The sequence below is a fragment of the Acomys minous genome, assembly GCF_964271855.1.
Source record: "Acomys minous genome assembly, chromosome: 14".
Classification (NCBI taxonomy): Eukaryota; Metazoa; Chordata; class Mammalia; order Rodentia; family Muridae; genus Acomys; species Acomys minous.
Genome location: NC_140496.1, coordinates 63,690,553 through 63,834,731, shown reverse-complemented (window position 1 = coordinate 63,834,731; position 144,179 = coordinate 63,690,553). Strand labels below are relative to the sequence as shown.

General features: G+C 37.7%; 2 protein-coding genes across 10 annotated transcripts in view; one reads left to right on the top strand and one right to left on the bottom strand.

Annotated features, from left to right (window-relative positions):
• CD53 (CD53 molecule) overlaps positions 1-34,846 on the top strand; it is a 39,338-nt gene extending 4,492 nt beyond the window's left edge. The window contains exons 2-8 of the mRNA XM_084755623.1: positions 19,097-19,175; positions 20,924-21,112; positions 27,262-27,336; positions 27,842-27,937; positions 31,792-31,872; positions 32,943-33,026; positions 33,863-34,846. Of these exons, the coding sequence (XP_084611749.1) occupies positions 19,113-19,175; positions 20,924-21,112; positions 27,262-27,336; positions 27,842-27,937; positions 31,792-31,872; positions 32,943-33,026; positions 33,863-33,934 (660 nt within the window). The 5' untranslated portion in view covers positions 19,097-19,112 and the 3' untranslated portion in view covers positions 33,935-34,846. The remainder of the gene's footprint in view (positions 1-19,096; positions 19,176-20,923; positions 21,113-27,261; positions 27,337-27,841; positions 27,938-31,791; positions 31,873-32,942; positions 33,027-33,862) is intronic.
• Positions 34,847-77,831: 42,985 nt separating this feature from the next.
• LRIF1 (ligand dependent nuclear receptor interacting factor 1) lies at positions 77,832-131,909 on the bottom strand. 9 transcript variants are annotated; one of them, XM_084755617.1, is made up of 4 exons: positions 131,752-131,885; positions 81,226-82,711; positions 79,762-80,034; positions 77,832-78,977 (listed from the first exon to the last, which is right to left on the bottom strand). In XM_084755617.1, exons 2-4 carry the CDS (start codon positions 82,696-82,698, stop codon positions 78,540-78,542), a joined length of 2,184 nt encoding a protein of 727 aa, XP_084611743.1. In that variant the 5' UTR covers positions 82,699-82,711; positions 131,752-131,885; the 3' UTR covers positions 77,832-78,539. The 9 variants fall into 9 exon arrangements, with proteins under 9 accessions (XP_084611743.1, XP_084611739.1, XP_084611742.1 ...); XM_084755613.1 differs by lacking the exon at positions 131,752-131,885 and adding an exon at positions 91,070-91,720; XM_084755616.1 differs by lacking the exon at positions 131,752-131,885 and adding an exon at positions 91,070-91,720 and having other exon boundaries at positions 81,226-82,703.
• Between the last annotated feature and the right edge of the window lie 12,270 nt (positions 131,910-144,179).

Genomic DNA, 144,179 nt, shown 5'->3' with positions numbered 1-144,179 from the left:
CCTTGATGTAGGGGTGAAGACTATACTTATTTGTGGGCATAAGGATAAATGTTAAGCACGTAATTAGGGATTTTGCTTGTTTAGCAAACTGGCAGGTTTTTTTGTGGTCCTCCATGGTTCACAAATTCACTAGCCTAGGGCTTGGTTTCTGATATTTACCTCTTCTCGAGTAGGTCCTGCATACCACTTGAGACCTGTTAGTTACCCCAAGTTATGCATACTTTTATTGCAGTCTTAGGCTTGTTTGCTATGCTGGTCTTTGTTGTGGTTCCTAGGTGTTACATCTGTGCAGGACTGTTGGTTGGCTCCCTCCTTTGGATGCATCCGTGGCACCTAAAATTAAGTAATTTGCTTTCAAAATGTCTGATCATGGCATTCCTGCATTCCTTACTGCCTTGTTTTTGGTTTTGTTTGGGAAGAACTTGCTAATATCTCATAAATGGTGTATGTAAAAGCAAAGCTCCTTGCTGTAGTTACAGATTGGCATCTAATACTGAATTAGGTAAAGACAGAGCTCTAGGACTGGTAAGGTGTTTTGAAGTTTCTGTCTAACCAGACACCTGTAAACTTGATTTCATTGAAGTTAAGAGTATATGGTGCTTTAATTACAGAGAGAGAGAGAGAGAGAGAGAGAGAGAGAGAGAGAGAGAGAGAGAGAGAGAAGAGAAGAGGAGAGGAGAGGAGAGGAGAGGAGAGGAGAGGAGAGGAGAGGAGAGGAGAGGAGAGAAGAGAAAGGGAGGGAGAGCTCAAACCTACCATAGTTTACTAGCCCAAGTTCCTTGCTTGGAGTAATTAAATGGTGTTCAGTTCTGCCTTCCACACTGGGTCCTGAGATGTGGACCCAGATCATTGTGGTTTTGTTTTGGAGGTTTACTGGAAATTGACATCAGGAGCTTTCTTCATAAAAAAGAACCCTCTGAAAATGCTGTGAGTCATGGGCCGGAAGTGGCAGATTTTAACTGTTAGGGAGGTGTCAGTTCCTCTGAATGTTAGATAGAAGGGTGGGAGGTTCAGAAACTGGCCAGTAATGTTGAGGAAAGGATAGGAAAATTTTGTCTGTGATTATATGAAAACAGGACCATTGTAGATCTTGTAAAAGTAGTGGTCATATTCACCAACTGGACAGATTTTATCATGCACTCTGACATGAGTCTGAGCAAATAAAAAATCAGAAAGGCAGGAAGCAGATATATTTTTGTTTACTGTGAAGCAAAGACTCAGAGGTTATGCTTGCAGGTTTGTGGGGACCTGAGTCTTTGATGCTCTGTGGAAAACAGGTTTATATGAGTCTGAAAATGCTGTGACAGGACTCACGGATGCTGGGGCTTATGTGGCTCTTGGAGGCAGATCATTTGATTATCTTGTTGGTTGATGAAGAACTTTTTCTTATGCTTAAAACATCATTTAACAACAACACCAACACCAAAGCCCTGGACTTTGTAGTATTTTGTTCAGCCCAAATATTAGAATATTTGGAGCTAATTAATGATGTTAAATTACTTGTTTTAACAGTCTTATTAATTTTTAATGTTTTTTGTGCTATGTTTCAGTGAGTCAAATATTAATTAGGTATGCCTATTCTCAAAAGTTTACATCCTAGTGAAGAAAGAGATGCTTATAACAGAGGGATTTGAATCTCTTTCAAAGGAAAGAGATTCACAGAGAGCAGGTATTCTTTACAGGAGTGAGGATTAGGTATAAAAAAAAAATAAGAAATCATCATGGAAGATTTTGTGGGAAAATGATATAAGCTGAGTGAAAGAATGGTTAGTAACTAATAAGAATATGTGTTGAGACGGACAGAAAAGGACATATTTTATTATAGAACCAGATGAGCAAAAGGTGAAGGAAGGAGATTTAAGAACAAGTATTCAAGGCTGATTGCTAAACGTATATAAGTAGGTAGATGTGTTATGAGTTTGGAGTCATGGACAGTAACAAATCAGGATGGGCCTTTTTACATATACATATGTTACTGTTATTTTTATAAAACTATGCTTCTCTTCATTTCTTTCTTAACTTGGCTATCACACAAATAATTGAGACTCTTTAATATTTGTTTTTTTAAGGCTTTGCAGGACAATCTTGAGTAGTTTAAGACTGTTCTTAAGTCTTTATGTTATCCTGACACCACCTTTGCCAAAATCCCCAAGTTACTTGCTTTTTAGTTCTTTCTTTGCTCCAGCTGAATCTTCTTCATCTCTCTGCACCTCTGCCTCTGCCTGAGTCTCCTGATAATCTCTTTCCTCTTCTAACTCCTCTTTCCCTATTTGGCAGGAAGTCCAGACCTACTCTTTCTCCTGCTAAGTGATTGGCTGTAAGCTGCTTTATGGCATAGAAGGGGACAATTGGGAAGCAAAAATTTATAAAACACTGAGACAGGAGATTCTCAGAACAAGGCTTAAAACCAGATATGGGGAATACAGAAATCAGCATTTGAATTACACAATAACCTTATGCCAACATACACACTTGTGTAAATACATTGCCTCAGCCAAGAAATAACATAGGCCACAGTCTTAAAAATTCCTGTTTTTTGTAATCCCTTTCATACATCTGTCACTATACTCAACTTTTTACCTCATGTCATACTTATCTTATATAACTTCTGGTCCAATTTCTATTTCTACTTTTTTCCATTTTCTGAAATGTTAAATACCTGAATCATGTAGTATGTACTTTTATATGTATCTTTTGTTACTTACCATACCTATTCTTTTACATTTTAATAAGTTCTTTGAAAGTTTCATACATGATATTTTTACTATATTCACTACAGCTCCCATTTTTTCCTGGATTCACTCCAATTTCCAATCCATCCAACTTTCCAACTGGTGTTGTCCAAATATTCTTAGACATGTGGCCATTCATTGGAAAGTGGTTGACTTATCAGGGCCTACACTCTTAGAGTAAACTGTCACTTAGAGTAGCTAAAACTTGTCAATAATTCCACTGCTTGGAGTAGGATAGTTTGCCCAGCTCACCTCCCCCTGTTGAGATTTAGTCTGGATTAGGCTTGCATGGGTTTTGGTTTGTAATGCTGTCAAAAACTCTGTGGACTTATTTTCAGTAGATCTTCCGTGTCTAGAAAATGTTTTCATCCACCACCTCAGGCTCTCACTTCTTTATGCCCCTCTCTTCTGAGTTGATCCATGACTCCTGATAGGGAGACAGTTCTTTCTTTAGGGCTGAGAATTCTTCAATTTCTTATTCTTTTTACCTTAGCCAGTTGTGGGTTACTGTATTAATGACTGTATACTGCATACAGAAACTTCTCAGATGCAGTTTGAGAGATGCACTGATGGTAACTCATGAGAATAGTAGTAGATTTCTCCTGATGGTCTCTGAATTGTATAGGCATAGGTTCTTAGCTTGGTTATGGTGCCAGGTATGGGTTTCATCTTGTGGACGTGACTTAAATCCAATGAGAAAGTGGTTGTTTACCCACATGATGCTCATGTCACTATTGCATCATAGACATACCTTCTTGAGGCAATCATTCTTTAGTCCACAAGGTTCATAACTGTGTTTGATTAATGACTGCTTTTCTCTTCTAGGAGCTTGCATAGAACCTTCCAGCTTTATGAAATTTAACCAGTAGAGATGACATTTTAAGATTCATAACTTGATTTCTTTGTGTTATGTGACTCAAGTATGCAGTGTCTTCAGCAATAAGATCTTACTACCAAGTTCTGGGTGCAACTAAGAACAAAAGCAATATACGATATTATTTAAGTGTCTATTTGACCTCAGTGTCCAACAACCCCCAAAGAAGTAAACTCATATAAGGTACTTTGTTTTTCGTTAGCCTCTGGTATTTAGTAGGATGTTGTTGTCCTGTTATAGGATACCCAACTCCCTTCTAATTCTCTCTATATACATATCTACACTAGATGTTTCCATATTTTTGAGAAAATCTTTAGTGTTATTTAATCCTTTCAATAACCCTCTACTATGCATCCTTTATTCAAATTCTGTAGCATATCATAAATAGTGCACTCTACTTTATTGCTGAGAAATATTCCAGTGTCTAGTTAAAGTATATTTCATTTGTACATTAATATGTCAAAGGGCATTTGTTTACCATTTGGGATAACTACAAACCAAGCTGCTCTGAACATTCTTGTATAATTCTTTGTATGAGACTATATTTTAATTTTTCTTAAGAAAATGCCTAGAAGCAGAATGAATTGCTGGATAATAAATCTTTAACATTTTTCATAACCATCAATATGTTTTTCAATAGGAACATATCATTGTACATCCTCATTAATAGTGTATAAGAATTACAGTTTTATATTATCACCAAGACTTGGTGTGCTTACTTTAAAAAATGTATTAACCTTATTATGTGGTATATAGTATAATATTATCATTTTAGTTTTCATTTCGCCATTGACAAGAGAAATAAGTAATTGCTCCCATTTGCCATTCACATATTTTTAGATTGGGTTATTTATTTATTTTTTACTGTTGAGTCTTAAAAATATTTTATATACTATGTGTAAAAACATTTACTTTCTTTTTATAATATAAAGTTTCACTGTACCATCTAGTTCAGTGATTCTCAACATGGGGGTTGTGACCCCTTTGGGGAGTTGAACAACCCTTTACAGGGATTGCCTAAGACCATTGGAAAACATAGATATTTAATGTATGATTCATAACAGTATCAAATTGCAGTTATGAAGTAAAAACAGAAGTAATTTTATTGTTGTGTTACCACAACACAAGGAACTGTATTAAAGGGTCCTAGCATTAAGAAGGTTGAAAACCACTGCTCTAGACTAACGCTGAACTCCTGGAGTGAAGAGATATTTTGCCTCAGCTTCCTACCTCTTGAATAGTAGGAACTATAGGAGTCCTTAACTTGGACAAAATTTTACCTCATATGTGATTTGTAAATGTTCTCTCTCCATATGTCTTTTCTTTCTCCTAACAGTGTCTTCAGAAGAGGTACAACTTATCAATTCTTTGGGCTGTGTTTTCTGTGTTTTATCTGAGAACTGTTTGACATTGGCAAATATCTCTTACATTGTTTTCAGGAGTTTTATATTTCACATCCAGATATAGTATCAATTTACAAATATTTTTCATATAATAAGAAATTTACAGTCAAATAAAAAATACTGATATTCAGTTTTCCAGTGTGGTTTGTTGAAAGAATATTCTTCATTCTCTACTGTATTGACTTTACATATTGGCTTTACATCAGTTTGCCACAAATATATTAATTCTATTTAGTTTCATTATTTTGATTAGCATTAAGACTAGATGACTTTTAATGTTGTAGATTTATATAAACAAGGTAATTAGGTAATATTTGGCCTCTAACATTATTCTTTATAAAATTCATCTTATTATTTTAAGTGCTTTGAATTCCTAAAGGAACTTTAGAATTTATTTATTTTCTACATATAAAATCTGTCTTGAGGCTATGGATTAAAATTGTAAGAAATTTATATATAATATATGTGAAGAACTGACATTTTAACAATATTGTTAAAATAGATCCATGGACATGGTATACCTTTCCATTTCTCATATATTTTTCAAGTACAGAAATGCTTTTTAAAAAGTCTTCATTGTACAAATCTTTCACTGCATTTGTCACCAAGTCCCACCACTGGAAGCATTGCCTGGCAACAAGAGATGGTCAGCTGAGACTTTATATCTCTTATTACTGGGAGTCCTCATTTTAGGATCACCTTCATATATTCCAGAAAGTTTCCACGGTGCTAGGTTTCCATACCACCCCTAAAACCCCACAACTACAGCCTTTGATCTCTTTACTTTCTCCCTCCACCCCATCACCCCTGCAATCTGATTCCCTCATCCTGTCCCCACCACCTAGTCTTGAGGTAAAATCTATTCTGCTTCCCCTTCCCAAGGAGATCCATCCACCACCCCCAACCCTCCTCTTTATCTAACCTCTCTGGGTCTATGAATTGTAGCTTGGTTACTATTTATTTAATGACTAATAACCACTTTATAAGTGAATATACACCATATTTACCTTTCTGGGTCTTAGTTAACTCATTCAGGATCCTTTTTTAGTTTCATCCATCTGCCTGTAAATTTCATGATGCCATTTTTCAACAGTTCATTTTGTAAATGTATCACATTTTCTTTATCCATTCTTCTGTTGAGGGACATGTAGGTTGTTCCCAGTGTCTGGCTATTGTGAGCAAGTACTGTGGTGGACTTGAAATCAGGAATCATGAAACTTCCAGCAGTTTTTATTTGTTCAAATTGTTTTAGTTATACTTGCTTTTTCCCCATATGAAGTTGTGAATTGTCCTTTCAAGGTCTGTAAGAATTGTGTTGGGATATTGATAGGGATTGTGTTGAATCTCTAGATTTCTTTTGGTAAAAGAGCATTTCTTTCCTTTCTTACTCTCTCTTTCTCTTGTATTTTTTTCTGTTCTTTTTTTCCAGCTTATTTATTCACTTTACATCCTGATTGTAACCACCTCCTTCCTCTCCTCCAGGTCCCTCCCTCCCCCCCATCCCCCCCCCCACTTTCCTCCTTCTCCTCCCTTACTCCTCAGAAAGGGGAAGTCCCACGCCCCTGCTACCAACCCACCCCAGCACATCAAGTCCCATCAGGACTGAGACACCCTTTTCCACTAAGGCCAGGCGAGGAAGCCCTGGCAGGCAGAACTGATCTAAAAGCAGACAACAGAGTCCATGTCAGAGTCAGCCCCTGCTCCCTTTGCTAGAGGACTCACATGAAGACCAAGCTACCTATTGGCTACATATGTGTAGGGGGCTTAGATTCAGTCTATGCATGGTCCTTTAGTCTCTGTGAGCCCCTCTGGACCCAGGTTATTTGAGTGCGTTGGTCTTCTTGTGGCGTTCTTGTCTCCTCCTGGTCCTTCTAGTCTCCCCACCCGCCGATTCTTCTACAAAGCTCCTCAGCACTCTGCCTAATGTTTGACAGTGAGTCTCAGCATTTGTTTCACTTCACTTCCGCGTGGAGCTGGGCTCTCCTCTGCAAGAATAGCAGAGTATCCTTCAGTATTAAGGATAGTATCCAAGTCCTGCTATGCTAGGGCAGCTGGGCTCTAGTGGAGACATACTGCTCTGAGTGTTGCTAATTGTGTTTTATTCCTGTCATGTGGGTATCTGGCTTTGAATGATTATAAGTCTAGGTGCTGATTGTTAGATTTGTCTTTGTTGGGTAGGAGTTTTGACTCTTGGTTTCTATTTCCTCTCTGGATTTTATAAGAGTGCAAGCTGCTGTGGTACCCATTTTCTTGGCCTGCTTAGCTGGTGTGTTTATAGGGAATGCCTGCTGGTGTTGGGGGCTGGGATACTGAGATGAGTTGAGGGAAGAAAAGTTGGAGGAAAAGGTCTTTGTATGATATGTTGGGGATGGTTCAGAGAGAAATGTGTGACCACATCAGGAGTCCAGCTATGGAGCTGGGCATGAGACTGGGGGTGTTGGATCTCAGGAGCTGTAGGAGTAGCGTGGGTCTCCCTTCAGCGTACTTGCTGCCCCGGGAGGAGTGAACCTTTGGTTAGTAGGAGATGACTGCTCAGGCTGGGTTCTGGACAAACAAACAAACTGTGGGAGGAAGATAAGATGGGGAAGGAAGATCTGGCTATTGTGCCTACAGGAACAATGAGCACACAACTCTTTGACATATGTCCTAAAACTTGCTATCCTACTCCATAGACACTTGTAATTATTTTTGCAACAGGATCTAACTATATACCATAGATTGATCCAGAACATGTGAACGTGTAACAGTCTTCTTGCCTCTCATCTTGATGTAAAATTTGCAATCAAATGCTAGGATTACAGCATGCGCTATGTTTGTCCCTCATCCTACTTTTTCCCCCTTCTGTATTGACCTTCCTCCTACCTTGTTGGATCCACAAGCTAGAAGAATTAATCTAAAATCTTATTTCTAATTATTCATTGAGAGTTCTGTGGATGTATATAATGTATTTGACCATATCCCCACCCACTTCTCCTTTCAAACCACCCCAAAACATTTCTTTTTTTTATTTTTTAAATTAATTTATTCTTCTTACATCTCAATGGTTATCCCATCCCTTGTATCCTCCCATTCTTCCCTCCCTCCAATTTTCCTCTTATTCCCTTCCCCTATGACTGTTCCTGAGGGGGATTAATGAACACAACTGACATCTACAGGGTATCTACTAGATCACTGACAACTGAGCAGTGGCCACACTTTGAAAAAAATTTTACCTTCCTCTGTCTATTACACAGCACTCATCAAGTGCCACCAGATCCTGGGCCTCAAAAGCTTTTCTAAATTCATGCTAGAATTTTATGGAGGGCATCAATAAAGGTAACCACAGTTGCTGTAAGTTAATGATAGTACACTTCCAATACAAGAATTTTCATTCTCCCTTCCTGGACTCAATGTTATTATTACTTACTACAAACTTATCTTTTACTTTATTTATTTATTATTTATTTATTCATTTATTTATTTATTCATTCACTTTATATCCTGCTCATAGCCCATCAATCCTTTCCCCTCCCTTCTGTCCCCTGCTTCCCCTACACCCTCTTCCCTTATTCCCCAAAAGGGGGAGCCACCTTCAGCATTGCCACCAGCTCATCAAGTCATATCAGGACTGAGTGTGTCCTCTTCCCCTGTGGCCTGGCAAGGCAGTCCTGCCAGCAGGGAGTGATCAAAAGCTGGCAGAGGAGTCCACGTCAGAGAGAGCCCCCCTCCCTTACTATGGGACCCACACGAATCCAGAGCTACACCCTCAGGTACACCTTTGTAGGGGGTCTAGTCCAGTTCATGCAAGGTCCTTGGTTGGTGCTTCAGACTTGTTAGACCTCTCTGGGTCCTGATTAGCTGGCTCTGTTGGTCTTCTTGTGAGGCTCCTGTCACCTCCAGGTCCTTTTCTCCTTTCCCCCACTTTTCCACAAGACTCCCTGTGCATCTCTCAATGTTTGGCTGTGAGTATCAGCATCTCTTTTGAGGTGCTGCTGGGTGCAACCTCTCACAGGACAACTCTACTTGACTCCTGTCTGGAAGCATAGCTGAATATCATTAAGAATGTTGTTTCTCTCACATGAGGTAGGTCTCAGGTTGGCCCGGGCATTGGTTGGACCTTTGGCCAATCTCAGCTACATCTGCTCTGTATTTATTCTAGCATTATCTCATAGGCAAGGTGAACATTGGGTGGAAATTTTCGTGGATGGGTTGGTATTCCCTTCCCTCTACTAGGAGACTTTTCTAGTTAGAGGTTGTCCTCTTCAGTATCTATGACCCCTGCTACTAGGAGTCTCTCATATCCCCCTGGGAGCCAACCATGACTTAGGTCTCCAGCTTGTCACAGACATGCCTCTGCCAACAGTTTATCTTTTCTCTACAGGCCTTTTTTCTCCCACCCCTACGCTCCCCAGGTCTGCTCTTTCCCTTCATATCTCTCTCTGTTTCCTCTCCTACTGTGTTCCCTGTCTCCAGCCACTACCTCTGTCTATTATATTTCTCCTTCTGAGTGTTGTTTAAGCATCATCCCTTGGATCCTCTTTGTTACTTATCTTCTTTGGGTCTGTGCATTGTACTGTGTTTATCCTGTACTATATGGCTAAAACCCATTTATAAGTGAATACATACCATGTGTGTCTTTCAGGGTTTGGGTACCTCATTCAGGATGATCTTTTCAAGTTCCATCCATTTGTCTGCAAATTTCATGATATTGTTGTTTTTAATAGCTGAGTAGTATTCTATTGTGTAAATGCACCACAGTTTCGTTATCCATTCTTCGGTTGATGGACATCTAGATTGTTTACAGCTTCTAGCTATTATGAATAAAACTGCTATAAACATAGTTGAGCAAGTGTCCTTGTTGCACAGCGAAGCAACTTTGGGTACATACCCAGGAGTGGTATAGCTGGGTCTTGAGGTAGAGCTAGTCCTAATTTTCAGAGAAAGTGCCAGATTGGTTTCAAAAGTGGCTGTACAAGTTTACACTCCCACCAGCAATGGAGAAGTGTTCACCTTTCTCCATGTCCTTGCCAGCATGTGCTGTCACTTGAGTTTTTGATCTTAGCCATTCTGATGGGTGTGAGGTAGAATCTCAAAGTCCTTTTGATTTTCATTTCCCTGATGACTAAGGATATTGAGCATTTCTTTAAGTGCTTCTAGGCCACTCAAAATTCATCTCTTGGTAATTCTCTGTTTAGCACTGTATCCCATTTTAATTGGGTTATTTTGTGTTTAATTTCCTGAGTTCTTTATATACTTTGGATATTAGCCCTTTTTCAGATATAGGGTTGGTGAAAATATTTTCCCAGTCTATAGGTTGTCACTTTCTTCTGTTGAGAGTGTCCTTAGCCTTACAGACTCTTTTCAGTTTCATGAGGTCATGTTTATTAATTGTTGTTTTCAGTGCTTGAGCTGTTGGGGTTCTGCCCAGGACGTTGTCTTCTGTACCCATGTGTTCAAAGCTATTCCCCACTTTTTCTTCTATTAGATTTAATATTTCTGGTTTTATGATGAGGTTTTGATCCATCTGTACTTTAATTTTGTGCAGGGTTGTAAATATGAACTTATTTGCATTCTTCTACATGCTGACATCCAGTTAGACCAGCATCATTCGTTGAAAAATGTTTTCTTCTTACCATTGTATGGTTTTCACTTCTTCATAAGAATCAAGTGCCTGTAGATGTACGGGTTACTTTTTGGGTCTTTTATCCAATTCCATTGGTGCACCTGTCTGTTTTTATGCCAATACCATGAAGTTTTTCTTACTATTGCTCTGTATGTAGTACAACTTGCAATCATGGATGATGGTACCTCCAGAAGTCCTTTTATTGTACAAGGTTGTTTTTGCTATCTTGGTTTTTTGCTTTTTAGTACTAAGTGGAGAATTGCTTTTTAAGATGTGTAGATTGCTTTTGGTAAGATGGCCAATTTTACTATGTTAATGCTACTGATCCATGAACATGGAAGCTCTTTCCATCTTCTGATATCTTCTTCACTTTCTTTCTTCAAAGACTTGAAGTTCTTGTCTTATACAGGTCTTTCACTTGCTTGATTAGAGTTACACTAAGATATTTTATATTGTTTGTGGCTATTGTGAAGGAAGTTATTTCTCTAACTCCTTTCTCAGCCCATTTACTATTTGCATAAAGGAGGATACTGATTTTTTAAGTTAATTTTCTATCTAGTCACTTTGCTGAAGGTGTTTGTCAGCTGTAAGATTTCTCTGGTAGAATTTTGGGGTCAGTTATATGTACTATCATTATCATCTGCAAATAGCAATACTTGGACTTCTTCATTTTCAATTTGTATTGCCTTGATCTCTTTTGGTTGTTTTATTGCTCTAAATAGAATTTCAAGTACTACATTGAAGAGATATACAGAAAGTGGGAGGCCTTATCTTGTCTCTTATTTTAGTGGAATTGCTTTGAGTTTCTCTCTATTTAATTTGATGTTGGCTATTGGCTTTCGTATATTGCCTTTATTAAGGTCCAGCATGGATCTTGTATCCCACATCTCTCTAACAGTTTTATCATGAAGGGTGCTGGATTTTTGTCAAAGGCTTTTACGCACCTAATAAAATGATCATGTGGTTTTTTTCATTTGGTTTGTTTATATGATGGATTTCATTGATGGATTTTTGTATGTTGTACTATCCCTTCTTTCCTGGGATAAAGCCTATTTGATCATGGTGGATGATGTATTTGATGTGTTATTGAATTTAGTTTGCAAGGATTTTGTTCAGTATTTTTGCATTATTATACCTGAGGGAATTTGGTCTGAAATTCTCTTTCTTTGGTGAGTCTTTGTGTGATTTATGTGTCAGGGTGACTGTGACCTCATAGAATGAATTTGGCAGTGATCCTTCTGTTTCTATTTTGTGGACTAGTTGGAGGAGTATTGGTATTAGCTCTTCTTTGAAAGTCTGGTAGAATTCCGCACTAAAGCCATGGATTTTTTTAATTGGGAGACTTTTGATGACTGATTCCATTTCTTTGGGTGTTATAGGCCTATTTAAATTGTTTACCTGATCTTGATTTTAACTTTGGCAAATGAAATCTGTCAACACAACCACCATTTTTTTTTATTTTTAGATTTTCCAATTGTTGTGGAATACAGGTTTTTGTTTTTGTTGTTGACATTTAATTTTTTTATTTTTAAGCATCAAAACTTTCTCTAAATTCTTTGGTTAAATTAATTCTTTTTTCCTCTTTTTTCTTTTTTTAAATTAATTTATTCTTGTTACATCTCAATGGTTATCCCATCCCTTGTATCCTCCCATTCTTCCCTCCCTCCCATTTCCCCCTTATTCCCCTCCCTTATGACTGTTCCTGAGGGGGGTTACCTCTCCCTGTATATGCTCATAGGGTATCAAGTCTCTTCTTGGTAACCTGCTGTCCTTCCTCTGAGTGCCACCAGGTCTACCCCTCCAGGGAACATGGGCAAATGTGAGGAATACAGGTTTTTGAAGTAAGACCAAATGATTCTTTGGATTTTTACAGTGACTCTTGTTATGTTGTTATGTTTTCATTTCTGATTTTGTTAATTTGATTACTGCCTTTTAGTTAGCTTGGCTACTAAGATAGATTTGTCTATCTTGTTCATTTTCTCAAAGAATCAGCTCTTGGTTTTATTGAGTCTTTGTATTGTTCTCTGTGTTCCTGATTTATTGGTATCACCCTTGCGTTTCGTTATTTCTTGCCATCTACTCCTCTTGGGAGTGCTTGCTTCTTTTTGTTCTAGAGCTTTCAGGTGAGATACTAAGTTGATAGTATGAGTATTCTCCACTTTCTTTATGAAGGTGCTTAATGTTATGACCTCTCTTTTTAGCATTGCTTTCATTGTGACCCATATGTGACCCATATCCATTCATTTTCAATGAGTTCTACAAGATATTTAATTTCTTTATTTCTTCCTGACACACTGGCCATTGAGTAGGAAGCTTTTCCGTTCCCATGAATGTGTAGGGTTTTTCTTGTTTCTCTTGTCGTTGAACTCCAGCTTTTTTTTCTTAAAATACATCTTTAATCCATGATGGTCTGATAACATACAAGAGATTATTTCAATTTTCTTGTAACTGTTGATGTTTGCTTTGTGATGAAATATGGAGTCAGTTTTGGAGAAGATTCCATGAGGTTCTGAGAAGAATGTATAATCTTTTGTGTTTTGGTGAAGTGTTCTGTAGTTATCTGCTCTGTCCATTTGATTCTTGATATCTGTTAGTTCCTTTATTTCTCTGTTTAGTTTTTGTCTCAATGATCTATCTATTGGTGACAGTGTGGTGTTGAAGTCTCCCACTATTAATGTGTTGGGTTCAATGAGGAATTTAAAATTTAGTAATACTAATGTTTCTTTCTGTAAAATACCAAATCTATTTTTCATCCACATATAATAGAATAACTCTAACCTATAATAGATCGTAAACAAAGCATGTCTACTGTTTGACAACTTAAGTACCAACAATTAAAATAAATTAAAATGGAATTTAAAAATATGTTAACAAAAATCCAACAAATTGTACCTCTTATCACATGTACTGTTGCCTCAAAGGGAAATACCCACAAAGCAGCAGTATGCCAAGAGTTAATGTTGATGACCAGAGAACACTGTGAAGTATGAAGCGCTGTTGAATAAAAAACAAAAACAAAAACAAAAACCCAAACGTATAATTTGTATGCATTAAAAAATTATAGCTAGAGAAATCTGAAAGCACCCCCCCCCATTTTCAACATTAAGCACATTGATTTGTTTTATAATAGATTTGGTGATATTTTTAAAAATAGAGGTTAAATTTTTGACCCCTGTTGTTTATAACCCACCTCAAGATTTACATGTATCATCTCTTTGAACTTCCTGTGCACTGCTGGAGTTAGGCAAAGATCCGGTCAATCATCTTGCAAACTTGGTTAATCTTCAAAAATAGGTTTTAAAAGTGCAGATCCTAAGAACACTGTCTAAATTATGTACATGTGGCTTGTGGATGGAAACAGGGCCTGGTGTGTAGGCTCCTGATACAAAAGCACTTTCTGCAAGAGCAGACATCTCCACCCATATCTCCCACCCAGGAAGCAAAATATCTCCACAAGGGCCCCTCAGGTTGCACAATGAGATTAGGGAGAAGTCAGGGTTCTTTGAGCCCTTCACCCTTTGTCCTATCCAGTGGGGTGGAGCAAGAAAAATGAGCAATGCAAATTTATTTTGAAACAGTTTCTTAATAAAATATTTTGGGTTTCCTAAACCCATGAACTGTTGAATAAATTCAGACATCAAAGGAACTCAAGTTTAAAACACCAAGTGAGGCAGCTGGTGGCTCTCCTCCCTCAACCCAAAGCTGCCTGCGCACTGAGGAAATCACCATGACTGTAAAATAAAAAATGGGGGAGACAAGGGTGTCTACAGCATACTTTCTCTCCCTGCCTCCCTGAAGACTCAGCCAGATTTAAGGTGTCCACACCAGACTCATGAAGACTCCAAATACAAACTAAAAAATTCCCCCAAGCCTTTCGCTCTCTTAAAATTGCTTCCTACCATGCAATTCCCACGAGTAAATATGGTATATAATAATGTTTCTTTTTATGAATGAGGGTACCCTTTCTTTTGGGGGAAAGATGCTCAGACTTGAGATATATTTTTTGGTGGATTTTTCCTTTGATGAGTATGAAGTGTCCTTCCCAATCTCTTTTGATTAATTTTGGTTGAAAATCTATTTTATTAGATAGCAGAATGGCTACTACAGCTTGCTTCTTGGGTCCATTTGCTTGGGAAACTTTTTTCCAGCCATTTACTCAGAGATAATGTCTATCTAATTGCTGAGTGTGTTTCTTGTATGCAGCAGATTGATGGATCCTGTTTTCACATCCATTCTGTTAGCCTCGGTCTTTTTACTTGGGAATGGAGACCTTTGATGTTGACAGATATTACCAATTATTTCTAATTCTTGTTATTTTGATGTGTGTGTGTGTGTGTGTGTGTGTGTGTGTGTGTGTGTGTGAGAGAGAGAGAGAGAGAGAGAGAGAGAGAGAGAGAGAGAGAGAGAGAGAGAGAGAATGTGGTGTATGCTTTCATTTTTTTTGTTTTGATAAAGTATAATTTTCTTTTTTAAGTATAATTTTCTTATATTTGGATTTTATTGAGCTTCTTTATAATATAAGTAAATTATTTTTAATCTAGTTCAGAATTAATAACATATCAATTCTTCAAGTATTTTTCTCTCTTTTCCTTTGGGAACTCCCATTACATAAAAATTATGATATTTAATATTGTCCCATCATTTAGAAATGCTCTATTTATTTAAATCTTTTATATTCTCTCATTTAAAAGGTTTTTTACATGTTAAGGGATGGGATAACCATTGAGATGTAACAAGAATAAATTAATAAAAAAAAGAAAAAAGAGAAAAAAGAACAAATAAAAGGTTTTTTACTATCTTAAACTTTTTTTCTTTTAAAATATATTTTATTAATTTATTCATATTACATCTCAATTGTTTTTTCATCTCATTTATTTATTTTTTCTGCATTCTACCTTTATTTATTTATTTATTTTTTAAATTTAAGTTGGCATTTTAATTTTTTAAAATTAATTTATTCATATTACATCTCAGTTGTTAGCCCATCCCATGTATTATCTTAAACTTTACAAATATTTTCTTATATAATATCTACACTGCCATTAATACATCTCAGTTTATTTTTATTTCATGGATTGAAGTTTTATCTTTAGCATCCCACTTGCATATATATCAGTATTTAACCTAGGATGAACTCAAATTTGTAATCTTCTTTCCTAAGCATCCCTAGCACTGAGATTACCGGTATGTGTCATCATATTCATGTCTTGATGAAAGATTACCTTGGCTTATCTAGATGGGCATTGTCTACATATAATCCTCCCTCCCTCCCTTACACTCTCTCTCTTCTTTCCTTTCCATTTTATTTCCTCCCAATTCTCTCTCCATCTCATTCTTTCTTCCCCTCTCTCTCCATCCTTCCCCTCTGATTCTTTCTCTCCTCAGCTTCCACGTGTGCGTATTGTCCTGTCTAAGGGCATAAATCAGAGAATGATAGAGCTGGCTGCTCGATGTACTCCTCTGGTTCTCTCACATACATATAAGCCTACACCACTTGTACACTTCATGTACAATCACACAGTGGTGTCCTTGCTAAAATAAGGACAGCCTCTTTTTGTAAGTGGTGTAGCTCTGAAGGGAAAGCTGTCCTGGCAGTCAGGAGCCATGGAACACAACAAAGTCACACCACACAACAAACCTCACATAAGGAACTTATTGGGATTGATTTCCAAAGTGGTTGTATAAGTTTGCACTCCCACCAGCAGTGGAGGAGTGTTCCCCTTCCTCCTCGTCCTAAGCAGCATGTGCTGTCACTTGAAGTTTTGATCTTAGAGATTCTTGTAGGTGTAAGATGGACTCTCAGAGCTGTTTCGCATTTCCCTGATGACTAGGGGCATTGAGCATTTCTTTAAGTGTTTCTCGGCCATTCAATATTTCTTTGTTGAGATCTGTACCCTATTTTTAATTGGGTTATTTGGTTTGGTGGTGTTTAGTTTCCTGAGTTCTTTATCTATTTTGTATATTAGCCTTTTGTCAGATGTTTGGTTGGTGAAGATATTCTCCCGGTCTGTAGGCTGTTGTTTTGTTCTGTTGACAGTGTCCTTTGGCTTACTTTGCTTTTCAGTTTCATGAGGTTCCATTTACTAATTGCTGATCTTAGGGCCTGAGTTGTTGGTGTTCTGTTCAGGAAGTTGTCTCCTGTGCCAATGAGTTCAGGCTCTTCCACATGTTTTCTTCTAACAGATTTAGTGTGTCTGGCTTTACGTTGAGGTCTTTAATTCACTTGGACTTTAGTTTTGTTCAGGGTGATAAATATGACTCTTTCTCAGAAAATTTGGACTAATGCTACCACAAGAACCAGCCACACCACTGCTTGGCAGTTCACCACCATACAACAAGGATATTTGCTCAACTATATTCAGAGTAGCTTTATTGGTAATAGCCAGAATCTGGAAACAACTTAGATGTCCCTCAATCAAAGAATGGACAAAGAAACCATGGTACATTTACACAATGAAATACTATTCAGCTATTAAAAAAGGAAATCTTGAAATTTGCAGGCAAATGGATGGAACTAGAAATGATCATCCTGAGTGAGGTAAACCAGACCCAGAAAGACACACATAGCCCAATATAGATGTCCTTTGAGAAACTCCACCCAGTAGGGGACAGGGACAGACACTGGATCTTGCTTTTGGATTCCAGGTAGAGCTCTGAGAGTGGTATGGAAGAATGGGAGAATGGGAGGACCCAGAGGGTTCAAAAGCCCCAGAAGGAGACCATCATGGCTGGCAGATCTGGGCCCAGTGAAGCCTGCACAATCTGCTGCACCAACCAAGAACAATGTATTCAGTAAATTCAGACCTCCTGTTCAGATATAGCCAATGAGAAGCTTATTCTCCACAGTTGTGGGGACAGCAGGGACTGCCTCTGACATGAACTTTGGTGTCCCCAATTTGATCACTTCCCCTTAGTGGGGAGGCCAGGTGGGCACACAGAGGAAGGGGAATCAGGCTATCCAAATGAGACCTGAGAAGCTGTGGCCATGTGGTAGGGGAGAAAGTCCCCTTCTGTCAGAGGTCTAGGGGAGGGGAATAGGGTGGAAGAAGGAGGAGGGTGGGAATGGGAAGATACAAGTGAGAGAATAACAATCAGGATGTAACCTGAATAAATTGCAATAAATTAAAATTAAAAAATTATTCATAGGAAAAATTCAGGAGGGTCACTGCCTCTGCTCAAATGAGAAACAACAGGGAGCCGAGCAGACAGAGGCAGTGTATAGGGAGGCAGAGCTTTTGAGGGTGGAGATTTCCAGGGTGATGTTTGGTGCAATTTCAAGTCTTTAGCTTGGGAGAGCTCAAGGATTGATGGCTTTTCCTGTTCAGGGATTTGGTGAGTTTCTGTGACAAGCTCAGGGATTGGTAGATTTTTTCTGCTCAGGAATTGGTGGGCTTTTTTGTGCGGTAAGGTCTAGCCACTCTCTTGCCTCAGGGCTGGGAATGACATTATAGCCAGTAGAAAATGACAGGGCAGTTAGGGAAGTCTGGAGGCAGGGATTGGTCCGAGCTCCCAGGTGGAGGTAATTTTCCTGCCTTGAGGGTTTACAAAGTTTACAAAGGGAGTACATGGCTGGGAAGGCTTTCCCTTCTGCTTGAATTGGTGTGAATAGCCAACACATTAAAAGACCGTGCTCATATTGTGGTTTCTTTTACGTTCTTCATTATTTATATTTTGGTGTTTCCTTCCTGTTATAAGATCAACATCTACTGGAAGATGTCTAATACTTAGTCATGACCATATGCAGAACAGAAATATAGATGATTGTATATAAAAGGACAAGTGAGGCATAGGTATACCCCCTCCCACTTTCATGTAGAGAGTTTTTACAAACAATTTAACAACAAATGATTTAAAAAGAGGCCATAGATTTGGAAAAGAGTGAGGAAGGGTATATGAGAGGGTGGGGGAGTAAAGGGGAGAGAAAAACATTGTAATTAAAATACAGTCACAAACCAACCAATCAACCAACCAACCACCACCACCACCACCACCAAGAACAACAAATTTAGTACCTAATGAATCTGAAGACAGTTAAAGAACTGGCTGATCAAGTCAATGGCCTCCTGCCCTATGTATTGATCAGGCAATCTTGGTCTCAAAGGCTATTTTCTTGAGTAGTCAGACATTAGTCAGTAATGTTACATAGAACCCAAAGCACTGGCTTAATCTTTGTCGCTGTGACTCATCTTCTTGTTCGAATGGTTGTATTGTTGGGACATGGGGCTTTCTATACCACCAAACATTGCTTACTTAGTTGGCGTAACATTCAGAATTCAAGATAATGGTTTTTCAACCCTGGATTCAATTTTCAAAGTATGAAACAGGGATTTGGGAAAACACATCCAGAGGATAGATACAGTTCAAACACAAGCTCATGGTGATGATCCTTCAACCTTAAACATTTGCAGCTTGGAGTCTGTGGTACTACCTTACAATGCCAAATCTTTTTTTTTTTAATTCATTTCTTATTCCTTTTGTTTTTTAGGGCATACTATCCCAGCATGGGCATGAGCAGCCTGAAACTGCTAAAATATGTTCTGTTTTTCTTTAACTTGCTGTTTTGGGTAAGTAGCTTCTTTGAGCATGTCCGAAATGATACCACTCCACTCTAGGTACGCTGTTACTCTTTCTTCTCAAACAAAGAGTATAGTTTAAAATATGAACTGTGCATGACTGGGTAATATCCAGATCATTTCGCCTACGTGCAAATGAGTAATAATTTCCTCTCTTATTGCCATTCTGTCACACTATAAGCCTATAAACTCAAAAGTTATCAGTAAAGTTAATGGAGGCGACAATTCTCTTTGGGGGCTTTAGGGTAGCATTGCAAAAAGCTAGCATCTGTAAGTCAGAAATGGACTACAATTTGGGTGTTAAATTCAACCCCCTTCTCATCTCCAAGCACATGGAAGAATATTGACCAAAGAACTCATATGGAAGTTCCTTTTCTAATTTTTTAAAGTACTTCTATGCTGACTTCTGCATATCTAGGCTATTTCACATTCTCACCAACATTGTTAAAAGCGTCTTTCTTCTGCCATCTTGGTCATCATTTGTTATTGATAGTTTTCTTTATGACAGTCATTCTGATGAGATGAGATGAGATGAGATGAGATGAGAAGGAATCTCCATGTAGTTTTGATGTAGCTAGAGATGTTGAACACTTTTTTCATATATCTGTTGGCCATTTGTACTTCATTTTTTATAGGTGCTCATTTCCACTGTTCATTTGTTGACTGGATTTTTGTTCTTTTATTCTTTGTTTTTTTGGACTTTCATATGAAATATCCATTTTATATCTCTTTTTATCTTCAAAAGATTCATGATCACCCTATACCAATGACAGTTGCACATATATGCTTTTTATAACACCATTAACAATAGTTAAATTGTTGTTGCACACTAGACAACATCAACAGATGAGTGTATAAAGAAATATGGTATATATACATAAGAGAGTTTTCTTAGCCATAAAGAAGAATGAAATTATGCAAAAAGTAAATGAAACTTGAGGTTATGTTGAGTGAAATAAGTCAGTTCCACATAGAAAACTATTGCATTGTCTCCAACATATGTGGAAACTAAGAAAATAAGACATTTAACTGAAAAGACTGTTAGAAGTGAAAAGAAGAAAAATTCAAAAGAAAAAGTAGATAAGAAAGATTAATAGAAGAGTGAATAGTATCAAAGTGCATTACATGCTTGATGTGTAGAAATATACAATGAAATATTTTGAATAATTAATATGGACTAATAAAAGTATAAAGTCTACAGACATACATATCCATATACTTTTTAATTTAACATAAAAAAGAGATGTCCAAGAAGTTTCACCGGACTGAAAGTAGCAACTGCATTTCATATATAAGATGAACTAGTACTCATGTTTATTGGAATATTCTTATAAGTTCGGGTTGTTTATAGTTTCCTATCAAGACTTTCTTCAAATAGGGTGTCTTAGCTACATGGTCATACTCTCCAAAGAAAAGGTCATGTGTCGACAAGTAAGCAGGCAAGAGATAGAATATCTGAGGTATTAAGTTAGGCTTCTGTACAGTACAGATATTAGGTCCTTCATAAAGATGATCTTTCTTTGATATCTGGAACTGTGTAGTAAAATATTTGCATGTGACTTCATATATAGAAGATGATATTTGCTTTCTATTATGATAATGGGGAAAAAAAGAGGTGACCTCATGAGTCTTGAGTCAACAAAAAGATGTGATTCTGATCTCAAGAAAGTGAGAATATAATTGAGGAGATATTTAAGAACAACATTCACCTTAGAATGCTGTGAAATTCTTCTTTTCAGATCTGTGGCTGTTGCATATTGGGCTTTGGGATCTACATCCTGGTCCACAACACCTATGGAGTTCTCTTCCGTAACCTCCCCTTCCTGACACTTGGCAACGTTCTTGTCATCATTGGCTCCATTATCATGATAGTTGCCTTCTTGGGCTGCATGGGCTCAATCAGGGAGAATAAATGCCTGCTTATGTCGGTGAGTCCTTACAGTAGCTGTGGTACTCTGAGTTGAGGTAGATGATGTCTCAAGTTCAAGGTAATAATGTTTCATGGTAAATTAGTTTTTGGGTAATATATACAATTAAGAGCTGAGAAGGATAGGCAGGCAGTGGTGGCACACACCTTTAGTCCTAGGATTCAGGAGTCAGAGGCAGGCAGATCTCTGAGTTCAAGGCCAGCCTAGTATCTACATCAAGTTCCAGGACAACCAGGGCTACAACAAGAAACTCTGTCTTGAAAATGAAAAAAAAAAACCATACAGGTAATAAACACACAAATTTTGGCTTGCTTACTTACTGCTTTTATTCATTCTTTTGCAACTCAGATGGAAGCCTATAAAATAATGCACCCATATTGGGGTTGGGCCTTCCCATACAACCCTTAACAGATACCCCCAAGACCAACATGACCTAGATAATTTCTCAAGTAAAGTTCTTTTTCCAGTTGATTCTAGGTTGTGCCGAGTTTACAATAAAAACTAACCAACATAGCCCATCCCATCAATTTCACACACACACACACACACACACACACACACACACACACACACACCATTTTGAGATATAACTTTCTATCCTTTATTCCATCTGTCTCATGTTAATATCAGATTATAAAATATAGTCCAATTCCAGCCTTACAAAATTTCCAACACTTCAAAGTTCAAAGTCTTTTAACTGTGAGTTCTTGTAAACTAAAATGATGTTACATATGCAAACATTGTTATTCTGAGAGAGAAGAAACAGAAATGGAGAGGGGTAAAAAACAACTATGCCAAAACAAAAAAAAAGCACACAAACAAAATTCACCAGCATGTTGTACTTAGAAATATATCAACAACTCTTTTCTTTTAAAAATATTTTATTAATTTATTTATATTATATCTCAATTGTTATCCCATCCCTTGTATCCTTCCATTCCTCCCTCCCTCCCATTCCTACTCCCATTACCCCTACACCCCTCCCCTATGACTGTGACTCAGGGGGACCTCCTCTCCCTGTATATGCTCATAGGGTATCAAGTCTCTTCTTGGTAGCCTGCTATCATTCCTCTGAGTGCCACCAGGCCTCCCCATCCAGGGGATGTGGTCAAATATGGAGCACCAGAGTTCATGTGAAAGTCAGTCCCCACTCTTCATTCAAATGTGGAGAATGTCCTGTCCATTGGCTAGATCTTGATAGAGGTTTGAAGGTTACTGCACATATTGTCCTTGGCTGCCATAGTTTGAGCAGGACTCCTGGGCCGATCCGCCTATCATAATGTACTTCTTGTACATTTCTAGGACCCTCTGGATCCTTCTAATTCCCCATTCTCCCATGCTTCTCTCACCTAAAGTCCCAATAGAATGTCCTTCCCTCTGTCCCACTTTCCTGGTAAGTGAAGTCTTTCATGAGACATGCCCCTTGGGCTAGTGTCCAGATATAAGTGAGTATATACCATTTAACTCTTTCCGTGTCTGAATTACACCACCAAACCAAATAACCCAATTAAGAGATGGGGCTCAGAACTAAACAGACAATTTCAACAGAGGAATATTGAATAGCTGAGGAACACTTAAAGAAATGCTCAAAGTCATTAGTCATCAAAATGACTCTGAGATTCCATCTTACACCCATCAGAATGGCTAAGATCAAAAATTCAAGTGACACCACATGCTGGTGAGGATGTGGAGAAAGGGGAACACTCCTTCATTGCTTTGGGAATGCAAACCAGTACAGCCACTTTGAAAATCTATCTGGCACTTTCTCAGAAAACTGGGAATAGGGCTTCCTCAAGACCCAGCTATTCTACTCCTTGGAAGATACCCAGAAAATGCTCCACCACACAACAGGGACATATGCTCAACCATGTTCATAGCAGCCTTATTCATAGTAGTCAGAACATGGAAGCAGCCTAAGTGTCCTTCAGTAGAAGAATGGATAAAGAAATTATGGTACATTTACACTATGGAATACTACTCAGCTATTAAAAACAAGGAATTCACGAAATTTGTGGACAAATGGATTGAACAACTATTTTCTTAAAGGCTATAAATTTGAAAAAGGCCAAGGACAGGTACATGGAAGAGTTTAGAGTAAAAACTGAAAGGAAGTAAATGATGTAATTATATTACAATCTGAAAAACCCAACAGAAAAAAAACCTAGCAGTGTATATACCAATGTAGTTCCAATGTCTAGAAGCTGAGCCTTGCATTGTGGACTCCAAACAACTTGGATAGCTCCATCCTTCCAGTTATGTTGCCTGTAGCAATACAGATTTTTTCCACTCTACAGTTGTATCTCTACTTAGTAAATATTGACATTTCCAGTGTTTGGGTTCTCCACTACAATTGAGGTATCACCTCCATTAATTTCCCTTAGGGTCTCTCTGCAGAAGATCTGAGCCTACCACAAAGTTTCAATACTCAATTTCTCCCCATGACTGCTTTATGCCTTCAAAACTAGTACCACAGGGATAACTATTACATCTCCAAATTCTTCTGCAAGCTCAAGATATGACCTTTCCCACTGCTTCAAAGCTGAACTGGCTTCTGAGGAGAGAATCTCAGTTATCCCAAATGAAACTCAAGGAGTTGTTCACTTCAGTGGTACTGATCTCATTGACAAGCTCTTTCAGCCCCAGCATGAACAACACACATAGAATAGTACATATAGGACAAAGAGCAAAATGTCACATTGAGGAAAAAAGCCCCCATCTCTATTGTATCATCCCAGTGAAGCATAGGAGGGTTTACTTCAATAATGCCAATCTCCAATAAAGCATAGCTTTCTTCTGCTCCAGCATGAGACCGCACATGTGACATTAGCCCAAATGTCACATGAATATCCTCAAGTCCAGTAAATGACTAAGTCCATGATCTGAACCTGCATGCACTGTTAGTAATCTCTTTTTCAACACTCCACAAGAATAGCCCACTGAGCTCTATCCACATCACTCAATGGGATTTTCCAGATCAGTTTTCCAACATCTTCCTTAATCCCCCCAAAGTCACAATTTTTGACTGCAGCTTCATTATCTAGAACTCAAAATGATAATAGTAACCATCTTAAGAGTTGTTTTTTTTATGGTATAAGCAAGTAAAGGACACTGAATAACCTGAGATCTTGGAGTGCACAATAAATATTAACTTCTTTAGACTACAACTCTGTTGTTAGTAATAGCACTATGCTTATGATTACAATCATTATTCTACATCAGTGCTTCCTAATTTCATTTTGAGGATAAAAAAGCAATGTATTTTATTTAAATAAAACATAATAAGGTAAAAACAAATCAAATTAGAACAAAACAAACAGAAGGAAAAGAGTCCAAGAGAAGGCATAAGAAACAGAGAGAGATGAGGACCCACGTGTTTATGCACTTAGGAAACCCTTAAAAATACAAAACTGGAATCCATAATATATACTCAAATAACTCTTTAGGGTAAAAATATAAAACCAAAATGTAATAAACAGCCCTGAATGACACTATGAGACAAGGAGTCTTCAAAGATGCCACTGAATTAATTTTCTGTTGGGCATCTACTGCTGGACATGTGGCCTAGCCACCCTTAGGAATAGTTTATTTCCCCTGAGACTCCCTTGTAGAAAATTAAATTTCTTTTTGGAAATTGTTAAAGAACTAACTAAAAGTTAGAGAACTAAGTAGAGAAACTGAAACTACATATAAAATATATTTAACACAGAACTCCCAATTTTTACAATCTCTACCACTGTGAAATGAGGATACTTATTAATTTTATGTATTTATGTACATTCATGATATAATACATCATTCAAGGGAAGTGAAAAGGAAATCATTGCTTTTATATGCTTCTCTCACCACTATTGCTTAATTAATTATCTTTATAACACAGAGACATAATATATATTTACATACACACACATATATATTGTATCTATCTATCTATCTATCTATCTATCTATCTATCATCTATCTATCTCACATTTTAGGAAACTGAGGTTCAGAGAGATTAAATAAATTGTTATAGGGAGAGCTAGTGATCAAGTCAGAACACAAATTCTACCTGAAAAATATAGAAACACTCGGTTATTAGTCTCTTTAAATACTTTTTCCAAGAACAAGTCTATAAAGTTAAGAGATTTTCAATTTACAACTTTGTCATAGGTTTTTGATGGTGGATGAGTGGTAAAATATATATTTTGTATTGCAAGTGTAAAATCCAGCATAAAGCTCCACAGTTTCAAAATGTCTATTTTAACTATGTAGAAGTTTGTTGAGATGTATAGATTTTGAGTCTGCTTAATTTTTCTGTGTGGTGTTTTTATTTTAAATACTTTAAAATAATAAAGTTAATTAAAATATTTTTCTCATAAACACAACACAACAAAACAAACAAACAAAAAGCAACATCACCAGGTTCATCACAGCAACAGCCCTACTTCTTGGTTCCAATTTCTGATTGTGTTTCCCTTCTGTTGCTGTAATAAAATGCCCTGAATAAGAGAGGCTTAGAAGAGAAAGATATTTATTTGATCTTATTAATACAACTATAGTCCATTGTTGCATGGAAGTTAAAGCAGGAACTTAAAGCAGTCAATAGCAGATAGAGAACTAATGCATGAATACCTGATTACTTCCTGTGTTCTCAGGTGACTTTCTTTACTCAACACAGTTAAGGGTCCAGCCCATGAAATGGTGTTACCAACAATCAGGATTAGTCCTCTCACTATTATTAACAATTAAAATAGTCCTCTGCAGACATGCCCACAGACCAACCTAATCCAGATAACTCCTCAATATACTGAGGAATTGGTGGTTGAGTCTAGATTGCTAAGTTGATAATTAAAGCTAATTATCACAGCTTCTTATCAGCTCAATTTCATAAACCAATATTAGTTTGTTGCTCACTGAGATCCCAAGGCTATGCAGAAGACATTAGTTGTCTATGGAATCCATTTTACACTATCAATAATGGCACTTGTCATTGTCATGTCCTTTCACAGCATGTGTTTTTCCTTCATGCTTGATTGAAAGCATGTTCTCACCTTTCTACGACATTCTCATGTAAGAACACACCTCAGGATCTGACAGAGTCATTAAGCGATGGAAGATATCAGTAGATTCTTCTGAACACAGTGACCCTCCCTAATGATATAGAAGTATTTCTTCACTCATGCACAAAGTAGCCTACATAGTAGGAGTGACCCAGTTTGGGTAAGAACCTTGGTTGAAGTTCTTGAACAGTAGAAATGGAAGGGATTTGCAGTAGTTCTGTCAAATAATGAGCCTGAGGAATCCCGTCAGGCTTAGATTTTGCCTGCTGTCATAGGCGTAAAGGAGATGCACATTTTCCTAGTGTATTAAGGGCAGAGGTTGGTGTAACAATGCCTCCATTCTTATGTGTTCCTATCTTGGTTATCTCTCCAGTCATATTATCAATCTTCTCTTGTAGATCAACATGTAATCTAGAGCCAAGATCATCATCAACAACAACAACAACAACAACAGTTATTAGACAGATAGCAAAGGATAGGAGATATCAGTGACAGGATAAATGACTTAAGCAGTCAAAATTGGTATTTACATTGTTTTAAGAGGTGAAGAACAAATGAAATTGTGAAAGTCTTGTGTGTATAAATGTTATGCAGTGATTAAAATTCTAAATTTGGAGAAAAAAAAAAGACCTAGAACTATGATTAGGGTCTCTCTTTCCTTCTGTTTTCACAAGCTTCATTCATCATCCACCCTCTATCTTGAGCTGGACTTGATCTGATGTATAGGACAAGCACCCAAACTTATGCATTACTTTTGTTTTTTCTCAACTGTTTCACTAGGATGGTGCTCAATGATGCCAGAACAAAATTAGAGCATAGTGAATATTCCCATGAGAATCCAGCTGTAGTAAAAGAACACATATCCCTCATAAAGCAAGAGAGGATGTAGGAAGCCATGAGGAGGCAGGAGAAGTTCCTGTGCATTTGTGTGTGTGTGTGTGTGTGTGTGTGTGTGTGCATGTGTGTGTGTGTGTGTGTGTGTGTGTGTGTGTATGTGTGTGTGTGTGTGTGTGCATACACACACTTGAGTAGACCTGTTTGCTCCCAAGGCAAAGAGAGGTAGATCAGAAATGGAATCAATGTTCTGATCATTTCTCTGCTTTGTCACAGTTCTTTGTTCTGCTGATGATTATTCTCCTTGCTGAGGTGATCATAGCCATCCTTCTCTTTGTGTATGAACACAAGGTAAGTTATAAAGAACATGGGATACTCTCGTATTGGTAATATGGGGAACACACAGTGGAGAAGAAGTTTGTAAAACAAAATTAGCACTAAGTTATGCAAATGAAGTAGGCGGATGAGAGATTAATTGCAGTTGAGATTTAAAAATGTTATGAAGACTGTATTTGAATGATGCCTTGTAAGGTACCTACATAGAAAATGAAGTGATTTTGTCTTCCTCCTGCCTACTTTTCTCCATATAGCTGGCAGTCTTTTCAGTAAGATATGACCTTGGCTTTGTGAAATTATAGTTCTGGAATGATAAAAGTCTATTGTGCATATCTTCCTTTGATACCATAAAGCCTTCATCTTGTCTCCCTATATAGCCTCCTGTACTGTACTTCCCTAGTTCTGACTTCTTGAGTGGGGGGCAGGGACCAGGGGGATCTATTTGGTCCACTAGACCTCTTAGTTCTTGAATTCGTTTTGTTTTTTCTATGTCTCCTCTGGTGGAACATGATTTACCCAGCTGAACCAGTATGTGGCTGAGGGCCTGAATGACAGCATTCAACACTATCACTCAGACAACAGCACCAAGATGGCATGGGACTTCATCCAGTCACAAGTAAGTACATACAAAATCTTGCTCAGATGAGGCAGACTGAACTCCCAGACTAAGTCTCCAGAAACCAATGTCTCTTTCCTAAAGGTTTCAGACTCAAATATCTTTAGTTCTAGAGTCCAAAGTAATACCTTTGCTCTCATAGGTATGGGAGTTCAGGAGTAGATCTAATTGGTACATTTCCTGTATTATATTTTATTCTTTACCAATTCACATAACTTCATTACTTTAGGTCTAACAGGATGAAAAGAAGACCCAAATAAGTCATGTTGGATTATTTTACAGAGTTTCCAAAATTTTATTGAAATAGTATAAAATAAGCCTTTTTATAAATTCCCAAGTCACCATAATTATTATATTTTTATCTAGCCCTATAATGTCACATTCTCTGCACTTTTTTCTTATCCAGGAACATATATCAGCTCTGCATCCTTGCCTTATAAAGGTATGCGACAAACAGGGACTAGAGAACCTTGTAAAGGCATGACCAAGGTCTCAAAAACTATCATGATCACCCATGACAGATTAATAAGGAAGAATAAGAGGAAATAAAAGGAAATTATAACATATAAACAATGGGAGGACTTGTTTGTTTCATACAAAGTCACAACTTCTCTAGATTTCAAATTCCTTTTTTTTTTGTTTAAACCCAGATTAGATCTCCTTCTCCACTCAACAGTGGAGAATGTCCATCGGCTAGTCCGGGTAGGGGTTCAAGGTTTTTACTGCCTATTTTTTCCTTGGCTGTCGCCACAGTTTGCAGAGGACCCCAGGGCCCAGACTCGCCTATAGTTTTCCAGGACCCACTGGATCCTTCCATTTCCTCTTTCTCCCAGGCTTCTCCCACCTAAAGTTTCAATAGGATGTCCTCCCCTCTTACCCACTATTCTGGTAGGTACAGTTTTTCATGGGGACGTACACCTTGGACTAGTGTCTCGATATAAGTGAGTATATACCATTTAGCTCTTTTTGCTTCTGTGTGAACTCACTCATTATGACAATTTCTAGTTCAATCCATTTGTCCACAAATTTTGGAAATTCCTTGTTTTTAATAGCTGAGTAGTATTCCATAGTGTAAATGTACCACAGTTTCTTTATCCATTCTTCTATTGAGGGACACGTAGGTTGTTTCCAAGTTCTGGCTATTATTCTAACTTTCACACAAACTCTGGTGCCCCATATTTGAACATGTCCCTTGGACGGAGATGCCTGGTGGCACTCAGAGGAAAGATAATAGGTCACCAAGGAGAGACTTGATACCATATGAGCATATTCAGGGGGAGGAGGTCCCCCTCAGACACAGACTTAGGGGAGGGGAGGGGAGTAGTAGGGGGGAAGTGGGAGGAAGGGAGGAATGGGAGGATACATGGGATGGGCTAACAACTGAGATGTAATATGTATAAATTAATAAAAATGTATTAAAAAAAAAACAAAAAAAAACCCAGATTAGAAGTCCCTTTTGATGTTCACACACACACACTAAAGTGAAAAACAAAACAAAGGCAAATAAATCTCTTGATACGTGTCATCAGCTTCATACTGATTTTTTTCACTGTCACTTAATTTAATCCCCTAAACATTTTGATGGAATACTCTAAAGAAAATAAAATACTGGCCATTATATCATATCACCCACTAAATACCACTAAAGGGTCTGGCTCAGTGGTTAAGAGCAGTTACTGCTTTGGCAGAGGATCTGGGTTTTGTTATAGCACATACATGGTTGCCCACAACTTCCTGGAACTCCCATTCCAAAGGATCTGAAGCCCTTTTATGGCTTCTACATGTTCCCACATAAATGTAGTGAACACAGAGTCACACACACACACACACGCACGCACGCACACACGCACGCACGCACGCATGTGCACACGAAATCCTCAAATAGCACTAACAGTCTATATTCCAAATATTCTAATTTTCTCAAAAATTTCAACTTATTTGGATAAACCAAGATGTACAAAAGATGTCTCAAAATTTCCTTTACTCTATAACTGTATCTCACTTTCTTTATGGTATGTGTATGCCAACAAGAATTGGGTTATTTGTCTTATAAATTCCGCCACTTTCCGTATCTGTCTGGTTGATTCCCACAGGCATTTTGATGTCAAGAAATCCGTTTCCCACTACTGTGAATATAAATTCTTGATGAAGCACCACTTGCTCTGTCTCTCTCTTTTATCTTAAAGTAATATTTTATTCAGAATTCCATACAATGTATTCTGATCATTTTCACCCCTCTACTCCTTCCGTATCTGCCTCCAATTTCCTACTCACTAGAAGTTGATTAGATATTATGTTCATTTAGCAAAATAATACAAGTAAATTCTCCCCAGGGGTCTGTAACTCACCTAGTCATGGATTAACGGCCCCCAAAATGATGCCAGGTGCCCAATCTTATATAAGATGCCTTAAATCCAAGCAGAAAGTTATTGGTTATCAAATGGCATTTGTATCCTGATAGGCCCAGTAATAATATATTGCTAGGATGATCCTTATTATAGTTCTTAGAGTTCACAGCTCTGTATGATTTATGATTACATTTCTCCTCTGGTAGCTTGCACAGTTACTTCCAGGACTATGAAATCTAGCCAGTAGGGATCAGGCTTCCAAATCAAATTCAGCTTGATTTATCTATGTTTCATGACTCGAATATTTGGTGGCTGCAGAAATAGGGTCTTATGACCACATACTGCGGAGTAACTAAGAGCATTACTAACAGCTTGTAATATTTATGGATCTATAGGAACTCAGTGCCCAACAACTCCAAGAAAAGCTTATTTGTTAGTCTGTGGGAGTATGGTAGGGGTATTATTGTCCAGTTATAGGGTAACTCTATTTAAATACACACACACATACACAGATGTGCACACACACACACACACACACACAGACGCACACACACATGAAGATTTTTATAGCAGTGTGTTTCAACATGGCCCTTTCAAAAGCTCTTTAGTGTCAGTTACACCTCCCATTATTACATCCTTTATCTCTCCCTCCTATCTTCAATCCCACTTAAATAGCCCCATTCCATGTTTCTCCTTTTTATGGCAGAATTCTATCTCCTCTTTCTTGAGAGCAGCCCATTCTCATTTACTAGGTTCCTAGCCTCTACCTATGCTCCTACTTAAAGAAATACTCTAAACATTCAAGGCTAACATCCACATATAAGAGAAAATATGCGATGTTTATTTTTATGAGTCTAGGTTACCTTACTCAGGATGATTGCTTTCACCTCCACCCGTTTACCTGAAAGTTTCTTGATTTAATTTTTCCTAAGAATTGAATAATATTCCATTGTATAAATATATACTACATTTTCAATATTCATTTATCAGTCAATGGACATTTAGGCTGCTTCTATTTTCTGGCTACTGTGAATAGAGTAACAATAAAAATGGACAGGCAACTATCTTTTTAGTAGGATATACAGTCCTTTGGGTATTTGTCCAAGGGTGTTATAGCTGGATCATAAGTTTCTCCTGTATTTAAGACAATAATAGCTGGTACTTCCTGTTTTTTCATCTAAGCAGGCATCTAATTATTCTGTTTTCAATAATCTCAAGAATCAATATACCTAGGCTTAGTTCATGTGATAAGGTTTTTGGGCAGAAAGTACTTGACAGGTAAAATATATAAAGCAAACTGTCCTCTGTGGAGGTCTTCTGTAAATACAATGGTGTAAGTCTTGTGAACATTTAGTGCCAAAGAGGCTGTAGCAGTGGACCAATTCTGAATTTTCTTTTCTGGAGTTAGATTTGAAAGATAAGAATACAGTTTTGTATAATGTCTAGGTTTTGTTTTGTTTTTCTGTTGATTTTCTAATCATTATGTTTGGGGGACTTGGCTTTTAGCTGCAGTGCTGTGGTGTAAATGGCTCAAGTGATTGGACCAATGGTCGACCATCTTCCTGCCCACAGGGTGCAGATGTTCAGGTAATTTTGTTGGCAGTTTTCATGTTACTGGCTTCTTTTTTCAAAGTTTTAATTACATTGGGAACAATGCCAGAAAGGACCTAAACCTTCTACCAAGAAACAGGGAACTTTCAACAACAACAACAACAACAACAACAACAACAACAACAACAACCAGGAAACAGCCCCCAATACCTATAGAAGCTTCCAAAATCTAGGAACAGGCTAATCCAGTTAAGAAACACTAAGAAGACTCCTTTGTCACACTATTAACTGTGTGTGTGTGTGTGTGTGTGTGTGTGTGTGTGTGTGTGTGTGTGTGTAGTTTGTGTAAAAACAGCCCAGAGATGTATCTGCATTTAAAGTGTAATTTACATGATTAGGGTAGACTAGCTTGTTAGCTACTGGCTTGTTTTCTCTTTCTCCTTGAAGATGGCAGAGCCATTTGCTTTGTGAAATGAGTTAAACATAAACAGATGAATGGGAGTTTTGGAAAAGTACTTTTTGGAAACCACCTTTCCTCTTAATTTTTGGTCTCTCTTCATCTAAAAGAAAAAAAAATCCATCTTCCTGTAAACCAAGTAAATTAAACTAAGATTTCATCTTGAGCCCATGTTATCTTTTCCTGAGTTTGAGATGTTTAGGTCCACATGAAAAAAGAGAATCCATAGCAACCACCAGTTGTTGACTGGTGGAATTTTATAGGGTTATGATATTGGTTATTGAAGCAGATACTGATATGTACTTTGATCCAAAGATTGCAACATATATAATCCCATATATTATTCTTAGATCAGCACTGAGTGTTGCAGAGCATAACACTGAACATACGGTCATGTGTTTACGACTTACTTCTTGGGTGCCAGTTTAACTCATGAGCTAAGACTTCTGTGTTACATGCAAATATACTAAAATGTCTCTGATTTAATGTTCTTTTCTTTATGCTTTTTCTTTTATACATGCAAGGGAAATAACAATATTTGATGTAAGTCATTTTATTAAATAAATACAAATGACCATCCCAGATAACCTTCTTGATAAATTTGACATATTGAATGGTGCCATTAATGCCTGTTATTCTCCCCCTGCAGGGTTGCCATAATAAAGCAAAATTATGGTTTCATGGCAATTTCTTGTATATTGGAATCATTACCATCTGTGTATGTGTCATACAGGTAAGAGTTTGATCCCACTATCCCTATGAGGATTAAATGAGGTAAATCATGCAGCCTTAGAATGGTACTATCGAAGTAGAATGAGGCAATAAATGTCATATTATTCATGAGTTCCTTTAGCCAAGGAATAAAGGATCGTATTTTTAATTCAACTTAAAGCACTCTGAAAAATTGTTATAGGAATATATATCAAGTCAATATATCCCTTAGAAATATAAAATGAGCCGCAGTTAGATTAAGAGTGCCAAGCAGAATTCCCATTTAGTCACTAACTCAGGTGGTCTGTAAATGATATGATAACAGAGCTCACTTGAAAAATTGACCTTTTATGTTAAGAAGGAAATGATGGAAAAATTATTTCCCCTTTGTACTTACACCTGATTTGACTACTGAAAGGTAAATTTTGTGTTATTTCTGTCATATTCATAACACTATTTTTTTACCCAAACAGTGAGCATATTATACATTGCTTAAGACTTAGTCAAGAAATAAAAGGAACAAGAAAGTGAAGGAAACACAAGACGGGCAGAGTTGACTTCTCTTTCTTATGCTGATCAATAAGGTCTACTTGACTATATAACTAAGCGTCTGTGACTTCTTAATGAGATAAGAACTTTTCCAAGAGCTTCTACTTTTCTATCGTTTTATAATTGTTCCCGTTTTCTCTCTAATGCTATTCTTAAACTTAAAGAGAGACATTCCTTAGAGGAGAGTGATGCTTAGAGAGTGGCCATAATGGGATACAAATCTTGCTTTTCTGTGTTACCAGTCTCCATTACCGTGGGAGAAATGTTTTCTCTTACTAAGACCTCATATTTTCTCAATTCTCTCCTCAGGTGCTGGGGATGTCCTTCGCACTGACACTGAACTGCCAGATTAACAAAACCAGTCAGGCCCTAGGGCTGTGACTTGCAACTGCCATCTGCTTAAGAGACTTATTTCTCTCTGGAAAGCCAAATAGTCCATACGCATGAGGCCCCAAACAATTATCAATCTAAATGGGATTTTGGTTTCCTCTTATCGCTTCCTTGACTGACTCTCTGTTTTATGCACATCCAGGGAAGAAAGTATTTGTCATGGACTTCCCATTTCAAGCAGAAGACAACCATTCACCAATTAATAGCATATGGTGCTATTATAAATATGGTGAAACATACCTGGGTGGTTGGCTTTGCTTTCTTTTTTTCTTTTTCTTTTCTTTTTTTCTCGTTCTTTTCTTTTTTTTGACATGAGAGACCAAGAGAATCTGTAGTCCCAGTGGCTTGGGATCCAAGGATAGCTGCCGATATGGATACAGCTCAGAGTACTGGTCTAACGTATGTGAGTCCCCTGAGTTTAGACCCCAGTACTAAAAAAGATAGGTCCAAGTTTAAATGTTAGATTGTTAACTATTGTCAAATCAATCTCTAGTCTCTAGTCATACTACTTTCACTGTACAGAGCCACAAAGGGGACAAGCTGAAGAAAATTCTGGAGTCAATTGGATAATTGACAAACTCTATTTCCTTTTGAACCTAGACTTTGGTAATAGGAATAATACAGTGATCTTTTATCAAGGGGAAATAATTCAATTTTAAGTTAAAATGTCTTATTGATTTTCCACCCCCCCCATCTATCCATCCAGAAGACTAACTATTTTTATCCTATCCAGCCAATTGTATAGGTTTTGAATTACATAGCCATAGAACTCAGAAGTACTAATATCTCCAGTGTGTTAGTTAATAATCATATTCATGTTAATGTTGCTATTTCTCTATAAAATAAAGTTCTTTTAATGTACTATTTTAACCTGTTAATAAACAATACAGTTTATGATCACTAGTCATCAAATATTTGACTCATTCTGGTATTTCTGCTAGCAAGCCAATGTATCAGTTAGCTATTTCTGTGTAACAAATTAGTTAAAAATGTAGTGGCTAAAAACCTGCATACACCTGGTATATTTATTGATTGATTTAAAGACAGGATTTTTCTATGCAGCCCAGGCTGTCTTGGAACTTGTTATATAGACCAAACTAATGATCATCCTGCATCTACCTTCTGAATAATAGAATTACATGTGTGTGCCACTATGCTTGCTTAGGACAAACATTTATTATCTGATGGTCTTAGGTAATCAAGAATGTGGAAGCAGCTTAAAAATTGTTATAGATTTTTGTTTCTTGTATAATGGTGATTAAGCAGTCAGCCATGTATCCAATCATCTCAAGTCTCAGTGAGATATTCTCATATAGTTATAATAAACCTCATATCATGGCCCTACATATGTTTACATGGATAGTTTCTTGAATAATGAGACAGCTAAGACATATATGAGATGTAGCATCTAAAATAGAAGCCACACAATTTGTATAACTTGACCCAGAAGTGATGACATCAGCTATTCTTAGAACTGGTTCAAAAATTCAATTCCTAGTCAAGAGAAGATTATACAAGGGTATGACTACTAGGAAGTTTGTAACACTGCTGGATATATGCTAGGCTGAAAGACATCTCCTCATGTTTGTTGTGTCAAGAAAAGATGAAATACTTGCTTATATGACAACTATATTCTATATAGTAGAAAATTAGGATATATATTATAGTATAATATAATGCCTAGTATACAAAACTATGTACAAAAAATGTTGTTTTAATTAAAAATATTAGATTATTCTAGCTTACCAATAAAGACTCAGGAGCCAGATGCTGTAGTGAAAAGCCTCATAGCTCAGAGAGGCAGAGAAAGAAAACAGCTCAATTTTCTACTCAGCTCACAGTCCCAATGGAGAAGGCCCAAAGGCTCACTAGCTCAGCTGAGAGCTCAGGAGGAAAATGCAAAAAACAAACAAACAAACAAACAACCAAACAAACAAAACCCTCAAGGCCCAAAGGCTTGCTAGCTCAAGGCCCCAAAGCCAAAGGCCAGGAAGTTGAGGAGCTCAAGAGCTAGAAAGCTAAGAGCCAAAGATCTAAAAGCTAAAGAGCTAAAGCTTAAATCCCAAGAGTAATGCTCAAGAGCTGAAAGTGCCGAAGATCCCCTCTACTTCCACACGCTGTCTAAATGCCCATCCACTCAAAGTCTACTCTTAATCTCTATCAGCTGTTTTCTTGCTCTGTCTCTTGACCTATGGTTAACTTTATTAAATCCTGTGTACAGATAGCTTTTGGGTTAAAGGTGTATGTAAGGCAGGCTGAACCACATCTTTTACAATAAACAGGAAGTCCTTGGATAAAAGGTGTGTTAGGGCTCAACCACAAGAAACAGGGATTTACAGTTCAATGTCAGGGATCACAGTGAGATCCAAGATAGGCTTTTACAGTTCATAAGCTCATGAATCACACTGAGATAAAATATCCTGCAACACAAATATAGAATAGAAAAGAATTGGTTTCTGTTTTATAAATTTCCTGTAGGGTCTTCCGCCTCACTTTAAGGGAAATTGGTTATTTTCATGGGGTTCTATAGGAAAAACACCTGTTGCATTTTCTGACGCATATAAAGAAAAGACATGTATGCCTCTTCTTTGTTCAAAGTAAGGCCTGGTGGTTACATCACCTGCTAAGTTTTTATACCCAGTGCCTGAGCTGTGTTCTTAGCTCTACTTTGTTCTTCACTCCAAATAACCTGTCATGAAGCTCTAAGGATTTAACTACCAACTTTGTCTATCTCATTTTATTTCTTGCCACATTCTTTCAATAGTCTATTCTCTGCAGTCTTAGTAGCCAGAAATGGCTCCATCTGAATTATTTCCTACATAGAAGCCCAAGTTGTATGTCTAAAGCATAAATCTAATCATATATTTTTAATAAATGAAACTCTTCACTGACTTCTGTTTTGAAAATAAAATTCAGACACATTTCATCTATCACGTCCTACAGAAAATGTCCCATTCTTAAATCAGGCCTCAACTCCTGACATTTTTACTCTTGCATTCTGTGAATTTGTTACACTGATGGTTATTCAGTATTAACTTTATTACATCTTTTCTACACCTGTTACATTTTCTAAGAGTTCCCTTTGTTTGAATAACTCCTAACCTTTCCTTCCGGTAAAGTTTTCTCTAATTTCTCAAGGTTTGCAGTGACTAAGTCTTTCCCAATATGAGCCACCACCCTAATCTCTTTTATTTGAGTGACATCTAAGCTTTGTTTTTGGTGACAACAACTGAATCCAGGCCCTTCTCATGCTAACTCAGTGTTCTGTAGCTGGGCTACTTTCCTAGCATTAGGAACTGAATGTTTGAATCACTTTTAACAAAGCAGAATACAGCAGAATACAGACATGTTTCCATTTAAATTTTGACACAATATCTCTTCAATGCACTTATGTAATATGCTCATTAAAAGTCCACATTTATTATTATTTTTAATATTTTTATTTATACATACATTTATATTATTACACATATATAAAATAAACTACATAGAACCACAAAACAATCATGAATTATATTAATGTTATACAGTTATTTGAGAATTATAAATAGGAAATGAATAGATCCTTCCAAGAATTACAAGAAAATACAAACAAATGAATAGAAGCCATTGAGGAGAAACAGGAAACCACAATCAAACAGACAAAAGAAATAAGTAAAGCTGCTCAAGACATGAAAATGGTCTTAGAATCTATTATGAAAACACAAATCAAGAAAACCCTGGGAATGGAAAACTTAGAAGAGAGATCAGGAATCAGGTAAGTATCGCCAACAGAATTCAACAAATGGAGGGGAGAGCCTCAGGGACTGAAGATACAAGAGAAGATATTGATACATCTCTCAGAGAAAACATTAAAACAAAAATTTGTGACACAAAACATCTGAGAAATGAAGGATACGATGAAAAGGCATAACCTCAGGATTATAGCAATAGATGAAAATGAAGGTACCAGGTCTCAAGGAGCAGAAAATATTTTCAAGACAATCATAGAAATAAAACTAAAGAAAGAGATGCCTTTGAACATACAGGAGGAATTCTATCTGTCTGTCTGTCTGTCTATCTATCTATATCTATCTATCTATCTATCTATCTATCTATCTATCTATCATCTATCTATCTTCTTTTTGTTCTTTTTGAGACATGGTTTCTCTGTGTAGCTTTGACTGTACTGGACTCCCTTTGTAGACCAGGCTGGTCTCGAACTCACAGAGATCTACCTGCCTCTGCCTCTCTCCCTGAGTGCTGGGATTAATGATGTGTGCCACCACATCCAGCTTTGGAAGCTTCTCTTATTTGAATTGGATATTTACCAATTTTGATGCAATTTATAGTCTTTAGTCACCTATGAAAATGCAGGCAAAACCTCTTCTCCAATGTAGCACATTCCCCAATTTCTACTCTAATGTTAAAACATTTAAAAGTGTACAGAATGATCCAATTCAGTAGTTCTTTCCAACACACAGTGTCTTTCAGATAATCTTATTCCCATTTCTGTTTATCAAGGTACGATTAGATATTTATGAATGCACACTTAGTAGACATTTAGGCACTCTCATTCCATGCACAGCTCCGTGCCCGTGAGCTGGGCTTCACTCCAGCAAGCCAGGCTTCTTACTCATTATCATTTTCCTGTATACTTTGATCCTCAGTTGTATTAGGTATCATAGGCTCACAATAAAGTATTTTCTGTTCTCTCACATCCTCTGTCTCTTATCTTTCCAGCCTTTGTATTATCATAACTAATTTTTCTTGTATAGTGATTTTTCAACCTTTTTGGAGAGAAAAAAATATAAATATTGCAATTGATAGTAGAGCGGTGTTCCCTCCATTGGTCATAATTGTCATGAGCAGTGCAATGGCTTTTTCAAGTAGTGTTTCTACCCTCATCCTATCCCTGTTCTCAAAGGATATGAAATGGAGTTTCCCATTTTTAATGCAGGAAAAAAATCTGTCTATATAATTAAAACTGTCCTTTTTTGGCATGGCTTACTGTGATTCACTGTCTCAGAGACTCCTGCATCGTTCTTGGCTCTGGGCTCGAGGCTCCTCCCACTGCTCTGGGGCCTCAAGAGTCTCTCTGAACTGAATTTTCCTCTGGAGATGATTCCAGGTGAATTTCTCCTTTGTGGCTTTCTTTCAGATGTCTCCTGTCCTCTGGGATGCTTCTTTCAGGTGTCCTCAGCTTCTGCAACATCTGTGGACTTTCTTCTTCTTCTTCAGTCACCTTGGGTTTTCTTACCATGTTGAGCACCATATGTAAAAGGAGCTTTAATTCTCCTGGTTCAACTGTTGTCTTAGAGGCTTACTGCCTCTGTCTCCTGCATTAAAGGCATGTTTGTATTCCAGCCAGATGACACAGACCTAAAAGGTCTTTGGGTGTGATCTCATGCCAGGGCAGCCATGATCTGAATTAAAATTACTCTACACCTATCTTGGTAGGTGTAGACATTATGACATTTTCTTAAGACATATTCCTACTATGTAGTCCATACTGTCATTTAACACAGTGTGTAGTCCAGGCTGGCCTTGAATATAGTATGTAGTAAAAATTGGCACTACCTCTGTATGTAGTCTATGTTGGCTTTGAACTTACTATGCAGTTCTGTATGGTTCTCCTACTTTAGCCTCCCAAGTGCTGGAATTACAGGCATGTACCACCAGTACTGACACATTATCATTATTTTTGTTTTGTTTTTTGAGAAAGGGTTTTTCTGTGTAGTCTGGACTGTCCTGGACTTGCTTTGTAGACCAGGCTGGCCTCAGAGATCTACCTGCCTCTGCCTCCCCTGAGTGCTGGGTTTACAGGTGTACTCCAGTGGGCCCAGGTACAATTTCACATTTTAATTATTTATTTCTGCCTTTATTGTCATCATCTTGATCAAATTTTGGAAAGGAGATAAAAGTACAAATTAACTATAAATAAAAATCAGACCAGGTTCAATGCATTACCTGGAATTGTCAGGAGAAAAAAAAATAGTCCTTATAAAAGAGAGAAAGCAGTTTTTATTTTGTTGCCACATTAAGATTTAGACTGAGAAAGAAGAGAAAAGTGAAGGTAAGGGAGAGAGGTTAATGAGAGAAGGTTAGGAAGTAACCTGTTCAACCAAATTTATTCCAGGCTTTCAGGCTCTTTCAAGGAGCGTTAAGATGGAACATACTTTTGCTCAATCATGAGGCAAATACAAATTTGACATCAACATTGAATATAGAAAAACCTACAAGCCAAAGCCAATTTCACTCATAAGCATAGACACAAAAATTCTTAGGAAAGAAAGTGGCAAAAATGTAGTAGCAAGTAAGTAAAATGACCAGGATGAATTTACCTTAGGAATGCATATCAGTATTAAAATCAATTAAAATGTTCACAATTAAAGTGACCAGGCACCACCATGATGCACTACTATAATCTCGGCATTCAGAATGCAGTGATATAGTGAGCTCCAGGGTAGCCTGGGTTACATAGCAAGAGTCTGTCTTAAACACACACACACACACACACACACACACACACACACACAGAAAAAATGAATTAAAGAGAAAACTAATGTTGTAATGAATCATAAGGAAAATAAGTAAAACCCAATGTGCATTGCTTTTTAAAAAGATATAAAATCAGAAACAGAAAATTTTCTACTGTTCTTAATTTTAATTATCTTATTTATTTTTAAACATTAATTTCTTTTTCCATGTATTTCAATTGTCTGGACATTTTCTAATTTCTTCTCTCTACTTTACTTCATTTTAACAAATTAATTGTTATAATTCTTACCCTATGCCAAGATAACCTCTGAGTCTATTTCTATTTCTTTTTTAAAAAGATTTATTTATTTATTATGTGTATAGCATTCTACCTGCATGTACATCTGCACACCAGAAGAGGACACCAGATCTCATTACAGATGGTTGTGAGCCACCATTTGGTTTTTGGAAATTGAACTCAGGACCTTTGGAAGAGCAGCCAGTGCTCTTAACCTCTGAGCCATTTCTCTATCCCAAGTCTATTTCTTCTTTTATTTTCAACTTTTTCCTTTGAATAAACTAAGGGTGATTTAAGCCTGTGTCTTGACATCTATACAGCTTTTTGCTTGGCTGCCAAACATTATATATAAAAAATTGAGAAGTCTCCATATGATGTTATTTTTCTTTATGGGACAACTCATGTTGTCCATTAGTAGACATTTAGAATAGGGATGGTATCTTACTCTAGTCTTGAGATCAGAACAGGTTCTTTTAGTGAAGCTCTGACTATGTCTATTTTATCTCCACTGCCTATATCAGAACACTGAAAATTTCACCTGATTAGAGTTGTGCATTCTTGGAGCCTGCTCCCTAACTGGCAGGAACTGAAATTCTTTTCTTTTAGTATTATGTGTAACTGGTAAAATTTACTCTGTCTGCTCAAGGTTCTTTTTTTCCCCTTATATTTTAACAAATATGTTAAAGTGGAAGCTTAATGAATATAGTTGCAGCACTCCAAATGCTTATTCTTGCTGAGAAGCTGTCCCCCAAGTTTATATTTGTCTCCCCAAACCATACTGTTCCAATGCTCTGTTTTCTCTGCATTTTGATAGTGGACCTTCTGCGGAGTGTTCAACTGCTAGTGTGCACCAATGATGGGCAAATATTCAGAGTACGACCTGGATGTGAAATATTAGACAACCTCTCAACAGTACCAAATTTCTGGAATTTTTATATTCTATGATGATAACTGTTGTATCTGAAATTGAACCCACCTACTTAGAACAGCTAGTTGGCAGAACCTTAATCTGATTCAAGCTTTTGTATCATGATTTAAAAGTAGAAGCCATGAAATAACCTTTAAAATATGACAATATTTGATACAGCCTATATAAGAGTCAAACCAAATTATGACTTACTGATGACTGTCTGTGAGATTAACAGTAAGATCATAAAGCTCAGCAGTAAAGTATCTGCCTGGGATGTACAGGGCCCTGGATACAATATCAGTAGTGCAAAAAGAAAATAAGCCATAACTTATTCTAAAAGTTACTATTAAGTTCAAATGAGCAAAAACTGGAAGACAAAGATAAGGCATAAAGAAGGGAGCAGAATCAGATAAATATTTTTATTTACCAAATAGCATGAGTATAACAATGAGAAATCCAAAATAACTACAAGTAAAATATAAGAAGTAATAAAGTTTAGCAATATTCTTTGACATAAAACCAACACAGTAAAACAAGACAAACAAACTATATTTCTATTTGCCATAGAGAGAAAATAAAAAGAGAATTATTTTAATGGAATCATAAATAAAAAGAACACGAAATTAAAATCTGACAAAGAAATGAGGCAATCACAGGGAAATAATAAGATTTTATCAAAATGCTAAATAAGAGAGACCTATCTTGAACGTATATAATCATAGGCCCTTTAATAATTGGCAAATGCAATATTTTACCTATTTTTAATTAATTAACTAATTAAGTTTACATCATAATCACAGCTTCCCCTCTCTCCTCTCCTTCCAGTCCCTCTCTCACACCTCCATTCCTTGCCAGCCACGCCTTCTCCTTTTCTCCTCAGTAAAAGGGCGAGGCCTCCCAAGGACACCAACTCCCTTTGGCATATCAAGATTGCAGTAGGACTAGGAACATCAACTACTGTGGCTAAACAAAGCAGCCCAATTAGGGGAAAGGTACTCAAAGGCAGGCAACAGAGTCAGAGACAGCACCTGTTCCAAATGTTTAGAGGGCCCACATGAAGAACAAGCTGCACATCTATCACATGCGCAGAGGTCCTAGTTCTGCCCCACGCATGCTCTCTATTTGGTTGCTCAGTCTCTGTGGGCCTAAGTTATTTGATTCTGTAGGTCTTCTTGTGATGCCCTTGACCTCTCTGGCTCCTTCAATACTTTATCTCCCTCTTCCACAGGATACCCTAAGCTCTGCCTAATGTTTAGCGGTGAGTCTCTATCTGTTTCCTAGGTTGCTAGGTGAGGCCTATCAGATGACAGTTATGCTAGATGCCTGCCTGCAAGTACAGCAGTATATCATGAACCGTGTCAGGGGTGAGCTCTCTCATGGCATGTGTCTCAGTCTTGGCCAGTCATTGGTCGATCATTCCCTCAATTTCTGCTCCATCTTTACCCCTGAGCATCTTGTAGGTAGGGTAAATTGTGGGTCAAAGGGGTTGTGGCTGGGTTGGTGTCCCAATCCCTCCATTGGATGGTTAAAGGAGATGGTTATTTCTGGTACCATATCTTCCCATTGATAGGTTACTTATAGTCACCTTCATAGATTCCTGTGAGTTTCCAATGTCCTAGATTTCAAGCTAGTCCCAGAGATGCAACCAACTCCATTGACTCCAGTTCTCACAGTATCCTCTCCCTCCATCCTTCCTGAACTTGATCCCTCTTGCTCCCCTCCACACTTCCTCTCCCACCCACTTCCCTTCATCCACCCACCCCGATGTCTATTCTATTTTCCCTTTTAAGTTAGATTTAAGTGTCCTCCCTTTTGCCCTCCTTGTTACTCATCTTCTTTGGGTCTGTGGATTATAGCATGGTTATTCTATATTTTACAGCTAATATCCACTGATAAGTGAGAACATACTATGTTTGTCTAAGTTAGATGGCTTGGGGGATGATCTTTTCTACTTCTAGTAACCCTGAGTTTACTGCTGTTGGCTGTTTGGTGTGATTTCAAATGAGCTGGCAGGCAGAGGCTTGGTGGTGGTGGTGACTCAGTATTTTACATGCATCTATTCTTCACAACTTAAGTTATAGGTTAAATTCAACCCCGATTAAAAACATCAACAGAAATCATTTTGGTGGAATCTAAACATGTGAATTCGAAAATATGTGAAAATGTATTGAGATGTCTTTTAAGAAAAATTGCAATTTGTTTAGAAATACCAATCCCAATTTTAAATTTACAATTGCAATATTTGAAGTAAATATGACAGGTTGTATTGTTTGGGAAGTTAAAACCTTGTTGGCATTGTTTAGCAAATTGAGAATGAGGCCAGGGTTGAAAGATGCAAAGACATCTGTATATAACAGCTCCATTCAAACAATAAAACCAAAGACTTAACAAAATTCTAGTCTGACTTCTCAGTCTATCCGTCCCTAAAGGACCGCCTTCCTGTAAAATGCCTTCCCAAGGAAGCTCAACACTGACTTGAGACCAAGTCTTCATGATACATTAATACTCCCCTGAACTGTGTCTTACAGCACTAACTTTAGAAAGCTTGCAATTATAAATTCTTTCTGTGTTCTTTGAGATGTTTATCTGCCACCCAGAATTATCTTCTTAGATATGAGAGCCATTTCTTTAAAACGAAGGCAACAACTGCTGCTTCTTAGTTCCAGTGGAAGGGGAATTACTTAAATTTGGTGGGCAACTTACTCTAACTTGCATCACAGTCTTGTACCTGAAAGATTTTCAAAGCTTGTTTTTTTATTCTGCATTTGGGTTTAAATGAGCTAGTCTAGAAGGCCTGATCATATGGCCCAATTCACTTGCTTATCTTTCAGTCCATTTGCTTCAGTGCAGTGTTTCTCAACTTGTGGACACCCTGTGACGGTTGGACAACCCTTTCACAGGGGTCTCATAGCAGATATCATGCATGTCATATATTTACATTATGATCCATAAAAGTAGAAAAATTACAGTTATGAAGTACTAGCAGAAATAATTTTACAGTCGTGGGTCACTACAACATAAGAAACTGTATGAAAGGACTGCAGCATTAAGAAGGTTGAGAAAGACTGCCTCAGTGTGTCTCAAGCTTTAAAAGTCACCCAGCTTTCGTTTAAACAGAGCTGAGCTCAGGGCAGAGTGTTATTTTCACTATCACAGTAATTAGTGAACAAAATATATAGTTACTGATTTATCCAGTCCAACGGTATGTATCTTGTTATTGAAAATTTAATGATGTTTGATTAGTATTAATGGTAGTCTTTTCTTTTTTAGTAGTTTTTTTACTAAATACATTTATTTATTCACATTATATCACAATCATAGCACCCTCCTCTCCTGCTGGTTCCACCGTCCCTCCCTCTTTCCTCCTCCCCCTCCCCTATTCCTCAGGAATGGGGAGACCCACCCACTCCTGTTCATCAAGTTGCATCAGGACTGAGCATGTCCTCTTTCCTGTGGCCTGTTGAGGCAGCCCTGCTAGTGAGGAGTGACCAAAAAGCAGGCAATTGAGTCTATGTCAGAGGCACCCTCTACTCCCTTTACTAGGGGACCCACATGAAGCCTAAGCTGTCCATCTGCTACATCTGTTTGGGGGATGTAGGTCAAGTCTATTCACGGTCCTTGGTTGGTGCTTCAGTCTCCTTCAACCCCACTGGGCCTTGGTTAGTTGGCTCTGTTGGTCTTCTTGCAGAGCTCCTGTTACATCTAGGTCCTTCTATCTATCCATCACCCCATGTCCTCACAAGACTCTCTAGGCTTCACCCAATGTTTGCCTGTGAGTTTCTGTATCTGTCTGGATCTGCTGCTTGGTGTAGCCTCTCAGGGGACAGCCATGCTAGGCTCCTGTCTGTGAGCATAGCAGCTTATCGTTAACAGTATCAGGGGTTGGGTCTCACATCTCAGGTCGGGCCAAGCGTTGGTTGGACATTCCCTCAATCTCCTCTCTCAATCTCTTTAGCCCTGTGCATCCTGTAGGCAGAATATATTTTGGGTCAGTTTTTGTGGGTGAGTTGGTGTTCTTCTCCCTCTACCAGGAGTATTGTCTAGTTAGAGGGCATCCTCTTCAGTCTCCATGGCCCTCCCTACTGGAAATCTAAGCTAGAGTCAGTCCCATGTCCTCCCAGAGACTTGCCCTGATCTATGTACCCAGCTTATCACCGAGATGCCTCTGCCCATGGTTTTTCTTCTCTCTTCAGACCCTCTGCCCTCCTGTCCCTGCCCTCTCCATGTCTGAGCTCCATCCTCCATACTACGATTCACAGATCCAAAGAATATATGTTACAAGGAGGACCCAGGGGAGGATGATTAAGCCTCACTCAGAAGGGGAAACAGAATAGGCAGTCGAGGTGGTTGAAATGAGAGCGGTGGCCTTTTCAATAGATGTGACAAGAATGTTCTACTCAGGTTAACAATTCTGAGAAAACTGATCACCTAAATTTGATTGTTTCATATATTAATGATGAATAATTCAATTATAAGAGGAGTAGCTCATCAATCCTTACTTTTTGTATAAAGGAGAGGGGCCTTATGGATCTGGTCAGTTTCAAGGATTTCCTGAATCTTAAGTTTTTTTACTTCCTATGTATTTAGGGAGTTTTCCACTCAATACTGAGTGTTTCACCCACCTTTCCAACGTTCAGTGTCTTAACAAGCTTCTCTGGAGGATGGACCATTTCATCCTCCCTTGAGTATATTTTGTTTCTTAACAAGCTTAGCACCAAGGTATGATCATCTACCTCGAAAGAAATTGCTACATAGTAGACACCTTTATCAACATCTCTGCCCATGCCAAGAATCAGAGACCACCACTGAAGAGGATGTACCAGGAATGAAATGGCTGGAGGATTAGGAAGAATGCTGCAAAATTATATCTTCTGTATATGACTTGCTATTACACTCATTAATTCATAGTAGCTCTGATTATCTGCATAGGATCAAGCCATTTAAAATTCCAAGCACTCACAAGATTCTACCTCCTGCTGAGGAGCTACTGACAGCTGATGGCTGCTGCAGGAGGCAGATTTCTTTGAGTATGCACCCATAGACATGCACGTATAGGTGGTACTTACTTGACTTATTAAGAGAAAAAAAATAAGATGATAAAATGTTTTGAAAAATTCAACATATCTCTTCAGGTGGAATTTTGAGGGTCACTTATGTAGACTATCATACCATCTGCAAATAGGGATAATTTGACTTCCTCCTTTCCCATTTGAATACCCTTGATTTCCTTTTGTTGTCTTATTGCTCTGGCTAGAACTTCGAGTACTATATTGAAGAGATATGGAGAGAGTGGGCAGCCTTGCCTTGTTCCTGATTTTAAAGGAATTTCCTTGAGTATCTCACCATTTACTTTGATTTTGGATATTGGTTTCCTATATATAGCCTTTATTATGTTGAGGAAAGTGCCTTGTATTCCCGATCTCTCTAAAACTTTAAACATGAATGGGTGTTGGATTTTATCAAATGCTTTCTCTGCGTCTAAAGAGATGATCATACACTATGGAATACTATTCAGCTATTAAAAACAAGGAATTCCCGAAATTTGTGGATAAATGGATTGAGCTAGAAATGTTCATAATGAGTGAGTTAACCCAGAAGCAGAAAGACTCAAATGGTATATACTCACTTATATCTGCATATTAGCCCAAGGGGCATGTCCCACGAAAGCCTTCACTTACCAGGAAACTGAGACAGAGGGGAGGACATTCTAGTGGGACTCTAGATGAGAGAAGCATGGGAGAATGGCAAAGTAGAAGGATCCAGAGGGTCCTAGAAGCCTACAAGTAGAACATTATGATAGGCAGATTTGGGCCCAGGGGTCCCGCTCAAACTAAGGCACCAGCCAAGGACAATACAGGCGGTAAACCTTAAACCCCTACCCAGATCTAGACAATGGACAGAACACTCTCCACAGTAGAGTGGAGAGTGGGATATTACTTTCTCACATACTCTGGTGCCTCAACTTTGACCATGTCCCCTGGAGGGGGAGACCTGGTGGCATTCAGAGGAAGGACAGCAGGTTACCAAGAAGAGACTTGATACCCTATGAACATATACAGGGGGAGGTAATCCCCCTCAGGAACAGTCATAGGGGAGGGGAATAAGGGGAAAATGGGAGAGAGGGAAGAATGGGAGGATACAAGGGATGGGATAACCATTGAGATGTAACAAGAATAAATTAATAAAGTAAAAAAAAATCTCTTCAGAACAAAGAAATTGAGAGATTATACCCCAGTAGGATAAATAGCATATGCAATAGAATTATAGCCACAATTAAAATGAATGTTAAAAATGAGAGATTTTCCTTTAAAAACAGGAATGAAATAGTGCTCTCCACTATCACCAGTCTAACCCAACATTCTTCTTGGATTATTAGTCATAACAATAAAGCAAAAAAAGCAGAATGATTTCCTTCTTTCTCACAGGTTTTTATTCATAATTGACAGAATCCTACACTTAAAAGATGAAGACATAAATATTTCACCAGTAAGTTGTTGGATATGACAAATAGTATTAGTTAGGTAACAGGATACAAAATCAATACACAAATGTCAATGCCTTTTCTATACACCAACAACACATTTGAGTAGAGGAAACAGAATAATTCCATTTACAATATCCACAGCTCCCACTTCTCTCACTAGGGACTCCACATGATGACCAAGCTGCCCATCAGCTACATCTGTGTGTAGGGGCCCAGGTCCAGTTCATGAACAGTCCCTGCCTAGAGCCCCTATCTCCACAGAACTCCTGTGTCCTGGTTAGTTGGGTGTGTCGGTTCTCCTGTAGAACTACTGTCCCCTCTGAGTCCTCCATCATTCCCTTCCACTGTTAAATAAGACTCCCCCTACTCTACCCAATGTTTGGCTGTGGGTCTCTGCATGTGTTTCCAACAGCTTTTGAGTGGGGCCATTCAGAGGGCAGCCATGCTAGGCTCCTATCTGCAACCACAATAGAGTATTGACATTAGTGCCAGGGGTTGGCTGTCTCCCGTGGGTGGGTCTCAGGTTGAGCCAGGCACTGGCTGTACATTTCCTCAATCTCTCCTCCATCCCAGTCTCTTCACATCTTGTAGGCAGGGCAAGTCCTGGGTGTAAGTTTCCATGGGTGGGGTTGGTGTTCCCTTCCTTCTACTAGGAGTGTTGTCTAGTTAGTGGGTGTCCTCTTCAGTTTCCATGGCCCCTGTGGCTAGAAGTCTCAAGCTAGAGTCACAGTCATATCTTCCCTGGAGCCTATCCTGCCATAGGCCTTCTGCTTGTGACAGAGAAGCCCCTGCCCAAAGTTTCTTTTCTCTCCGAAAGTCCTCTGTCCTTCCTCCTACACTCATTTCTGATATCGACTCTCATTTATCTCCATACTCCCTCTATTTAGACACTTCTGCTATCCATCCTATTTCCACTTCTGAGTGAGGTTTAAGCATCCTCCCTTGGATCCTCCTTGTTACTTATTCTCTTTGGGTCTGTGGGTTGTAATATGGTTATCCTGTATTATATGGCTAAAATCTACTTATGAGTACATACCATGTGTGTCTTTCTGAGTCTGGGTTACCTCACTCAAGATAATCTTTTCTAGTTCCACTCATTTGCCTGCAAATTTCATGATTTCCTTGTTTTTAAGAGCTGAGTAGTATTCTGTTGTGTAAATGTACCACAGTTTCTTTATCCATTCTGGGATGTTTCCAGTTTCTGGATATTATGAATAGTGGCTATGAGCATAGTTGAGCAAATGGCCTTACTGTATGAGGAGAAATCTCTTGGGCATATGCCCAGGAGTGGTGTAGCTGGGTCTTTAGATCCATATCTATTATCCTGCACAAAACTCAAATCCAAGTGGACCAAAAACCTCAATGTAAAGCCACACACTAAGTCTATTGGACAAGAAAGTGGGGGAAGAGCCTTGAACTCATTGTTTAGGAGACAATTTCCTTAACAGAACACCAACAGCTCAGGCTCTGAGATCAACCACTAATAAATGGGATCTCAGAAAACTGAAAACCTTCTGTAAAGCAAAAGACACTGTCAATGGAACAAAACATCAGCCTACAGATTGAGAAAAGAACTTAACCAACTCTACATCTGTCAAAGGGCTAATATACAAAATATATAAAGAATTAAAGAAATTAAGCACTATCAAACTAAACAATCCAATTGAAAAACAGGCACAGAGCTAAAAAAGAGAATTCTTAACAGAAGAATACCAAATGGTCAAGAAACACTGAAAGAAATGCTCAATATCCTTAGTCATCTGGGAAATGCAAATCAGAATGACTCTGAGATTCCATATTACACCCATCAGAATGGCTAAGATCAAACACACAAGTGACAGCACATGCTGGTGAGGATGTGGAGAAAGGGAACACTCCTCACGGCTGTTGAGAATGCAAACTTGCACTACCACTCTGGGATCAGTCTGGTGCTTTCTCGGGAAATTGGACAGCTCTATCTCAAGGCTCAGAAAATATTTTTAACAAAATCACAGATTGAAATTTTCCTAACCTAAACAAGGGACATGCCAACAAAGGTCCAAGCAGTATACAGAACACCAAATGGACTGGACTAGAAAAGTTCTATCACCACATAATATTAATACACTAAAACATAAAGAACAAAGAAAAGATATTAACACATGTAAAGGAAAAACACCAAGTAATATATAAAGTCAGATTATTAGAATTACATCTGACTTTTCAATGATGACTCTGAGCCTCAGAAGGGCTTGAAAAAATGTCCTTCAGAATGAGACCACAGATGTTAGCCCAGATTGCTATGCCCAGCAAAGCTTTCAATAATCCTAAATGGAGAAAAAGACATTCCATGATACAGTGAATTTTTACATTATCTATCTACAAATCCAGCCATACAGAAAGAGCTAGAAAGAAAAATTCTCACCCAAGAAGGTTAACTATATTGATAAAAACATAGTAAATAAATAATCTTATATCAGTAAAACAAAAAAAAGAGATGGACACACATACATTCACACACACAGATACACAGAGACACAGACACAGACAGACAAACACACACACACACACACACACACACACAAACACACCCACACAGGTGTGCGCACATACACTATACTCACTATCACCGCAACCACCAAAAAATAATAGCAATTTACAATCATTGTTTATTGATATTTCTCAATATCATTGGCTTCAATTCCCCCACTAAAAATACAAAGATTAACATAATGGATCTGAAAACAGGACCCATCTTTTTGCCACCTGTAAGAAACATACCTCAACTTAAAGGATAAGCATTACCTCTGGGAAAAGGGTTGGGAGAAGATAAACCAAGTAAACGGACCTAAGAAGTAAGCTTGTGTAGCCATTTTAATATCTAACAAAATAGACTTCAAACCAAAATTAATCAAGAGATGGAGAAGGACACTACATATTCATCAAAGTAAAAATCCATCAAGATGACATTTCAACTCTTGACATCTTTGTTCCAAACACAAGGGCACCCACTTTGTAAAAGAAGGACGACCACAGCTTAAATGGCACATTGACCCTTTATGCACAGACACTGGGAGACTTCAATACCCAACTCTCACCAAGGACAGATCATCCAGACAAAGAGTAAACAGAGAAATGTTGGAGCTATAAACCAAATGAACTTCATAGATATTTTCAGAACATTCCACCTGCACATAAAAGAATGTACATTCTTCTCAGCCTCCTCTCAGAATGAGTTTAACAGATAGATATGATTTTATAGATAGATAAGGTAAAACAGTTATATAAATGTCACAGACATGAGGATAAATCATAGAGGCTTTGCTTGACAAAGTTTCAAAGATCTCCAACTGTCTTACATGATCTTAGACATCTAGAATAGCTGTTGAGAATTTGCTTGACAAAGTTCCAAAGATCTCCAGCTGATCACCAATGCCCCTAAATATTATCTATGGCTCAAGTGTAATTTTGTTTAAAATATGATATTTCTCCTAAAACTGTTTTTTTTTCTCTTTATTTCTCAGCCACAAGGAAAATCATACAGGGAAAACTTTTTCACATAGAGAGTGTTGAAAAAGGGCATCTGGCCAAAGGCTTGAGACAATGACAGAGTTTTTTGCTCTGACTGTGAGCACCCAGGCAGAGACTGCATGAAAGAAAGTTAAAACCTGGACATCACAGTATCTGGCTAGAAACTGTTACCTTTAGAAAAGTTTCTTCAGAATCTTCTTTGAGAGCAATAGAAGATGGAGTTGGAACATCATGCTTTACAGATACGTTATAATAGAGGACTCTTTGGTAGTAAGTCTAGGCTTGCATAGCACACCTGTTGGTCTGGGACTGAAAATAGGTCATTTTTTTTCTTTAGAGAATATTTAGCTCAAGCTATGTTGCTATGAGATTCTTGCAAACACATAGGCTTTAGCCTGGGGAAATTTATGATTAAACTTTTCCACATATTGTTTAAAAGACAACCATCAGGTCCTGCTGACTATTGCTTGAAAATTGATTTTGTTGTATGTTTTGTTGTAGGTTACAGAACTTTTTGGATTTCCTTGTTACTGTGTTGATTTTTGATTGCCCTATTGATTGTAAAAGATGAAAAAATTCATGATGTAATCTGTAATGAAAAATACTGAACTTCATTTCAATAAAATATTGGGGTTGTCCTCAGGAGAGAAGGAAAACAAGTAACAGACATGAGAGAGTAAGCTAGAGTGAGACGGGGAACAGCAAGAGAGATAGAAAGATGGAGAACAGCAAGTAAAAAGAGATAGAAAGATGGGTGACAATGAGCAAGGAGTCAGACAGCAAACAAGACAGAGACAGAGACAGAGACAGAGAGACAGAAAATGAAGTTTTCCTGGGCTTTACGACCTTCACCTTGTACTGTATATGCCTGAGTCTCCAAGTGTTTCTTTTCCTCTGTTCCTCAACCTCTCCTCAACAACTGGTTCCCCTACCTAGTTGTTCAAGCAAAGGTTGGTTTCCCTTAACCAGCCGTTCACTGCCTGCTCAATTCTCCCTACTTTGGATCCATCTCTCTTCTCTCTTCTTCTCAATTCCCAGAGCTGGACTGAAGGTGTGGCAGATAAGGTCTTCAGAAACCTTAAAGACATACAGAATATGGCATTTAGAGATTTCTTTTTGTTTTTTTCAAGACAGGATTTCTCTGTGTGGCCTTGGCTGTCCTAGACTCACTTTGTAGACCAGGCTGGCCTCAAACTCACATCAATCTGTCTGCCTCTTCTTCCTGAGTGCTGGGATTAAAGGCCTGTGCTATGCCCCTGCCTCCTGAGTGCTGGGATTAAAGGCCTGTGCCATCACACCCAGCTCTAAAGATATATATATTATTTTAAGGTTTCTTTGACAATAAGACAGGTTAATTCCTGGCAACATCCAGCGTACCTCAAAGATGATGAACATTGAAGAACCTCTTTGTGGAGATGGCTTTGAATGTGACAAACAAGCCACTGGACAAAATGTCCTTCTTTTCTGCCACAGACATAATTCTGACTGAAATAAGCAAGTTTTGGTGCAGTCAGAGTTGACGGCCAAACTCTGCCAAGATAGGGTAAGCAATTTCTCATTAGTTCACGTTTCACAAATATGACTGTCAGATACACTGGGCCAGAGGGCTGAAGATGATGCTCCAATGTGATACCCAGAGTTTTGGGTAACTGTTCAGGAAGCATACTGTCATTTTTCATTTTGCAACCTGCTAACCTGCACTTCCTGTTTACTCAGGTAATTAATTTTATTCCTTCTCAAGTCTCTGATGGGGTTGAAGGCCAGATGGTTGAGTTTTATAATTAAGCTTCGTTGTTTAGGAGTTAAGAGCATATTTTTAGGTCTAGATAGATGTTTTTAGGTTGATATATATGAGTGTTGATAATTGATTTAGGTTCAAAACTTTAGACTCACCAAGATAATATTTTCTTCAAGGTTGCCAAATACCTCTTGATTAGACATTATATATGTTAGTCTTCCCTCTTTGTTTTTCATAATTGTCATTACTGTATTTTTTAAAAAATGACCTTTTTATTTAGACAGAAAAGGGAAATTGTTGGTTGGTCTGCTGTATTTTGATGATAATTACTGCTTGCTGCCACTTTGCCCAGAACTGCTATATAGCCTTGCCTAAGGAACTTTCTGTTTGAGCAATAAAGGCCCATCACACCAGAGCAGGGCAATTAGAATAGGTGTGGCTAAGGTTCCTGGGCTTTGGGAGACAGAGAGAATCTTGGGAAAGAGGGGAGACAGGAGGAGAAGAGAGAAAGAAGAAGGATGTGCCTTGGGTTAAGTGGAGAAGTACCTAGCCCGAGTGGATGGAGATTTGGCCTACATGATGATAATTAACAAGAATTTGGGATTATGGATGGGAGGTAGCTTGACAGAAATTATTAGCAGCAGATGGCATGGGACTGGGGCAGGTATTGGATACCTGCTACAATATGGGTTGTAATTTAGGGGATTAATATCTGCCTGCCCCAGATTAACTAAGGCTATTTTAAAGTATAATAGGTGTCTGTGTTTTTATTGATTACTAGAAGTTTAGAGAATGCCACTGTAATAATAATTATAGGCCCGGTAATAAACATTATTAGACCATATTGCAAAATAACTGCAACAAATTTCCAAAACCAACCATATCCTAGGACACAAAGTAAATCTCAATAGATACAAAAATTGAAATAACTCCCTGCATCTTGCTAGGCCATTACAGATTAAAGATGGACATCAAAAACAACATTAAAAAAAAATACAGAGCTTACCAACTCATGGAAACAGAACACTATTCTAAGTGGGTCAAGGCAGAAATAAAGAAAAAAATACTTTCTAGAATTCAATGAAAATGAATATACAATATACCCAAACTTATGGGACACAATGGAAGTGGTGCTAAAAGGAAAGTTCATAGCACTAAGCACCTATATAAAAATAATGGAGAGAACTCATACTACCAGCCTAACAGCACGTCTGAAATCTCTAGAATAAAAAGAAATAAATACACTCAGGCACCAAATGTATGTGACAATAAATTATCAAACTGAGAGCTGAAATCAAATGAAATATAAACAGAGAGAATAATGTGAAGAAACGATGAAATAAAGAGTTGGTTCTGTGAGATAATCCAAAAGATAGACAAATCCTTATCCAAAATAACTAAAGGACACAGATAAAATATCCAAATTAATAAAATCATAAATAAAAGGAGGGATAATAACAACAGACATAATAGCAATCCAGAAAATCATAAGGACATATGTTAACAAAACTGACTCCACAAAATTGGAAAAATATAAGAATGGATAATTTTCTCAGTAGATACCATTTACCAAAGTTAAATTGAGATCAGATAAAAAAATTTAAATAGGACTGGATCTAAGGTGGCAGCAAGAAACATGCAGGGTATCTGATCTACAGGATGGAGACTAGGGACCAGCCTGGGAGTTAAAGACTGCAAGGTCTGAAGAGCCCTAGGTGAGAGGGGTTCACAAAGCGCAGAGAACAGGTGGGTCCGACCTTGGGCCACCCAATGTGCCCTGGGAGAACGGGTGCCCAGTCCCCAGAGTCTGGACCCATACCTGCCTGTGAGCTGCTGCCATGGCACTGTATCAGGGACTCAGTATCTGAGACTGAACTGTGGGTGGTGGAACCCCAGTCTGGAGATGCAGGCCTGGGAAAATGCAGGAAAACGGGTGGTTCTGATGTTAGACCAACCCATGAGCCCCGAGAAAGCCCTAGGGGCTGGTGACCACAAGGGCACAAAATCCAAAGCCCAGTTCTCCCTTTCTGACCAATCTAAGGGCCACACAATAACAGCGTTAGAGACAGCTGGCCCAGGGGGACCAGAGAGTGAGGATCTGAGCCTGCCAGCCCACAGAGGAAAAGCCAGAGCCCACACAGGGGACAAGGCAGCTGTGGACATGCCTTCAAGCTACAGCTCCAATGCCGCACACTGGGGTCGACTGATCTAAGGTGCCAAGGTCTAAAGTGATCCAGTGGAAGCCTCCATCCCAGCAGACTGTTTATGCACACTTAGGCAGGTGCCTAGCTAGCCACCACAGCTCAGCAGGGTCTGAACTGGCCAGAGGGGATTGGGCAGAAACCTAGCCACCTGCCCCAACCCAGGGAGCCATTGCCACGAACTCTGGTGGAGTCTGACCAGCTTCCACCCAACAGGACTGAACTGGCCTGAAGGGATCTGAAGGGCAGAAGCCCAGACAACTCCCACAGTCCAGAGGGCGGTATCTGCTCTCTCAAGTGGGACTGAACCTAAGCCCCACAGCCTGGATGGATCAGGAAGAATCCTAGCCAATCTTCACAAGCCAACAGGGGTTCTGGCACTCTCGGGTAGAGAGAGCCTGGGGCCCCAAAGCCCCAGTGCCTGAGGGCAGGGTTTTCAAAGCCCAGCAAAAGGCAGGAGAACTGGCTTTTATCTATACTACCACCAACTGATGCTTGGGCTGCAGAGCACCAACACCAGCCTCTTCTGAGCCAATGGGGAGCCCAGGGTGTGAAGTAAAGTTCCCTGGAGCTGAAACCAGGTCACCTGGTACTAAGAGGAAAATTCATAGCACGAAATGCCTTCATAAAGAAGCTGGAAACATTTCATATAGGCAACTTAACAACACATCTGGAAGCCCTAGGAAAAAAGAAGCAGAAACACGCAAGAGGAGTAAATGTCTGGAAATAATCAAACTCAGGGTTGAAATCAATAAATTAGAAAAAAAAAGAATTCAAGAATAAACACAACCAAGAACTGGTTCTTTGAGAAAATCAACAAGATAGACAAATCATTAGCCAAAATAACTAAAAATCAACAAAATCAGAAATGAAAAGGAAGACATAACAACAGACACTGAAGAAATACAAAGAATCATAAGGTCCAACTTCAAAGGCTTGAATGCCACAAAATTTGAAAATCTAAGGGAAATGGACAGCTTTCTTGACAGCGAAAGTTGAATCAAGATTAGAAAAGCAAATTAAAGAATCCTATTTCTCCTACAGAAATAGAAGCTGTCATTAAAAGTCTACCCCCCCCCCCAAAAAAAAATCCCAGGGCCAGATGGTTTCCATGCAAAATTGTATCAGACCTTCAGAGAAGAGCTAATACCAATACTCTTCAAGCTACTCTACAAAATAGAAATAGATGGAACATTACCAAACTCATTCTATGAGGTCATAGTCACCTTGATACTTAAACACCACAAAGACTCAACAAAGAAAGAGAATTTCAGACAAATTTTTCTTATGAACATTGATGCAAACATACTCAATAAAATATTCACAAACTGAATACAAGAACACATCAAAGACACCATTCACCATGACCAAATATGCTTCATTCCAGGCATGCAGTGATGGTTCAATGTACAAAAATCCATCAATGTAATCCAAAATATAAACAAAACTGAAAGAAAAAAAACTACGTGATCATCTCCTTAGATGCAGAAAAAGCATTTGACAAAATCCAACACCCATTCATGTTTAAAGTTTTTGAGAGATTAGACATACAAGGCACATTCCTAAACATAATAAAGACTATATATAGCAAGCCAATAGCTGACATCAAATTAAATGGAGAGAAACTCAAGGAAATTCCTCTAAAATCAGGGACCAGACAAGGCTGTCCACTTTCTCCATATCTCTTCAATATAGTTCTTGAAGTTTTAGCCAGAGCAATAAGACAACAAAAGGAGATCAAAGCAATCCAAATGGGAAAGGAAGACATCAAATTATCCCTATTCACAGATGATATGATGGTGTACATAAGTGGTCCCCAAAATTCCACCAGAGAAGTTCTACAGCTGATAAACACCTTCACCAAAGTGGCTGGATATAAAATTAACTCAAAAAAGTCAGTAGCCTTTCTGCATACAAATGACAGTCATGCTGAAAAAGAAAGTAGGGGAACTACACCCTTCACAATGGCCACAAGCAAGATAAAGTATCTAGGAATAACTCTAACCAAGCAAGTGAAAGACTTGTTTGAAAAATAAAACCTTCAAATCCCCAAAGAAGGGACTGAAGATGACATGAGAAGATGGAAAGATCTCCCTTGTTCATGGATTGGGAGAATTAACATAGTAGAAATGGCCATCTTACCAAAAGCAACTTACAGATTCAATGCAATTCCTATCAAAATACCTACACATTTTTAAAGACATTGAAAGGCCAATTCTCAACTTCATATGGAAAAACAAAAAACCAAGAATAGCTAAAAAAATTCCTGTACAATAAAAGATCTCCCAGCAGAATCTCCATACCTGATCTCAAGCTGTACTATAGAGCAACAGTAATTAAAACAACATGGTAATGGCATAGAAATAGGTTGGTTGTCCAATGGAATCGAATTGAAGACTCAGAAAAAAATCCACCCACTAGGGACACTTGAGTTTTGACTAAGAAGCCAAATCTATTCAATGGTAAAAGGATAGGACCGTCAACAAATGGTTCTGATCCAACTGGATGTCCTACATGTAGAAAAAGGCAAGTAGATCCATATTTATTTCCATGGACAGAACTAAAGTCCAAGTGGATTAAAGACCTCAACATAAAGCCAGAGACATTAAATCTGTTAGAAGAAAAAGTGAGGAAGAGCCTGGAACACATTGGCACAGGAAACTTTCTGAACAGAACACCAACAGTCCAGGCTCTAAGTTCAACAATTAATAAATGGGGCCACATGAGGATGAGAAGTTTCTATAAGGCAGAAGACATTGTCAGCAGAAGAAAGTGACAGCCTACAGACTGGAAAAAGATCTTCACCAACTCTACATTTGAAAAAGGGCTAATATACAAAATATATAAAGAGCTCAAGAAATCAAACACCACCAAACCAAATAACACAATTAAGAAATGGGGCTCAGAACTAAATAAAGAATTCTCAACAGAGGACTATTAAATGGCTGAGAAACACCTAAAGAAATGCTCAGCGTCTTTAGTCATCAGAGAAATGCAAATCAATATGACTCTGAGATTCCATCTTACATGCCTCAGAACGGCTAAGATAAAAAAACTCAAGTGACAGCATATGCTGGTGAGGATGTGGAGAAAGGGGAACATTCCTTCATTGCAAGTGAGAGTGCAAACTTGTATGATGACTTTGGAAATCAATCTGGTGCTTTCTCAGAAAACTGGGAATAGGGCTACCTCAAGACCCAGCTATTGTACTCCTTGGAATATACCCAAAAGATGCTCCACTACACAACAAGGACATATGCTCAACCATGTTCATAGCAGCCTCTTCATAATAGCAAGAACCTGAAAATAACCTAGCTGTCTCTCAGTCAGAGAATAGATAAAGAAACTGGCCCATTTACACTATGGAATACTACTCAGCTATTAAAAACAAGGAAATCCTGAAATTTGCAGGCAAATGGATGGAACTAGAAATGATCATCCTGAGTGAGTTAACCTGGACCCAGAAAGATACACATGGCATATACTCACTTATAATTGGACACTATACCAACAGAGATGTCCGCTGAAAGTCTTCACTTAGCTAGAGATTGGGATCGATTCTGGGACTTCCTATTGGGACTCTAGGTGTGAGAGGTAAGGAAGAATGAGGAAATAGAATGACTCAGAGGGTCCAAGAAACCTACAAGAAGAAACCATTACGGCTAGCAGATCTGGACCCAGGTGAGTCACCTCAAACTACACACCAAACAAGGACAATGCATGCAGTAAACCTAGAACCCCTATCCAGATCTAGCCAATGGAAACCACATTCTCCACAATTGTGTAGAGAACAAGGACTGACTCAGACATGAACTTTGGTGCTCCCTATTTGACCACTTCCCCTTGGTGGGGAAATCCACTGACACTCAGAGGAAGAGTACGCAGGCTACCAGGAAAAGACACGATAGGCTGTGATCTTATAGTGGGGGATGGGTTCTCCTTCTGTCACAGACTTAGGGGAGGGGAATAGGATGAAGAGAGAGGGAGAAGGAATGGAAAGATACAAGTGAAGGGATAACAATTGAGATATAATCTGAATAAATTATTAAAATAAAAACTAAAAAATTTAAATAGACATATAACTTCTAGTGAAATAGAAGCAGCCATTAGAATTCTCCCAAGCACAGGGCCAAATAGTGTTAGTGCAGAATTCCACCAGACTTTTAAAGAGGAATTAAAGCCAATATGCCTTACAATACTCCACAAAATAGAAACAGAAGAAACACTGCCCAGAAATTTTATGAGGCCACAGTTACCTTGTTAAGTGAACCACATAAAAACTCAACAAAGAAAGAGAATTATAGACTGTTTCCCCATTATAATATAGAGGAAAAATCAGTAAGATATTTGAAACCAAATCTAAAAACACATCAAAAAGTTCATCCACTGTAATCAAGTAGGCCTCATTCCAGAAATGCAGGGATGGGTCAATATACGAAATTCAGTAAATGTAACCCATCATATAAACTGAAAGAAAAAAAGTCCCATGTGATTATCTCATTAAATTCAGGAAAGGCCTTTCAAAAAGTCAACACTTCTTCATGATAAAGGACTGTGGAGATTAAGTGTATAAGGGACATATCTCAACATAATAAAGGCAATTTACAGGAAGCTGACAACAACATTAACTTTAATGGACAGAAACTCAAAGCGATCCCATTAATATCAGCGATGAGATAAAGTTGCCCACTCACTCCATATCTATTCAATATAGTACTTGACATTTTATTTAGCGCAATAAAACAAGTGAAGGAGATCAGGTGTATAGAAATTAGAAAGGAAGATGTCAAAGTATCCTTGGTTGCAGGTAAAGTGGTAGTATACGTAAATGACCCTGATAATTCTACCAAGGAACTCTTACAGCTAATAAACAGTTTCAGCAAAGTAGCTGGATACAAGTTTAACTTTAAAGAAATCAATAGCTCTCCTATATACAGACAACAAATGGGCTGAGACAGAAATCAGGGAAACACTACCCTTTACAATAGCCACAAAAAATATAAAATATGTTAGGGTAACACTATCTAAGGAAATGAAAGACGTAGGATTAAAAACTTCAAGTTTTTGAAGAAGATATGAGAAGATAGAAAGAGATCCCATGCTCATAGAGCAGTAGGGTTAACCTAGTAAAAATGGCCATCTTACCAAAAGCAATCTACAGATTCAGTGTATCACTATCAAAATTCCAAGGCAGTTGTTTTAGAGACAGGGAAATTACAATTCTCTACTTTATAAGGAAAAACAAGATTCCAGAAAGTTAAAACAATACTAAACAACGAAGAAATAGCTGCAGGTCTCACCGTGCCTGATTTCAACTTGTACTACAGAGCTATAGTAATAAAAACTGCACAGTATTGGTATAGCAACAAACAGAATGATCAATGGATTTTAGTGGAAGACCCAGACATAAATCCACACACCTATGGGCACCTGATTTTTGATAAAGAAACCAGAAAGACAGACTGAAAGAAAAAAAAGGAAGCATCTTCAACAAATGCTGCTGGTCAATCTGAATTTCTGCATGAAGAAGAATGCAAATAGATTCATATTCATCACCCTGAATAAAAATGAAGTCAAAGTGGATAAAAGACTTCAACATAAAAGTTAATCTGGTGGAAGAAAAATGGTGAACAGTTTTGAATGGATTGGCACGTGAGACAACTTTCTAAGCAGAACATTGATATCACAAGCACTAAAATTAACAATTAATAAATAGAATCTCATGAAACTGAAAAGCTACTTTTAGGAAAACGACACTGTTCATGAAAGAGGTAGTCTATGTAATGGGAATATATATATAACCAATTCCATATCTGATAGAGGTCCTAATATCCAAAATGTGGAAATAACTCACAAAACTATATATCAACAAACAAAATAATTCAATTAAAAAAGAAAGTACAGATCTAAACAGAGAATTCTCAATAGAGGACTCTCAAATAGCTAACACAAAATGAAGAACCAAAGCTGCAGGGTCTCCATCACACAGGAAAAAAACAGGATATCCAAGAGGAGTCCTGGTGACGATCCAATATTGGTAGTGTAATAGAAGCCAGAGGCCTCAAACCAGACCATTAACTGATTGCAATGAACATTTACAAGCAAAGCTCTTTGGGCAGAAGTGTATACAGTATGACACACTGTGACACACCACAGCTTCCATGGAGAATTTCTTTTTAATTAAAATTTTCTTTATTTTCTTTGCGGGGAGGTTGCAAGGGTGGAGGGTGAATGAGGGATAGGGAGACGGGTGGGATTGGGATGCATGATGTGAAACTCACAAATAATCAACAGGAAGTTAAAAAAAAAAGAGTACAGCTCTAAACAGAATCACAAAGGCCAATAACAGTTAAATGTTCAACATCCTTAACTATTAGGGAAGTGCAAATCAAAACCACTTTGAGATTCCAGCTTAGACCTGTCAGAATGGCTAAGATCAATAACAGAAGAAGCAGCTCATGATAGCAAGGTACTGGAGCAAGTGAACAGTTCTCACACTTACACTGAAAGGGAAAATTTTTAATTAGCATTAAAGCAACCAGAACAGCAGAGCTCTCTAACTCATAAGTGCAGGTCAACAGGTATGCTAGCCCAAGGTCCCAGATGATAAGTCACAAAGAATGCGGAGATAGGAGACAAAAGGCCTACTGAGTGTTCCAGGGACCGGCTGGCCATAAAAGATAGGGAGAATACACAAGGACAAATTCCTGAGAGAAACAGGTACTGGACATGGTCGAGTGAGTAATGAGCCAAGACCCCCTCATCCGATCTTTTGGTGTCTGCTTAATCCTCCCCCCCCTTGAGGCCCGCACACAATGTTCCAGGTTTGAGTTTAACCAGATATGTCGTTAGCTCAGATAAACATCTACCCTCGGGTTCCAAAAAAAACAGGAACCAAGGACTGTACCCATGTGATTAAGTCTGAGCTTACCCCAGATCTGCCTACGCAATTTGCTGATGTTCAAATGTTTGAAACAACCAATTGTGTGTGGCCTCGCCAAAACTTCCCACTCCCCAGACCCTTGCCCATATAAACCCCTAACCCCTGGGCTTCTGGGTCGACCCCTCTGTCTCCTGCGTGAGATACGTGTCGACCTGGAGCTCTGCCAATAAACTGCCTCATGTGTTTACAGCAAGACGGTCGTTTGTGTGTCTTTGGGTGCGCGCCATCCTGAGGCTTGAGTGAGGGTCTCCCATCGGGGGTCTTTCAACACAGCCACTAAGAAAATGAACATGGTGGGTCTTCAGAAAATTGTGAACTAATATACCTCAAGATTTAACTATACCACTCTTTGGTATATACCTAAAGGATGCTTCATATTACCAGAAGGGCACTGCTCAGTTATATTCATTGCAGCTTTATTCATAATAGCCTGAAACTGGAAACATCTTAATTGTTCCTAAACTGTAGAATGGATTTTTTTTAAAAAGATGGTACACCTACACAATAGACTATTAATAAACAGTTAAAAATGACATCATGAAATTTGCAGGCAAATGGATGCAGCTAGAAAAAAGAATCCCAAGAGAGATAACCTGGACTCGGAAAAATAAATAAGTGTATATTAGTTGTTAAGTAATGTCCGGACCTGCCGGACAATCAACTGGGACCCTCGGACCCCTAGGAAGAGAATGGGGGACAAGAGACGTGAAGAACGGACAGCAAGTCAAGGAGTCTAATAAAGCTGAAAAATTTTTTTTCACAGGCAATTATATAGCATTGAAGCAGGAGGCTGAGTGGGGTGATCTGGGTGGGCGGTTTTCGCAAGATATCAGGAAGTCAGGAAATTTGGCAGGGTGAGGGCCCCTGTGGTTCTGAGGCTGGGTGGAATTGTTAGGCAACGGAACCGCAAGATGTTATCTATAGACTTTGTTTCGCTCGCTCGTCCTCTGAAGGCCGCTGTAATTCCGGGAATACCGAGAACAGCTGGATAGTAAGGCAAGGCAGCCTTCTGGAATGTACCCTCAGGCAAGGAGAAAGAAGTCACAAGGCAGCCTGCCCCAGGTCCACTCAATGTATTATGCCAAGGTCCGAGATGCTTGAAGGCTATGGTCTTGGCTCCCCACAAAGTAAATGATAATCAAATTAAAATCACAGACTGAGAAGCGTTGGGAATGGAAGTAGGAGAGACTATGTGACTGTGATGGGAAGGGATGGAAGAAGAGAGCATAGGAAAAAAAGAGGTGGAAGTGGAGGGCTTTTGGCGGGCACCTACAGAAACTTAGTGCAGTGGAAACTTTCTGAAATATCCGAGGTTGTCCCTGTGAGGAGTCCTAGTAATGAAGGATACAGAGTCTGAACTTACCATTTTTAATAGCCATGCAAGACTTTCAGCAGTATGACTGGGTTGGTTGAGTTGTTGGCCACGGAGGCCCTGAGGAGCTCACTAAAAGACCCAGGCTAATTCTAGGACAGAAAGTTGCCTTCTGCAAATTGACAGCAGGATCCCATCACCAAGGACAACTTGTGATTAGCCTATTGAACATAGGGAGGTCGAGCAGATGTGGGCTTGGGTCCTTTACCCTTACATTCTAGTCTCTTTAGTGTAAGAAGGTACTCTGCAGGTTACAGAAAGAGCCTGAATGTCATAGACATGAGGATAATCCACAGAAGCTTTGCTTGACAAAGTTCCAGAGACCTCCAACAGTCCAGCATGATCTCTAGACATCCAGAGCAGCTGTTAAGGCTTTGCTTGACAAAGTTCCAAAGATCTCCAGCTGATCACCACTGCCCCTGAATATTATCTATGCTACAGGTGTAATGTTTAGAAATCTGCTATTTCTCCTGAAACTGTTTTTTTTCCCTTTATTTCTTATCCCTAAGGAAAATCATACAGGGAATTTTTTTTTCCCACAGAGAATGTTGAAAGAGGGCATCTGGCCAAAGGCTTGAGACAATGATAGAGCTTTTTGCTCTGACTGTGAGCACCCAGGCAGAAACTGCATGTAAGAAAGTTAAGACCTTGACATAATAGTCCCTGGCTAGGTTCTGTTACCTGTAGAAACATTTCCTTATAATCTTATTTGAGAGCAATAGAAGGGGGGCTTAGAACATCATTATAGATATTTTAAAATAGAGGATATCTTGGCAGTTAGCCTAGGATTGGATAGCATACCAGTTGGTTTGGGACTGGAAGTAGGTCAAGCTTTTTCTTTAGAGAATACCTAGCTAAAGCTATGTTGCTATGGCCATCTTGTAAACACATTGGCTTTAGCCCAGGGAAATTTATGATCAAACTGTCCCATGTAGTATTTAAAAACTCATGATCAGATCATGCTGACCCTTGCTTGAAAGTTGATTGATTTTTGTTTGTATATTTTGTTGTAGGTTACAGAACTTTTTGTATTTCCTTGTTACTTTGTTGATTTTTGATTGCCCTAGTAATTGTAAAGATGAAAAAATAATCATGATGTAATCTGTAATAAAAAAATTAAACTTGATTTCGACAAAATGCTGGGGTTGGCCTAAGGAAAGAAGGAAAAGAAGTAACAGACATGAGAGAGTAAGCTAGACTGAGATGGGGAACAGCAAGAGAGATGGAAAGATGGACAACAGCAAGGACAAAGAGAAATAGAAAGATGGGTAACAGCAAGCAAGCAAGCTACCTAGCTAGTAAGGCAGCAAGCAAGTAAGAGAGCATGGAGCAAAAAGTCAGACAGACAGCAAAACAGAGAGACAGACAGAAAGCCAGAAGAAAAGTTCTCCTGGGTGTTAAGACCTTCAGCTTGTACCACATATGTCTGAGTCTCCTCTCTGAGTATTTTTCAACCTTTCCTCAACAACTGGTTCCTCTAGCTGGTTGTTCAATCAAAGGTTGGTTTCCATAAACCATCTGTTCACAGTCTGCTCAATCCTCCCTACTGTGTGATCCACCTCTCTTCTCTCCTCTTTGCCATTCCTGGAGCTGATCTTGGGGAGCAGCACTTGGACACCAACCCAGCCACAAAATGGTCCACCTACAATCTGTCCTGCCTAGAAGATGTGCTGGGGTAATGGTGGTGCAGAACATGTGGGGAGTGGCCAAAACAATGTTTGGTTTAATTTGAGGGCCACCCTATGTGAGGGAGTCATGCTCTCCACTGCCTGAATGGCCAGGAACTAGGGACTTGATAGTCCAGAGACTTAGGGTAGACCCAAACAGGAATGGCAAAACAAAGCAAAATGAACTAAACAAACAAAAATTCAAATGTTATTATACGACACTCATAGATTGGCACTTTGTCCAACCATCATCAGAGAGACCTCCTCTGACAGCATATGGGATTGGGTGCAGAGACCCACAGCTAGAAAGTACGTGGAGAGAGTCAGTCTCAGTTGGTGATTTCCATTGGGTCTCTCTTCTCATAGATCAGGGAACCCATCAAAAGAGGGGAAGAAAAGAATTTAGGAGTCAGAGGCGACATCAGAACATGGCCCACTGAATGATGAAGGGCTTACATAGACTGAAACAGCAAGCACAGGGCCCACATTGGACTGCACCAAGCCCTCTTTATGGCTTTAGCTTGGTGTTCTTTTGAGACTCCTAACAGTGGGAGCAGGTGTATCTCTGACTCTTTTGCTTTCTCTTGAGACTTATTTTTGTCCTATTGAGTTGCCTTGTGTAGCATTGGTTTATTTGATGGCTTTTGCTTTGTCATATTGTAGCTTGTTTTGTCCTATCTGGATGTTGTCTCTTTAGAGACTTGTTCTTTCATCAAGAGGAAGTAGGAAGAGAAAAGATGAGGTGGGAGAGGGAGGCTAGGAAGGGTGGAGGGAGAGGAAACTGTGGTTGGTATATACTATATGAAAGAATAATTTATTTTCAGTAAAAAATTTCAAAAAATAAAAAAATAAAATTAAAAAATCAAACTTAAAATCAGTGGCAAACACATCTCTAGTAAGCACACAAATCATGGATATTAAACAACCCATTACTGAATGATGAGTGGATCAAAGAAATAAAGAAATGAAAAATTAATGCAATTAAATAGAAACAAACCCAATACAATATACCTAGAACATAATGAAAGAATTAGGGACATCTTATAGCCCTTAGTGTCTATGTTAAAAAACGAAAAGAACAAAAGAAAACCAGAAGCTGGGTGCAGTTGTGCATTCCTATAAACCCAACACTCAGGGAGGCAGAGGCAGGTAAATCTCTGTGAGCTCAAGGCCAGCCTGCTCTACAAAGAGAGTCCAGGACAGCCGAAGTTAAACAGAGAAACCCTGTCTCATAAAACAAAACAAAAAACCCACAAAACAAAAACAAAACAAAACAAAAGAAAGAAAAGATGAGAAAGAGCACAAAGAAATGACCTAATGATAAAACTCAAGATTTTCCAAGAACAAGAACAAACCAAAACCAAATCCAATGGGCAGAAATAAATAATAAGAATCTGAGCAGAAATCAATGAAATAGGAACAAAGAAAACAATACAAGTGTTCAACACATCTAAAAGCTGTTTCATGGAAAAGATGAACAAGATTAGACCCTTGGACTAACTAATCACAATGAAAGAAAAATATGGTCTAAATGAACAAAATCAGGAATGAACAAGGAAAAAATAGAACAGACATGAACAAATTCCTAATCTTATTAGGGAATACTTAAAGGACCCATTCTCCATTAAATTGAAAAATCCAAGCTAAATAAATGGATTTCTTGATTCAGTCAAATTACCAATGTTAAACCAAGAAGAGATAAACAACATATAAACAAGATATAAAACATAAGGAGAATGAAACACTAATAAAAAGGCCTCCAACTTAAAAGCCCAGGCCCACATGAATACACAGCAGATTTTTAACAGACTTTTTAATCATAATTAATTAATTTATTCACTTTATGTCTCAATTGCAGCCGCTTCCCTCATCTCCTCCTGGTCCTATCCTCCAACCCTCTTCCACACCCCCTACCCCCCAAACCCTGTACCATCCTGCTCCAGGACCAAGCACATCCTCTTCCACTGAGGACAGACAAGGCAGCCCAGCTAGGGGAAAGTGATTCAAAAGCAGGCAACAGATCTATGTCAGGGACAGCCCCCACTTTGATTGCTAGGAATCACTCATAAAGACCAAGCTGCCCATTAGCTACAAATGTGTAGGGGACCTAGGTCCAGTCCATGCATCTATTTGGTTGGTAGTTCAGTCTCTGTGAGCACCCATGGACCTAGGTGGAATTCTTATGCCATCTGGGTCCCTTATCATTCCCCCAACTCTCCCACAAGACTCCCTGATCTCTGCCTAAATTTTGGCCTTGGGTCTCAGTATGTTTTGATCTGTTGCTGGGTGTAGACTCTCAGAGTACAGTTATGCTAGGTTCCTGTCTGGAAGCATAGCAGAATATCATTAATAGTATCATAGCATTAATAGAGCATCATTAGGAGTTGGCTCTCTCCTATGGGGTGGGTCTCAGGTTGGACCAGTCACTGGTTGGCCATTCCTTCAATCTCTAAAAAGAAAGCATCTTCAACAATTGGTGCGGGCCTAACTGGATGTCTCTATGTAGAAGAAGGGAAATACACCGATATTCATCATCCTTCACAAAACTTAAGTCCAAGTGGATCACAGACCTTAAAATAAAACTGGATGCTCTAAATCTAAAAGGTAAAATTGGAGAACAGCCTTGAACTCATTGGTATAGGACTGACAACTTTGTAAACAGAACACCAACAGTTCAGGCTCTGAGATCAACAATTAATAAATGGGACTTCATGAAACTGAAAAAAAATTTTCTGTAAGGCAAAGGACACTGTCAATAGAACAAAACAGAACCCTACAGATTGGAAAAAAAGACCACTAACCCTGTATCTGACAGAGGGCTAATATCCAAAGTATATAAAGAACTCAAGAAATTAAACACAACACCAAATAATCCAATTAAAAATGGGTACAGAGTTTAAAAGAGAATTATCAACAGAGGAATCTCAAATGGCTGAGAAGCACTTAAAACTTAATATCCTTAGTCATGAGGGAAATGCAAATCAAAGTGACTTTGAGATTCCATTTTACACCCATAAAAATGGTTAAAATCAAGAACTCAAGTGACAGCACATGTTGGTGAGGATGTTTGCTGGTGGGAGTGCAAACTTGTACAGCCACTTTGGAAATCAATCTGGTGGTTTTTCAGAAAACTGGCAATAGTTTTTCCTCAAGACCCAGCTATACCACTCTGGGCATATACCCAAAAGATGTTCCACTATTCCACATGAATGGTTGCTCAACTATGTTTATGGCAGCTTTATGTGTAATAGACAGAACCTGGAAACAACCTAGATGTTCCTCAACTGAAGAATGGATTGAAAAAATATGGTTCATTTCCACATTTCCACAATGGAATACTACTCATGAAATCATGAAATTTGCCAGCAAATGGACAGAACAAGAAAACATCATCTCAAATGAGGTAACCTAGACCCAGAAAGACACATATGGTACGTACTTACTTATAAATGGATATTAGCCATATAGTGAGGGTAACCATACTACAATCCACATACCCATAGAAAGAAACTAAGTAACAAGAAGGCCTCAAGTGGGGGTTGCTTGAATCTGACTCAGAGGGGAAATATAGAAGTCATCAAAGGCAGATAAAAAAGGAACTGGGTGGGAGAGGTGGTGGGGAGGGGATCTTGTGTGGGGGGAGTGGGGGTGGGTGGTGAACGGCCTAGGACAAAGAATATACAATCATCACTAATTAAGATTTTACAAAACAAAACAAAGAACAAAAACAAAACCAACAGAAAAGAAACAACACTGTGCTAATATGCAAACCAGGCAAAGATAGAACAACAGACAAAATTCTGGATGAATTCTCCTGAATGAACATAGATGGATAATTTTTGAATAAAACACTTGCACACCAAGCACAGGTACACACTGAGAAGATCTCCTACCATGATCAAGTTGACACTATCCCAAAGATGCAGGGATAAAAATGGTTCAGTACATGTAGTCTAATAAATGAAAGAATATATATCAATGGATTCAAAGAAAAAATTCACAATTATCTCATTAGATGCAGAAAAAGCCTTTGACAATATCCAATGTGGTTCATGATAAAAGTTCTTCTGAAGGTAGGACTTGGAGTATAACAGCATAATAAATGCAACAGATGACAAACCCATGTTTAACATTATCCTAAAGGGAAAAAGAAATCTCAAAGCAATCACAGTAAAACCAGGAACAAGAAAGGAATGTACACTGTTCCTACTCCCTTTTCAATAGAAAGGCAAATCTTCCTGAGGGGAGGTGATCTGCTGAGCTGCTTGCTGAACAAACAGGACATACAGGATAAATAGTTGAAGGTAGTTTTGACAATGAAACCAGCTTCAGCATGAGGATTTTTCTTTTACAAGTTTATTTATTCACTTGACATTCAGAATGCAGACCTCTCTCTCCTCTCCTCCTGGTCCCACCCTGCCAATTTCTTTCCCGATACCCCATCCCCTTCTCAGAAAAGGGGGGGGGCATCCCCAGCACATCAAGTAATATCAGGATTGAGCACATCCTCTTCCATTAAGACCAGGCAGCCCTGCTAGGGTGACGTGATCTAAAAGCAGGCAACAAGGTATGTCAGAAACAGCACCCTCTCCACTTCTCAAGGGACCCACATGAAGAACAAGCTTCCCATTGGTTACATATGTGTAGGTTATATCATGCATGATCAGACCACGCATGCTCTTTAGTTGGTGCTTCAGTCTCTGTAAGCCCCTGTGGGGCTAGGTTAGTTGTTGCTGTTGGTCTTCTTGTGGAATTCTCATCCTTTCCGGGTCCTATATTTTCCCTAACACTTCCAAGTGCCTCATGCTTGGCATGTGTTTCTATCTGCTGCTGCTGAAGCCTCTCACAGGGAGAGTTGTGCTAGGCTCCTGTCTGCAAGCATAGCAGAGTATCTTTAATAGTGTCAAGGGGTTGGCTCTATACCCTAGGGTGGTTTTCAGGATGGACCATGCATTGATGGGAGATTCTCTCAATCTCTGCTCCCTCTTTACCACTACACTTCTTGCAGGCAGGGTAAATTTTGGGCCAAAGGTTTTGTGGGTGGGTTGTTGCTCCTCTCCTTCCACTACTGGTCCCACCTGGCTAGATGGTTGCAATTCCAGCCTCCATGTCCTTCCCTGATAAGTCTCAGCTACAGTCATCCCCATATTCATATATTACCCTGTTGCAGGTCTTCAGCTTGTCTCAGAGATGATCTACACTTCAGTTTCCCTTCTCTTTCCCACCCTAACCCCAACTCTTCTGCTTTCCTCATATTTGATCTCTACCCTTGTTTCCTTCCCAACATACTCCCCCTACACATTTCCTTCCCTTTGTCCACTTGTGCTGTTTATTTTGTTTCTCCTTCTGGGTGAGATTCAAGCAGCCTCCTTTGGGCTTTCCTTGTTACTTAGTTGCTTTTGGTCTGCAATATGGTTGTCCTATACTATATGGCTACTATCCACTTATAAATGACTACCTACCATGTGTGTCTTTCTGGGTCTTTTATTGTACAGAATTCTTTTTGCTAACCTCAGTCTCTTAATTTTCCATATGAAGTTGATAGTTGCCTTTCCAAGGTCTGCCCGAATTGTGCTGGAATTCTGAGGGGAATTGCATTGAATCTGTAGATGGCTTTTGGTAAAAATGTCCATTTTTATGTTAATCCTACAGATGCACAAGCATGGGAAATCTTTCCATCTTCTAAAATCTTCTATTTCGTCAAAGACTTGAAGGTCTTTCACTTGATTGGTTAGTTACACCAAGATATTTTACATTATTTGTGGGTATTGTTAAGGGTGTTTCCCCCCTAATTTCTTTCTGATTGTCACTTGAATAAAGGAAAGCTACTGATTTTTTTTAAAATTTGTATCCAGACACTTTGATGAAGGTGTTTGTCGAATGTTGGATTTCTCTGGTAGAATTTTGAGGGTCACTTACATACTATCATATCATCTGCAAATACGCATACTTTTACTTCTTCCTTTCCAATTTGTATCCCCCTGATCTCCTTTATTGCTCTAGCTAGAATTTCAAGTACTGAATAGACATGGAGAGAGTAGGCAGCCTTTTCTTGAATCCTCATTTTAGTTGGATTGCTTTAAGTTTCTCTCCATTTAACTTGATGTTGGCTATTGGCTTGATGGATACTGCCCTTATTGTATTTAGGTATGGGCCTTGTATCCCTTTCTCCAAGACTTTAAACATGAAGGGGTGTTGATCCCTTGAGTTTTTTTTTTTGTTTGTTTAGATGATAGATTCAGTTGGTGGATATTTATATGCTGAATCATCCCTGCATCCCTGGGATGAAGCCTACTTGATCATGGGAGAAGATGTTTTTTGTTTCTGGAATCAGTTTGCAAGCACTTTGTGTATTTTTGCATCAGTGTTCGTAACAGAGATTGGTCTTACATTCTCTTTTGTTGGATCTTTGTGTGGTTTAGGTATCAGGGTATGTCCTCATAGAATGAATTTGGCAATGTTCCTTCAGTTTCAGCTTTTGTGGAATAGTTTTGGGAATATTGGTATTAGCTCCTTTTTGAGAGTCTGGTAGCATTCTGCACCAAAAGCATCTAGCCTTGAGGGTTTTTATTTTTAGGGTTTTAATGACTATTTTTATTTCCTTACGTATTATAGGTTTATTTAAATTGTTTACCTGATCTTTATTTAATGTTGGCAAGTATATATGAAGAAAATTATTAATTTCATTTATTTTTGTGCTGCACAGGTTTTTGAAGATCTAATAATTCTTTGGATTTCCTCAGTGTCTGTTGCTATGTCCCCCCCCCCTTTTCATTTGTGATTTTGTTAATTTGAACACTCTCACTCTGCCTTTTAGTTGTGATAAGGGTTCACATATCCTGTTTCCTCAGAGAGCCAGTTGTTTTGTTGATTATTTGCATTGTCTTCTTTGTTTCTACTTCATTGATTCCAGCCCTGAGTTTATTTCCTGTCATCTACTCTTGAGTGCATTTGCTTCTTTTTGTTCTAGAGCTTTCAGGTGTGCTTTTAAATTGCTGGCATGAACACTCTCCACTTTTAAGAAGGCACTTAGTGCTATGAACTTCCCTCTAGCACTGCCTTTATTGTGTTCCATAAGTTTCAGTATGTGGTTAACTTGGGAGAAGTTTTCGTGAGATGCTGAGAATACATACATACATATGTTTGGGTGGAATGTTGTGTAGGTATGTTAGGTCCAATTGACTCATAATGTAGGTTAGTTTCATTATTTCACTGTTTAATTTCTGTCTCTGATTTGTGTATTGGTGAGAGAGGGGTGTTGAAGTCGTCTAATAAGGTGTGGGGTTCAATGTCTGATTTAAGCTTCAGTAATGTTTCTTTTATAAATGTGGTTGCCATTACATTTGGTGCATATATGTTCAGAATTGAGATGTCATTTTGGTGTATTTTTTTCTTGCTGAGTATGAAATGTCCTTCCCCATCTCTTTTGAAACTTTTGGTTCAAAGTCCACTTTATTACATACTAGAATAGCTACTACAGCTTGCTTCTTATGTCTGGGAGCTTGGAAAAGCTTTTCCCCCCCAGTCATTTACTCTGAAGCGATGTTTATCTTTGCTGCTGAAGTGTTTCTTGTATGCAGCAGAATGATGGATCCTATTTTCGTAACCATTCTGTTAGCCTGTCTTTTGTGAAATCAGATCATTAATGTTGAGAGATATTAATGACCAAAGGTTGTTAATTCCTGTAATTCTGATGTTGCTGGTGTATTTTTGTGTGTTTCCATTCTATTTTTGTTTATGTGGAGTTATTTATTTGCTGTGTTTTCCTGTATGCAGTTACCCTTGTTGGGATAGTTTTCCTTCTAGTATTTTATGTAGAGCTGGATTTGTGGGTAAGTTTTTAAATTTCATTTTTTTTCTTGGAATATCTTGCTTTTTCCATCTACGGTGATTGAGAGTTTTGCTGGGTATCATAGCTTGGGCTGACATATGTGGTTTTTAAGACATCTGCCCAGACCTTTCTGTATTTTAGAGTCTCTGATTAGAAGTCAGGTAAAATTCTGATATGTTTGCCTTTTTCCCTTGCAGTTTTAAATATTCATTGTTCTGTAGACTTAGTATTTTGTTATGTGGTGGGAGATTTTCTTTTCTGGTCCAGTCTAATTGGTGCTCTGTATGCTTCTTGTATGTTTAGAGGCACCTCTTTTGGTGGAGGAACTTTTCTTCTATGATTTTGTTTAAAATATTTCCTGGGCCTTGGAGCTGGGACTCAACTAGCTCTATTCCTGATTCATAGGTTAGATCACTTCCTAGTATCCTATATTTCCTGGATGGTTTCTTTCAGGAAAATTTTCAGCTTTAACATCTTTGAATGATGTATCAATTTCTTGTATCTTCTATGCCTGAGATTCTCTATTGCTTGGATTTTGTTAGTGATGCTTGTGTCTGTTATTCCTTTTCTCTTCCATAGGCTTTCCATCTCTAGAATTCCTTCAGATTGTGATTGATTGTTTCGACTTTCATTTTCAGGATTTAGACAGTTTTATTTCCTTCATCTGTTTGTGTTTCACTGTATTTCTTTAAGGGATTTATCCATTTCTTCTTTAAATGCCTCTGGCATCTTCACCAGACCAAAATGAGGTCTTTTTTTCTGTTTTGCTTCTTCTTGTTCCTCAGCTATGTTAAGATATCCTGGGCTTGCTATAGTATAATACATGGGTTCTGGTGTTGCCCTATTGTCCATGCTTGTTTGTGTTCTTGTGCTGGTCTTTAGCCATCTAAAATTGGCTGGTGCTCCCTGGAGTGCACTTGATTCCAAGATTGCATGTAGGTGTGAGGTCCAGTAGATGGAAGGTACAGGTGGCCAAGCATAGCTCATCACTGCTGTGTTTTCCCAGCAGCCTGTTACAACAGTGGCTTTGCGCGTAGAGCTCTCACCTGTCTTCCTCAGGTATCTGCTTAGGGCCTCCAAGAATTGGGGTGCTAGATGGTGAAATCTGAGTGCGAGGATTATAATTTAAAATATTAAATTATTTTTTATTTGTACGGGCATATTCTCTGCATATATGTCTGTGCATCACATGCAGGGCTGATGCCCCAGAAGGCCAGAAGATGGTGTTAGATCAACCTGGGACTGAAGTTACAGATGACTTTGAGCTGCCATGTGAGTACTGGGAATTAAACTTTAATCCTCTCTCTAGAAGAGTAGCCAGTGCTATTAAATGTTGAGCAATCTCCCCAGACCCTTATTTATCATAGTTCCATTAATTAAATCAAAGAAAGAACCAATCTAGTTTCCAACAACAAATGAGCATGTAAGAAAAATCCTGGTGCATATATGAATTTTGCATTATTCAGCTTTAAAAAACAATGGAATGACAAAATTTGAAGAAAAATGGACAGACTTTGAATGTATAATATTAACCAAAACTCATACATGGACCATAGCAATATATAATGTATATATAATACATAATGTGTGTGTGTACACACATATCCATATGTATGTATATATGTAAACTAATATACACATGGTTACAATAGTATAACAGAAAAGAATGCTTTTTTTTTTTTTTTTGGTTTTCCGAGACAGGGTTTCTCTGTGTAGCCTTGACTGTCCTGGACTCACTTTGTAGTCCAGGCTGGCCTCGAACTCACAGCGATCCGCCTGCCTCTGCCTCCTGAGATTAAAGGCTAGGATTAAAGGCGTGCACCACCACGCCCGGCTGTGAGAATGCTTTCTAATGAGTTCATAAACAGTCTAATTTTTGTACACCCTCTGCATAATCTTTCAAGATATATCTCATTCTCAAGGGTAGTGTCCACACATAATTCCATGAGGGGGGCTGTTACTGTAAAGTAACAGCCTAAATTTAAAGTTGTGCTTCTCATTAAGCATTCTTGTAAAATAGTTAATGAAAAGTAGTGCATTTTTAAAATAAGAGTTTTAGCTATTCAACCATATAGTATAAGGTTGTTGCTAGAAATACATTTAAAATATTGTAACTTTGATAAAATTCATTAATCTGGGAATACTGACTTATTGTCCCCAAATCTCAAAAACTTAAAGCCAGAAATTTGAAAACACTGAGAAATTTGGTTTCTTTTTCCTGGATCTCGGAATTATAAACTGTATCACTGTTGATGAACAAACATACTTTTTAAATTCCCCTACCTGAGCTACCTGGAAAAAGATATTCTCTAACCTGCAGGTTGTGTAGTGCAATGATGTCATCCTTGATGGGATGGGGTTGGTGATACTGTTTGGAATAATTTCTATTCCTCTAAGTAATCTCCCATATATGTTCATGCTACTAACACCTATAAAGTTTATTGGTGCACCAAGCCCTACTTTAACAGCACTCATACTTTGGTCTGTTATCTGGTGTGAAAGGGTCGAAACAGTGAGTTTAGCATGTTCCATTAGAATCTACTGAAAATCTGAAAATTGTCAGGCATGATGGTAGATGCTATAATGATAGCATTTGGGAGCCAGAGAAAGAAATATCTCAAATTTGAGAACCGAATTACACAATAAAATCCTGTCTCCAAAAATAAACACAAAGCTTGATATTAAAAGCATGACTTAAATAGCCCACACAAGGACCCTTATTCTGGTAAAAACATGCATATATATTGGGGCAGTAAAAGAGCAAAACATGGTAAGGTTAGTAGTGAATTCTCAACGGAAGTGAATTAGTATTTTTGCTATTTGTATTTTATACCATCAATATGCATTGCTTATTTAAGAAAATGTGTTAAAGCATTAAAGGGAAATGATGAGTCATCATATTAAATTTTGCTCGTTTTAAAGACTGACAATTGACTTCAGAATGGAGAAAAATATTACTGGTGGCCTTGACCTGTTTAGATGAGTAGGGAAAACAAAACCTGACTAGAATGAACTGGAAGGCCTCAAATTGCTGAAAGGTACTGTGGTGTCTCTGTATACTCAAGAAAATTTAAACATGTTCACTGATAAACTTGAATACATTCACACTAACATTTTTAGTATCCCATAGTGGAAACAATCCAAATGTGCATATCAGATGAATGGATAAACAAAAACTGGTCCATTTTAATCTGTAAGTTCTACAATCAACCATGTTAAAAATGTTGGAAATGTATGCACTTAACATTATTATTTCCTAAATAAAACAATACAACCTACATTGTTAAGTAATTTATGTAGAAATATTTACAACATAGAAGAGGTTGTGAAGTATGTATATACTTTATATATAAGATTTAGACATAAATTTTGATATTCTTGGTGTATTTGAGAACAAATCTTTGATACTAAAATTCTATACAATGGAATATTGTTGAACAATAAGAAAAGTACTAACACATGCTATAATACTGAAAACCTTGCATAGATTTTGTTAAGTGAAAAACAATTACAAAATATGATTTTTGTATGATTCCATGTACAGGAAATGCTCACAAACAGCACTTTCTACTGGAGAAGGATGTTGCATAAAGAATAGGGTGACAGCTAATGGTTACAGGATTTACATGGGGAGTGTGGTAAGCTTTCTGAAATTGACGCTTTTACCCTTCTGAGTATAACTTAAAAATGTGAATTTTATGGCATATAAATTAGACTTCAATAAAACTATTACCACAAAAAGCATAAGAATATAATTGACATATTTTATTCCCTATTTAAGAGTTCTGCTTATGTTTTTGTCTTGTTGTCCTTAAGAGTTTCTGAATCTTCCAGAAACTTGTTAAAATTTCTAACTTGTTAGTCTTGCTTTAAAATTCTTTTTCCATCTATTCACTCTCAAACTATCCCAAATCAAAGATTAACCAGAAAAAAAAAATACTTTAAAAGAAAAACTATATTCAGTCTTACAAATGACTACAGTCCAGATCTACCATTCAGATAATTTATGTAACACATGCATGCACATATACCGAAAAAGCTGCTGCTGTTAAAGTAGCATATAATTTAAAAATATAGCTTTTAAAAATGTGTATGTATGACTACCTGCGTGTATGCCATATGTCTGTAGTGGATGGAAGTCAGAAGGAGTTGAGTCCTCTGGAACTCTACCTACATGTGTTTCTGAGCTACCTGACATGGAAGCTGGGAAGTGAACTTAGGTCCTCTAGAAAAGCAGCAAGTGCTCTTAACTACTGAGTCATCTCTCCATAAATTACATCTTTAAAAGACATGATTTTCTAGGCCAAAAATAAAATCTATCATGAAGTAACCTAAATTTCAAATTATTTAAAAAGGAAGACATTACTATTGTAGAGATGCAAAAAACACATGCCATTCATGTTGAAAAATATTTGAATAAGTACGTCTTTATAATAAATTTTCTTTATGAAATAAAAAAAATCAACAACAGCAAATAGATTGTATCATTTTTATAGGTAAGAATAACAAGACAGTCCACATAAAAACTCAGTGGTAAAGTTATGCTTACAGTTGACTTAGTATTTTAGTATATAAGAATAAGACCAGAGGAATCTAGTTGACGATATAACATTAACAAAGACCTTGTAAAAATACCGAAACTTGGGGAATTTAATTTCACAAAAAAATACCAAAACTTTCCTTCCAAAACAAGTCAGTCAAAATACTTCCTGTAAATTATTAACAAGTTTTATGACTCAACCTTTTCGGTACTCTTAAGTTTTATATACAAAGACTTACAGAATGCCTTTACAAGTAACATAGCAGTCTTATAACCTTCAGTTGCCTTTTCTGTTTTCAGTTACCCATGATAAACTGTTGTCTAAATATCAATGAGAAACTCCAGAAAGAATATATTCATAACTTTTACATTATATGGCATTCTGACTAGTATGACAAAAACTCCCTAGTGTTATATTGAGGCTATCAGTTACTCTCTTTATTCTTTGTATCCACACTGTACTTTGCCTATTGAATTCATCTCCGTACATGTTTAGTTGTCAAAAAATAGTCATGACTTTACAGTGGATGTATACAGAATTTGGTATCAACTCCAGCTTCAGGCATCCACTGGGGATCTTGACTGTATTCATGGCAGGAAAGAGAGAGCAAATGCAGTAATATGTCTTTAAATCCTAGACATTTTAATTTTTTGGGTGCATCTTCTTACGCATTTCTTCAAGAGCTGCTTCTTTTTCTCTTAGAATCTGCTTAAGTCTTCTTATTTTTTCATCTCTGATGGTTTCTTCTAATTCTGGTGGTGTCATTGGAAAAATACTTTCAGTATAGTTTTTACTAAAATAATTACTTTGTTCAAAAGATGTGCTTGAACTTAATGTTCCTTTTTCCTGCTTCACAGGGGAGCAGTTTTCTGCCTCAGTTCTCTTGTCTTCTCCAGTTGTGTTATGGCTTGTGATGATGTTATGTTGTGATACATCTGATGCTGGTAAAATACTACCAAGGAGTTGGGAACTAGCAACATCAGTTCCATTCATGACCGTGTCACTAACACACTCGATTTTTCTCCTTTTTGTGTAATCCATCTTCTTAATGGCTTTTGCTTTCCTTTTCTTAGAAAAATTCTGTTGCAATGTTGAATAAAGAAAAAAAGTTATTGCTACATGCCAAATATTATCAAAGATGGCAGACAATTAACAATTAAATTTCACTCCACAAATCTTACTGAGGACAACTACAGTCAAAATTGAATCCTAATAAGTGGAACCAACCTGAAGAGTTACAATCATAGTCCCTGGGAACAAGCTAGTTTATTTATTATTTAAGAAAAAAAAAAATCAACTACTAAAGGTCATGTTGATCTATCACTGAAATGAAAACTACCTGGAAAGTATCTTAGATATAGAACTGATTTAAGTTTTTCATTTCATTTGCAAAGCAGACACACGTAGAAACTTTTCCTTAATAAAGTTTATCTGAAAAGGTTGAAGTTCAGAATACCACATTATAATGTTCATCATAATTTCAGTAATGTGCATCACTGACTACTAAATATGCTGTTTAAAATGTGTAAGTGTTAATACTTCAAGGAACATCAGTCTGCTCATATTTTCCCCTATAACTTATCTCCCTGAGGTAATTATTTAAAATAGGATAATTAGTTGAAATGATTTTTAATTACTTTCCTATATTACAAAAGTAAAAAACAAGGTGGCTAAAAATACTTAGAACAACTCAAATTAACAAAAACATAGGGATATATTTTTATTTGTCTGTAAGACTCATCATTGTTTAATATGATCTATTTGCAATTTGGCAAAAATTATCAATCTGAAAAAGAAAATAGATAAATATAACCATGTTATCTGTCATAGCTACAAAAATTACACGCACTTAAAAAACTATTACCTGTTTTCTTTCTTCTTCCTTTAGCACAGACTCTGCATCTTTGTAAGAACTACTCATCACCAAACTGCTAAAGGAATCAAAACCTTTTCCAGAACCAAGATGGTCAGGAATTCGAGTAAGACACACTCTTAAATCTTTAGTGAGACCAAACATTTTTTTAAGTTCAACATCATTCTTCAGATATGATGTCTTAGCGTTGCTTTCTTCAGAGTATTTCTTGTTACTTCTCTCTTGAGTATCCTTTTTAAATATTGATGCCATCTCATACTGGGTCTGAAATCAAGAGAAGAAAACAAACAGTATCGCTAAGTTCTTGGGTTACTATGTCAGAGTAGCAACTAAGCAATTATCTAATCTACAAAAGAAAACTTTATGCCTTAAAAGATTTGTATTACAACTGTTACCATGCATTAAAAAAAAGAATTTAAATGAATACAAACTAAAAATGTTCACACAATTACTCTTTAGTTTGCTGTACAGAAAAGAAAGAAAGGGTCTATTCTCAAGTAAATGAGGTGAGACTAGATATGTCAACTTTAAAACAATGTAGGCTGGTTATGGTACCATGTAAACCAGGCGTTCAGTAGGCAGAGGCAGGAGGATGGTGAATTCAAGGCCAGCCTGAGTTACATACTGACACACTAAAAACCAAAAACCAAAGCAAAACACACAAACATTTGCAGGACAAAGTCTAAAGACTAGTCTAGAAGAGTCTGTTTTCAATCCATCTTGCTTTTATCAGAACCTACCTCCTCGTCTTTAAATTTAATAAGATGTGTACTGAAAGGGATAGTAGACACATAAGCAAGCAAGAAAAAAGTAGCTCTACATGGATTTTGAGAAGAGAATGGTAGCTAATGGGTATGTTATGCCATTAGGAGTCAGAACAGCTGAAAAGAAACTCACCTATCTTAAAAAACAAAAAGCTCCTCCCTCTCAAGTTTAAAACCTGAACACTCAAAGATATGAATAAAAATCATATTTGATTGAAAGGCTCTGAAGACTTCTATTTAACCCTTTTTGTGATACTTTTAAAAAAATGGATCTTCCCCCTTACGACCACCATCAACAACAAAGCACAAAAAAATTAAAGCTCCAATAAAGTTTTCAGTCTTTAAACCCTGTCTCTCATATACATATTTATCTTTTCATATACAAAACAGACTATTAAGTGTATATGCAGTATACACATGTATACATATTCATACAATCTTACTAATCTTTGATGAGTTACTGCTGTCCAACTCTTCTGAACTTTATTGTGTTTGATTTTCTTACAGATTTGGCAAGCTAAATTACAAAAGACATTGCTTAGGCTCTACCAGCTGTACTTTTTAAAATATTTATTCAGATGGAAACTTTAAGTAAGGATGTGTGACAGAGTGGGAGACAGTTATCAACAATTTTGAGAAACAAAATGTTTTCCACATATATAAAAAGAGCACCCTGACATGGGAAAATTACCTGTGAGTCTTGGTCTCTGAAAACACACTGTTGAGAAGTAACAGTTGCTGCATCAACAGAGGAACACATTTTCTCTATGCTCTGGATGAGATTTCCTTTTCTGGGGGCACTGTGTCCTGTCCTAAATCCATGTGGAAAAACTGGGTTTGTAAATCCAGTCTTAGGCTGTTTAAGGCAGTTAGTGGATTGGTTCATAGTATGTGGGTTTGTGATAATAAAAGATGGTCTCTCCACTGTTTCATTCTTCTCTGCTCTTAGATTGGCCATGGAAGCAAGCTGGGAATTTGAAAGTGATTTTGTTTTCAACTGCAAAGATTTACTTTTAACCAAAACACTATGTATAACCTCTCTGGACAGTTCCTTGGTTAGACTTGAACTTACTATTTGTGATGAATCTTTTCTTAGTGGAGTATCAGAAGAAACAGAATTTTCTTGGTCATTTGGTGATGGCAGACCATGTGTTCCCTTTTTAGTCAACAGATAGACTTTCCTTTTAAACATTATCAAAGTATTATCTCCGACAGGCACACTTACAGACTGTGTCCCACTAGAACTGCTGGTACTTAACAGGGGTGTATCTATAGTATTACATCCCGAGTTGTTTCTACCCACCAAAGTTTTAAAAATCTTTGACACCACATTATTTGAAGACTTAACAGGAACAAGAGAAGGAATATGAGGCTGTAGATTCTTTTGAAAATTCCATTTCACTGGAGCACCTTGAGACTGCTGACCACCTTTTAACTGTGTCTCTGTAGGAACATTTGGTAGAATTTGTGAGGCATTTAATATCACTGGTTTGGGGTAAATATTCTGATAGTTTCTGGTCACTTTGTTTTTCACTGAATGTACAGGAGATATACAATTAACTGTTGGTATTTGGGAGGCCCCAACTGTTCCTGAGGTACTTGTGGTTGCAATTCCAAGCATGTTTTGTTGAACTGAAGGATGCAAAGATGATGCAGGTAAGAATTTCACTTGAGCATGGGCTGGATTCTGTAAATGATGCCCAGAAGGCAAAATTGAAGAATTCACCTTCACCGGGAGACTTGGGGTATTGACTATAAAATAAGATGAATCATTTTGTGTTGAGGGAGGAATATCAAATGTTTGCATGGTGAGTCCATCAATTTTCATACCATGACTCTCAACTTTAGAAACTGGTGGCATAAAACTTCCAGTCCCCATAGAATTAACTCTACCTTTTCCTGATGTCTCTACTGTTCCTGTAAGAAAACAGTTTGTAGTATTGGTTGGCTGAAAAACAGGCAACTGAGCTGATGTACTTGTGGAAGAGCTGGAAATCTGAGTTTGAAAAGTAACTTGAACTGGTTTTCCTGTATTCCCTTTCAAAGCATGAGCTATGGCTGGAGGTTGAACTACCGGGATAAGATTTCCAGAAGATTTAGGAACTGGAAGCAACTGCAGAAGATTTTTTCCATCCGTGCCAATTGTAGGAACTACTTGGTACATGCAGCCTGAAACACTTAAAAGAAGATTTTGAGTAAATAAATACAACATACTACAAGGTATATACATTTTATTTTTAAACAAATTAAAATAAATATTTGTAATTACTGTATATACTAAAATTTAGTAACAGTATGTAATTTTGAGTTTGCCATGTAAGTCATCATAGAGTAAACTTTGAAGGGAAGATATAATCAACTTTGATTCGGATCTCACAAGCCGGTTATGAAATCTTAACATTTATTCCAAAAGGTTTCTAAATTTTTATTCAAACATGCTTTTAGAAAAGGCTCTTCACACTGTTATCATTCTCTTCTCCTTGAATTCTTTCCTATTCTCTTCTTTTACTTTTACGAAGCAGGCCTTTAACTCCAACTCTAATTGTGTTACTTCTATTACTCTCCCTGCTCCCATTTGTTCTATCTTCTTCTGTTGACAATTTCTACTGCCAACATTTTCTCCTGTTTTGGGATCTTTCATGTGGTGATATTTCAATTTGTCATGGTTTTATACTGTAGACTTAACAGACATGCTCATGTAGCAACAAGTTCCTTCTTTGATTATTGTTTTGATGTACGTGAGGTTTCATGTTCCACATCTTTGAGTACAGCAATTGTTTCTAATGACTTATTATCAAATAATTCATACTTAAGGCCTTGGAAATTTTGCTTGAGAGGTTTTCCATAAAAGTGGAGCATAATGGAGACAAATATATATATATTTTAAATCAGTCCACTGCAATCTCCATTATACTGAGCTATTTTTAATACAAATGGTCAGTTTTATAACAGCCAAAATACATTAATCTCTGCATAATCTATTGTTTGTATGTTACTTTGTACAAATTTTTCAAATTATACCTAAAACCACCTTTCAGATCCTAGAAAGTATACTGCTCTCAAAGAATGCAGGGAAATCACGTCCCTCTACCTGGGTGCTTCTCTCCTATACAACACTACTTGGAACTTAAGTCTGAACATAAATTATACTCCCTAAAAGAAACATTCTTCAATCAATTTAACTACCCTTGTCCATCCTTTATAATAAAAGTATGCCAGTTAATTTCCTTCATGCCACATACTTATTATACATCTATATTTATATGTCTACAGAATTGTCTTTCATGCTAAAGTCTAAAAACATAACTGAGGAGTCTATGTTCCATTGACTCAATGTATTCTCTGGCAACTATAAGAAGAAATGAAAACAAACAATTTTAAAAGTGTAAATTTGTTGTACAACCTTCAGGTGTGATTTTAAAATAAAGTATGAAATTTTTAAAATCCACACAAAAATTCTATGTATCCTCACTACAACCCAAGTAACACGTTATCTTCAGAAATTTTGAAACAGACATCTATGTATGAAAATGTATACTAACTTTCAGTAAAGTTAAAGAGAAGTATAAACACAAAGCCTCAATTCTTGCTTTCTGCACTACCTATGCACAAAGTACACTGTAAACTCAACATCAACTTATTCAGCATTAAATGAGAATGTACTCAGTGTGAAGCAAGCATGGCGCCTCACGCATGCAATCTTAGCACTTGGAGAATGGAAGAAACTGGAGGTGAACCTGAACACAAAACAATACTAAGTCTCAAAACCAACCGAATATTGAGTTTTATGGTTCAAACACTAGGCTTTGTTAAGGGAAAAGGGTCAACAAATTATAGCCTGTAGGTTAAACCTAGCCTGTTCTGTTTTTATGTCAACTCACAGCTATATATAGTTTTCACACTTTAAATGAATAGAAAACACTTCAAAAATAAAGATTTATTATTACACAGTGGCTGCTCACTGCAGCAACAGAACAACAGTTCTCAAATTCTAACTATTTGCTATTAGAGCCCATAAACATGTTTGCTAAATCCCCCACTATACCTAGGTGCAAGAACACAGACAGGTGTTCCAAGACTTTCAACCATCTTTGACAACTCATCCTAGCTAAAAAAAAAAAAAAAAAAAAAAAAATTCTTTTTATTCTGAAGTTTCCCCCACATAGTTTAAGTAGTGATTCCATTTCACCAATAAAATATTTCTGTAGCTTTCTTGGGATAAAAGATATATATGCCACCTCTTCCCCAATGTTTTACTCAGACAATGTTTACCCATGTGCACTCCTGAAACTCAACATAGCCAGAATGTCTTCCCTTCCATACTTTCATAATTGGCATTTCATCTTAGGTGCCTATGTTAAGAGTATATAATTTGTGCTTTCTCACCTTACTATTTTTAACCCATTGAAAGTACCCTGTTGCTATTACCTACATTTCTCGTATCTGTTAAAATTCTTTCTAAACTGCTTGTTACCTTTCTGCTTCAAGGAAACATTATCTCTTCCTTAGACAAGAGTAGCTTTACAACTGATCTTTTCTTCTACTTTACGCATACATTTTCTTTGTCTTTCAGTTCAATGGGCACACTAGTCTTAATTATACCTAAGACAGTTCAGTGGTTTCAAACAATAGAAAGAAAATAATCATTTTTAATACTGTGGAAGCCAAAGTAAGAGTTTGAACAACATTATAATAAAAGTTTCTGAGAGTAGGATGAAGACTAAACATCCATACTGGAAAAAATTACTAAGTATCATTAATAACTTTAGTAGGAGTAATTTAGTGGGAAATGGCTGAAGTGTGAAAACAAAGACAGTAAGTATAAACAATGCCTATGCCCTTTCATTGTGAAGAAGAAAATCTTGGAAAATAAGTAGAGGAAAAATGGAGTCAGAGGGATTTTTTTCCCCCTCTTAAACTGAGATGAAGCATAGCATATGTAAATCAGGGCTTTAATTTTCTTTCTTTTTTTTGTGATTTTGAAGAAAACTTGTTTATTTTTAAGGTTGGAGTCACAAAGAATTATATATACATATAGGATTATGAGGTAGATACAAGCCCAACGAGAGGAAGTTGGTCTGTAGTGTTAATAAACAACAACGAAGAAGCAATGTTCTAGGAAGCTGCCTTCAAGATTTTTTGTGGTTTAAATTCTTTCCTATAATACTACTAAAACTTCATTCTCAAAGATTACCAAGTATGTCTTCACACTTAAGTCCGTCATTCTTTCACCCCATTCTCTACATGCTCTTTTGCAAACAACTCTTACTACACCATCTCTATGAAGCTCTTCTTTTTCATGGTTTCTAATGTGTACAATGTATTTCTCTTGACTTACTTAATAGCTCATTAACTTTTCTGCATTTTAAGTATTCATCCTTGATTATTCTTCCAAATATAGTTAGTTATTGTCTAGTTCATTTTAATCCTGCTTTCTCCTTTAAGATATTTTCCTCTTGGAGACTGAATACATTTTCATGGCTTCAACTATTTCCCTCAATTATCTCCTTTGCAATAAACACCATTATAGTTACATCTTTTTACTCCTATCCCCATTAATAAACCTCACTCCCCTTTCTATTGTATCTTACCAAACATTTTAATTTAAATACCATTATTTAAAATTCAACAAGAATCTCTATTAAAAATAGTACTGTATTCTACTTTGCAACCATGTAATAGTATTGGTTTCTAGCTCACATAATCCAAATAGCTTTGACATTTCATCTTTCTTGTTATTTCTAAATTCATCTATAGCACTATGAATACATGCTTATAAAAAGGTCAACAGCTAAGAAATATATCCTGAGTAAATGAAATACCAGACTATAAAGGGATGGATGGATGGATATATGTTTATCTTTTTTATTAGGACTTTTCCATCTTGTTTTCTTTGCCAATATAATATCCAGTATCTAGATTAGTTCCTACCACCTTGTGTCTAATACTTTTAATCTCATCCCAGTATTTTGCTCTGGTATTTAGCTTTTCTGATTGTAATCTCTGATGACTAACATGTATCTATGAAAGACTAATGCTGATTTCATAATGTTGCTTCATACTCATCATTGCCAGTCCAGCCTGCCCCCCAACACAACAAGCCATCTATAATCAACTTCTCTACATAAAATCTTAACAGAAAAACTCTTTTATGCCATGTACATTTTAAAACTAAGCGTCCATCTCCAACAATATAAAATGAAGTTCTAATTCTACCTCTTCTATAACACATCTGCCTGTCATACTCAACTTTTCTCAACTTTGGAATATAAAGCACTATTGATATTACTCCAGCTAATACTAGTATACAATGCCTTTACTATATCTACTTTTAAAGAAAGGAATAAAATATTGTTTTTCATAGTAACACTAAAATTCTTTAAGAAGAAAAACTCAATAATTCTACAATTAGTTTTCAAATACCAAGAATTGTAAACCCTCAAAAATATTACATAAAAAACAATTCAGATCTTTCCAATTGCCAATTCAAAAATAAAAGTTCAATGATTTTGTTTAGTCCTGTTTGATATAAATATATTTTATTTATTAGAAAAATATGCCTAACAAACTAGAAGCTTTAATAGACAACCTATGTTCTTACAGTTGTTTGTGTAAGAGCAAGTATATTTCAAATGACATATAACTGAACAAATTACAAACTTTTAATACTTCATACATTACAGTATATGTTAAAAGGTTTCTCTATTTTTATGTTACAAAAATTATGACATATACTAATTCCCCCCTTCTCTCTCTCTCTCTAACTACCACATAGCCACCAAAAACAGTTAAAAAATGTAGCTTCCTCCAAATCTACAAATCACTAAAGATTCATATAATTTACCATCGACCATAGGTTCTTTGAGAATAGTTTATCTTATTTATATCTCTTGTGTCTAATAAAGCAAGCTAATGTTAGCTGAATTGATTCCTACAAGCTATTAAAAATGATTTGACTTACTGAAAACAAAATTAATAGAATTCTTAAAACTAAATTGAATGTAGATTTCTAAAGATTAAAGTGGAAAATCAGAAAAATTCATATGTACTCTTTTAACCAATATACATACGTTTCAGATTTAATAAGAATATTTAATAGTTTAACCAAACTCACATAAAGCCTCCACTTTTCTTATAGATACTCCATTTTCTTAGAAATCACATTTTGTAGCCTAAATGTCATCGCTAACATTGGAATCAATATTCTTTATCCCATACTCCACTTTGGTCACTTAGATTATTAGCATACTAACTACATTAAGCTATCTGGTACTTGAACTAAGAAACTGCATTGAAAAAACTAAACGTGAAGACTTGAAAGAGAAAGGGGAACACATTAGAAAGATTATAGGCTAATTCTGCATCTTACACTTACTGGATAATTAGTTTTAGAAAAACTACTCAGCCCAGTGGCAGCTATTAGAAGAATAAAGTAGGAGTGGAAGGATCACTTGAGTCTTGATGTTCAAGACAGTCTGATCAATACACTGCCAGCCCATGTCAAAATTAAGTCTTGCTAAAAGTGCCAACAAAATTATATAATTTCTGAGGGTTTTTCCTACTCTAATATGGATATGAATCACTCATGTACTAGAAATGGAACAATGAACACCCTGGTGGCTAATAGTATTTTATAATATTGAAAATAATGTATTTTCAGCTCTTAGGAGAACATTTCCCTTCTTATTCTTTATAAAAATACATAACCTAATGTTACAATATATACAATAATAAATGCTATACATTATTTATGTAATATTGTAATATAATAATCCTAAAAGCCAAGCAAGATAGATCTACATTGTCATTAACATTTTATAGCTGAAAAAGTTTTAAAAATATTTTTCAATAACCTACAGAATTGCATGCTTTCCTTAAGCAGATTTATTCATATTTTATATGATTTGAGAGTAACAAAAAAATTTCTTCATACTAGTATCCAACAATTTAATTGCATAAACAAGAGTAGTGACTGAGTCCAGTTAAATTTCTCTCTGGCTCCACTTGAAAGTTACTTCACAACTGAAGAGTTCAACAAGCAGAGAAACATTTTCTTTCCAAGCAAAGCAAGCCACATACATACTCAGTGCAGTAATTTTAACTGTTCATTTGTGTTTGTCTCATCTAATTCACAAGTATTGACCAGAAAACTGGCATAGCATCTTCCCAAGAAATAGTAATTTCCTAATCAAGTCTGCCCATTTTCCATTCCATTTCTTTACCTCTAACAGTATTCTACACCACATAATCCAATCCTCATGATTTCTCTAAAGTCATCTGAAATATAATCTTCATTCTAAATCACTACTGTTATTAGAAGCAACCTTTAGGAGCTATTATCCGACTTGTGGTACACCACTGGGTAAATATGTATTCAATCCAAATCCAAATAAATTAAATAGATAAGACAAGAAATATCCAGATTTTGCCCTCACTTATAAAATTCAGTTTCTTATTTTTATGCCCAGTTAAATCAGATACAATAAATAATAAACATCCTTTATCATAATACTTAATTTTCTTTAAAAGAACTCAAGGAAGTTAAAGCATCTACAGAAAGACAATCTTATCAATTTTACAAAGGAAAAAAAAAGACAATGCCTTTTTTAAAACCCTTTTAATAAAAGAAGTGGTATTAAGCAAATTATTTACACACCTACATTTCAACATCAGGCATGTTGTTATTTAAAAAAAGTATAACCAAATATGTAATCAGTAATCAAACTGTCAAGCATCCCAGGTAACCCATCTGGTGGTAAATGCCCCAAATATGTTATGATAATATCAGAAAAAATTTAATAGAAGCATGGAAGTATAACAAAGCACCAACACATACGTCAATGAACCGATGTGTGAAAGTAACCAAAATGTAACTCAATTTAAAGTGTTTCTCAGAGTTCAAAATTTGCCAAAATCTTTAGAAACTTTTAAAATTAAGAGAGCCGATGTGCATTTTAAAAAGTTTATATATCACTAAACATTACTTCTGGGACTGAAATGCAATCTTAATCCAAAATATGTCATAAATATATAGGTAAGAATACATAGAACAATTATTAAGAAGCAGTTCTACCTTAGCCTCTCCTTATAGGACCCAAACTCCTCTTTAAATTTCTATAAAAACAAACATATTACTTAAGAGCTGTCTCAAGAATGATATGCAAATGACACATGATAGAAAGGTTCTTTCAGTATCAACAGCTCAGGTGTTTACTATTAATGGCTGGTCTTTCCTCCGTTCTCTTTCTTTTGTACTATGGCAACTTTTCATATCCAGCTACTGAGAAAGCTTACACAGGATGGTCACTTGTTTTTGTCAGACCAGGATTTTAAGGGAAACTTCAATGAAAAACAAAATTACCATTATTTGTCATTGCAATTAAGGTTTGTATGTACTTGTAACTAAAGAAACCTACCTCAGGCTAAAAACAGAACACACAGCTGTATTCTTAAACTTGTAGCAAATATTTAAACAGCCCTTTCTTTCTTTCTTACACGATTTCTCGTTTTTTTTTCCTTTTTTGTTATCAAAGTATTCCTAGGTACCATTATTTTTATCAGAAAGTGAAGCTTTAGTTTCATATATACTAGAAAAGCTGCAATAAACACCAGGTAGTCTGTTTTTCTTCAACCTCCATCCCTTCGTTGAGTTTTGCTTTTAGATTTTGTGCTGTTCATTTATCTTTTACACACTTAATCTTTGCTTCTCAGTAAATATACTGACTATAGGAAGAATATATTAAGACATTTCTCCTAAATGAATGTTTTGCTTTTAATTCATCTGGATTAACACAGAATTTTTATAAAGTTACTGGTGATGTATTTTTTAATCACAGAAGACTTTTGCAGCCCGCAATCTGAACACTAGGCAAGCCCACACTGGATTAAGGGCAACTTCAGCTACAAAGTGAGTTCCAATCCTGACAGAGCCAGATAGTCCTCAAAATAATCAACCAAACTGTTCCTTTGTAGTGACAACCAATGAGATACACCCACTTTAGTCCCATTTCAAATGCGCTGCCTGGAAAAACTGACTTTCCATCTTAAAGTTTTTACTTTTCCCCCCCAATCAGTTGAAATTTTCTTGTTCTAGAACTTGCTTTCTAAGTACATTTAAACCAATGACCATTTCACTTGAAGGTCCAGCGACTCCGGGCTGCACTTGCTAATCCACTTAGGGTGTTTTGGGCCGGTGTTTGAGATTCTTCCCGGATGAACGGAAACACCAGGAGGATCGCCATGTTGGTTTTCCTCCGTGGGCATCTACTCAGACAGCCTATGATATTCGAGAGGGTTGGCGTCCGGCGCGCCAGTAGAGGCTAACTGCGTCACTATGGGGGGCGTGGGGTGCGATTCGGGAGGAATGTGCGCCAGGGGCTCTTGAGCGCCAAAGTGCTGAAGGCGCTGTGCTCGGGCGGGCGGGCGGGCGGGCGGCGAGCCCCGGGGCGCGGCTGAACGTCTGCCAAGGCAGCCACCTGACGTCCTGAGACAGAGGGTGCGGGCGGGCGCGGGAAGGGCTGGGAACCGGTACTTACCAATGCAAGCCTGAGTCTGAATTTTCCCCTGCGGTTCTCAGAAAGGCGCTCTGGAGACTATGAGACATTTTAGAGAGTGGGAGGGGGCAGGGCAGTGAGGACTGAGGGGACAGGGTCCCCAACCAAGGGCGCGAATCACAGAGAGTGTGTGGAGCCGCGGCTACTGAGGGAAGCTAAGAACGGCTTGGGACGGAAAGCACGCAGAAGAGGACCGGCGCTGGCTACAGAAGCCCAAAGACGGAAACCGCACCCTACCGGGTTCCGGCCGCCTCAGAGAACTTCCAGCGGCGTCTAAGCCACATGACCCGCCACGGCCAGTCAGGGTGGGCGTGGGAGGGGGTGTGGCGTCAACAGCACCGCCCTCGACACTGGCTCCTCAGGACCGCGAGACCCTAGCACCAGGGACCCCGCCCACCAAGGCGAGCTGCTACAGCGAAGCAAACCTCTCTCCCTGCCACGTCACGTACGGTTAGCAAGGCGAATGGATCGCCGTGGCCCCGCCCTTATGACGTGGCCCAATCGCCAGCGCAGGTTGATATCTTTTCTTCCGGATCAGAGGAGGAATCAAAAGAGAAAGTTCTCTAGCCTCCTACACGAAATAAAATATTTCCGGTGTCAGTCATCTGCACTTCTGCATGCCCATGGCTTAATGTCTTTCTTGGCTGCCTGCTTCAATGGACATTGGCAGGCATTTGGTAGTTGACATAAATTGTTGAGGACTTTTATATTCCTTTCTGTCTTTTCTTTGGAGATTTTTGTTTCCTCAAGTTTTGCCTCTACATTAATCAATTAACAATTTCCTCCATTCTCATACTCACGCTTCAGTTAAAAGTATATCTTATTGTCGTGTATTCTATTCGTTGAGAATCTGCGCTTTTAATGCCCTGTATAAAATTTTTGCAAGGCTTGTTTAAATGTCCGTAGAGTAGGTCTCAGAAATCCTGCAGTAAAGTGACTATTTAAAAATAGGGGTCATACTGATAATGGGAAGAAGAAATTCTAGTTAACTGAACTAGAAAGTGGTTTCAAAGACATAATTTTATTTGGTATAGGCAATCTTGTTTCCGCCAATGTTCAATTTAGGACACTGACAAGGTAGAGAATTTAAAGGTTCACAAGGTATTGTATTTAAATGGAATTACCTACCACACAAGTAACCCCAGCACTGGGAAAGCAGAAGCAGGAGGATGAGGCTATGCTTAGCTCCTAGCAAGCAAGTAGACGGCCATCAAGTCCGAAATGAAAAGTGTTTCCCTCTCTCTCTTTCTCTCTCTCTCTCTCTCTCTCTCTCTCTCTCTCTCTCTCTCTCTCTCTCTCACACACACACACACACACACACACACACATCAAAAGGATGAAGAAAAGGTTCACTCATTTCCCTAACTGCTAAATATAATAGATTTTTAAGAACTTATGGTCTTGATATGTTACCAGAAAGCATAATACATTGTTCTTCAATAAAATACCTCCTATACTAAAGTTAGCAGGGAAGGGAGGCAGCCTTTAATGCTTTCTGGCCACTATTGTCTATGAAATCAAAGTTACTAGAAAAAAATTCCCTCAGACAGAAGAGGTAGGTAGGTCTCTGACTTTCGGGCCAGCCTGGTCTCCATATTGAGTTCCTGGTTAGTCAGAGCTACACAATGAGACTCTATCAGAGAAAGAGAGAGAGAGAGAGAGAGAGAGAGAGAGAGAGAGAGAGAGAGAGAGAGAGAGAGAGAGAGAGAGAGAGAGAGAGAGAGAGAGAGAGAGAGAAAGAGAGAGAGAGACACACAGAGACAGAATGAGAATGAGGGTGGATGAGGCTGCCTGCCTTTGTTGGCTATCTTTTCAACTGGATTATATTTTCAAGTTAGGCTTTCCATATTTAGCAGCACTAAGCCTACAAGACTAATTGTCACAGGTTTGGGGTATCCAGACTTTGGGAAGGCAGGAAGTTTATTAGGGATAAGTTTCTATAAAAGGAAAGGACGAAAAGTTGGCACTGAGAGAAATCAAACTGAAATGCCAAATCTCAACAAAAGTCTTATCTCTGTCCAAATCTGCAATAGCTTTCACAGTTTTTCCCATGGAGGAAGTGGGCATAAGGCTTTATGCTCCATGATAATCAATTACTACATCTATGCTATGACCAAAAGGAAAATGGAATTTCAGACTGACATGTAAAAAAGAATTCTGTAGTCACAGCAGTTATGGAAAGAGGGTGATAGCTGAGGCATGTCTGCTGGCAACAGTACAAGCAGCCATAATAATAAGACCATGACCATACCTGAAGAAAATTCTGGGCGCTAGATCACAAAATCCTATGTGCTAATTACACAACTCATGCAGCTGTTTATTACAATTAATGCTGTTTGTCTCACATTTAAAATCTATAGTTAGCAACACTATTAATTATTTCCTCACTCTTGATGCTTTGGCAAAATACTTAGTGTGTTTCCGCCTATCTTTTGATCTATTCAATGTGCTATTCATGTCTATTAAATAAATGAGTTCTCATTCACTGTTCCTCTTATCTTCTCAAACTGTTTCTCTCAAGCTGATTACATCCCTGCTCGTGATTTTAATTACTACCTCTAACCTATTATTACCCTACAAAATGTATATGTAATAATACATTCCAGCCACTGTCAAGTGCTTTATAAATAGATACTCATTTACTTCTAGAAGCTAGTAAAATTATTATGCAGAAATGAAGAAACTAGCCATAGACAGGGCAAATAATGCTCCTGAAGCCACATAGTTTGTAACTGGTGGATCTAAGTTCCAAATCCAGGTTGTTCTCTGAAGAATCTATGTACCTTACTCCTACCTCACAGATCTATCTTCAGTTTTTACTTCTTATCAGATTTTTGTGTGGATGGATTTTCAAATGAATTGTTGAGATATACTGAGCATTTTCAAATCACCTTCAAATGATGTATGTTCAACACGAGACTTTTTATTACATTTTCCATTTTTGTGTCATTTCAAGTTAGCAGAAATCACTGAAAAACAGTGAAATAAAACAGAATAACAGTTTATATTTGAAAATAGTACACAGCATTCTGCAGCCAAGAAACAGACCTTAACATCAATAGACATTACTTTAGGGTAAAAGAACAGAAATAGAAAAATTCTGAGCCAATGGACCCAAGAAGCAAGCTGGTGTCTCCATTTTAATACCTCAAAAATATACTTTAAACCAAAACCAATAGAAGAGATGAGAGGATACCCTATACTCATTTTAAAAAATCCACCAAGAGGATATTACAATTCTAAACAATTATGTACCAAACACAAGGACACTTGAGTCCCTAAAAGAAACACAATTACAACTACAATCATATTTTAGCCCTCACACAGTGACAGTGGATGACTTAAATAATGCACTCATACCAACAGACAGGTTATCCAGACAAAAACTTAACCAATACTGAAGCTAAATGAGATCATTAATCAAATGGACATAATAGATATTTAAAGAACATTCCACCTAAGCACAAAAGATCATACTTTATTATCAGCAGTTCAGGGAACTTTCTCCAAAATTGAAACACACACTTGGACACAATGCAAGTCTAAATAGACAGAAAAAATTGAAATAACAACCTGCATTTTATCTGACTACTACAAATTAAAGCTGGATATCAGCAACAACAGAAAATAACAGAAAGTGCAAAAACTCACTGTTACAGAAAAATTAACTGCCGAATAAGAAAAATCAGTTAAGGCAGAAGTTAAGTAAGAAACTAAAAAGAATTAGAATTGAATAAAAATTAAGAACACAACATTTTCAAGGCTGTGGAACACAGTGAAGGCAGTTCTAAAGCTCAAGTTTATAGCACTAAGTGCCTACACAAAACAAAACAAAAAAGACCTGGAGAGATCTTCAATAAGTATACACCTGAAGCCTCTAGAACAAAAAGAATGAATGCACCCAGAAGGAGTAGCTAACAAGAAATAATAAAATTCAGGATGGAAATCAGTAAACTAGAAACAAACAAATACATAAGGAATCAATGGAATAAAAAGTTGATATTTTGAAAAAAGAAACCTCAATGAAATTGATAAACTCTTAGTCAAATTAATTAAAAGACACACAGAGAAGATCCAAATTAATAAAATTAGAGCTAAAAAGGGTGACATCACAACAGACATCAAGAACATCTAGAGAATCATAAGAAACATATTTTAAAATCTGTACTCCATTAAATTTAAATCAAAATCAAATAAGCAATATAAACAGATGGATAACCTCTAGCTATAGCTGATAACCACTTTAAAGTACCAGATAAAAAATTAATACTTTAAAAAATCAGTAGCCATCTTATATACACATGACATTCTCAGTCTGAGAATGATATCAGAAAAGTTATGTTTTTCATAATAGCCTTAAAATCCTTGGTGTGACTCTAATTAAGCATGTAAAAGACTTGTATAATAAAAAACCTAAGACATTTTGAAAAGAATTTGGAGTCATGGCTCAGTAGGATTAATATAGTGAAAATGGTCACTCTTCAAAAAGCAATGTATAGAGTCAATGCAAGATTCCAACACAATTTTTCATATAAATTGAAAGGCACATTTTTAGATTTTATGAAACAATAAATGAACCAGGAAACCTAAATCAAACCTGAACAACAAAAGAACTGCTAGAGGTATCACCATCCCTGATCTAAATTGTACTATAGAGCATGGTGTTGGCATAAAAACAGAAACATTTACCAACATAATTGAATTGAAAACCCAGACACAAGTCCACATCTAGACATCTACTTTTTTAATACATAAAGAAGCTAGAAACGTAAAAAAAAATGGGGGGGGGGGGCTGGAGCATCTTCAACAAATAATACTGGTCAAACTTGATGGCTCCATGCAAAAGAATGCAAATAGATCTACATTCATCACCCTGCACAAATGGATTAAGAACCTTAACATAAGGCCAGATACCCTGAATTTGGTAGAAAAGAGAGGGGAACAGTCTTCTTAACAGAACACTGATAGCACGAACACTAAGAGCAACAATTAACAAATGTAGTCGCATGAAATTGAAAGCTTCTGTACAGTAAAGCATGCCATCATTTTGACTAAGTAGCAGGCTATAGAATGGAAAAAGACATTTGCCAATTACAAATCTAATAGAGGGCTAATATCCAAAATATATAAAGAACTCATAAAACCAGATATGAAGAAAATAGCCGAATTAAAAATGGGATACAAATTTAAAGAATTGTCAAAAGAGGAAACTCAAATAGCCAGCAGCACCTAACGAAATGTTTAGCATTATGAGTCATTAGGGAAGTCCAAATCAACACTACCTTGAGACTTTCATCTTATACCAATAAGAAAGACCAAAATAAAAACAAAGCAAAACAAGACAAACAAACAGATCATGGCTGGCAAAGATGTGGAGTAAAGGAAACCATTCATCCATTGCTGGTGGGAGTGCAAAACTATACAGACAATATAGAAAAAAAGTGTGGCAGTTTCACAGAAACAAGGGATAGATCTACATCAAGATCTAATAATATCACTGTGGGCCACATACCCAAAGAATACTTCATTGTCCTGCAGAGACGCATGACCAACAATATTTATTGATATTCTATTTTCATAATAGCCAGGAATTGGAAACAGCCTAGATGTCCGTGAAAGGATGAATTGGTAAAAAAAAAAATGTTACTTTTACACAATGAAATATTAATCAGCTGTTTGAAAGAAATGAGATAATGAAATTTGCAGGAAAATGAATGGAGCTAGAAAAACATCTTCCTGGGTGATGTAACCCATATAAAAACACAAATATCACCATATTTCTCTTTGCTTATATGTGGCTATTGGCTCTTAAGTCTTTAGCAAGCAAGCTGCACTCTGTAGAATCTCTGAAGTTAGGTATAAAGTAAAGGACTCGGTAAAAGGGATAGAATTCTTTAAGAAGGGAAAATTGAATACGTAGTTTATGAATGGATGAGGAAGGGAGGAACTGGAACAGGATAATCAATGGAGGGGGAGTAGAGATGGGCGTGAAGGAGGAAGTATAGGCAGGACAGGTGAAGCTAAAGGCCATTTAAAGGCATATGATAGCATTAATTCATAAAAGTAGATGATTTTAATACCACAGTTTATCCGAAAGACAGGTCGTCCAGACAAAAATTAATAGAAACATCAAGATTATTTGATATCATATATCAAATAGATTTAACAGATATCTACAGAATAAGCTTCTCAAACAGTAAAGAATACATGTTATTCAGCAGCATATGGAAGATTTTCTAAAATAGATCATATTCTAGAATACAAAAAAATCTTGAAAATTGAAAGAAATAACTTCTATATTCCATATAACCACATGTAATAAAATTTGAAATTGACATCAAACCAATCTCTAGTAAATACACAAATTCATGGGGGCTAAGCAACTCATTACTTGATGATAAACTGGCAAAAGAAGAAATAGAGAAATAGTCAGAAAGAGGACAATAAATGACAGTGATACAACTAAAAACTTTAAAGAGCAAGAACAAACCAAATACTAACAGAAGACAGCAAGATATAATAAAAGCTGGAGCCAAAAGCAATGAAAAACACAAACAAACAAAAACAATATAAAGAATTGACAAATCTAATACCTGGTACTTCGAGAAGATAAATAATATTGACATAAATGTATGAAAAAATAAGACCAGAAAAACAAAACAAAACAAAAAAACAACCTCTCACCCAGCCCCCACCACCCAAAAAACCTGCCAGAGGCTAAATTGGAAACTTTGGGATTAACAGTCTTAGTAGGGGAGATTTCATACAGCCTATTATGTCCTATAGTTATTAGTGATCACTCTTATGCAGTTCTGTTATGATGTGGCCCTACTGATAATATTAGAGAGCTTAGGAAATCCAAGATGGCAGCGCGGAGTACTTACCATATCTGAATGACAGGACAACACAGAGCAAAGCAATTGACAGGCCTGCGGTGGACCATCATAACAACAAACGTCTATCTTTCCCAGATGAGCCAAGAGCCCACAATGTGGGAAATTCTTGAGTCCAACCCCCAATCACCCCAACTAAACCCCAGAAAAACGCCAAGGCTCCCTCCAATGTGGCCTCAGTGTCAGGGTTTCTGGTACCAGGGGCTGCAGGGCTCCAACCTTGGGCACCCCTCTCACTGTGGGAGACTTTCCAGATAACATGACTTGCAGCCCCAACTTCAGAGCCTCCTATGAAGTGGTTACCTTCAAGGACTGAGGCACAGAAATACAACCTCAGGTACTCACACTCATCACCTCATGGCAGAGACTTTTCAGTACCTCATCTTGTGGCATGAACCTTGGCCCTTCCTGTGGAGTGCATATCTTCAACATAGTGTCTGAGCAGTGACTGAGCACAATGTCTAGGCAGTGAAACCTCATTAACCTTGGAGCCAGAAATCCAGTAGCAGTGCAGCCAACTCTGAAACTTCCCTTTGTGAGAGGAGGGTTCCCAGACTCCTGAGGAGGCTATTTGGTTCCCAGGATCAAACAGCTCAAGTGAGCCCCCAGCAAGTCCAAAACCATTCTCAACAATCTGAGGAGGGCATCTACAAGAACATCCAGCTTCCTACCCAGGGCTCTTCCCAAACCCTCCCGCTCCAGAACTCAGCAGAGACCATAAAAGTCATAAGAGTCTGGGCAGATGTCTTGCAAACCCTAAGAGACCAGAGAGGACAGTCCAGAATACTATACCCAGCAAAACTTTCAATCACCATAGATAGAGAAAACAAGATACTCCATGATAGAAACAAATTAAAACAATATCCATGCTCAAATCCAGCACTACAAAAGATACCAAAAATAAACCTCACAGGATATAATTAACAAAAAGCAGATAAGCACACAAACACACTTCCACTACCAACACTAAAATGAAAGGTTCTAACAGTCACTGGTCATTAAGGTCTCTCAACATCAATGGACTCAATTTTCCAATAAAAAGACACAGACCAAGAGAATGGATTAAAGAATGAAGCTCGTCATTCTGCTGCATACAAGAAATACAAAAATAGATACCACCTGAGACCTGAGAGTAAAGCAAACGGACCCAAGAAGCAAGCTTGAGTAACTAATCTAAGATCTAATAAAATAGACTTTCAACAAAATTAACCAAAAGAAATGAAGAAAGTTACTTCATACTCATCAACAGAAATTTCCACCAATTCTCAATTCTCAACATCTATGCTCCAAATACAAGGACACCCACATTTATAAAAGAAACATTACTAAAGCTTAAATCACACATCCCCACATATTAATAGTGGGAGAATTCAACAATCTACTCTCATCAATGGACAGATAGATCATTGAGACAAAAACTAAATGGAGAAATAATGAAACTAACAGAGTCATGAATCAAATGGACCTAATAGACACATTCAGAACTTTTCACCAAAACACAAAAGAATATACCTTCTTCTCAGCACCTCACAGAACCTTCTCCAAAATTGACCATGTTGGTAAAAAAAAAAAAAAAAAAGCAAGTGTCAGTAGATACAAGATTATTGAAATAATTCCTTGTATTTTATCAGACCACCATGCACTAAAGCTGAACTTCAAGAACAATAGAAATACCAAAAGCCTACATACACATGGAAACCAAACACTTCTCTACTCAATAATAACTTGGTTAAGGATGAAATAAGAAAGAAATAAAAGACTTCCTAGAAGTCAATGAAAATGAAGGCACAATATGCCCAAACATATGGGATACAATGAAAGCAGTGCTAAGAGGAAAGTTCATATCATTAAGTGCCTTCATAAATAAATTGATGATATCTCATACAAGCAACTTAATGGAACACCTGAAACTCCTAGGGATAAAAGCAGACAGACACACACACACACACACACACACACACACACACACACACGGAGTAGACAGCTAGAAAGAATCTAACTCAGGGCGGAAATCAGTAAATTAGAAACAAAGAAAACAACTCAAAGGATCAAAGAAAGCAAGATCAGGTCCTTTGAGAAAAATCAGTAAGATATGATGGACAAACCCTTAGACAAACTAAAAGGCAGAGAGACACTATACAAATCAACAAAATCAGAAATGAAAAGGGAAGCATAACAAGAAACACAGGAAATCAGAAGAATCATTAGGTCTTGATTCAAAAACACATATGCTGCAAAATTTGGAAATCTAAAGGAAATTGACAATTTTCTTGATAGACTACACTTATCAAAGTTGAATCAAGATCAGGTAAACAAATTAAATAGTCCTATTTCTCCTGTGGAAATAGAAACAGGTATCAAAAGTCTTCCAACCAAAAAAAATCCCAGGGTCAGACGCTTTCAGCACAGAATTCTATCAGGCCTTCAAAAAAGGTGCTAATACTGATACTCTTCAAACTATACCATAAAATAGAAATGGAAGGAATATTATCAAACTCATTCTAAGAGGCCATAGTCACCTTGATACCCAAACCACTCAAAGTCCCAACAAAGAGAATGTCATACCAATTTCTCTTATAAATATTGATGCAAAAATATTCAACAAAATTTTCATAAACTGAATTGAAGAACACATGAAAGTAGTCTTCCTCCTAGGCATGCAGGGGTGTTTCAATATATGGAAATCTATCAATGTATTCTACCATATAAAAAAAAGTGAAAGAAAATAACCCACATGATCATTCCCTTAGATGCCAACACAATTTGACAAAATCCAACACCCATTCATGTTAAAAATCTTGGAGATATCAGAGATACAAGGCACATACCTAAACATAATGAAGGCAATATACAGCAAGCCTATAGCCTGTCAACATCAAATTAAATGGAAAGAAACTCAAAGCAATTCCTCTAAAGTCAAGGACATGACAAGGCTGTCTACTCTATGTCTCTTCAATATAGCACTTGAAGTCCTAGTTAGAGCAATAAGACAAATAAAGGAGATCAAGGGAATACAAATTCAAAAGAATGAAGTCAAAGTATTTGCAGATAATATGATAGTATTCATAAGTGACCCCAAAAATTCTACCTAGACCCTTCTACAGTTAATAAACACCTGCAGCAAAGTGGCTAGATACAAAATCAACTAAAAAAACAGGAGCCCTACTAAATACAAAAGACAAATGGGATAAGAAAGAAATTAGCAAAAGACCACCCTTTACAATAGCCACAAAAACCATAAAATATCTTGGTGTAATTGTAACCAAGCAATGAAAGACTTGTATGAAAAAACTTCTAGTCTTTGAAGAAAGAAACTGAAAAAGATATTAGAAGTTGGAAAGATCTCCCATGTTCAGGGATTGTTAAGATTAATGTAGTAAAAATGGCTATATTACCGAAAGTAATCTACATATTTCCATCAAAATGCCACCTCAATTCTTTACAGATCTTTTTTTATAATTTATTTAATTTATTCAGATTACAAATAAATTGTTATCCCATCACTTGTATCCTGTTCCTCCCTCCCTCCCACTTTCACCTTCTTTCACTCCCCTAGGTCTATGACTGAGGGGGACCTCCTCCCCCATTATATGGTCATAGGTTATCAAGTCTCATCTAGGTAGCTTGCTTATTCTTTCTGAGTGGCACCAGGCTTTCCCATCACGGGGAAGTGGTCAAATATGGGGCACCAGAGTTCATGCGCAAGTCAGTCCATATGGTCCATACAATTGTGGAGAATGTCCTATCCATTGGGTAGATCAGAATAGGGGTTTGATGTTTGCTGCTTGTATTATCCTTGTTTGATGTAGTAGTTTGAGCAGACCCCCCCTGGGTCCAGACCTGCCAGTCATGATCTTCTTCTTGTAAGTTTCTAGGACCCTTTGGATCCTTCTATTTCTCTATTCTCCTTTATTTCTCTTACCTAGAGTTCCAGTAGGATATCCTCACATCTATCGCAATCTCCTGGTAAGTGAAGACTTTCATGGGACATGCCTTTTGGGCTAGAGTCCAAATATTAGTGAGTATATACTATAGGAGTCTTTCTGCTTCTGGGTTAACTCACTTAGTATGATCATTTCTAGTTCCATCCATTTGTTGAAAAATTTCGGGATTTTCTTGTTTTTAATGGCTGAATAGTATTCCGTGGTTTAAATGTACCACAGTTTGTTTATCCATTCCTCCACTGAGGGACATTTAGGCTGTTTCTAGGTTCTGGCTATTATGAATAAGGCTGCTATGAACATGATTGAGCATATGTCCTTCTTGTATGGTGGAACAACTTCTGGGTATATTCCAAGAAGTACAATAGCTGGGTCTTGAGGAAGCCCCATTCCCACTTTTCTGAGATAGTACCAGATAGATTTCCAAAGTGGTTGTACAAGTTTGCATTCCCACCAGCAATGAAGGAGTGTTTCCCTTTCTCCACATCCTCCAGCATGTGGTGTCACTTGAATTTTTGATATTAGCCATTCTGATGGGTGTAAGATGGAATCTCAGAGTCGTTTTGATTTGCATTTCTCTGATGACTAAAGACATTGAGCATTTCTTTAAGTGTTTCTCAGCCATTCGATATTCCTCTGTTGAGAATTCTCTGTTTAGTTCTGAGCCCCATTTCTCTATTGAATTATTTGGTTTGGTGTTGTTTAATTTCTTGAGTTCTTTATATATTTTGGATATTAGACCTTTGTCAAATGAAGGGTTGGTGAAGATCTTTTCCCAGTCTGTAGGCTGTCGCATTGTTCTCTTGACACTGCCTTCTGCCTTACAGAAGCTTCTTAGCCTCATGAGGTCTTATATATTAATTGTTGACCTTAAGGCCTGGGCTGTTGGTGATCTGTTCAGGAAGTTGTCTCCTGTGCCAATGTGTTCCAGGTTCTTCCCCACTTTTTCTTTTAACCGATTTAGTGTCTCTAGTTTTATGTTGACGTCTTTATTCCACTTGGACTTGAGTTTTGTGCATGGTGATAAACATGGGGTCTACTTGCATTTTTCTGCATGTAGACATTCAGTTAGACCAGCACCATTTGTTCAAAGTGCTATCCTTTTTCCATTGATTAGATTTGGCTTCTTTGTCAAAAATCAAGGGACCATATGTGGATTCATTTCTGGGTCTTTGACTCAATTCCACTGATTAACCAGCCTATTGCTATGCCAGTACCATGCTGTTTTAATTATTGTTGCTCTATAGTGCAGCTTGAGATCAGGTATGGAGATTCCTCTGGAGGATCTTTTATTGTATAAGATTGTTTTAGCTATTCTAGGTTCTTTGTTCTTCCATATGAAGTTGAGAATTGACTTTTCAATGTCTTTAAAAACTTGTGTAGGTATTTTGATAGCCATTGCACTGAATCTGTAAATTGCTTTTGGTAAGATGACCATTTTTATTATGTTAATTCTCTTGATCTACGAACAAGGGCTTTCTTTCCATCTTCTGATGTCATCTTCAATCTCTTTCTTCAGTGATTTGAAGTTTTTTTCAAATAAGTCCTTCTCTTGCTTGGTTAGAGTTACTCCTAGATATTTTATATTGCTTGTGGCTTTCGTGAAAGGTGTAGTTTTCCTAATTTCTTCCTCTTCATGATTTTCATATGTATATAAGAAGGCTACTGACTTTTTTGAGTTAATTTTTTATCCAGCCATTTCCTGAAAGTGTTTATCAGCTGTAGGAGTTCTCTGGTGGAATTTTGGGGGTCACTTATATATACTATCATATCATCTGCAAATAGGGATAATTTGACTTTCTCCTTTCCCATTTGGATCCCCTTGATCTCTTTTTGTTGTCTTATTGTCCATTTTCCTTATATTTTCAAATTTCATGGCATATATGCCTTTAAAGTAGGATCTTATGATTCTTTGTATTTCTTTAGTGTCTGTTATGTCTCTCTTTTCATTTCCTGTTTGTTGATTTGGATAGTGTCTCTGCCTTTTACTTAGTTTGGCTAATGGTTTGTCTATCTTGTTGATTTTCTCAAAGAACCAACTCCTGTTTTTTTTTTTTTTTTTTTTTTTGATTCTGTGAGTTGTTCTCTTTGTTTCTAATTTATTGATTTCAGCCTGAATTTTATTATTTCCAGCCATCTACTCTTCTTGGGTGTTTCTGCTTTTTTTCCTAGGGCTTCCAGATCCATCATTAAGTTGCTTATGTGGGATGTTTCTGATTTCTTTATAAAGGCACTTAGTGCTATGAATTTTCCTCTAGCACCACTTTCAATGTGTCCCACAGATTTGCATATGTTGTTCTTTCATTTTCATTGAATTTCAGGAAATCTTTAATTTCTTTCTTTATTTCTTCCCTGACCCAGGTGTCATTAAGTAGAGAATTGTTTAGTTTCCGTGTGTGTAGGCTTTTTGATGTTTCTGTTGTTGAAGTCCAGCTTTAGACCATGGTGATCTGAAGGATACAATGCATTATTTCAATCTCCTTGAATCTGTTGAGGCTTGCTTTGTGACCTATTACGTGAGCAATTTTGGAGAAGTTTCCATGGGGTGGTGAGAAGGTATAATCCTTTGTGTTTGGGTGAAAAGCTCTGTAGATATCTGTTAGATCCATTTGATTCATGACATTGGTTAGTGTCCTTATTTCTCGGTTTAGTTTCTGTTTCACTGGCCTATCTTTTGGTAAAAGTGGGGTGTTGAAGTCTCCCACTATTAATGTGTGGGGATTGATGTGTGGTTTAAGCTTTGTTAATATGGGTGCCCTTGTACTGGGAGCGTAGATGTTTAGAATTGTAATGTCATCTTTGTTCACTTTACCTTTCATGAGTATGAAGTGACCATCTTCATCTCTTTTGATTTATTTTGGTTGGAGGTCTATTTAATTAGATATTAAAATGGCTACACCAGCTTGCTCCTTGTGTCCATTTGCTTGGAATACCTTTTATCAGCCTTTTACCCTGAAGTAATGTCTATCCTTGTGGCTAAGATGTGCTTCATGAATACAGAAGAATATTGGGTCTTGATTATGCATCCATTCAGTTAGTCTGTGCCTTTTTATTGGAGAACTGAGACCACTGATGTTGAGAGATATTAATGAGCAGTGACTGTTAAGTCCCTTGTTTTCGATGTTGGTTGCAGTAGAGTGTTTGTGTGGTTACGTTTTTGCCATGGTGTAGTCATCTATTTCCTCTGTAAGTTTTGGTTGTACCTTGTCACTTTGGTTTGGAGGTTTCCTTCTAGTAACTTCTGTAACACTGTATTTGTGGATAGGTACTGTTTGAATTTGTTTTTGTCATGGAATATCTTGTTTTCTCCATCAATGGTTATTGATAGTTTTTCTGGGTATAGTAGTCTGGCCTGGTATCTGTGGTCTCTCTGGACTTTCAGGACCTCTGCCCAGGCCCTTCTGGCTTTTATTTGTCTTGCTGAGAAGTCGGGTGTAATTCTGATAGGTTTGCCATTATATGTTACTTGGTCTTTTTCTCTTGACACTTTTAATATTTTTTTCTTTGTCCTGTGTGTTTTGTGATTTTATTTTTATTTGGTGGGAAGATTTTCTTTTCTTGTCTATTCACTGCTTACTGTGCATGTTACTGTAATATATTAAGCCTCTGAAACTGTAAAGGAGACCCCAAGTGAATGTCTTTTAATAGTTGCCTCAGTCATAGCATCTCTTCACAGCAATAGAACACTGACTAAAACAAGTTGGTACTAGGAATGTGATATTTTGGTGACAGGCCTAACCATGCTGTTGTTTGGAGGAATGTGGAAGACTTTGTGACTTTGGATTATAAAAGCAGTTGGACAATTTAAGTGGAGTTTAATGTGCCCATACTAGTTGGAGCATAGAAGACTGTACTGAGGGCAATTTGAACTGTCAGTCCCAGGTCAAGAAGTTTCAGAGAGGAAGAATATTAGTTAAGTGGTTTAGAAAATACTTTTTGCAATATCTTGGCAAAGAATATGCTGGGTTTTGTCCTTTCCTAAAAATATGCCCGAGGCTAAGTTGGAGAGTTGGGGGTTAATGATCTTGGTAGAGGATATTTCAAAACAGCCTTGTAATGATAGTGTCATGTGGTTATTAGTGGTCACTCTCACACAGTTCTGTAATGAAAAGGAACAAGGTGGATAAAGTGAAATACAAAATGTACAGTTTGAGGGAAAAAAAGGAGCACCAGGAAGTGTAATGGAATTAAGTCCTGTGCACAAGGACATAAAAAGTTTAAAGAAAAGCCTGATGCTAAATGTGATAAAGGGACTGGTGACCCCAACGCACCCAGCTAAGATCCCAACTTGTGAAAAGGAATTAAAGCTTAAGCACTGACGAAAACCATCAACAACAGAAAGCTGAAGTGATGTAGTTGAAGGAAGGAGCTAAGTCCCAGCCCTAACAAACATCGGAATTTGGCAGCTTCAGCCACATGGTTCTGACTTTAGAGTCAAAGATCCAAAAAAGAGGTTGTGAGAGATCCCTCTGTTGCTTGTAAAGCCACTGATGATGTCAGGGTTGTCCCTGCATGGAGGGGCCCGGAGAGGCCATTAAGGGAAGCTGTGAAGGTGAAGCCTGGATTGTGTTAGAGAAACCCATGATGTTGGAAATACCAGCTCAAGAAGCGCTGCCACAGGATATGAAACGAACCAGAGAGAGAAGTACGTTGCAGCCAACAAAGATGAAAGGAGTTGGAGATCTGAAGGGAGCTTGGACATCAGACATAGGGATGAAATATCGGGAGTTTGCCCTGCTGTCCTCTGTTCTTGCTTTGCTCTGGTATTTCCTTGTTATGCTCTCTTTTCCTTTTGAAACGGCAATGCATATTATGCATGTTTAGGAGTATATGATTTGATTTTATAAATTTGACTTCACAGGAAGTTACAGGTAAAGCAACTGCCTTCACACTCAGAAAAGAACTTAAACTTTGTACTTTTAAGCACAGTGGAGACTATGATAGACTATGCATACTTTTAAATTAGGGCAGTGCATTTTTACTTTATGATATGGCTATAAGCCTATGGGAGGGTAGGGAATGGAATGTGGTGGTTTGAAAAAGAATGGCCCCTGGCTCATATTTGAATGCTTAGTCCTGAGGAAGTGGCACTATTTGAAAGGAGTAGGAGGTCTGCATGATCTTGTTGAAGTGGGTGTGGCCTGTTGGAAGAACTATGCTACTGGAGGTGGGCTACACCCCACCCATGGTATCTCCTCTGCCTCTATTTTCTGGTACCATAATGGCCCAGGACTACAAAGGAAAGGCTGAGGAGGGCTTCAGCCTCAGATACCGCAGATGAGAACCTCAGGAGTTGGCTCCCTCTCTCCATCAACCTGGTGCCATAAAGTTAGCTGCCCCACCCTAGTAAAAATTTATTACCTCGACAGTTATCAAGCTTTACTCCTTGTTTGACCTTACACAGTTTCCCCTTGCCCCAGACCCTGCTAGCCCCTGAGTATGCAGATGAAGTATCTTCTAACACTCCTGTCTTAGCCAATTGTACACAGCCATGAAAAGCTTGCCCCAGAGACATATCTCCCCAGGGACATAATACTCACTCTCTATAAACAAACCAGTTCTCCACAGCTGATCTTGACCATGTGTTCTTTGCCCAAGGACTCACCAAGTAAACCTGTACCCAGAAGCCCTGCCTGTACCCACCTACCCTGACCAAGATCCAGGCCCAGGTCTGCTGCCATGCTCCCTGCCATGATGTTAATGATAATTTGAAATTTTAAGCAAACTCCCAATTAAATGTTTTCTTTTGTAAGAGTTGCCTTGTATGTGGCTTCTCTTCACAGCAAATGAACAGTGACTAAGACAATAGCAAATATCTAAAAAGAAGTGGAGGAGTTTTGAGAAAAGAGAATTCTCATTCACTTCTGGTGGGATTGCAAACTGGTCATTATGCCCTAAGTAGTGGGTAAAAGTGCTTGCTCACCCATGTTCACTGAATTTCTAGTCATAATAGGTAGAAAATGGAAACAGCCTAAGTGTATTTCAACTGATGAATAGATAATGAAAATGTAGTATATACACAACAAGAAATACTACTTTAAAGCTGTAAAAAATGAAATCATGAATTTTGCAGATAAAAAGATCATGTTGAGTGAAATAAACTAGACACAGAAAGACAAATGCCACATGTTCTCTCTAATCTGAGAGTTCTAACTCCAAATATTCAGATGTGAGTACATATCCTGGAGAAACTACAGGTACAACAAAAAACAACTGTCAGGAAATAGTGGGGCACAAGAGATACCATTAGGGACATAAGAAAATGGGAGGGGACTTAATTAGAGAAGGAACATGAAGATAAATATAGGGAAAATAACAGTAAGAATGTCTAAAACAATTATAAGGAATCCTAATGTTAAAAACCCACCACCAACAACAACTACAACAAAAACAAACAACCAAAACCAAAAAAATCAACCCACACCTTATGATATAAACATAAGGTTACTGTGCAATTCAAATGCTGATTTCTGTACTCTCTTCCATGGCTGGTTGCAATCCTTGTTGTGAGAATCTCTTATCTCAATGTTGCTTAAATACTGTTCCCCAGGCGTCCCCTTGATATGTGAATAAAACAGCTAACAGCCAATCACTGAGCGAGGGAAAAGACTAGAGCAGGGAGGGGAGGAGGAGTTAGAAGAGGAAGGAGGAGTTACAGGCACAGGCAGAGGTGCAAAAGAGATTCAGCTGGAGCAGAGAAGGAACTAAAAAGCAAGTAACTTGGGGACTTGGGCAAATATGGAGTCAGGATAACATAGGGTTAAGAACAGACTTAACTCAACACTCAAAATTGTGTTGTAAAGTCTTACAACCAAATATTACAGTGTCTTAATTGTTTATGTGATAGCCAAGTTAAGAGAGAAACTAAGAGAAACAAACACAGTTTTGTAAAAATAACTGTAGCATTATAATACACATGTCTCCAGTGTATAAATACACGTATATAGTTTAAATGATTTTTTAAATCTATCTTGACAATACTACCTCCAAGAGTCAAGGATCATGTAACAAAAACTCCACCACCAAAAATGAGAAATGTTCTTTTGATTTATTGCTGTTTCCCTTGGTTGCCCCATAGGGTTTGAAGGTAATACATATTGCTGAAGATACCGAGGACTACAGAGGCATGGCCTACAGTCCCCAGAAAGCTTACTTCTTGGGCCTTAGTTTTCATGGCATCAGCAGTTACAATGTAAACGTTCAAAGGAGGGAAGCAACCAATAGTTTCATCCACCTATGACCACAGCAATGACCAAGCATGATGAGCCTAAAGGCTCAGTAGTGGCACACACACTTTGGTGGTAACCAACCACTATAACTGAATTTAAAAAGCACTCAAGAAGAGATAAACCATGCCTAGTACTGAAAACCTAGACAACTTTTGGGTTGGAAAGTCATGAATCTTGGAGAGAAACCCACAACCACCATTTTACTATATTAGTATAATCCCTAAGCACAATCTATAAACATTTTTTGTTATATCTCAGATATATGTAGTGTTTACCCACATCAAGGAAATTTCTCAATGCAAAAGATGGAGGTAACCACAACCAATCAATATGTAGAGTCGTGGCGTCCAGTCCTAATGGCTACATCTACAAAACACTCCTTCAACTAAGTAAGGCTCAGGCAAATTGCTGAAGAGGGGTTAGAGCAATTTTAAAAGCTAGAGGATCAGGAAAATTTCTGTAAGGGTGTCCTCCAGGAATGTCAGAAACTACACCCATGAAGTATCACCAACAATACTGCGTAAGTATAAGTGGAACAGGAACAACAACAGACACCCTAAAGTTGATGGTGGAAATCCTAGGAGGCCCCAACCCTACCAAAAAACCCCCCAAAACTATAGAGAACAAATGAGTGCTGAGGGTGGGAAAATTAGTCTTCCCCACTGAAGAACATGCCAGTGTCCTATTTAATACCAAATGGTCAGCACTGAAAAAAAAAATGTCTGTAATATTATGCTGACTTGTGCAGCATGTATTTATGTATGTAATAACACATATACATATAAATATATGTATGTAACTGCAACTAAATAAAAGAGAGACCATACATTTGAAAGAGTCCTTTGGATGGAGGAAAGGGAAGGGGGTAAGATGTAGAGGTACTATAATATCAAAAAGTAAAATAAATAATTAAAAAAAAGAAATACTAAGCGTAAAATGAGTGGCTACTAGAAAGCATGGATATATCTAGATACACTAAATAGCCCAATGATGGATATTAATGCCTTGTAAAACAGAAAATAAAACTCCAAATCTTAAGAACACAAATGAAAACCAACAGAAAGATAAGGAATAGAGATACAATAGTGATGCAAATGGTCAAATAAGCTAGAAGTGATTTTTAAATGTGCAAGTTCTTAAATCTTTAATGCAAACTAGCCCAAAAAAAGATAAAAATAATAAAACCAAACTAAGTGAAAATAAAAGATATCATTGAAGATACTATGAAGAAACTCAAATGATAATTATGAAATAATTTAAAGAAGTATACATTAATAAATTTGAAAGTCTAGAAGAAACTGGCAAATTATTTAATACATGACTTATAAAACAAAACAAAAACAAAACTCAACCTAACCAAACCAAATCAATCAAGTCTACAAAATCTAGACAGATTAAACATGTGCAATAACATTGATAAAAAGGACAGTATTTCAACTAAAATCACCCAACCCTGGTTTTACCATGCTTTTGAAAAACTAGCATAAATACTGCCTAAACCATTCTATAAACCAGAAATAAAAACAGTGCTTATGAAGCCATTAGAAAGGGCCATTAGTACCTGGATACCAAAACCAGATAAGGACACAGCAAAAAACAATTAACCTGTGCTTAATATTCTTGATTAATATATGTCTAGATTTCTCAATAGATTACTTGAAAGCCACATTAGAAAGGTCATACACCATGATGCAAAAATAGTTTGACATATGCAAGCAATAAACAAGTGTTATGAAGGATAAATCAATAGTAAATATAGATAATATCTTTGACAAAATTAAATATTCATTTATATTAAAACCTCAGAATAAGCTAAGAATGAAAAATCCACACTTTAACATAACAAATGGTATATATGACAAGTAACATCACATTGAATGAGGAAAATATTTAAGGCATTTTCTTTAAAATCACTACCCTCTATCTCAAGTTTTACTACAGAGATATAGTAATAAAAACAGCATAGCATTGGCATAAAAACATGTGTGTTAATCAGTTGAACTATATTGAAGTCCCAGATACAAATTTACACAAATATGGGCATTAATTTACAATGAAGCCAGAAATGTATATTAGAGGGAAAAAAAACCAACTTCAAGAAATGGTGTAGGTCAAAGTGCATGTGTTTGCATAGAAAACTCAACTCTACATAGAAAAAGGATCTCAATATAAGGTCACACACTCTGAATCTGATGAAATGTAATGTGGGAAATAGTTTAACTCACTGGCATACGAAAGGACTTTTGAACAAGATGCCGGTAGCATAGGCACCAAGACCAACAAGTAACAAATGGGACGTCATAAACTACAAAGCTTTTGTATGGCAAGAGACATCACTGTTCAAAACAATGTGGTAAGTTATATCTTTCACCACAAAGTGAAACTGCTAGTGCAAGACACAATGGGTTACATCTAGTTGATGTAACCAAAGGAGCCACATCAAACCCCCCAAACAACTCAGGCTATTGCCAAGGTTACTAATTGTTTTCCACAAAATGATGGGAAGTCATTATTGATAAAGACAATACTTACATATAACATTGAACATAGAGAAGTTAAGATGGTGTCTACTAAAGCATTCACCCCTACTAAGTAGTGTTCATAGTACTGGAAGATACTCTGAATGCTACCAGAAGAGAAAGGTAACTGCCAACCCAAGTACAAACCCTGTCATATACAAAAGGTGGCCCTGCCTGAAAGCTATATTGCTTCAATCAAGGCACAAAAAGCAAGTAAGGAACCACTGTATGATTGGGTTTATGGTCACTCTGTGAGATGGAACTCATGTCTGACACTGGCTGGGTGGCTAAGAAGCTAAGACTAGATTAGTCATCTAGTGGAAAAAGGTCTCCAAAGATCTCCAGCTGATCACCCCTGCCCCTAAATATAATCTATGGTACAGGTGTAATGTTTAGAAATCTGCTATTTCTCCTAAAACTGTTTTTTTTTCTCTTCATTTCTCAGCCATAGGGAAATCATACAGGGAAAAAGTTTTTTTTTTCCAAAGAAAATGTTGGAAGAGGGCATCTGGCCAAAGGCTTGAGACAAGGATAGAGTTTTTTGTTCTGACTGTGAGCACCCAAGCAGAAACTGCATGAAAGAAAATAAAGACCTAGACATAATAGTACCTGGATAGATACTGTTACCTGCAGAAATCTTTCCTTAGAACCTGCTTTGAGAGCAATAGAATGTGGGCTTGAGTGTCATGCTTTGCAGATATTTTACAATAGAGGAACCCTTGGCAGTTAGCCTAGGCTTGGATAGCACACCTGTTGGTCTGGGACTGGAAGTAGGTCAACTTTTTTCTTTAGAGAATGTCTAGCTCAAGCTATGTTGCTGTGGCCATCTTGTAAACACGCTGGCTTTAGCCCAGGGAAATGGATGACTAAACTTTCCCATGTACTATTTAAAAGATAATGATCAGGACATGTTGACCATTGCTTGAAAATTGATTTTTCTTGCATGTTTTGGTGTAGGTTACAGAACAGTTTTTATTTCCTTGTTACTATTCTGTTGATTTTTGATTGCCCTAGTGACTGTAGAGATAGGGGGAAATTATGATGTAATCTGTAATGAAAAAATTAGAACTTCATTTCAATAAAATACTGGGGTTGGCCCAAGGGGAAGGGGAAATCAAGTAACAGACATGAGAGAGTAATCTAGCGTGAGATGAGGAACAACAAGAGTGATAGAAAGATGGGTAACAGCAAGATAATTAAAAAGATGGGCAATAGCAAACAACAAGATGTAAAGATGCGTACCAGCAAGCAAGACAGACAGACAGACAGATAGTAAGCCAGCAGTCAAGTAAGTGAGCAAGGAGTAAGGACTCAGACACACAGCAAGCAGGACACACAAAGACAGATACAGCACCAGAAGAAAAGTTCTCCTGGGCTTTAAAATCCTTCAGCTTGTACCACGTATGCCTGAGTCTCTGAGTATTTCTTTTTCCTCTGTTCCTCAACCTCTCCTCAACAACTAGTTCCTCTAGTTAGTTGTTCAATCAATGGTTGGTTTCCCTTAACCAACCTTTCACTGCCTGCTCAATTCTCCCTACTGCGGACCCACCTCTCTTCTCTTTTCTTTGCCATTCTTGAAGCTGGTCTTGGGGAACGGCGGCACTTATTTGTCCTTTGATATTATATATATATATACACAATATATATAATACATATAATATATATACAATATATAATATATATATGGTTTCTAATTGTGTTTTTGTAGTTCTATGTGTGTTTCTTGAGGATTTTGTTTTGTTTTTGTTTTTGTTTTTCAATATTTTTTCTGGTTTGTTTGTTCCTGCTTGTTTTTTTTTTTAAGAGAAAGAGAAAGAAGGCAAAGCATAGTTCGATGGATAGGGAAGCTGGGAGACTTTGGGAGAAGATGAGGGACATGAAACTGTGATCAGAAGATATAATAGGAAAATTATTTGCAACTAAAAAACAAATATATCTACTTATAACACTCTCATTCAACATGATGCTTGAAATTTGATCAACAAGACAAAGAAAACAGAGAGATAATAAGAACTCAAATATATACTATAAATAAAAATTATCCTTTTAAATGGATATTCTGTACTTAGAAGATCTTTAAAGTCTACTAAAAATCTTGTGGCTGATAAATTCTTCAAATTAATAGGATAAGAAATTAATATACAAAAATTAGGTTTTCTATGTACCAATGAAAAAGAAATCAAAGAAACCATCCCAATGATGATAGTATGAAAATTAAATGAAATACTTAAAATAAACCTAACCACACAGCTGAAATAACTCTACAATAAATATTACAAAAGGCTGGAAAATATTTTGAAATTACTAAATTATTGAGCCCTCCAATAGCCAGTGACCATTGATCTGCAGATTATTATTGTGGAAAGGAGCAAAATACTGAAAGTGATTTATAAATTCGTTTCACCCTTATCAAAACAATAATGACATTCTTCAACACAATGAATTTAGCATTGAAAAACAATGTTAAAATTCATATGGAAGTACAAAAGATCTTGAACAACAGAAGTAATCCTGGACAAAATTAGCAATTATTACATTATCACAGCACTTAATTCAAAATGGAGCTATAGTAAAAAGAGCATCATGGACTATCATAAAAACAGATATGTAAACAATGAAGTAGAATATAAGGCTCAGCAAAAACGCAAAAAGCTACAATCAACTAATTGTGGCAGAGTTGAAAACCTACACCTTGGAGAGAAGACAGACTCTCCAACGAATGGTGCTACAAACCCTGGATGTCTACAAGCTGAAGATTAAAACCAATATTGTATCTCTCATCCTGTATGATTATCAACTCAAAATGGATCCAAGACCATAACATAATACATGAACCTCTGAGATTACTCTGGGAAAACAGAGGAAGTACTTTAAGGTATTGATACAGGAAGCAGTTTCCAGAGTATGACTCCAAAGGAGGGAAAACAAAAATAAGAATGTGCACATAGATAACAATATTTAACAACTTCTTAAGAAATAAAGAAACAACCTTGAATCATCAAGTAGGGCTGGAAAGATAGCTCAGATGCTATCTGACCTGAGTTTAGTTCCTAACACCAACATCAAGTGGCTAATACCCACTTTATCTCCAGTTCCAAGGCATCTTTCACATACATACATACATACATACATACACACACACACACACACACACACACACACACACACACACACACCCTCTTGACACAACCAACAACAAAATAAGAGGAATCAAAAATCACCAATCACTGGTCATTAATAACCATTGATATCAATAGACTCAATTCTCCCATAAAAAGAAACAGGCTAACAGAATGAGTGTAAAATCAGGATCCGTCTTTCTGCTGCATACAAGAAACACATCTCTAAATCAAAGATAAACATTACCACAGAGAAAAGTGTTGGAAAAATATTTTCCAAGCAAACAGACCAAAAAGAAAGCTGGTGTTGCTATTCTAATATCTAACAAAGCAAACTTCAAACTAAAATTACTCAAAAGAGATGAGAACACTACATATTCAACAAATAAAAAATTCTACCAAGATGATGTTTAAGTTCTTAACACCTATGCCCCCAAATGCAAGGATACCCACATTTATAAAATAAATATTATGAAAGCTTGAATCACACATCGAACCTCACACATTAATAGTGGGAGCTGTTAACACCCCTCTCTCACCAATGCACAGATCATCCAGACAAAAACTAAACAGAAATAATGGAGGTAACATAAATGATTAACCAAATGGACAACATAGGAGATTATAGAACATTTCACCGAAACACAAAAGAATATACTTTCTGCTCAGCACTTCACAGAACTTTCTCCAAAACTGAGGACATAGTCAGTCATAAAGCAAGTCTCAACAGATAAAAGAAAATTGAGCTGACCTCCTGTATCTTATAAGATAACCATGAACTAAAGCTGTATTTCAACAATGGGGAAAAAATATAGAAAGTGTGCAAACCCATGGAAACTGAACACAATACTGAACAGAAATTAAAAAATTAAAGACTTCCTAGAATTCAGTGAAAATTAATGTGCAACATACCCAAATTTATGGGACACAATGAAAGTGGTGCTAAGCAGGAGCCAACTTCCTGAACAGAACACCAATAGCCCAGGCCTTAACAACAATAATTAATAAATGGGACCTCATGAGGCTGAGAAGCTTCTGTAAGGCAGGTGACACTGTCAAGAGAACAATGCGACAGCCTACAGACTGGGAAAAGATCTTCACCAACCCTTCATTTGATAAAGGTCTAATATCCAAAATAAATAAAGAACTCAAGAAATTAAACAACACCAAACCAAATAATTCAATAGCGAAATGGGGCTCAGAACTAAACAGAGAATTCTCAACAGAGGAATATCAAATGGAGGAGAAACACTTAAAGAAATGCTCGACCTCCTTAGTCATCAGAGAAATGCAAATCAAAACAACACTGAGATTCCATCTTACACCCATCAGAATGGCTAAAATCAATAACTCAACTGACACCATATGCTGGCGAGGATGTGGAGAGAGAAGAACACTCCTTCATTGCTGGTGGGAATGCAAACTAGTAAAACCACTTTGGAAATCTATCTGGTGCTTTCTCAGAAAAATGGGAATAGGGCTTCCTCAAGACCCAGCTATTCCACTCCTTGGAATATACCCAGAAGATGCACTTCCACACAACAGGGACATATGCTCAACCATGTTCATCGCTGCCTTATTCATAATAGCCCGAACATGGAAACAGCCTACGTGTCCCTCAGTAGAAGAATGGATAAAGAAACTGGTACGTTTACACTATGGAATACCACTCAGTTATTAAAAACAAGGAATTTCCGAAATTTGTGGACAAATGGATTGAACTAGAAATTATTATAATGAGTGAGTTCACCCAGAAACAAAAAGAGTCAAATGGTATATACTCACTTATATCGAGACACTAGTCCAAGGGGTATGTCCCCATGAAAAACTTTACCTACCAGGAAAGTGAGTCAGAGGAGAGGACATCCTATTGGGACTTTAGGTGTGGAAGCCTGGGAGAATAAGGAAATGGAAGGATCCAGAGGGTCCTGGAAAACTACAGGCAGGTCTGGGCCCTGGGGGTCCTCCTCAAACTATGGCACCAGCCAAGGAAAATATAGGCAGTAAACTTTGAACCCATACCCAGTCTAGCCGATGGACAGGACATTCTCCACCGTTAAGTGGAGAAGGAGATCTGACTTTCACACAAACTCTGGTGCCCCATATTGGACCATGTCCCTTGGATGGGGAGGCCTGGTGGCACTCAGAGGAAGGATAATAGGTCACCAAGAAGAGACTCGATACCCTATGAGCATATACAGGGGGAGGAGGTCCCCCTCAGTCATAGACATAGGCAGAAGGAATAGAGGGGGAAGCGGGAGGGAGGGAGGAATGGGAGGATACAAGGGATGGGCTAACAACTGAGATGTAATATGAATAAATTAATAAAAAAAATTTTAAAAAGGTGGTGCTAAGAAGAAAATAATATTAAGTGCCCTCATAAAGAAATTGGTGAGATCCTGTATCAGCAACTTAACTGGAAACCTGAAAACTCAAGAACAAAAAGGAGCAAGCAAACCCAAGAAGATATACATCAGGAAATAATCAAAGTGAGGGCTGAAATCAATAAAATAGAAGCAAAGAGAAAAAGACCAAAAAAAAATCATTGAAACAAGGAGTTGGTTCTTTGAAAAAAAATATCAACAAGATAGACAATCCCTTATGAAAACTAACTAAAAGACAAAGAAAGGATATCAAAGTTAACAAAATCAGAAACAAAAAGGGGATATAACAACAGACATGGAGGAAATCCAAAAAAAAATCTTTAGGTAATACTTCAAAAGCTTATACTCAACAAAATTGGAAAATCTAAAAGAAATAGACAATTTTCTTACTAGATACCACTTACCAAAATTAAATCAAAACCAGATAAACAATTTCAATAGCCCTATACCACTATGGAAAAATAAGCAGTCACCAAAAGTCTCCCAACAACTTAAGCCCCAGGGCAAATGATTTTAGTGCAGAATTCTACTGGACTTTTGAAAAAGATTTAATGCCAATACTCCTCAAATTATTCTACAAAAATATAAACACAAGAAATACGGCCAAATTAATTTTATTAGTCCAGTCATTCTGATAACCAAACCACACTAATAATCAATGGAGAAAGAGTATTAGAGACCAGTTTTCCCTACGAATATCAATGCAAACAAATACACAATAAGATACTTGTGAAATACACCAATGAACAAATCAAGAAGATCATTCACCATGATCCCAGAGATGCAGGGAGAGTTCAACATAAGAAAATCAGTCAACACTATCTACCATATACACGAATTGAAACGGGAAAAAAAAGCCCACAAGACCATCTCATTAGTTATTGAAATGACCTTTAACAAAATCCAATACCTCTTCATGATAAAAGTCTTGGGGAGATTAGGGATACAAGGGACATAGCTAAACATAATAAATGTAATTTACAGCAAACATATTGTAAACATCAAATTAAATGGAAAGAAACTCAAAGCAATTCCACTAAAATCAGGAACAAGACATGGCTGCCTACTAACTCTTGTTCAAGATAGCTCTTAAAATGCTAGCTAGAGCAAAAAGACAACTAAAGGAGATCAACGAGATAGAAGTTGGAAACACTGAAGCCAAAGAATCACTATTCAAAGATGATATGATCATATACATATACATGATCCCAACAATTCTACCAGGGAACTCTTACAGCTGATAAACACCTGGAGCAAAGAGGCTGAATTCAAGATTCACCCTAAGAAAATCAGTAGCCTTCTTATATAAAAATGACAAATGGACTGAGAAAGAAACCAGAGAGACAGCATTATTCTCAATAGCCACAAGTAATATAAAATGTCTTGAGCATAACTCTAACAAAGGAAGTGAAAAATTTATATGATAACAACTTTAAGTCTTTGAAGAAGGAAAGTAAATATGATATTAGAAGATGGAAAGATCTCCTGTGCTATGGGCTAACATAGTAAAAATGGCAATTTTACTAAAAGGAAACTATATAGTCAACTCAATTCCCATCAAAACTTCAACACAGTCCTTTACAGACCATGAAAGAACAATATTCAACTTCTTATGGAATAACGTAAAACCCAAGATAACAAAACAATCTTGTACTATAAAAGAACTTTTGCAGGTATCATCTTCCCTGATTTCAATCTGTACTACAGAGCAATAGTAATAAAAACCACATGGTATTGGCATAAGAACTGACAGGTTGATCAATGGAATAGAATTGAAGGCAGAGAAGTAAATCCACACACCTCTGGGCACTTGCTATATATATATATATATTTGAGAAATATACAATGGAAAAAATCTCCAACAAATGGTGCTGGTCTAATTGGGTGTGGGCATGTAGAAAGATGCAAATAGATCCATATCTATTACCCTGCACAAAAGTATCATCTTTGTAGATCAAAGACCTCAACGTAAAACTGGATACACTGAACCTGATAGAAGAGAAAATGGAGAATAGCCTTGAATGCAGTGGCACATGAGTCAACTTCCTGAACAGAACACCAGTAGTGCAGGAACTAAGATCAACAATTATTAAGTGGCACCTCATGAACCTGAAAAGCTTCAAAGGCAAAGGACATTGTCAACAGGAAAAAAAACCCAGCATCCTACAGAATGGGAAAATATTGTCACCAACTCCACATCGGACTAAGCACTAACATCCAAAATATATAAAGACCTCAAGAAATTAGACATCAACAAACCAAATAATCTAATTAAAAATTGGGTATAGGTTTCAACAAAGGAATCTCAAACAAACCACCAAGCCACTTAAAGAATTTAGACATCAAGGAAATGCAAATCAAAATGACACTGAGATTTCATGACACATGTCAGAATAGCTAAGATTTTAAAAAATGCTAGTGACAGCTCATGCTGGTAAACATGTGGAGCAAGGGGAACACTCCTCCATTGTGTGCAAACTTTGGAAATCAACATGGTGGTTTCTGAGAAAACTGGAAACCAAATAACCACAATACCCAGCTATACCACTCCTGGGCATATACCCAAAGGACATTCCATCCTACCACAAGTACACTTCTTCAACTATGTTCACAACAGCTTTATTCATAATTGTGAGAAACTGGAAACAATCTAGACGCCTCTCAACCAAAGAATATATTTAAAAATATGATACATTTAAACAGTGGAGTATTACCCAGTTGTTTAAAAAAGTTGACATGAAATTTAGAGGAAAATGGATGGAACTAGGGAAAAAACACCAAGATAGATAACCCAGACCCAGAAAGCCATGCATGGTATGTACTCATTTATAAGTAGATACTAATTGAAAAGTAAAGGATAATCATGCTACAATCCAAAGAGCTTAGGGCTAAGTAATAAGGAGGGCTTGAGGGATGATGCAAAGATCTCCCTGGGAAGAGGAAATAGAATAGATTTCAAGGACGGATTGGGTGTGGGTAGGGTGAGAACAGGAGGGATCAGTTGCAGGGGGATGAAGGGAAAGAATGCTGGGGGGGGGTGACTGGAATTAGGGGGCATTTGTGGGAGAAGTAGAAAACTAGTACAATGGAACTTCCATAGAATCTAGTGGGGTAAAACTAGCAAAGACTCCTAGTAATAGAGTACATAGTACCTGAACCAACTGTCTTCTGTAACCAGGCTAGGCCTCAAGTGGAGGGATGGGACACCATCCCAGGCACAAAACCTTTGACAGACAGTTTGTCATGCCTGCAGAGTGTTCTGGGAGTGGAGCCTAGCATAATTGTCATCAGAGAGGTTGCATCCAGCAACTGAAGGGAGCAGAAGCAGAGCCCCACAGCCAAATATTATGTGGAACTCCAGGAGGAAGTGAGATAGGAAGGATTGGAGGATCCAAAGGAGTCAGTCAAGGACACAAGAACATCGCCCACAGAATCAACTGACCAGGAAGGACTCCTGGGAGCTCGCAAGGATCAGGGAGCTTGGATAGCTCCTTGTATGTATGTTAGGGTTGTGTGGCTTGGTGTTCTTGTGGGACTCCTAACAGTGGGAACTAGTGCTGTCTCTGACTGTCTTCCTCCTACTGGGTTCCCTCACTAGGCTGCCTCATCCGGCCTAGATGTGAGGGGTTGTGCCTGGTGAGTTGGGTGGTGTCCCTGGGTAGCCTTTATTCTGAGGCGGGGAGAGAGGGGGTGGATCTGGGAGAGACTATGTGACAGGGAAGGAGGGGACAGTGCAGTTGGGATGTAATATATGAGAAGTATTAAATTTTTAAAAAATAAAAGGAAGTCTGCTAAATTTCAGTTAGTAAAGCTTCTGGACGTGGAAAGTGTTCTTTACCTCCAGCAGCCACAGTATCTAGTCTGTGTTGTATGATATTATAGCCACTGACAATGTGCATGGGGCCATTTTCAGTTTTTTTAACTTTCAACATTTTGGGGCTTTAGAATACAAACACATCACTTAGACACAAGACATAATTGGATCATTTTGGAGAGCCTAGGATTTTTTTTTTCTTTAAATGGCTCGCTAGCCATTAACATTTAATTTTAGTAGCTTTGTAGCTGGTTTTACACCTACTGTTTTTATTTTGTTTTCTATGTGTATTGGGCTTTTTTTTTTTTAATACTCCACCTCTCCATCACTGCTTTCTTTTATATCGGGTGGCCTTTTCTGAGTTAGTTTTCACATGTGATTGTGTGTGAGTGCATATTTAATTTGAGTATCAACTTTTCTGGAAGCAGCACATTGCGGCTTCTCTTTAGCATATTAAAAATGCTAAAGAATCACCATTCTTGTATTTTACTGGCATGATTGAGTAAAAGTGTACTTGAACACAATCATGAAAATAGCAAAAATAACTCTGATAACCAGGAAGCATAGACTAGCCTTGAATTTACAGCCCTCTTCTCCCAGCTTCCTGAATGCCAAGGTTACATTTGTGGTACCATACCCACCCAAAGAGGACTATATTATTCTGGTACATTCACCCTTAAGTTCTGAAATTTCATTCCATGTATCTTGGTGCAAATAATGACTTCTCACATTTTTTCTGAGGCCCCCCTTCATTTTTCATTCTTTTAAAACTGATATTTGACTTTTCTTTCTGTTTAATGATCCATATTCAGTTCCCTACATTCTTTCTACTTCTCACCTTTAAATTTCAGCTATTGAATACTTACTTGCATCAAATTATTTGAGACATTCCCTTTATTTCTATTCTACATCTGATGCAAACCTATTATTTTCTTGAATGTGGAAAAGTAACCAGTGCACCAGTCTTCCAATGCACCTTACATAAGGTATAGGTCATGTTGTAAGGGCTGAGAAGCAGAAGAACTTTACTCACCCAGAACTTAACCACAGAAGCAGGTAGCTAGAGGCAAGATGCAGAGTGCTTATTTCATTTGTGAGTTAACATAGTATGTATTTTGTATTATTTTTAATTTCAAGGAATGACTGTGTGTGTGTGTGTGTGTGTGTGTGTGTGTGTGTGTGTGCAAGTGTTGGACTGAATTGTGTTTATAGAAGGTAGAACTTATTACTTAGAATCCTGGACCTTCAGGTAAGGTTGCATCTAAGCAAGCTTTGAATGTCTGGCCCAGTCTCTTCTGTCTACAGCAAAATGTGAGGTGGGAGAAAACTGAAGACCCTATTAGATGAAAAGAAATCAGGGCTTAAAGATTTAAAAGACCTCCAGGGCTTTCTATCTATAGTGTAAGAACTGAGAAGTGTGTTCAGGAAAGAATAGGATGGTTCTGGGCAAAGATTATATATATATATATAATCTTTATCTATTATTCATGCATTGAATCAATAGTTTCAGTTGCAGCCAGGTACATACATGGATAACACCGGCAGAAAAAATGCTTTGGAGATTAAAAGGGTCACAGCATACAAGGAGGTTTTCAGACTTCTGGGGTTATACAACAGTTTAAAATAGAACTAGTCAGCTCCACATATTCATAGCAGGGAAAATGAACATAAGGACAATTTAAAGACCTTCAGGGCCTCCATGCCTAACACAGACCCATAGCATGGGGTCTTACAACTTAAGATCATTAAATACTGAGTTAAAGGCATCTCCTCTGTGTCACCAGATCAGACTTGTTCTCACAAAGAGGCAAAAGGGGGGGGGCAGGAAGCCACTGTAAAAGAATCCATGGATGTGGCATAATGTAAGGAATCACGTAGGTTTGGTGTGCTGGCTAGTTTTATGTTAACTGGACACAAGCTAGCGTCACTGGGGAGGAGGGAGTCTCACATGCAGAAATGCCCCAGTAAGATCAGGCTATATGAAGACTTTTAGAGAATTTACTTAAATATTAATTGATGTGGGAGGGGCCAGGCCATTGTTCGCAGAGTGAGCAAGCCATGAGGAGCAAGCCAGTAAAGAAACAGCCCTCCACTGCTTCTGCATCAGCTCCTGCCTCCAGTTTCCTGTCCTATTAGTGGGAGCCATGTTGCATCTCCTGGGGAAAGTACAAGTATTCTATGAGTGACTTCCTTGGGGCAAAGCCCTTGGAGCTTCTCTCCCACCTGGAAAAGATCAGCGGGAATGATATCCAGAGCGACTATGCCAGTCTTCAGGAGATGGAGCTGTGATTCCTGCTTATTTAAAGGCTAAGTAAATATATGATTGTCCAAGACCTTTGGAAAAAAGAGTCTTTAGTAGATGATCTCAAAACTGATAAGGATATATGAGGAAGAAAGAAAGAGCTCAGAAATGTCAGCTACTTTTTCTGAGGACCTAAGTGTGTTTCCTGTATTAATGCATAGTAGCTTTGTCTCATCTGCTTAACTTGTTTTTAATTTAATTTATGATATATGTCTTGTTAGTTTTCTCATTGCTGAGACAAAAGAAAAAGGGCCCATAAGCAGGAGCTTAGAGGTGGAAGAGTTTATCTGAGCCTATAGTCTATTATATTATGGAAGACATGGTAGCATGTCTTGTTTGTCGCAGCTGAGCATGAGGCTACTTTTTCATATTTGAGTAGACAAGGAAGCAAAGATAGAATAATACTGGTGATCATCGGCCTTTCTTCTTTCCCTTATATTAGTCTAGGCTACATGACCATGGGATGGTGCCACTCACATTTGGGTGGGTCTTCCCTCCTAAATTAATGTGTACTGTTACTGTTCTCACAGACAAGCCTACAAATGTGTCTCCTTGGTAAGTCTATATCCACACAAGCTGACAAAGATTAACCAGTATAGAGGAAAATCTACTCCAAATTTTGCCAAAACGTTTGCTTAGAATTTGTTTCTCAAGGGTTTTTTAGTCTCCGTGTCTTTGCCAGTGACAAGTGGTTTCTCAAAGATAGCAAATAGTTGGATATTGGATTTTAATCTCACTAGGCAGTCTGTGTCTTTAGTTGCAAAGCAAAATTGATTTATACTTAGCAGTATTATTGAGAAGTATGTGTTAACTCATAGCTTTTAATTTTGCTTTTTTTGTCCTTTTTTCCTGTTGATTCAAGTGTTTTCTCTTCTAGACTTTCCTCACTATTCACATAAGAGCTTGGCAAATTGATTGAGTTGAATATATTTGAATCTTTCCTATTTCTTATTAGTTTTATTAATTTCATAAAATTAGTTTTTCTTGGGCTCTTTTAGGTCTAGATCCCTGCCCCAATCTGTCTGTAGAAATCCTTTGAGTATCTTCTGCAATGTTGGTTTACTGCTGTGTATTTATTTAGTGCTGATAATTTGTAAGGCTTTTTGTCTCCTTTAGTTTTTTAAAGCTGATTTTGCTGGGTATTGCAATCTTGGCTGGCATTTAATTACGTTAATGCATTGAAATGCCTTTGGGGGGTTTCTGCTGAGAGGTCTGATAGTTTGCCTTGTTGGTAACTATATATTTTTGTCTTATAGCTTTCAATATTCTTTCTTATCTCTGTACTTGTGATACTTTAAGTATATAGTCTGATGTGGACAGGATATTTTAAAGTCATGTCTGTTTGGTATTATGATTGCTTGTTCATACAGTTCTCTAGACTTGGGGAATTTTCTTCTACAGGTTCATTGAATAGATTTCTCTATGTCTTCGGTTTTTATTTTAGCTCTTTGTTCCATACCAAGGATTTTGTTGTTTTTCCGAGACAGCGTGTCTCTGTGTGTAGCTTTGGCTGTCCTGGACTTGCTTTGTAGACCAGGCTAGCCTCAAACTCACAGAGACCTGCCTGTCTCTGCCTCCTGAGTGCTGGGATCACAGGCATACACCACCATGCTCCACCATAGCAAAGGATTCTTATGTCTAGTCTCATTGTGTGTTCCAGGGTTGTGGTCATGATTTTCTGTCCTTATTGTTATTAGAATAAATAATTCACTGCCCTTTTCTCTAATTGATACTTTTTCTAAGTTAGTATATTAATAATGAGTGATTTCTTCATCTTTTTTATTTCCAAGATGTTTGTCTGTCTGAGTTTTTTTCTTCTTCTTCCTCTTCCTCTTCTTCTTCTTCTTCTTCTTCTTCTTCTTCTTCTTCGTCGTCGTCGTCGTCGTCGTATCTATTTTTGATGAATTTCTCATGCAAATTCTGAATTGACATCTTTTGCTGTATTCAATTGTTTGTTTGAATTCCATTTGAGGCTATTGATTACTTTCAAATTGAACTTTTGACTCCTTTGCCCAATAATTCAAACACATTAATACCTTTTCATTTAGTTATAGAGGAAGTATAATAAAAATTTTGGAATAGTCAAGGTGCTTTAGTTTTTCTTCCTTCCTCCTCCTCCTCCTCCTCCTTCTTCTTCTTTAGTTTTTCTTCCTTCCTCCTCCTCCTCCTCCTCCTCCTCCTCCTCCTTCCTCCTCCTCCTCCTCCTCCTCTTCTTTTTGGTGTTTCCATATTATTTGTACCAGGGTTGAGTGTTGAGATGGATAACAACTCCTCCTTCACTTTATATGGGGGTCTTCTCAGTGGCAAACTTTTCTTTTGAAGTCTCATCCCCACTACCCCTCAGCAGAGAAAAAACATATGACGGCAACATTAAGGTAGTTTTAATCAGATATAATAAACAAAATACAGAAAATGGAATCAACAGTCATTAATCTAATAAAACCTAAAATAAGCTAGGTGGCATATAAGATAAACTATTTTTTAATTATGGAATATAAAATGTTAGTAAGTAATATAAAGGGGTTCAGAAAAGCAAGCTCAATGGGAACGAAGGTATGAAAAATGATAGTGAAGAGGAAAAAACAAGATAGTAATTTCAAAGCAAGACAGAACAATACCGGTGATATTTCTTTGTTGCTGAAAAAAATGATGGATATGCCTTTTTTTCTGGGCCTGTGTGGGCCAAACGGATGTTAAGTCATTTTCTTCTCTTCAGTGACACTCAGATATGTTAAACACATTAGTCTGGAAAGAGCTATTTGCTCTCTGTACTGTATTTCCCTTGGCATTCCATATACTATTATGATTGTTGGTGGGCTAAATTCCTGCTAATGTTCTTCATATATGGGACCATCAATACAGGAAGTCTGGAGGGTGTCCTCACGCTGCTCCCAACAGCTGAACCCAAGCCCCAGCAGTTAACTGTCCTCTAACATCAGAGGCACTTTGCCAATGTGTACATGGGTATAAAAGAATGTCCAAGTAATAAATGTTTCCACCAAATGTCTGCACACATCTTGCAGTGTGGAAAGCAAGCAAACAAGAAGACAATCTGGGGTGAGATATGGGTTGTGAATTATCCAGTGTGCCCTGGCCATTCCAGTCTCTTAGTTATTCACTTGCATTCATACACATCTGGCCTCACATGGGTGAACTGTGGCTAAGATGCAAATAACAAATGTCTTGTGCCTATGTAGTGAAGCCAGTACCTCCCACCACATGGATCTGGGTCCTTGAGTCTGTGTCCAAGTTAAAGACTGTTAACTGGGCCTACACTGATAAGCAACATGGCCACTCAGGTAGTAGAGAGGAGAGATCTTTGGTGCTTGGAGAAACAAAGTAAAGCAAAATCATGTGCTACCCTCAGTAGAAAGGATTAACAATAGTCGTTCTTATTGTAATTAAGAAAAGTGGCTTTGAAGTTTAAAGGGATAGGGTGTACTTTCTCTGATGTCTTCTTGCTGCTCAGATTGCAAATTTTCTACATTAAACTACATTTTCAGAGTGTCAGATTGTGTGCCTGTGCAATGTGGCAAGGCTTTACTTTCCTCTGAGAGATTTGCACTATTTATCGTTTTGATTTGCTCTGAATATTATTGTTCACTATTTCTATTATAAATATATAGATGAATATTTCTGGTCTGTCAATAATTATGTTTAACTCCTGTAACTTTCTAGATCATCCATCTTTTCCTTTAATCATATATTTGATGCTTTGTTTCAGACTCTGGCAGATTCATAAAAGTTCTGGGTGTTTCTAATCCATAAAGTTTTGAAAGGCATTAATAATTTTGAAGATGTATTCATTTCCCTCCCACCAGTGGAGGATTAATAATCTCTTAACACCACATTGGTCTGATCAAGTTTCTTGCACATAAGCCTCTGGAGAACAACTACATCTAAATCCTATCAAAAGATTTAACATTTTATGTGTCAAATTAACATATTTGGATTATGTAAGCATACATTCACAAATATAAAGATAATGAGGCAAAGCAAGAAGCAATGGCCACTCTAGACATTTTAATGTCCTCTGGTGGGAAATATATCCATACAAAACCCTGAAGCTTTGAAGCTCCATGAAATTTCTAGGTTTTTGGGGGCTCTGGGGCATATTAAATAAATCATTTAATATGGTCATCCATACAACCAAGAAAGAGCTACTATAACTCTTATTATACCTATTTAGATTTTACAGACAACATATTTCTCATTTGGTACATTACTCTGGCCTGCTAGCTTTGAGTGGTGTTTAGAATTGGTCTTTGATTCAGTGCGTTCAGTTTGATAGAACAATAGAAATTCATTTCTTGCAGTGCTAGAAAATGAGAAGTCTAAGACCAAATCTTATTTGATGACTAGATAGGCACATTTCCTGGAAAACAGGCTTCAGGTCTTTGTTGTTACTGGTTTTTTTTTTCATTATAATCTCAATTAACAAAAGAGAAAGACTAGCTATGCCTCTGAAGCCTCTTTAATAAGAGCACAGATCTTAATTATTTATCTTCTGCACTTATGACATAATCATCTTCCCCAATTTCCAATTCAAGCACTGTAACAATGGGATTAAATATATTAATTTGAGGGATGGGTCACAAACATCTGTATCACAGCAATCTTCAGCAGATTCAAGTTACTGTGCAAACTTCTTTCTATTGGTGGAGCTATGGTATACAAACAAACAAACAAACCAAACCAAAAACCCAATAGTCCTTGGAGTTTCAGTAGCAAATAGAAATACTGCCTGGAAACCTGACAGAGAAAGGAAGAAATAATGAATTGCAGGCACCACTTAAGATCTGAGAACTATTTTATATTCCCTTTATAGGATATTCCTGAAATACAGGAGTGAATGGGCTGAACTTTGAGCAATCCACCTGGTTGTACACTTGGCTTAGATGTAGAAATGGACAGATACATAATTGTATAAGGACAACATCCAATTATTTGGCTTCACTATCAGGTACTTGGAAGAAATGGAATTGAGAAGTTTATGACAAAACATCAAAGTAAGAGGTACATAAATAGAGATATCTGAATGACAGTAAAATGATGTAAAAACTGGAAAGATCTAGGTAGAAGTCTCATTAAAGAAGATATATAGACTGGGGCTTTAGACTATTTCTAAATCAGCCACAACTGAGACTGAATACTTTGCTACAAAGACTAAAGTTTACTATACTTCCAGAAACTAAGAAAGTTCAATGTGGCAAACAATGTATCTACTGAGGGCTGCTGTCTGACTCTAAGGTGGAGCTTCGATGTTGTGCTCCCACACGGAGGTGAGTGGAAGCACAAGTCTCTCCTGAGGGCAGAGAGCTCACAGCCTAGTCACAGTCCTCAGCCTCTACTCCTAAATAGCATCACATCACGCCTTAGCTTTCCAGAAATGAACTGAAAGGAACACAAACCTTCAGACCATTGCATCTGGGTAATTAATAAATGAAAACAAAAATTATATACCACTTCACACCTGTTACAATGGCCGAAGTCGAAAGTCTGACATAAATGATAGTGCAGCTATGGGGAAATACTAGTAGGGAGCATAGACACTTTAGTCAGTTTGAAATGAAAGTGTGACATGAATTTGGTCCCCCCTCCAACCTAAACATACCACTCAGAAATAATTCTTCTGGGTATTTATATAAACAAATTGAGAACTTGTGCCCACACGCAGTTTCCTCTGAGATTAAAAGCCTTAATCTTGGAGGAAAACTCTTAAAGCCATAGGATGAGAATGTGGAAAGGAAGTTAAATTGGAAGGGGATTTTTAAGATAGAATGTTTACAAGGAGGTTAAACAACAGGGTTGTGTATGGGGAGATGAAACGTTTTATCTTTCAGGAAAGCTCTTAAACTCAGAAAGCAAACAAGTCAAAATAGTTTTAGGAAGTCCCTGAAGCTGATCAGATTCACTAGGTGCCTCCTCCCCTAAGCATATACAAGAAGTGGAGACTGCTAAAAGTCACTCTCGGGCAAATAGAGCTACCTAGAAAAGATTCATTCCAGCAAAGCTGCCTGGAGGTATCAGAGACCAGCCGAGTTGCCTGGAATTAGCAGAGAGCAGTCCAGCTGCCTGGAAGAAGTTCAGACCAACCAAAGGACCTGGAAGCCACTGAGCAGCCTGCATGCTGTGCAGTGTGCTCCAGTCTTCCTGCTTTCATGAGCTGTCACCTACGTTGGGACGGGCTTTTGTTGATGCTTCTATCTCTCAATCAGTTTTTGCTTTTAAGCAATCCCTCACCTACACTCCTCTAAGTTCACCCAATGAAATCCATTGCTTCACCAAGTAGGACTTTTGTGATATCTCTTCTTTGATTTGTTATCAGTTCCCTATCTGGCGTGAATAGAAATTTGTTAATGAGTTCCCAGGAATAATGCCACACAATACAACACAAAACACTGAATACATACATTTACAACAACTTTACTTTTTTTTTTGTAATTGCAATGACTAAAGAAATATGGGATAGCCATATGATGGAATTTTAAAAATAAGACATTCAACTATCAAAAATCATATAAGAAGTAAATAGATATTGCTAGCTGCAGGCTATGTGCAAGCCTGTGAACTACATAATTCCAACTATATGGCATGCTGGTAAAGGAAAAACCATGAAGGCCTTAAAAGAACTGTGGTTGCAATGCTCAAGGAAGAAGGAAGAACAATTAAGTAGGGAATGGAAGAATTTTAGGGCAATGAAACAATTATTCTGTATGATTTTGCAACAGTAAATGCACATGTTACTTATACTTATAAATAGAAATGTATTTAGAGATTAATCAAAACCCATAGCAATATGGACAGTAAGAGAAAACGTTTTGAATAATAATGTATCATCATTAGCTTATCAATTGTATCAAGTCGACCACAGGAATAGAAGGTGCTAAAAATAAGGGGGAAGGGGCTGGAGGTGAGGGGTACATGAAAAGTTTCCACTTTCTGCTTAGTTTTTTTCTGTCTCTAAAACTATTTAAAAACAAACTGTTTTTAAAAGTGATAGAATACCTTCTAAGAAACACACAAAGAAAAGTGCGGAAGAGTAAACATCTATCCACACCAAAAAATGTGGTTCTAATAAATGACCTTGGCTTGCTAACATTAATGGACATTCTCCAAAGCTTATCAATAACTCTCCATTCTATATCAGGTGAATAAGTTATATCAGATAGTGCAGATACACTGAAACTGATGTCTTATGTTTCAGGTTTGCCTAATCTTCATAGCATTCTGCTTCTGGATTCAGGTCCTACAGTAGATATGCCAAAATGTCATTTCTTCTTCTATATTACACTTTCTTAATGCATTCCACCTGTGGTTGGACATTTGGATTGTCTCACTTTGGGCCACTGGAAATACGGCTACTATGAACAGACTTGTGAAAAATTCCATTTGGGAACCAGCCACACATGGTGGTGTATTCCTGCAGACCCAGCACAGGAACGCGGAGACAGGAGGGTCAGCAGTTTGAGGTCATCTTTAGGTACACAGAAAGTTGAAGACCAGCTTGGGCTACATAAAACTGTCTCAAAACACACACATAGAAGTAACAATATATGGACTAAACAGGTTGTGTATATATACATACATACAAATACACACACACACACACATACATATATATATATATGCATGCAAAAACAATTAGTTGAAAAGGGGGCCATGAATTGGATGGTAAGTATAGAAGGGCTTATTGGAAGTTTTGGAAAGAAGAGAAGGGGAAACGTAATTATAGTCTCAAAATAAAAATAAATAAAAAGAAAGTCAAGCAAAAAACAAACAACCTTGTTTTTGTCATATGGGAAATTTGTCATTTATTTTTTGCAAACCTTCTAACCTGTGTCCCAAACTAGATATATCGTTTATGAGCTCAGCTAAGATGTGTACCTGTTCAAATTCTTTCCCATGCTTACTGATAGTTTCTGTTATGTGATATCTTAAAATTATAGCCATCTTAGTGAATAAACTAGTCTCTATGGTGGTGCTGACTAGCATTTTCCTATGATTTTAAGGATAAGTGTTTAGTTTTCATCTATTTATTATTTATGTAATTTCTGAGGAAAGATGTCCATTAGCATCCTTTGTTAATTCAGACTTATGAATTGGCATTTATATTTTATATAGTTATTCACGTTTTATTTTTATTGTAAATATATTTCAATTGACACAGTCATTGTATGTGTATGGGACAGTGTGATATTTCGATACATCATGCAATGTACACTTATTAGAGTAACTGCCAGAACTTCACTTCAGACTTTCATCGTTTCTCTGTATTAAAACATTCGGTTCTGTTAACTAATTTTATTTTTTATTTTATTTTATTTTTTTTTTTTGCCTTGGCAATAGATTAGAATACAAGCTTTTCCAAAGGAGGTTCTCTTGACCAATGACGATCCGAGAGAGCCTCGCCTGCTCACTCTAGCTGCACAGACAGCTGGTCCTTCAGCAAGCTGTACTCACCGGCCTTGCCTTGTTTGCCCTGCTCCTTGCTCGGGTCCCGCCAGCCATGCCAGCCAAACAATACAAATGGCTCTGGGGAGTGAGCTCCGGATATAAGGACCTCGAGCCGCTGGCGTACTTAGTTCCCAGGTGACAGTCTCTGGCGAGCACCAGAGGCGGCTGAAGAAGCCTTCGCTGTGACGTCACGCCCGGAAGCAGCGGTTCCCGCGAGACAGTCACTGAAGTCGGTTGTCCTGGAAACACGCATAAGTAGATGTCTGGGGTTGGAGGCGGAGCCTTCCTTGAGCTCTCTGCTGCCAAACCCTTCAGCCCCACAGCTGGAGCAGGATGTGAGGTGATGCTGCAGGCTGCTGTAACCCAGCCAAGCAAGGCAGTTTTGAGATGTGATCATAGAACAATCATTTAACTTTGTAAAGCAGAGTAGTTGTTTTTTTTTAACTTAGTAAATTGGAAAAGGTGAGCAAATACAGAGTAGCTTTTTCCCAAGACTCATCTACTGATCACATTTTACTAACAGAAATTAATAACTTATCTTGTTAGTAATTGATCATAAATTATTTTTAATATATATTTTATTAATTTATTCATATTACACCTCAATTGTTATCCCATCCCTTGTATCCTCCTATTCCTCCCTCCCTCCCATTTTCCCCTTACTCCCCTCCCCTATGACTCTGACTGAGGGGAAGATCATAAATTATTAACTTATCTACATATATTTTACGATCATTGGGTTTTATTTCTCCACATGTACCTTGGAGACTTTTCAAAAGCAAACGACCGAAACATGACTGAAAATCTAAATTTTGTTTTGAGATAGGGTCTCGTGTAGCCCAGGTTGAGCAGGAGCTGACTGAGTCTGGGAGTAACCTTGAACTCCTGGTTCTCCTACTTTCGTGTCACATCTAGAGTGCTGGCATTAAAGGCCTGTGTGCCACTGTGCTGGAGAATCCAGGGCTTCTTCCAGGGCTAGGCTAGCATAATACCAACTTAAGAACAATACTCTAACTTTTATAACATGCCCAATTTCTTCAACTTTGAAAGAGGTTTTGTTGGCTATTCACAGCCAATTCAAGCTCCAGGGAACCTCCTTTGTAAACTTCGCATACTTTGTAAACCCTCAAGGAAGAAAAAAGGAAAGTCCCCCTCCAACCTAACCACGCCCACTAGCTCTAGTTGCAGGCCATGGCCCCAGACATGCCTAATTTTTTTTAAAGGCCAGGCTGAACTGGAATTTACAGAGATCTGCCTGCCTGTGCATCTCAGAGTGCTGGGATTACAGGCATACACAACCCACACCTGGCTCCCTAACGTTTTCTAATGGCTGTAACATTAGAAAAATCATTCCCAACCCTGAGGTGGGGGAGTGGCCAGGCCCTAACCTAGCAGGAAAACCCAGCAATCCCTGAGTTTGTCACAGAAACCCACCAATTGCTGAACAAGAAACCCTACCAATCCCTGAACAGGAACCACGTGCAGGACTTCAAATCCCACCAATCCTCATCCTGGAACTCTCCACCCTGGAAAGCAACCCCCCATTCTCCCACCCCCCCCCACCTCCACCCCCACTCCAAATCCCCCATCCCCCCACACCCTTACCCCCATCCCCACCCCACAGCCCCCATCCTTCACACCTCCATCCCCTATCCCCACCCCTCACCCCCCACCCCCCACCCTCCCACCCCCCTACCCCTTCCCGCTACCTCCCCCACCCCCCAGAAGCCCTATATCATACCTGTGATGTTTCTAACTTGAGCAGAGGCAGCCACCTTCCTGGGGTTTTCCCTCCGAATAAACCTCTTGCATGAGGTTTGTTGTACAGTATGACTTTGTGGGATTCTTGGGCTCCTGACTGTCAGGGTACCTTTCCCTTCAGAGCTCCAACAATAATGCTCTTCTTATAATGTGCTTGATCAGTAAAAATATATTTTACCGACAGACTTTATTTAAAACCACATACATATTTTTGAGTTTACACTTTTCAAACTGGGTTATAATTGCAGATTTAGGTCTTTTTCGCTTTTCGGCTTCTAACTTTTTTTAAGTTATAGACATTATTGTCACAGTGAGGTTTTTTGTTTTTTGTTTTTTGGAATTTTAGGACAGTTTTGCTTTATTTCCTCTTGAACCTGATGAACTTAAGATTATTATTTCAAAATTAATGTCCTATTTAAAAAAAATTTTTTGTTGAAAAATAAAACCATTCATATTACATCTCAATTGCTATCCCATCCCATGCGTCCTCCCATTTCTCCCTCCCTCCTGCTTTCACCTCATTCCCCTTAACTATGACCGTAACTGAGGGGGACCTCCTCCTCCTCCTGAATATGATGCTAGGTTATCAAATTTCTTCTTAGCAGTCTGCTATCCTTCCTCCGAATGCCATCGGGCCTCCCCATCAAGGGGACATGGCCAAATAAGGGGCACCAGAATTCGTGTGAAAGTCAGTCCCCAGTCTCCACTTAACTGTGGAGAATGTCCTGTCCCTTGGCTAGGTCTGGGTAGGGGTTTGATGATGACTGCACATAATATCCTTGGTTGGTGCCATAGATCGAGCAGAACCCCTGGGCCCAGATCTGCCCATCATAGTGTTCTTCTTGTAGGTTTCTAGGACCTTCTGGATCCATCTCTTTCCCTATCTCTTATATTTCTCCCACCTTAGCATGTCCTCACCACTATCCCATTTTCCTGGTAAGTGAAGACTTTCATGAGACATACCCCTTGGCTTAGTGTCCAGATATAAGTGAGTATATACTATTTGAGTCTCTCTGCTTCTGGGTTAGCTCACTCATTATGATCATTTCTAGTTCAATCCATTTGACCTCAAATTTTGGAAATTCCTTGTTTTTAATAGCTGAGTAGTATTCCATAGTGTAAATATACCACAGTTTCTTTATCCATTCCTCTACTGAGGGACATTTAGGCTATTTCCATGTTCTGGCTATTATGAATAAGGCTGCTATGAACATGGTTGAGCATATGTCCCTATTGTATGTTGGAGCATCTTCTGGGTATATTCCAAGGAATGGAATAGCTGGGTCTTGAGGAAGCCCTATTCCCAGTTTTCTGAGAAAGAACCAGATAGATTCCCAAAGTGGTTGCACTAGACTGCATTCCCACTGGCAATGAAGGAGTGTTCCTCTTTCTCCACATCCTCGCCAGCATGTGGTGTCACTTGAATTTTTGACCTTGGCTATTCTGATGGGTGTAAGATGGAATATCAGAGCTGTTTTGATTTGCATTTCTCTGATGACGAAAGACATTGAGCATTTCTTTAAGTGTTTCTCAGCCATTTGATATTCCTCTGTTGAGAATTCTCTGTTTAATTCTGAGCACCATTTCTCAATTGGATTATTTGGTTTGGTGTTGTTTAATTTCTTGAGTTCTTTATATATTTTGGATATTAGACCTTTGTCAGATGTAGGGTTGGTGAAGATCTTTTCCCAGTCTGTAGGCTGTCACTTTGTTCTCTTGACAGTGTCACCTGCCTTCCAGAAGCTTCTCAGCCTCAGGAGGTCCCATTTATTAATTGTTGACATTAAGGCCTGGGCTGGTGTTCTGTTCAGGAAGTTGTCTCCTGTGCCAATGTGTTCCAGGTTCTTCCCCACTTTTTCTTTTAACTGGTTTAGTGTTGAGGTCTTTAATCCACTTGGGCTTGAGTTTTGTACATGGTGACAAATATGGGTCCAATTGCATTTTTCTACATGTAGACGTCCAGTTAGACCAGCACCATTTGTTGAAGACGCTATCCTTTTTCCATTGCACAGTGAGGTTCTAATTTGTGTTCTAGTTATGAAATGTAAACTTTTTTAAACACTCAAAGTATCAGGTTTCATTACAGATTGTCATATCTATTAGGCTTGGTGTCTTTACTACAGTTCTATTGCTGTGAAGAGACACAATTACAAAAGTGGCCTTTATTTAAAAACAAACAAACAAACAAACAAACATTTAATTTTGGGTTGCTGACAGATCCCACTGTCATCATGGAGGGACACATGGCAGCATGAAGGCAGGCACTGGAGCATCATCCTTCAGAAGAGAGAGAGAGGGACTCTGGGTTTGGTATGGGCTTTTGAAGTCTCAAAGTGTACCCCCAGTGACATACTCCTTCCAATGAGGCCACACCCCCTAATCCTTCAAATCCTTCCAAATAGTGCCACTCCCTAGTGAGGAAGCATTCAAATATATGAGCCTGTGGGACTATTCTTATTTAAACTACCAAACTTGACTTGGCCACCCTCCTCATGTATCTCTCCCAGGTATCCCATGTTTATCTAAACACTTCTGTCAGTATTACCCTTTTACTTTTACAGCGTATGTGTTATATTACCCAACCTACCACTGTTTCTTTTTTTTTCTTTCTTTCTTTTTCTTTTTCTTTTCTTTTCTTTTTTTTTTTGAGACAGGGTTTCTCAGTGTAGTCATGGCTGTCCTAGACTCACTTTGTAGACCAGGCTCACCTTGAACTCACAACAATCTACCTGCCTCCACCTCCCAAGTGCTGGTGTGGAAATCACCACAACCAGGTATCCAGCTTTTTGGGAAGAAAACAAAACAAAAGAAAAATAAAGAGAGACCCTTCCTCTCACCTCCCTTTCCCTCTTTCTATGCCCCCTCCTTTTCATTTCAGAGAAAGGAAGGCATCCCATGGGTACCAATCTGCCTTGACATATCAAGTAGGACTAGGCCCACTTTCTATTGAGGCTAGAGAAGGCAGTCCAGATAGGGGAAAGGGACCCAAAGGCAGGCAACAGTCAGAGACAGCACCATCTTCTGCTGTTAGAGGTCCCACACGAGGATAAAGCTCTACATCTGTTACATACTAGTGTTTGAAGAGTAGATACTTCCCATGAATGCTTTATTGTTGAAAATTTAGTCTTCATGATCCCCTATGGATCCATATTAGTTGATTTTGTAGGTTTTCTTGTGGTGTCCTTGACATTTCCGGCTCTTTCAATTCTTCTCTTCCTTAAGAGTCCCCATTGCTCCACCTTACGTTTGGCTGTGTGTCTCTGCATCTGTTTTCATCAGCTGCTGATTAAAGGCACCAAGACTGCTGTTAGGCTATCCTCCTGTCTGCGAGTAGAGCGGAATGTTACTAACAGTGTCAGTGGTGGGCTCGCTCTGATGGCATGTGACTCAGGTTGAGTTAGTCACTGATTAGCTGGGTCTAAGAATTTGTGGGGGTGGGTGTCCCCCTCTCTCCACTGGGATTCCCTCCTGGCTAGAGGAGGTAGCCACTTCAGGCTCCGTTTTCCTCATTGTCCCCCAGTAAGAATTCTCAGCCAGGGTCCACACCATAGACTCCCAGGAGCCTCCCTCTCCCAGAGTTGTCTTCCCCCTGATTTCCATTCTCTCTCCCAGGCCCCCTCCATTTTCTCCACACAGAGACTCCACCCCATTCACCTCCCCAGGCCCTTTCCCATCCAGTTCCCTCCTTCCATCTATTTCAGATGAATATATTATTTCTGCTTCTGAGTGAGATTCAAGCACACTCTCTTTGGGCATTCCTTGTTATTTAACTTCTTTCAGTCTGTGGATTGTAGGATGACTGTCTTACACTTTATGGGTAATATCCACTAATAAGTGAGTACATACCATGCATGTTTTTATTGGTCTAGATTACCTTACTCAGGATTATCTTTTTTAGTTCCACCCATTTGCCTTCAATTTTCATGATTTCCTTGTTTTTTTAAGAGCTGAGTAGTATTCCACTGTGTGACTGTACCACATTTTCTTTACACATTCTTTAGTTGAGGGATATCTGGGTTGTTTCCAGTTTCTGGTTATTACAAATAAGGCTGCTATAAAAATAGTGGAGCAAGTGTCCTTGTGGTAATGTAGAGCATCTTTTAGGTATGTGCCTGGGAGTGGTAAGATGGATCTTGAGGTAGATTCCTAATTTTCTGAGGAACAACCAAATTGATTTCCAGTGTGATTGTAGAAGTTTGTACCTCAGCAGCAATGGAGGAGTGTTCCCCTTGGTCCACAGCCTCACCAGCATGTGCTGTCACTAGAGATTTTGATCACATCCATTCTGACGTGTGTAAGATGGAATCTCAGAGTCATTTTGATGTGCATTTCCCTGATGACTAATGACACTAAGCAGTTCTTTACCTGCCTAATAACATTGAACATTTCTTTAAGTGCATCTCAGCCACTGGATTCCTCTGCTGAAAATTCTGGTTAGTTCTGTACCCCATTTTTAATGGCATTATTTGGTTTGTTAGTATTTAATTTCTTGAGTTCTTTATATACTTTGGACATTAGCCCTCTATCTCATGTAGGACGGGTGAAAACCTTTTACCAATCTGTAGGGTACCATTTTGTCCTATTGGCAGTGTCCTTTGCCTCACAGAAGATTTTCAGTTTTGTGAGCTCCCACTTATGAATTATTGATCTTAGTGCCTGAACTATTGGTGTTCTGTTCAGGAAATTGTATCCTGTACCAATACATTCAAGACTACTCCCCACTTTCTCTTCTGTTTGATTTAGTGTATCTGGTTTTATGTTGAGGTCTTTGATCCACTTGGGCTTGAGTTTTGTGTAGGATAATAGATATGGATCTATTTGCATTCTTCTACAAGCAGACATCCAGTAAGACTAGCGCCAGTTTTTGAAGATGCTTTCTATTTTTCTGTTGTATGATTTTTTTTTTTACTTCTTTGTCAAAAATCAGGTGTCCCTAGGTGTGTAGGTTTATTTGTGTCTTCAATCCAATGCCATTGATTGACCTTTCTCTTTTTATGCCAATACTATATTTTTTATTACTATCGATCTGTTGTACAGCTTGAAATCAGGGATACTGATAACCTCCAGAAGTTCCTTTATTGTACAGAATTTTAGTAGTCCTAGGTTTTTATTTTTCCGTGTGAATTTGAGAATTAATCCTTCATAGTATGTAACAAATTGTGTTTGAATTTTGGTGGGAATCTATTGAATCTGTAGATTGCTTTTTGTAAGATGGCCATTTTCACTGTTAATCTTACTGATCCATGTGCATGAGAGACCTTTCCATCTTCTGATATCTATTTCAATTTCTTTTTTCAGACACATGAAGTTCTTGTAATACAGATCTTTCACTTGCTTGGTTAGTCACATCAAGATATTTTATAATATTTGTGGCTATTGTGTTTCCTTATTTTCTTTCTCAGCCGATTATCATTTATATACAGAAGGGCTACTGATATTTTTAAGAGTTAACTTTTTTATCCAGTAACTTTGCTGAAGGTTTTGTTTTGTTTTGTTTTTATCATTTGTAGGAGAACTCTTGTAGAGCTTTTGGGTCACTAATGCATACTTTCATATCTTCTGTGAATAGTGATATTATGACTTTTGATTTCTTCCTTGCTTCTTGGGTCCATTTGTTTGGAAAAACTGTTTCCAGCCTTTTACTATGAAATAATGTCTATCTTTGTTGCTGAAGTGTGTTTCTTATACGCAGCAGAATGATGGATCTTGTTTTCATATCCATTTTGTTAGCCTGTGCCTTTTTATTGGGGAATTGAGTTCATCAATGTTGAGGGATATTAATGACCAATGATTATTGATTCCTATAATTTGATGGTGATGGTGTGTGTGTGTGTGTGTGTGTGTGTGTGTGTGTGTGTGTGTGTCCCTTCTTTTGGTTTTTCTGGTGTGCAATTATTTATTTCCTGCAGGGGGTGTAGTTAACCATCTTGTGTTGTTTTCCTTCTAGTATCCTCTGTTGGGCTGGATATATGGAAAGCTGTTGTTTAAATTTTGTTTTGCCTTGGAATATATTGTTTTGCCATTTTTGTTGATTGAAACTTTGCTGGGTATAGGAGTTTGGGTTGGTATTTGTGGCTTCTTAGAGACTGCAAGACATCTGCTCAGGGCCTTTTGCCTTTTACAGTCTCTTGAGAAGTCTGGTATAATTCTAATAGGTCTGCCTTTATATGTTACATGGCTTACCCCCTTACTGCATTTAATATTCTTTGTTCTGTGCGTTTAGTCTTTTGATTTGTGTGTAGAATAACATTTTCGTCTTTGGTCTAATCTATTTGGTATTCTGTAATATACACTTATAAATATTGGTGATTTTTTTCTTTGTTTTTGTTGAAAATATTTCCTGGGCTTTTGAGGTGGTAATATTATTCTTCTATTCCTATTTTCCTTTTCTTTTTTCTTTCTTTCTATTCATTTTTTTGATACAAGGTTTCTCTATGTAGCCTTAGCTCTCCTGGACACACTCTGTGGACTAGGCTGGCCTAGAACTCACAGTGACATACCTGTCTCTGCCTCGCTGAGCACAAGGATTATAGGTGTGGACAACCATGTCTAGTTTTGTCTTATTATTCATAGGTTTGGTCCTTTCATATTGTCCCAAGTTCCCCAGATGTTTTGTGTTAGAACCTTTTTAGATTTGACAGTGTCTTTGACAGATGTAACAATTTCTTCTATAGTATCATCTATACCCGAGATTCTGTCTTCCATCTCTTGTATTCTGTTGGCTATGCTTGAATCTGTAGCTTATGTCCTCTTATCTAGGCTTTCCATCTCCAGAACTCCCTCAATTTGTGTTTTCTTTATTGCGTCTATTTTTATTTTCAAGTCTTGAACAATTTTATTCATTTCCTTCACCTGTTTGATTGTACTTTTCCTGTATCTCTTTAAGGGATTAGTTTTATTTCCTCTTTTAAGGCCTCTATCATCTTCATAAGGTTGGGATTTATGGTTATTTTTTCTTGTGCTTCAGTTGTATTAGGATATCCTGGGCTTGCTGTAGTAAGATAGTTGTGTCCTTGTGGTGCCATATTGCCCTGGCTGTTGTTGGTTGTGTTCTTAAGCTGGCCTTTAGCCATCTGGTTATTTCTGGTGTTGGCAAGCCTCTGGTAATGCAGGAAGATTGTGGGCCAGAAAATGTATCTGTTTACCTAATTGGGAGTGTTCTAGGGGGAGTGGCTGGCAGGGAATTTGGGGAAATAGGTCCCATCTGGTGATCCCTGATGGCAGCAGGGCTGTGGCCCAGGAACGGAGTGCACAGGGAATAGAGCAGAGCTCACTGCTGCTGTGTTTGGGGGAGTGTGGACAAAACAGGCAGGGAATTATGTGGAAAGGGTCTTAGTGGGTGGTCCCTGAAATTGGAAGGTCCCTATGAATGCAGGTAGAGTTGTGTGCTGGGAGTGAGGTGAACAGGGGACAGGACATAGCTCACTGCTGCTGCACTTGCCCAGGCGGACCCAGCAGGCATGGTTATAGGGTTCTCACCTGTCTCTCCTGGGTGGATGCAGGCCTCTAGGGATGCAGGCTGAACTGTGAGTTGGGAATGGAGTGCCCATTTGGATGCTAGTCACCAAGGGGTGGAATGAACTCAGATAGGGTTAGGAGGGTTAGGAGGTGTGGACTTGCTGAGGCAAGTGTGTCCCTGGGTGTGGCCTTTGAGGCTTCAAAAGCCCACACTCAGCCAAGCCATCTCCCTTCTCTCTGCATATGGATCAGGGTGTATCTCTTAGTTACTGCTTGCCTTCCTGCATGCTGCTGTGCTTCCTGCCATAATGGTAATGGACTAAACATCTGAAACTTTAATGTCCAATTAAATTATTTCTCTTTGGTCATGGTCACATGGTCACAGCAACAGAGCAGTGACTTAAACAATTTACTTATTGTAAGTTACATCTTTTTACTTGTACATTTCATGATTTAATTTTTCCCGAGAACTGAATAAAATTTGATTATATATGTATATGTGCCACATTTTCATTTTTCTACTCATTAGCTAATGAAAATGAAGGATAATTACATTTCCCAGCTGATGTGACTAGAGCAGCAATGAACATGAATGCACAAGTTTTTCTCTGTAGACAAATATAGAGGGTTTTTTAAAATGTAAGAATGACCCCCATTGGGTCATATATTTAAATGCTTCATCCTCAGGGAGTGGTACTACTTGAGAAGGAATAGGTGGTATTAACTTGTTGGAGTGTGTGGCCTTGTTGGAGAAAATGCATCACTGGGGATTGGCTTTTAGGGTTTCAAAAGCCCATGCCAGGCACAGTGGCTTATGCTTCTTGATGCTTGTGGTACAAGGTGTAGAACTCTCAGCTGCTTCTTCAACACAGTGTCTGCCTGGGTGCCGCCATGTTCTCCACCATTACAATAAGGAATAAACCTCTGAAACTGTAAACTAGCCTCAATTAATTTCTTTTTTTAATAATGGTTACTATGGTCATGGTGTCTCTTTACAGCAATAGGACACTGACTAAGACAGTGGATCTGGAGTCATTTTAAAAAATGCCAAGTAGTAATCTAGTTATAAAGTTTCATAGTTCCAATTTTAATCTTCTGAAAAATACCCAGACTACCTTTGATAATGGTTATGTCATTTATACTCCCACCTACAGTATCATCGTCAGTATTTGTTGTCACTTGTTTTCTTGACGGTAGCCATTCTGCCTAGGGTAACATTAAATCTCAAAATGATTTAAAATTCCATTTCTCTAGTGGTTATAAATGTTAATTTTTAAAATACTTTTCTTTTGTTTTTCAAGACAGGATTCCTCTTTGTATCCTTGGCTGTCTTGGAATCACTTTGTAGATCAGTCTGGCCTCAAACTAAGAGAGATCCACCTGCCTCTGCCTCCCATAGTGTGTGGATTACGGGGGTGTGCCACCACATCTGATCTAAAAATATTTATCATTTTTATTTTGACACCTATATGTTAAATTCATTGATTCATTTATTGATTGACAGACATTTGATGTTTCACCTTTGTATTTCTTTATATATTCTAGGTAGTAGTTCTTGTGTGAACTAAAGCCAGTCTACATTTTCTATCATTTTCTAGAGTCATTGTTCATTCTTTGATGGCTTCTTTTTTTGTTAAAAAGCTTTTAAACTTCATTTCACCCTATTTGTTAATATTGGGACTATTTACTGTGTTATTGGAGTCCTGTTTAGATAGATTTTGCTTGCATCTGTATTCTGAAGATTATTATCTTTTTTTAAAAAAAACCTTTCTTTTATTTTGGCAGTTTCAAAGGTTCTCTTTTTACAAAAAGCATGGTCCTAGTCACCCTACACATATGTAGCAGATGTGAAGCATGGTTAACATGTGGGTCCCCTAAAAATAGAAGTAAGAGCTATCTCCAATTCTGTTACCTGCCTCTGGGTTCCTTTCCTCTAGCTGAGATGCTTTGTCAGACTCCAGTGGGAAAGGATGAACTTAATCCTTCTGTTACTTGTGGTACCAGGTTGGGTTGGTACCTATTGGGGGCCTCCCTTCTCTGAGAAGAGGGTGAGTGTGGAACTGTGAGGAGAGGGAGGATGGGACTGAGTTAAATAAATAAATAAATAAATGATGAAAAAAGTTTCTGGTTAAAGTCTTCGGTACATCTTGATTTTTTTTATAGGAAAAGAGATATAGATCTAATTTCATATTTTAATAGATGGATACTCAGTTTTGTAAGCACCATTTACTCCCAGTGTATGTGTTTGGTTTCTGTCAGAAATTTGGTGTTTGTAGATGATTGGGTTTATCTCTGGGTTCCAGATTATATTCCATTTATCTCTGTTTTTGTAACAGTACCATTCTGTCTTTGTCACTATTGTGGTATAATATAGTTTGTGGTCATAAAAATTATTATCTTTAGATATTTTCTTTTCTTTTTAGGGCTGTTTTAGCTATGTATGCCACTTGTATTTCTATGTTAATTTGAAGATTGGTTTTCTTATTCTATGTAAAATGGCTTTGGTGCCAGGCTAAAGAGTTGGGGGGGAGGAGATATTTTTAATAACTGCATGACTGATAGATAGCTAATATATAAATTAAATGAAAAACTAAAACATCTGAAAATCAAGGAAACAACCCAATTGAGTACATATCTAAACAGAAAGTTTTTAAAACATGAAAAACAAATGGCTGAGAACATTTAAAGAAATGTTCAGCATCCTTACCTCTCACAGGAATACATATCAAAATTAGTTTGAGGTTTTATAGCACACCAGTCAGCATGGTCAAGAACAATAAATAAATGGCAGCTCATGTTGGCAAGGATATAGAATAAGAGGAAAACTCATCCATTGCTAGTGGGACTGCAAACTTTTATAGTCCCCTAAGAAAAGGAATATGGCAGTTCTTCAGGAAGCCCAAATAGATCTACTTCAAGATGCAGCTATATCACCCTTTGCTATATACTCAAAGGATTCTACATCCTACAACAGAGACACTTGCTTGACTGTATTAATTTCTGTTATGTTAGAATAGAAAGAAATTGGGAAAGGCCTAGACTTTCCTTAATAGATGAGCAGATAAAGAAGATATGGTACTTTTTACAATGGGATATTATTCAACTTTAAAAACTCATGAAATTTTGAGGTAATGGATGGAGCTACAAAGTGAGGTAATTCATATAAAAAATGTAAGTATAGTATAGGGTTGTTTATATGTTGATATTAGCAGTTA

Coding starts and splice junctions, on each gene's coding strand:
- LRIF1 (XM_084755613.1), bottom strand. CDS start 91,137: ATGTCTCATAGTCTCCAGAGCGCCTTTCTGAGAACCGCAGGGGAAAAT. Junction 80,035..81,225: donor TCAGAGACCAAGACTCACAG/GTAATTTTCCCA, acceptor TCTTGATTTCAG/ACCCAGTATGAGATGGCATC. Junction 78,978..79,761: donor AGGAAGAAGAAAGAAAACAG/GTAATAGTTTTT, acceptor ACATTGCAACAG/AATTTTTCTAAGAAAAGGAA.